Below are 138,435 nucleotides of genomic sequence, written 5' to 3' on the forward strand. Positions count from 1 at the left end.
TTTAGCGGGAAATTGATGCCGTGGTTCATACAATATTTAATCCTTGTCACAAAAAAAACGTGTGGTGGGTGTTCACACGGAATCGGGCTAATCCACGTGCACTCCTATGGCAGCCCAAACTATAAGGTAATGGTAAGCCACGGATTTCTATCGAGGATTCCAGGACGGACTTTCCATGTGACCTTATAGCAGGCATGCTCAACCTGCGGCCCTCCAGCTGTTGCAAAACTACAACTCTACAGGTATTAGGGCATGCTGGGAATTGTAGTTTTGCAACAGCTGGAGGGCCGCAGGTTGAGCATCCCTGGTCTATAGGGTCGAGTACTGTCGGACTGGCTGATTTTATGTCCACACGGGCCGAATACGCTGCGGATTTTCACAGTGGATTTGTGGGTTATTCTAAATCTCGTCCACACGATGCGAAAAAAATCCACGTTGAGCCTATATAGGTTTGTAGTTGTAAATGGCGTACAGCGCGGATATCCGCCGATCACAATAGTAATGCATGAATATAGTGCACCCCCACCGCCGTCATCTAATAGGGACCCTCTGTCTCATACTGGGTCGTAAAACCCGGACGCCCCCTTTACATACGTCGAGGCGCACGGGTCAGCTTACATTGCTCGCCATTGTTCTCGCCATTGTCCACTCAGCAACTGGAAGGACAAGAACGTAATAAAAAGCTGAAAATTTAATGAAACATTTCCTGGCCTATAAAGGCCTCCTTTGTGCTGCACTGAAGTCAATTTCCCCAGAGAGATGCTTGAAAATGTCTTTCTTATATTGATTAGGAAGGGGGGGGGGTACTGGTTCTCATGGAAGAGACCCAGCGGATGGATGCAGACCCCCGCCTTTCCTTTTGGAGAAGTTCTCTTCTTTGGCTGACGTCATATATTTTGCATATTAATTATACGGATGTAATGTTTCTGCTTATGGAGACCACTGGTTGGTGCAGGAGCCCAACAGGCCAAGCAATGCGTCCTGGGAAAGAGGATATGTAAATTAGATCTCATCCGCTGCCTCGTTAGCGCCATCTTTTGTCAGTGTCTGGCCTATAGCAGGCCTGGCATCGTGCTGTTCCAGAATTTTCTCAGCGAATAGACACCCATCTGCAGACAGCAGGTTCAGGGATCTTGTCGCCGGTCAGTTCCGAGTAGGGTATTGGTTGGCTGGGTGAGAAGCCATTGATGTAGATCTAGGGGTACTGATGTCACCTAGTCTGTGGCTATACAGTGACATCATCATCTAGGCTGTGGATTTATCACCTAGGCTGTGTCTATACAGTGACATCATCACCTAGGCTATGGCTTTATGGTGACATTATGTGACATCATCCACTAGGCTGTGGCTATTTGGTGACATCATCACTTAAGCTATAGCAATATGGTGTCATCATATGTGACATCATCACTTAGGCTGTGGCTATAGGGTGGCATCATATGTGACATCATCTTCTACTCTGGTTATAGAGTGACATCATCGTTGACATAATCTCCTATCCTGTGCCTGTGGCTATAGGGTGACGTCATATGTGACATCATCACCTAGGCTGTGGGTACAGAGTGACATCATTTATTCCGTATCAGGAAACCCACGCAAAGACCGTAAAAACATACAAACATGCAGATGTTGTCCTTGGTAGGATTCAAACCTAGGACCCCAGTGCTGTAAGGCATCGGTGCTAACCACTGAGCCATACATACTGCCCACTCCTAACCACCTAGGCTGTGGTTCCAGAGTGACATCATCTGATACGCTGTGGCTATAGAGTGACATCATATGTGACATCATCACCTACGCTGTGGTTATAGAGTGACATCATCTGATACGCTGTGGCTATAGAGTGACATCATATGTGACATCATATAGGCTGTGGCTATAGAGTGACATCATATGTGACATCATATAGGCTGTGGCTATAAGGTGACATCATCACCTACGCTGTGGTTATAGAGTGACATCATCTGATACCCTGTGGCTATAGAGTGACATCATATAAGCTGTGGATATAGAGTGAGATCATCTGATACGCTGTGGCTATAGAGTGACATCACATGTCACATCACCTACACTATGGTTATAGAGTGACGTCATCTGATACGCTGTGGCTATAGAGTGACATCATATAAGCTGTGGATATATAGTGAGATCATCTGATACGCTGTGGCTATAGAGTGACATCACATGTCACATCACCTACACTATGGTTATAGAGTGACGTCATCTGATACGCTGTGGCTATAGAGTGACATCATATAGGCTGTGGATTTAGAGTGAGATCATCTGATACGCTGTGGCTATAGGGTGACATCATCCATGACATCAGCAGAGAGTTGACTGTACAGTGGTAAGTGTTACTCCGCCATCGCAGGCTGGTCCTGTTCCTACAGTTTTCCTGGTATCGCATTTCTCCATACAGGAACCAGGACTGAGATCCAGGAATTAACAGTTGGTGGTAACTGATATGGGCGCAGGGCCTCCTCCCAAAATCAATTTGCTTTACATCTGTTGCTGTGAGAGCCAGCATGATGCCTGGGGTTATGTATATTGCACTGAGGGTCAGTGTTACTGGTGGGATGGATGGGGGGGGGGGGCTGCTATCTCTGTTTTGACCTCTGACCTCCTGCTGGCACATCCTTACTTCACAGGCTCAGCCCAGGAACTTGCAATCTGTCTCATAGAAAGCAGGTCAGAGGTGGGCACAGGCCATGTGAGTGATGTCTTCTGCACTTGGCATAGTGGTCACCCCTTGCCGATGACTCTTCTGTCTATTTCCATACTTAACTTCATGTACTTGGTTTTTGTGGGAATATTTGAGGGTCATAAATAAGTCCAGGGGGTGGGGGCAGCAGTGTTGACCTTGGTGAGCGATCAGGAGTTTTTTCTGTTGCTCACAAAATAAAATTTGGACTAAGATTTATTGCTGTGGGTAACACCGGCACTAATTTTATACATGACCCTCCTGGCGTCCTGTGGGGGTCATGAATACTAGTTAGTGCGGCAACATTTCCCTTAGGAATTAGTCAGAAGGCAGCTGTCCCTTTAAGAGTGAAGCTTATGCAAGGAAAGCATCTGATTGGCTTTGACTATTTCTGTTTGAAATTATTTTTAAAGGGGTTGTTCACTTTCGGATGCTTTAGTCAGTTTGGCCTGGTGCCCCATAGGTAAGGTCTATAGACAGCCAGGGTGGGATTATACAGAAGGCAAATGCCCCAGTGACTCCATCCATATCATATTTGGGCTCCCCCCCCCCCTATCAGTAATTTAGGGCAGGTTCTAACCACTCTTATCAACACAATCAGACTATATGGCGTTATTATTTGAGCACTGCTTGGTGATATTGCATGAGCAACGTATAGCAGTGTTATTTAAAGGGGTTGTCCAGCGGTATTTTTTTTTTTATATATGGCTCACAATGAGTTAAAAAAAGAAGCATTGCTCACCCTCACCGATCCTCCACCGCTGCTCCAGTCCCTGGCGCAACATACTGGAAACGGCAGGAAATGCCTGCTTAGCCAATCACTGACTGAGGCGATCACTACTACACCCAGTGATTGGCTGAGCTGGCATGTTGAGCCGGGACTAGAGCAGCGGCGGAGGACCGGTGAGGGTGAGTAATGCTTCTTTTTCTAAAATTCTACCCTACTGTTAGCCATACATAAAAATCTATTCTGCTAGACAACCCCTTTAAGCAGGACAGAATGCAGTTGTTGAGGCTTTTTATGGGAGTACAGAGCAGTAATATGGCACGGCAGTGCAGTATTTATTTGGCCACTTTAGTAGTATCATTTGTACACTATATAGAGGCATGTTATTTCAGCACCGTGTGTTAGTATTATTTGGGCACTATGCTGTATATAGTGCATGCTATATAGAAGCATGTTATTTGGGCACAACATGGTAGCATTATTTGGGTGCTGCATATAGGCATATTATTTGGGCAATTGGTGGTAGTATTACTTGGGCACTGAATGCTATATAGAGGCAATTTACTTGGGCACTATGTGGTAGTATTATTTGGGCACTGAGTGGTAGCTTATGAGCAGTATGTGGTGGTATTATTTGTGTGCTGTATATAGGCATGTTGTTTGGGCACTGTGTGGTAGTATTATTTGGGCACTGTGTGCTGTATATAGGCATGTTTGGGCACTGTGTGGTGGTATTTGGGCACTGTGTGGTAGTATTATTTGGGTACTATGTGGTAGTATCATATGGGCACTATGCATTAGTATTAATTGGGCAGTGTAGGCTGTTTTATTAGTGCACAGTTTAGTTGTATGATTTGCTCATTGGATGACGGTGTTACATGAGCACGGTAAAGCTGCATTATTTTGGCACCTCTTATGATGTAGTACTGCAGGGTAGCCGTTGCCATCACCCAACCTTTGTTTGCGTCGCCATCTTTCCTGTACATGTGGAGGAACTTTGGTCTGGATGCTTCCAGCGATGTGTGAAAAAGTGGCGAAAAGTGAACATCCCCTTTAATAAGGTGCCCTCTAGCAGTCGTCTGTGCCCAGCATACAGAGTATGAGAAGTAGAGAAGTTTCATAAGAAAAATTTAATTTTATTCACCTCATTTTTTTTCTACAGAACTCCTGAATTGTTTCAAAAGCCGTTCACTTCCATTTTTGGAGAATCAATCACATTTTCTGAGAAATTGGCTCGTTGATTATAGGTGAAGCCACATTTGTATTACGGGCTGACTTCTCGCTGTGTTCCTGCAGAGCAGCGATTGCTTTCATGTTCTTCTCAGTACGTAGCGATCATTGAGCCATCATTAAAGGGGAGCTCCACTCTTGTGGCATGGCCTGGGTAGTGTTAAATGCAGTAGAGCAGGGATGCTCAACCTGCGGCCCTCCAGCTGTTGTAAAACTACAACCCCCACCATGCGCTGCTGTAGGCTGATAGCTGAAGGCTGTCTGGGCATGCTGAGAGTTGTAGTTTTGCAAGAGCTGGAGGGCCGCAGGTTGAGCATCCCTGCAGTAGAGTATGTCATACATGAGAAACCATATTATAATAGAGAGAGAGAGGGGGGTGACCTAGAATTATCCCTGCAATATCCCTTTAAATTGTAAATCTGAAGTTGTTTCATTTTGTACGAATTTACGGTTATTTTATGCAATTTATGACAATTAAAGGGGATTTAAAGTCTCACAAAGCCAGCTTAATAATTCTCCGGTAGGAAAAAGTTTGTAATATACTTAGCTTTCTGTAGTCACATGGGTCAACCACTTGAGACCCTGTAACGTGATGTTCCTCTTCTGCAAATCTGATCGCCGTACTTGATATCGCAGCTCAGCCCCATTCACTTCAATGGGGCTGAGCTGCGCCTAGGCCATGTGACCGATGAATGTGATTGGCCTAGGGAAAACTACGAGAAGGCCGCTACTGTAAGCGCCGCAGCCTTCTCAAACAGCCGATCGGCGGGGGTCCTCGGATGTCACCAACCAGACTCTGGTGGCAGATATGGCGGACAAAACGGGCCAGGCATGTTGGATTTCAATAAACCCCATCCTTTTGTTTTCAAGGGAGATGAGCAGCCGCCAGAGGTGTCTATTAGCTGCTTATCTGTGCTACCGAGGAGGTCTCTGCGCAGGTGGTGGGAATAGCTTTATGGGCAGAACCCTCCTGCAGGAGTACCAGCTAATCCATGGAGCTCTGGAGAGAGGTGGACATCCCCTTTAAATCCTGCGCTGGGTAATAGAAGAGCGCATTCTCGCTGCAGTCCAGTTACAAGTTCACTGCGATACTCCATAGATCAGTCCGCTCACGTCGTAAATCCTCCCATTGATTAACTGGAATACTCACACATCTATTAATCAGACGAGTGATTTTGTGTCCCAGCTAAATATATGTGTAGCCGCCGAACTGACCGACGCAGTGAAAATGTATTGGGCCGGTACCCCCCCCGACCCCCTCCACGCTCCCCACTGTTCACTCTACTTATCATAATGCAGTGAAATCTGACTCCGCACTCCTCACACAGTCCGGCTGTATATTTATATCGTGGGAAGAGAGCCGTATATTGGGAACCCGCCTGTATTCAGTTGTATCTGCATGGACAGAATTTTATCTATGCTGGGAATGAAAAGTCCAGCCTGACCTGGTGTTTCTCTGATGCCAGCGTCCTCTGTCGGTCCCTGCATTGCCTGCCCATCACAGAAATCCAGTCCGGGGTTGCTTTCTTCAGGTAACAGCACCACCCTCACCCATGGACCGCGCGTGGTATTGCATCTCCGCCTCGTCCTACATTTCTTCCTATCACCTCTGTGGACTTCTCTCGTGCTACCTCGCTCTTCTGGAAGTTCCCCCTTCGTTCAGTTCAATACCCTCCAAATACTTACTGAAAACTTACCTCTTCTTCACAGCTTGTTTTTTGGATATGAAAATGGCTGACCCGTTACATGTACTCTTGGCAGCTAAAGGCATCTGTGTTGGTCCCATGTTCATAGGTGTCCGCATTGCAGAGAAAAATCATGTTTTAATATATGCAAATGAGCCTCCAGGAGCAACAGGGGCGTTGCCGTTGCACCTAGAGGCTCTGCTCTCTCTGCAACCGCTGCGTCCTCTACACTGTGATTGAAAGGGCCAGGCATTGTAAATGGGATCACATCTGGTCCTGCCAATGAAAGTGGAGAGGACGTAGCAGTTGCAGAGAGAGCAGAGCCTCTAGGTGTAATGGCAACGCCCCCATTTCTCCTAGAGACTCATTTGCATATATTAAAACATTATTTTTCTCAGCAATGCGGGCACATATGAACATGGGACCAACACAGATGTCTTCAGCTGCCAAGAGCACATGTAACAGGTCAGCCAGTGTCATAGGTACAAATCTGCTGACATGCCCTTTAAAAAATCTTGGACAACCCCTTTAAAGAGGACCCGTCACCTCTCATTTACATGTCTGTTTTAGTAGCTACTTGCATTCTCCATGTAATAGGAGTTCTGGAGCATCGATTCTGTATTGTGCCATTCCTTTATTATTCCTGCTAGAACAGTTTGCAATGAAGGTCCAAATGGGTGTTACCAGTTGGGGGGGTGTCCCTGCACAGTTTGATACTGGCAGCACTGACCTTTATTGCAAACTGCTGATTCTTAATATCTGTTTTTGCAAGTTTCTCTTATTGCAAACTGCTAGCAATTCATCCATATGTTTCTTCTAGCAGGGATAATAGAGGAATATAGAGTCATAGAAATAGATGCTAAAACGAATATTTTAGGAGAGGTTACAGGTCCTCTTTAAACCTTCCCTCGACCTCTTGTATCTGCTCCATATTCAATATAGATTGTAAGCTCCTATGTCCAGGGCTCTTGGTGAAGCCCATGACATATTCCAGTCTCATCACTGACCTCCCCTCTTCCTCACCTGGATTCCCTCCTGAAATACTCTGCACTGCAGGGTACTTTCCACGATCTGTCTGACGTTTCCCAGACATCTTGACCTCCCACAATGTCACAGCCTCCAACAAGCTCAGCGCACTCCTCTCCTGAAATGCTCTGTGCTGCTGTTTTCCACCTTTCATCCTCAGATTATGTTCACACTTCTGTTCACCTAGTCCTATCATCGTGGTGGTCCACATAATCTGCAAACAAAAACTCCTGAAATATTGGTTGCTGCTGTGAAGATGTCATTTTCCTGGACCATTTTATATGATCTAACATACTAATTAACAGGTAATAAATCCAGACTTATGAGATGAGAAGATGAATGTGACATACGAGGGGATGGGTGATGCGACAGTGATGGGCAGAATTGGGAAAGAGACTCAGGCGTCCAAAATTTATCCTCAGAATCGGTCTGTAAGTAAAACAGCTAGGCCTCATCCACACTGCTCAGTGCAGGGAAACAGTTGCCCATGGCAACCAATCAGATTCCAGCTTGCATTTTTACAGAGGCAGTCTGAGAATGAATAAAGCAATCTGATTGGTTGCTATGGGCAGCTCCTCTCTCAGCCAACATTGGGTCCTTAGTAACCATCTTCATTAATGACCAGCTGCCCCCTAATTTCATACTATACCTACAGTATTTTTATGTAGTATGGTGGTCCTATGTGGCCCTGTGGACGGCCAGGGGCCCAAAAAAAAATTTGGCATATTGCTTTAGTCTACATTACTATTGGGGACCTTTCATTACATAAGTCATGACCCTTTTCTGAAATATTCTGCACTGCAGGGCTCTATTTATCTGTGGCTTCCAATATGTCGTTACCTCACAAGACACAAGTCAAGTCACAAGTGGCCCTCAAATCAATAACATCAGCTCACCCCCCCCCACACTGAAATTCTCTGTGCTGCTGTTTGCCTCCTGCGACGTTCATCACCCTATTGTAATCTCTCCCTTCTATTTCCCTCATCAAATCATAAGTAGATAGGCCAATATTTTACACCTAATCTGCAAACTCGACTCCTTAAATACTTGGCGCTGCTGTAAGAATTGCTCCCATTCGCTAGTAAACTGAAAATATTCTAGAAAAGCGAGACAGATTCTGCCTAGGCGCGACATAGCAGCGGCATCCTGTTATACAGCCCTCGTCACCTCATGCAAACGATCTGCGTGCCCCACGAGTGTGATATCTGAAAATCAGTGACACGGATCATTTCCCTTCATGCATAATCAACACTGGAAATGAGCGGCGAGGGCTGAGAGTCTTCTAGTCCGAGCAGGGAACGGCTACAAAGAGCGCCTGGAGGACCCAACGCTGTAATGCTTCACTTTCCCTGTGGAGGCGCTGCAGGGAAATGAAATACTGTCTTCCAAGCTTCATCTGCTGATCACTGGGGGTCTTAGTTGTCAGCATCCATTTCTTCTTGCATGGATTACATGCCTCAGCCAGGGTCAGAATTGTGGACCCCAATGATCAGTGATTTATAACATATTCTATTGATATATTAGATTACAGAACTATATTGATCTGATTGTTACCACTATGTACTGTATGTATGTCATAGGCACCTAAAACTTAAAGGGGTTGTAGCTCTCTCCCTATCACAGCTCAGGAGGCAGTTGAAAGATGAAACTGAGCATGTGAGCAGGACAAAGAAATGAGAATAAAAACAAACAGCAGGTGGCGATATACAGATACATTTTATTGAATATCGATTGTGCAAAATTTTTAATAATATGCAATTACAAAAGAATTCAGATCCAGGTGCTGGTTTAAAAACTGAGACAACCCCTTTAAGTTATCTTCAAATTATTTTGCCCTATGGCGCCCTGGCGATAGATAATGCCCCATTTATGCCATACGCAATCATCTCTTGGCCTCTCGCTTTCGGATATTGCTCCTTCTCCCCTGGTCAGGCTAATCTCCCATTTTACGCCCTGTCAATTATTTTCCCATTTTCGGGATAAGTCCAGTACAAGCTTCTTCCGGCAGGTCTTAAGATGTGTCAGATCCACTGCAGGAGGGTCGGAATTTGCCTCCTGGGCTGCCCTGATAAGAGGAATGTACAGCAGACGGGGTGGCTTTTGTTTTCCAATGTAAAGGCCAGGCTTCCACTGGCCTCCATGATTCGACCCCCTTCCCCCCCCCCCCCCCCCCCCCCACAACTAAAAGCATTCATGGCCCCCCAGGAAATGTGCAATGAATGGATGTTTTAACACATTCACTTATGTATGGAGAGCGCTTCTCGCACCAACATCTGTTTCATCCTGTTTACTGAAAACCATCAGAAATATCAATCACACGTCATGGCTAAGTATAGCGCTCCTGATTTACATCCTAGCTGCATTAACATAATTGCCGAAGCACAGTGTGTATATATATATATATATATATATATATATATATATATATATCTATATCTATCTACAAATACACACAGGGGTTCATCATCGACCATGTGAAATCACTGTAAAAAAAAATACCGCACACAGATAGAAAGGTCGCATGCTGCAAAACTATGCATGCTGTTATGTCTCAGGCAGATATGTACCGCACTTTTCGGACCATAAGACACACCTGCTGATAAGACGCACCTAGGTTTCAGAGGAGAAAAATAAGAAAATATTTTTCATCAGGCCTCAGATAAGACCCCAAATGTTAATCAGACCTCAACTCAGAGCCCCAATGTTATTAAGACCCCAAAACAGACCTCAGATCAGACCCACATGTTATTAAGACCCCCAATCAGACCTCAGATCAGACCCCCAATATTTATAAGACCCCCCTACTAGACCCACATGTTAATAAGACCTCCAATCAGACCTCATATCAGACCCACATGTTATTAGACCCCCAATCAGACCTCAGATCAGACCCCCAATATTTACAAGACCTCATATCAGACCCACGTGTTATTAGACCCCCAATCAGACCTCAGATCAGACCCCCAAATGTTTGACTCCCAATCAGACCTCACATCAGACCCCCAATATTTATAAGACCTCATATCAGACCCACATGTTAATAAGACCCCCAATCAGACCTCAGATCAGACCCCCCCAAATGTTTATGACTCCTAATCAGACTTAAGGTCAGACCCCCATTCAGATAAGACCCCAATGTTAATCAGACCTCAGCTCAGAGCCCCAATGTTAGTAAGACGCCAAGACGGACCTCAAATCAGACCCACATGTTTATAAGACCTCAGATCAAACCCCCAATGTTTATAAGACCCCCAATCAGACCTTAGGTCAGACTCCGGTGTTTATAAGACCCCCATTCAGACCTCAGATCAGAACCCCAATGATAATAAGACCCCCAATCAGACCTCAGGTCAGATCCCCAATCAGATCTCAGATCAGACCCCAATGTTAATAAGATCCCTATTCAGACCTCAGATCAGAACCCCAATGTTTATAAGACCCCTTATTAGACCTCATATCAGACCCCCAGGTTAAAAAGACCCCAAATCAGACCTCAAATCACATCCCCAATGTTAGACCTTAAATCAGACAAGAAATAAATCAACTCCCGTCTCCTGTTCTGGACTTTGACGCCGCTCCTGAGATCTAGCGCTCTTCCTGCCGCGTTGTGCTTTGACCAGACATCGCACAGTGTGAGATCACAGTGCGCGCCGACATCCCCGCGCTGTGGGTAGGTCACAGCACCGCGTGCAGCGCCAGCAGGAGAAGACCAGGAAGTGGTGAGCACAGAGCCCACACAGGGAGAGCTGCATTCACCGCTCCCCGTTCCTACTGTACTAATGAGCTCTTCTATAATGGAAGCACTCATTAGTATTCGCCCAATAAGACGCACATTTTCCCCCACATGCATTTTATAGGGTGAAAAATTTGGTAAATGATTACAAATATGGTCTGATGAGACAATAAATCTTGCCACAAGAGGGCGTAAAAGTGCTTCTCCTGCTGACTTTAAAAAATAAATTAAAAAAAAACGCTCTCAGTGGCTACTTTTGGGTAGTGTACCTCTTGGTGACAGACTTTGAGATGGGGTGCATCATTGGGCTGAGAGAAGCAGGATTCATGGGATTGTCCGCCATCAAGGCTGTTGAGAGTAGTGATTACGTGAGGGTACGCACACATGGCAAACAGGCTGTGGACGGCCCACACCCAGAGAGGATTATTTGGGTGTGGCTTATGTAAACGCCGCCCAGAGGTGGGCGTTCCCCGGTGGCAAGCGGGTGGATAAATGTATATAAATACCATTTGGATGGTGTCCTGTAAGGGTCAAGACTCTCGTTATGAGGTTTGCTGCATCCATTTTTTTCCCCCTCATCCGTTTTCTAAATGATATGGACCGAGACAAAGCCGACATTCTCCTCCTGTTCCCAAGGAGACTGGAGCCATTGTCCGTCCGTCCGGCAGGTCGCCTCATTAGGCAGCGATTACAGGGAAGGACGTCTTCCAGTCGAGGGGGTCAGCGGATGGGCGGCAGAAGGCAGCCGGCCAGCGGAGGACGCCCCGCACTTCAGCTATAGATCGCTTCTTAGCAAATCCACAGGACAACATGGCAGCCAGCCAATGTAGATGCCAGCTTCATCATATCCCGTACCCTGCCGGCTTTTTGGAACATCGTGGATTCTGGGGGTGTGACCTTTAACCATAAGAGGGCACCTCCTTGTAGCATTGTAATACATGTGTGATAGGCCGCATGTTTTTTTGGCGGGTTCTGTGTATTATATCATGGACCTGTGTGCGGCCCCGTCACCATCGTCATGAACGCTCTCTAATGTTCGCCCCCCTATTCTTGCATTTTGCCCGTGGCCTGGCATGGCACCCACCCTGTGGCACCTCGCACCCAGCCCGGCATTGCTTCCACGTTGCATTCTGTCCTCAGGCTCACACCGCGCTGGTTAATCTGCTCCCTCCTCACGAGAGACGCCCCCCCCCCTCCTCCATCTCGCGCGCTCTCATCTTGTTGCCATAGTAACAGATACTGGCAGCGGTTTGCTCTCTGTGGGAATGAATTTGTGTATGGCGAGCACGCACGTCTACGTGGAGGTAGCCTCTAAAGCCCGCTGCCCTTACCTGAGAACTTGCAGAGCCTAACCCCAAGATTTCAGGTCACCCCCCCAGGGGCTGGACCTTATTTCACCCTTTTCTGAAAAAGGGGCCCACTCCATGGCGAGCAGTAAAAAAAACGGAGATTGCCGACCTGCAAACTTTGCAGATGACTACAACTTGCCCTGATCCTGACCTTCCAAGTCCTCAGGATAAGGCTACATGCACACGAACGTTGTTTGTTTCTGTGTCCATTCCGTTTTTTTTTTTTTTTGCGGATACGGGTCCGCAAAAAATGCGGACAGCACACCGTGTGCTGTCCGCATCAGTATGTCTGTTCTGTAGCCCCGCAAAAAAAATAGAACATGTCCTATTCTTGTCCGTTTTAGGCATTGTTACAATGAATCCGCAAAAAAACCAGATGGCATACGGATGTAATCCGTTTTTTTGGGCGGATCCGCAATACACCACGGACGTGTCAATGGACCCTAAGTGTGTGTGTGTGCATAAAGACAATTTTTAATTTTTTTCTTTATTCGGCTGTTTCTTAGGTGAACCCGTCCCCCTAGGAAAATTGGGTGGCGATCAATATGGCCGCCCGTAACAGCAGTTCTCCTATTTCGTGGTATACCACTAGCACAGGGGTCAGCAACCTGTAGCAGCTGTGAAACTACGACTCCCAGCATGCACCCTTGATCCGTTGTTCCCATAGAAATAAATTGTTGCATGCTGGAAGTTGCAGTCTTACAACAGCTGGGGAGCCGGACGTTTCTGACACCCTGTGCCGGGATGTCTCGCGGTGTGACCCGCCTGTCTATTGGATAGAGTGAAGTGGCGCGTCATCTCCTCTCGACTTCACTTGGATTTTTTGGGTGGCTGCTTAGGTGGCCATTGTCCTTTTATTTGGGGGGTGGAGCCGCACTCCCTAACGGAGATGTTGTGGTGGGCATCATCTCAGAAAAACACGAGGCTGCCTGTAGTCCAGAAGGGCCGCCCGTTGGTGTTTTCAGTGCAGCAGGTTCGGGCGGAGATCTTCCCATTCAGAACACATGCATGCTCAGCCGAGCCCAGCGCATATATCTAGAGGGGAGGGCTCTTCTGTCCGGCCGCAGAGGTCCACGCCCTGTATCTAATGAGAGCTTGTCCCAAAGTAGACGATGCCATGAATAACGAGATAAGTTACCGTCCGCAGAGTGCCACATTGCTGCCACAGACCCCTCTTCTGTTACCCAGAGCTGGCTGCGGGCACCATGTAAGAAGCTGACCACGGCAGCAGCTTACTCTCCTCTCCCCACACACGATCTGAGCATGCATGTGTATGGCGGGCAGCTATTAAATGGGCACCTTTAGGGATCCGCAAAATGCGGATACTCTCCGTGTTGCATCTGCGTTTTTTGTGGACCCTTTTGCTTCAGTGGGTCCTTGGTCCGCATCTTGCCGACAATTTAGGACAGGGCTGGCCAACCTGCGGCTCTCCAGCTGTTGTAAAACTACAATTCCCACCATACCCTGCTGTAGGCTGATAGTTGTAGACAGTCTGGGCATGCTGGGAGTTGTAGTTTTGCAACAGCTGGAGAGCCGCAGGTTGGCCATCCCTGATTTAGGACATGTTCTACCTTTTTGCACAGGCAGGCCATACGGATGCGGAAAGTACACGGATCAAAATGTCCTCAAAATGTGGACCACGGACCCCTTGAAAACAATGGATCCGCATAAATAAAATGCGGATGGCACATGGACTGCATCCGTATTTTGCGGATCTGCGATACGGATACAGTCATGTTCATGAGGCTTTATTGAAATAGATGGAGATCAGCGGCGATGTGACACACCGTTGCCGCTTATCTCTTGATGGTATAGAAATCCAACGTGTTCAATCCATCCATCTGCATTCTGAGCACGTCTGGATGGCGAATTGTTGGCGAATCCGGCAAACCATGGTGCCCACTTTTGGGAGGCCCTGTGTCTGGAAGCCTGTCGGGGAGGTGGCACTGCGAGCTGGCGTTTGCCTCCCCCATTGGTGGACCCTTCATATTATCGATACCCCAAATTAAGGGTCAGTTGCACTTGACTCCAGCCATTTTTTTTCCCCTTTCCTCATCTTCCCGGCCTGTAAATGATGCTGTAAAGTCCTTGACGCTGTGTGAAGAGCACAGACTCCGGCAGCGCAGGATCCAGCGACGGCTAATGCTCCGGTAAGTAATGTCTGTGTGTTACTAATTATTCTGACATCACTGGAAGATGGAATAATCTCCCCAGATTTATGTGACATATCACAGGCTGCCGCGTCCCCTCTCACTGCCGGCACATTAACCCTCGCCGGCCCGGGATTAAACGCATCATCCGTAAAAATGTCGGATTGGCTTATAACGGTGGCATCACTCCCAGGGTCACGGCCAAACCTACAAAATATATTTGTGCATTCTCACACGCCAGGAACGCTGTAGCCGCCCTGTGACTACTTGGACGCTAAATTTGCACCCCTGATTTTACCGCCAGCGTCCCTTGCCCTGGTAAAATTAGGCCGCACCCACGTTGAGATCAATGATTTAACCACTCGTATTACCGTCGATGGGTCCCGTATTTTTGGGTGGTATCGTCTACTGATGAGTGGTGAATATCTACCTCCAGGCAACGCATTTCATCACCCCGATCCTATTGTTTCTTCACCCTTCTCTGAGATAAGCGGCGTCAGAAGTGATCCCATAACCTTAGATAAGGGGTGTAAACGTCACATTGTGGCAGTGTCAATATCTAAGGCCTTATTCACACGTCCATGATAAGATGGTCTGTGTTTGGTCCGTGTGTCATCCGTGTTCCACTGACACTGCACAGCTGAAACTTCATTTCCAAAACATCTCCTATAAATGGTTCGTGAAACACAGACAAAACACGCATGCTCTCAGTTTAGCTGCACAGTTTCCCAAGGAATGAATCCACAAGGTAACCGCGCCAAGAGCGGACATATCCAATCTGGAAAACCACACGTGAAAAATCCTGCCCTGAATTAACTGGGAGGCGGTTTTCGGCACAGAATCCGCACTGAAACCCGAGCCAAAATCCAACATGTGAAGATACCCTCAGAGATTCCCCCACTGATTCCATGGAGGACATACAGGAAGACGCAGAACGGCACAAAACAAAGATTAAAGGACATCTGGTCATCATAGATGGAGGGGGCATTCAGGGCACCCCCTCTATGAGCAGGAGCCAACTCTCAGCGCAGCCCTATATTATACTATCCCCACCGCAGGGAAAATAAGCGGCCAAACATCACCAGGGGTTACACAAGCCCTTGATTTCTCCTCTGCTGGGAAATGATATTCTCTTCAGCCATTTTTTTGGTAGATTTGTCTTTGGAAAAGCTGGAGGACAACCAATATGACCACCACTGCATCTTCTACAGACTGTCCTGAAGGTCAGATCTCATTCGTTATGATCAGTACAAGCCCGACTTTCATACTTCCCGAGGAATATTTGCTATTTTTTTAAATATTAAAATGCCCCATGGAGCGTCCCATCTTACTCCACCTGACCACCTTAATCCAGATGGTCAGTCCTGGTCATGGATAGTCCTGAGTTTGTTTGTGCTTGGAAAATCTGTCAAGTACGAGTACTGACTTGTGTTTGGAAGACATTAGGAACACATGTCCCTACTAGATAGCTCTGTGGTGACCTGTGACCCTTCTAAAGCCATCTCCCAGTCCCCCTATTAATCCTGGATAAGACTCTGCTAACAACAGTACCGCATGTCAAAGGAGGGAAAACAGAAGGACCATAAAACCAAACCTTGGGATTGCACCCTCTAAACCTCTCGCAACTGCTCTCGGTGGGAAGAGGACCATAGTGTGGTCATACACATTTGATTAAGATGTGGATCATCGCTGAAGAGCCATGGGTTCGACAAATGCCTTGGATCCCTCCTTGGCTTTGAAGGTTGAAGAACAAAAATTAGAGACTATACGCTCCACTGGAAATGCAATGAATTTTGGCTTCTATTCTGAATGTATCGGATTGTCTTCACCTAAAGTTTATCAAAAAATTTCAAGGTCCAGGCTTCTGTAAGTGGCCGGGCTAACCAATGCAATATTTAGGATCTGAGAAGAAAAATCGAATGTCTGTGCCTATATGGGAGGTTGCCTATGCTCTGAGAATGGGAGGACATCCCCTGTGAAGTAAATCATTGACCTTCTGCTAGGACTGGCTAGTAGCTCTACTTCTACACCAAGCCATAACAGACCATGGATACATGGTGACCATGCCAGAAGCAAGATCGGAATGTCTATACAAAATGTCAGGGTGAGAGAAGGATCGGACAGATTGAATTTTTCAGCCCGATCTTTATGTTCCCAGGAAGATAAGCCACAACCAGTAGTGTCTGGACATAGACTCTCGGTGAAGAGGCATAGCCCTTTATTCTCCGTTCACAGGTGTTGGGTTTTGGTGCCACCACTGGAAAAAAAACATTGGGAGGGTTAGTCCCTGTGGTTAATCCTCACGTGGATCGGTAGTAATTCCATAGCAGAAATCTGAGGGTCATGGTGCCAACATCATCTCCTGCATCCCACGTGTGTCAATGGGGCTTCCCAGCCCGGTTAAAGGGGTCTCCCAGGCTACAGATATTAATAGGTCGTTAGTATTTGATCGCTGGGGTTCCGACACCTAGCACCCCAGCCGAGCAGCTGTTTCAGGTCGCTGTGGTGTCAGAGACTATATAGTGTATGGAGCTTTGGCTGCCCAGAACAGATGATCAGTGGGGACGTCAGACATCCCCCACTGATCTGATATTGATGACCTATCCTGATGATAGGTCATACATATCTGTAGCCTGGAGAACCCCTTTAACTTGTAACGGAAATTTTTCAGGTGGATTTTTGGTGCCCTCCTTTGAATAACAATCCACGGCACAAGCTGAGGGTCTTGGCTTTTACTGATGTGTGAATGGAGCCATAAGCATCTCTTTCTGAGGATAGTGGTGGGAATGGCATGAACCTGCAGGGGGCCCCGTTGTGCAATTGGGCCCCTTCTCTATTTAATACCTTTTTTTCTCAATTTCCATTATGTTTCCTTCCTCACAACCTCCCCTTTCAAAAAAAAAAATGCCTACAAGGCGTCTGGCCACAGAAGATAACATTGAGGGGAGTTTATCCTGACGCCGCTCGCCTCCAGCACATGCTGGGTTAAGTAATGGACTCCTGATATTACAAATCGTCCTTACGCCAAAACAACATTTCCTCGGTGACCTTAATGCGGTTATGAATATTCTCCCCTGTCACTGGAAATCGAGTTAGGATCGCATCTTCTGGACATTGAGCCTTCAATAAAATGTCACCACAAATGCAGATCGCTTTTTAATTCAATTTACTCGCCAAGCGCACAAACAGCGCTCCCCACCCCCACCCCCCGGCGGTTCGCCTCCAGTCTCCTTTATGTATGGCCTCTATACCATTAGACGCCTCTCACCCATACAGATCAATAACGTAATCACTTAAAGGGGAGTCCCCGGGAACGGATCAATGGGGCGTAGAATTAATTCGAAGGACCGGTGAACAGATTGCCGGATCCGCCCTGTACAAACACGCAATTCATTAACGGCAGACGTGCGCCGCCTGTAATGGACATTGATCACGGCCGAACGCTCTCCTATATATCGACCCCTGGAAAATGACGTACCCATCCCATAATAACCATGCTATAATGCGTTATAAGTGTCTGATTATAACGTGTACTGGGTATGAACGGCGCTGTGCCCAAGGCGAGGGCAACATGGCAACTTGCGTGGACACAGTTGGCAGCGCTGCCATGTTCCTGCAAGTGGTGCATCCTGGGGCCTTGTCGCCCATAGCGGCCAATCACAGCACAGCTTTCATTTCTCCAGAGGGGCTTCAGAGATGAAAGCTGATCTCTGATTGGTTGCTGTGAGCAGGATGGTCAGGTTTTTGCATGTTTGTCCCCTTTTCAGAAATGACGTCAGGAAAATTTTGAATGAACGGAGCATTCTGGGAGTTGTAGTTTCAGAAGAGCTGGAGGGCTGAGGGCATAGGACCTCCCTCACTATACCCTAAAATGCATAGAGCCAGACCAGACAATCTAAACTAATACTGAACCCCTAAAACCAGACCCCAGACCAGACAACTTAAATACTGACCCCCTAAAACAAAACCCTGGACCAGACAATCTAAACAGATACTGAGCCCCTAAAACCAGACCCCAGACCAGACAACCTAAACTAATACTGAGCCCCTAAAACCAGACCCCAGACCAGACAACCTAAACTAATACTGAGGCCCTAAAACCAGACCCCAGACCAGACAACCTAAACGAATACTGACCCCCTAAAACAGACCTCAGACAGACAACCTGAACAAATACCAAACCCCTAAAACCAGACCCCAGAACAGAAAACCTAAACAAATACCGACCCCCTAAAACTAGACAACCTAAATACTGATCCCCTAAAACCAGACCAGACAACCTAAAGAAATACTGACCCCCCTAAAACAAGACCCCAGACAAAACTAGATAAATACTGCCCCCCTAAAACGAGACCCCAGACCAGACAACCTAAACAAATACTGACCCCCTAAAACCAGACCCCAGACAACCTAAACTAATACTGAGCCCCTAAAACCAGACACCAGACCAGACAACCTAAACTAATACTGAGGCCCTAAAACCAGACACCAGACAACCTAAATACTGACTACCTAAAACCAGACCCCAAACAAGACAACCTAAACAAATACTGACCCCCTAAAATCAGACCCCAGACCACACAACCTAAAGAAATACTGATCCCCTAAAACCAGACTCCGGACCAGAAAACCTAAATACTGGCCCCCTAAAACCAGACCCCAGATCAGACAACCTAAATTTAATACTGACCCCCTAAAACCAGACCCCAGACCAGACAACCTAATCAGATAATGACTAGAATGTTTCTGTCCCCTTCTCCAGATCTGTTCCTCCACACAATCCTGTCTCTGAGCTCTACAGGCAGCTCTTTCCTTGGGTTTTGCTCTGATACACATTGTCAGCTGTGAGACCTTCTATAGACAGGGCTGTGTCTTTCCAGATCATGTCCAGCCAGCTGAATTTACCACAGGTGACTCCAATCAAGGTGTAGAACATCTCAGAGATGATCCAGAGAAATGGGAGGCCCCAGAGCTAAATGTCAAGAGTCATAGAAAAGGGTCTGAATACTTAGGCCCCTTTCACAAGGGCGAGTTTTCAGCGCGGGTGCAATGCGTGACGTGAACGCATAGCACCTGCACTGAATCCTGACCCATTCATTTCAATGGGTCTGTGTACATGAGCATTTTTTTCACGCATCAGTTCTGTGTTCTGCATTTTTCACACAGCCCTGGCCCCATAGAAGTGAATAGGGCTTCAGTGAAAAACGCATTGCATCAGCAAGCAAGTGCGGATGCGTTTTTCACTGATGGTTGCTAGGAGATGTTGTTTGTAACCTTCAGTTTTCTGTCAGGTGCGTGAAAAATGCATCAAAACACATTTCACCCACGTGGAAACTGACTGTGTACAGTCGTGGCCAAAAGTTTTGAGAATGACACAAATATTAGTTTTCACAAAGTTTGCTGCTAAACTGCTTTTAGATCTTTGTTTCAGTTGTTTCTGTGATGTAGTGAAATATAATTACACGCACTTCATACGTTTCAAAGGCTTTTATCGACAATTACATGACATTTATGCAAAGAGTCAGTATTTGCAGTGTTGGCCCTTCTTTTTCAGGACCTCTGCAATCCGACTGGGCATGCTCTCAATCAACTTCTGGGCCAATTCCTGACTGATAGCAACCCATTCTTTTATAATCACTTCTTGGAGTTTGTCAGAATTAGTGGGTTTTTGTTTGTCCACCCGCCTCTTGAGGATTAACCACAAGTTCTCAATGGGATTAAGATCTGGGGAGTTTCCAGGCCATGGACCCAAAATGTCAACGTTTTGGTCCCCGAACCATTTAGTTATCACTTTTGCCTTATGGCACGGAGCTCCATCGTGCTGGAAAATGCATTGTTCTTCACCAAAATGTTGTTGGATTGTTGGAAGAAGTTGCTGTTGGAGGGTGTTTTGGTGCCATTCTTTATTCATGGCTGTGTTTTTGGGCAAACTTGTGAGTGAGCCCACTCCCTTGGATGAGAAGCAACCCCACACATGAATGGTCTCAGGATGCTTTACAGTTGGCTGGCATGACACAGGACTGATGGTAGCGCTCACCTCTTCTTCTCTGGACAAGCCTTTTTCCAGATGCCCCAAACAATCGGAAAGAGGCTTCATCGGAGAATATGACTTTGCCCCAGTCCTCAGCAGTCCATTCACCATACTTTCTGCAGAAGATCAATCTGTCCCTAATGTTTTTTTTGGAGAGAAGTGGCTTCTTTGCTGCCCTTCTTGACACCAGGCCATCTTCCAAAAGTCTTCTCCTCACTGTGCGTGCAGATGCGCTCACACCTGCCTGCTGCCATTCCTGAGCAAGCTCTGCACTGGTGGCACTCCGATCCCGCAGCTGAATCCTCTTTAGGAGATTATCCTGGCGCTTGCTGGACTTTCTTGGACGCCCTGAAGCCTTCTTAACAAGAATTGAACCTCTTTCCTTGAAGTTCTTGATGATCCTATAAATTGTTGATTGAGGTGCAATCTTAGTAGCCACAATATCCTTGCCTGTGAAGCCATTTTCATGCAGCGCAATGATGGCTGCACGCGTTTCTTTGCAGGTCACCATGGTTAACAATGGAAGAACAATGATTTCAAGCATCACCCTCCTTTTAACATGTCAAGTCTGCCATTTTAACCCAATCAGCCTGACATAATGATCTCCAGCCTTGTGCTCGTCAACATTCTCACCTGAGTTAACAAGACGATTACTGAAATGATCTCAGCAGGTCCTTTAATGACAGCAATGAAATGCAGTGGAAAGGTTTTTTGGGATTAAGTTAATTTTCATGGCAAAGAAGGACTATGCAATTCATCTGATCACTCTTCATAACATTCTGGAGTATATGCAAATTGCTATTATAAAAACTTAAGCAGCAACTTTTCCAATTTCCAATATTTATGTAATTCTCAAAACTTTTGGCCACGACTGTACATGCCAAAAGGTGAATCAAATGACAATCAGGGCTGCCAATAAATGATAATCTGTATTCCTCACACCTCCCCTCTTTAGAGGGCGCTAGGGGAAGCACATTCCTGTGTTTCCCTGTGCGCCCATCCGCACCCTCTCTAGTGGCGAATGGCAAAGTGGTATGGCTAGAGTGCCAGGCTCCAGCGTACCCACCTCCTATTCGTTCTTGGCCAATAGAGTCACCCAGACTAAGCATGACACAGAGGCCGAAATTACTGGCGTCAGTTGGTACTATAAACGGCCGCGTGAAGTCGGCTGCCTGTAGTACCGGGAAGCTGTAAAGGGCGGCCTTCAGCGCCTGGAAGGCCGTCTCACAGTCGGTTGTCCAATTGACTGCGGATGGCAGCTTCTTCCTGGTGCGGTCCGTCAGGGGCCTCGCCAAGCTGCTATAGTGGGGCGCGAATCCCCTATAGTACCCGTCGGTGCCCAGGAAGAATATCACCTGGTTTTTGTCCTGGTGGGTGAGCCAGGATGCACTGGCATCCACTCTTCCGGGCTCCGGTTCCGAAGCTCCCCCGCCTGGCCGGGGCACCTCACTTATGCCCAGCTGTCACTTTCCTGGCGTAATGGTCAAGCCTGCCTGGCAGATCTGCCCGAGCATCTGCGCCAGATACTTCCGGGGATCCTCCCCTTTGGGACCGAAGACGGCAATAATCTCCAGGTACGCGTCCTTGTACCCTTCGAGTCCATTAAGCAGGTGGACCATCCACTTAGAAGTGACAGGGGCATACTCCATGCCCAAGGGCATCTCGGTGGACTCCGTCCTTCCGGGCTTTTTGGTTAACATTGCCCGAAAGGGGCAGCATTCCGGGAGGGCATCTGCCTCCCGCTCCTGATGCGCCTGCAATAGGTTCACGGGGAAGGCATTCTGCCTTCCCCGGGCGTGGTCCAGGGTGGTCAGAATAGACGAGACTGCCACGTCCCCTGTCAGTGCTACTACCTGCCGGTCCCTAGGCCACTCCTCCGGTGAGCCCTGCTGGACCGTGACCCGGTACAGCCGTCCGAGGGAGGCTGTGCCGCCTGCTCCTTGGGAGCGTCCAGGCTGGCGTTAGCCACTAACGCCACCTGAAACCCCCTGACCGGACTTGGTCAGAATAGACGAGACTGCCACGTCCTCTGTCAGGTCCCCGGGACCTGTCTCCTGGCCTCCATCTGACTTGGCAGCCACTTGGTCGGAAGGGGGAAAGCCATCAGACCCCTAAGGGGCCCCAGCACTCCCACTGCGCCTGACAGCAGCTATGGCCGCTGCCACCACTGGTAGTGCCTGCTCCCCCTCAGCTCCCGACCAAGTCGCCAGTCCAGATGGACTAACCTGGCCCTCTGACATCCAAGTTGTGGAGGAACCCTGCACTGAGGCTTCACCTGGGAGCCCTATCTCTCCTGGGACACCCCTGACCTCATTTGCATCCCCCCCCGCAGCTGTCTGCCCCCTGCTTGTCCCCTCAGTCACCACACCGGAGGACAACAGTATCAACAGGGGTGGACATTACTGGGGAATCGGACCTCGGGGTGTCAGCGGCCACGTACTTAGACACAAGCCGCCCCCAGCAAAACACTGGCGGGGATATTTGCGGATACCCCCATCTTCCTTACTCCTCGACCGGCACCCCAGTCCAAATAGACCTTGGCGACGGTTCTACTCCTCCAATCCCGGAGACAGTAAGGGATCTCCCAGGCAGTAAATCATGGGGTGCCACCAGTTCAGGCCGTACCAGTGTCATCTCAGCGCCGGTGTCTCTAAGTCCCATGGCCACGGCCTGGCCCACGGTGACGGGTTAAACATTGTCAAGGGATCTCCCACCACCCCCACACAGCACAGTGGACGGTTTCCGGGTCGATGACTGGGACGGGTCCCTCGGACGCTGGGGACACGTGGCCTTGAGGTGTCCTGGCTGTTAACACAGGTGGCAAAGTCGGTGTTCCCCCACCGACGTGGAAAGTGAGCCCGGGGCCGGTGCCCACTTGGGCCTAAGGGCATAGTGTGTCTTACCCCCTCTCTAGCCGACAGGTTTCCGTGCTTCTGAGGTCCTGTTGTTGGTGTATTCATCGGCCAGGGCTGCTGTTGCAGAGTCCCTCTTTGGCTTCCGGTCGCGGAGGTCCTGCTGTAGGTCCTCCGGGCAATTCAACAAGAACTGCTCTGTGGTGATGAGCTCCTTCAGCTGCTGGACGGTGGTGAGCTCCAATCCTGAGGTCCATTAGTCGACCGCTCTCAGCAAGGCCCGCATGTGATCGGCCCAGCTCTGGATAGAACCCCGCTGCAAATTCCTGAGCTTTTTCCGGTACGACTCAGGGGTTAAATTGTACTGCCGGACCAGAGCCTGTTTGATGTCCTCATAGCTCAGGATGGTCTCGCTGGGCAGGTACCCGAAGATATTAAGGGCTTTTCCCCTGAGACGTGGCGTGAGGAATCTGACCCACTGGTCCTCTGGCAGCTGGTACTGATGGCAGGCCGTCTCAAATGCCAACAAATAGTGTCCAGGTCCCCATCCTTGTCCAGTAGGGGAAAGTCCTGCGCCCGCAGTTTTGGAATCCGGACCACTGGTGACTCACATCGGGCTGCTGGAATTGGAGCTTCAGCTGGAGCATTTGTAGCTGGTGCTCACGCTCTGCATGCTCCCGCCGTTCTGCAGCCGCCAGGAGGAGCTCAGAGGCTGCCTGGTCACCAGCCTGGAGACGGTCCAGGGCAGCTTGTAGGAGAGCAACCGAGCCTGCCAGGCTGGGGGAATGGGCAGGTGGAGTGAGGCCCACCGCGGACCTCATCTCCGGCAACTGGCTCCTTGGGGAGCTTTGGCTGTGCTCCCCCTCGCCTTGAATAAAGTTGCCCTCTACCTCCTCTCGGCCCCCTATCTGGACTGCGTCCTCCCCGCCATCATCCATAGCCTCGGCTATCTCCTTAGCCTTGCTTTGTGTGTAACTGGCCGTCATTGCAACTGATGGTCACTGACACAGACTGCCACCTGATGCACACACACCTTATTGTATCCCACTTTGCTGCCACCAATATGTGACGGATACCACGCCTCGTGCACGCTTGACGTCGCCTACGTCGAGCTCACGAGCCGCGGTATGGTCACTGGTTACCAAAAACGTGACGTTACGCCCTCCAGAAGAGCAGGTAAGGTCAGCCTGGTACAGTTTACACAGACACCTCCTGTCCTCGCGGGCACAGAGTGGCAACAAGCTGAGAGAGCCTTTCACTGCCGCCGTGAAAACAGCGCTGTCTCAGCCCGGGTAATCTGCCACCAGCTTCTCGTTTGATATAAGCCCGGTCCGCTAACGGGATTATATAGGGTGAGAAACCAACCCGCGGTAGCTTATAACTAGGCCGAAACACGGACGTGGGGATTTGTGATCGAGATACAAGACAGCACAAGATTAAATAATATATTTAATCGCCGTAAGGGCGCACTAGACATAACACAATATACACAGAGAATATATACAGTGGTCTGAGAATACAGATACAGGTGAGATAGGTACAACAGGGTTAAGCAGAGCAAAAGTCAGTTACCGGGTAGATGAAAGCTCCTTTGGGTCATAATGGTGGAATAGTCCGTGGCTGCAGTCACGTGGGGGCAGTGAGATCAGCTGGTTCCTGGTCTCTCCAAACACATTGGCACGATGTGACCCTCTTCAGAGAAAGACACCGCCCGCTGGCTTGCATGGGCTTATGACCTGTAGCCAGCCGCTCCCCTCCCCGCCTATGGGTAGGGTCCACCCCTCTTTCTCTGGTGCTGGCAGAAAATGACCCATAAAACCCCTTAGGGCTCATAGCCCCAGATCTGAATGTCGCAGGAAGATGGTTCCGGGCCCAATTGATCCGCCTGGGTTCCGGCTACAACTAGAGTCTAAACATGGTACCGTTATTTGGTTTCTGTGGGGAGATATGTATATCTCCCCTCCCGGGCATCCTAGCATCAAGCCAGGCCCCGTGGATGTTCGGCTTTGCCCCAGGATCGCAAAAAGATAACTGAATTATGCCTGGGATGGACGATTCATAATTCCTTATGAAATGTAGGTGCCAACATGTCTGGGAGGTATCATTGATCCTGGGCAAGGGCTGAGACCTCCTGCTGGGGGGTTTTCCTGCAGGATTAGCTTGCTTCCAACCTGGCTGGTTGAGGTTTGACTTTATCCACCTGGGGCCTCCTTGAAGCCTGGAGCCCTGGGGCTTCCTCCCTTGCTAGCTGACATCAGATGGCTGGGGGGTGAGAACTTATTTTGCATGTACACTGACTGTGACAATCAGGGCTGCCAATAAGTGATAATCCATATTCCTCACAGCACCCTGAACGCATCCGGACCTAATCCGCCAATTTTCAAACATATCTAAAATTCAGTTTTCACTTTCTCATTATGGGGTATTGGGGGCAGAATGATGAGTAAAACCTAACAAAATGTGAAAAGAGTGAAAGGGTCTGAAGACTTTCTCAATGCTCTGTACACAGAGGTGTTACTTGTCCTTGTAATCCTCCCTGTGCTGATAATGATCATGGATACTGAAAAGTTACCTGTATAGGACAGGAAATCATGACATATTATTAGACCTAGTGGTCAACGTGAAAATTAAATATAGTGACATGAAAAAAAATAAAAAAATTCTCTAACACAAAAACCTGATTTAAAGAACAGGTCATTTTCTGACAACACATTCTCTTTAACCCATTAAAAATATCTGCTGTACATGATCGGATTGGGCGCTATAGCCACTGGGTTTCTTCTATTTTTACGCAATAGACACGAGGAGGGAATGTCTGTGATCGGCGATCCATAGTGACCACAGCATCTGAGGCAGCTTTACCCGGAAGCACGTACTGATTGCCCACCCATAAGACTGGCATCCCAGAATTCACTGCCCACCCATAAGACTGGCATCCCGACACTCACTGCCACCTATAAGACTGGCATCCTGGCAGTCACTGCCACCCATAAGACTGGCATTCCGGCACTCACTGCCACCCATAAGACTAGCATCCCAGCACTTGCTGCCACCCATAAGACTGGCATCCTGGCACTCGCTACCACCCATAAGACTGGCATCCCCTGCCCACCCATAAGACTGGCATCCCGACACTCGCTGCCACCCATAAAACTGGCATCCCGGCACTCACTGCCACCCACAAGACTGGCATCCTGGCACTCGCTGCCACCCATAAGACTGCCATCCTGACACTCGCTGCCACCCATAAGACTGGCATCCCGACACTCACTGCCACCCATAAGACTAGCATCCCGCCACTTGCTGCCAGCCATAAGACTGGCATCCCGGCACTCGCTACCACCCATAAGACTGGCATCCCGGCACTCATTGTCACCCATAAGACTAGCATCTTGGCACTCGCTGCCACCGATAAGACTGGCATCTCAGCACTCGCTGTTCACCGATAAGACTGGCATCCTGGCACTTGCTGCAACCCATAAGACTGGCATCCCAGCATCCCCTGCCCACCCATAAGACTGGCATCCCGGCACTCGCTGCCACCCATAAGACTGGCATCCCGACACTCACTGCCACCCTTAATACTGGCATTCCGACACTCACTGCCACCCATAAGACTGGCATTCCGACAATCACTACCACCCATAAGACTGGCATCCCGGCACTCGCTGCCACCCATAAGACTGGCATCCCGGCAGTTGCTGCCCCCATAAGTCTGGCATCCCGTCACTCGCTGCCACCCATAATACTGGCATCCCGGCACTTGCTGCCCACCCATAACACTGGCATCCCGACACTCAGTGCCACCCATAAGACTGGCATCCCGTCACTTGCTGTCCACCCATAAGACTGGCATCCCGACACTCAGTGCCACCCATAAGACTGGCATCCCGGCACTTGCTGCCCACCCATAAGACTGGCATCCCGACAGTGCCACCCATAAGACTGGCATCCCAGCACTTGCTGCCCACCCATAAGACTGGCATCCCGGCAGTGCCACCCATAAGACTGGCATCCCGGCATTTGCTGCCCACCCATATGACTGGCATCCCAGGACTTGCTGCCCACCCATAAGACTGGCATCCCGTCACTCGCTGCCACCCATAAGACTGGCATCCCGGCACTTGCTGCCCACCCAGAACACTGGCATCCCGGCACTTGCTGCCCACCCAGAACACTGGCATCCCTGCACTTGCTGCCCACCCATAACACTGGCATCCCGACACTCAGTGCCACCCATAACACTGGCATCCCGACACTCAGTGCCACCCATAACACTGGCATCCCGGCACTTGCTGCCCACCCATAAGACTGGCATCCCGGCACTTGCTGCCCACCCATAACACTGGCATCCCGGCACTTGCTGCCCACCCATAACACTGGCATCCCGGCACTTGCTGCCCACCCATAACACTGGCATTCCGACACTTGCTGCCCACCCATAACACTGGCATCCCGGCACTTGCTGCCCACCCATAACACTGGCATCCCGGCACTTGCTGCCCACCCATAACACTGGCATCCCGACACTTGCTGCCCACCCATAACACTGGCATCCCGGCACTTGCTGCCCACCCATAACACTGGCATCCCGGCACTTGCTGCCACTAATAACACTGGCATCCCGGCACTTGCTGCCCACCCATAAGACTGGCATCCCGGCACTTGCTGCCCACCCATAACACTGGCATCCCGGCACTTGCTGCCCACCCATAACACTGGCATCCCGGCACTCAGTGCCACACATAAGACTGGCATCCCGACACTCAGTGCCACCCAGAACACTGGCATCCCGGCACTTGCTGCCCACCCATAACACTGGCATCCCGACACTCAGTGCCACCCAGAACACTGGCATCCCGGCACTTGCTGCCACTAATAACACCACAGCCTCCTCACACCGAGCACCTCACAACAGCGATGTGATAAGTGATGGACTGTACCACCCAACACAGGGGGCGCTGGGGATTGTTGTGTTCCACCCCCGGGGTAGAAGAAGTAACATGTGATACGATCAGTGAAAATCCATCTGATCCGTAATAATTTCTCACACATCCGGCTTCACTTTCCTTGACAGGTGGGTAATTACAGAGCGGTCCTGGCAGTCTGGAAGTACTCGTCCTCCCCTATTCTGTAGTGGTAGCGTCCGTGTAGAAAAGGGTCTCAGGGGCTCGGAGCGGCTCAGTGTGAGCGGGCGGCGGTGCGGGTGGGAGCGGCTGTCTGTCCGTCTGTCTGTTTGGGGGTCTCTGCTGATCTGTCATACCCTGGACCCCCTTAGCCCCCAAAATACCGAGATAGACCACACAAGGCATGGTGAGTACGAGCGCCGGGAGCCTCTGTTCTGTATGATATGGGGGTGCATGCTGGGAGCCCCCTGGGAGGCAGGGCCACTCCCAAGGGCAGTAATATTGGGGGCATCTACAGTCACGTGGGCAGAGGTTGTGTCTGCTGCACCCTGTATGGTTTTGGGGTGTGCCCCCCTCATTTTGTGGCCTCATGCACTTGGAGGGGGGGGGGGGGGGGGGAAACTTTAACCCCTTGCATCCCTGCTCCATCCAGGTCTGACCTATTCCATTCAGTCCTTTCACCTGACTGCACCCACCCACCCTGTGTACCCCCCACCCACCTTTGCATGTTGTATGGTGAAGGAGCCCCCCAGTGTTTTGATGTGACAGGTTGTCGGGGGTCGTCAGAGGTGCCGGAGCTTGCACTTTTCGCACAGGTGTGACGAATGGGACTAGATGGTGAATTTAGACTGTGATTGTGGTGAAATCTGGATCTGCTTGATGTGTAATGTGATGAAGATGCCAAGATTCCCTAGGATTAGGCGCTTGCCACCTAGTACGGGGATTCGGATAATATTTGTGTAGGTCGCCGCTCTAATAACGTGTGTCTATAACGACCGTATCTGTGCCATGGAAACCCCGGGAGCTTGCAATCTGTTGCCGGAGCCTTCTATATAGGGCCCACCCCCACCCCCCCCCTCCGTCGCCAGTGACATGCTCCGTGAAGCCGATGGCTATCCCAGCTCCAGGATACAAGTTTAATGGTGAGATGCCAGATCTGATGAGCGGCGAGCGTGCACGGAGACGAGCGTCCTCCAGGATGCAGCAGATTGGAGCTCTTGTCACAATGGAGAGAACAGATGTGGTCTTCACGCCGAGGACGCATCATGGCTGGATGAGAATTGGGTGGCCACGGCATAGCGGGTCCAAGAGCTAGCGCTTTGGTAGCGCCTTCATGTGTTGGTAGGTCAATATTTAGCGGGCGATGATTGACAGCTGTCTCTTTTAGCGGCAGGTGAGTCGCGGGCCCCCGGGGGATATTTACGAGATTTGTTGCAGAAATTTCTGAATTTCTGCAAGACGGATGGGAGGGTTTTTGAAATTTTTGTGACAAATTTGCCACTTGTGAATACGACCTAAGGTCACATGCACATGACCGTGTCCGTTTTGTGATCTGCGAAGTGCAGATCCGCAAAACGCGGGCGCCGGCCGCGTTCATCCTGAATCTCGGTGCTGACCTATTGATTTCATGTCCTGTCTTTTGCGGCACGGGCATAGAGGCCTTACCGTACGCCTCTGGGTCCGTTCGGCCGCCCCGCAAAAGATAGAACGTGTCCTATTTTTGTCCGCATCGCAATGCGGGATGTACACGGCCGGTGCCCATGTTTTTTTCGAATCTGTGGTTTGCGGTCTGCAAAATGGGCACAGTCGTGTGAATGGGGCCTAATGGGGTATTCCCACCTGGGACATTGGCTTCCGGATCTGCTTTTGTCTCCAGAATGGGGCCCCCGCCGCACATGCGCGGCCCCCCTCCATTCACTGCTAAGGGACTTCCGAAAAAAGCTGAGCCCCTAAGATTGGACATTTCTGTGAGCCCCATAGCTGTGAATGGAGAGGATCCTGCGCATGTGCAGTGTGATCTGTATTCACTTTGGGGGCTCTCTTCTTGACAGACCCATCGGACTTTAAGGGCACAGTTACTCGCAGGCGTGTCGCGCTCCCCTTACATTAGAGTCAATGGGACCCCTACCTCTAGAACGGGGCCCCCAAAGCGAAGGAGAGCGTACTGCGCGTGCGTGGCGTGCTCTCTATTTACGTCTATGGGAGTTCCAAAAAGAGCTGAGCCCACTAAGCTGTTTTTGGAAGTACCATAGAAGTGAATGTGCGGCGCACACTGCGCAAGCGCTGCCCACTTCTATGGGAAATCCAGAAATGGCCAAGCTATTGGGTCACCTCAGGCTTGGTGTAAAGCGGAGCCCTAACTGAAATTATTATTGCAACAAAGTAACGCCGTGCTCAGTAATGTGACTTTGTTGCAACAAAGGAGGAATCCTTTAAAGAGGGTTCCCCCACAGCTGACCTTCATCTCCAGAGGATAGAGGAGAAATGTCTTCTTGCTGGTGCCCCTAACGGACACTAGAACTGGGGTCCCGAGTGGTGATTGAACGAAGTGGCGGTCAAGTCCCCCCAGGCTTTATATGGAGCGGCACCCCATATGTCTGTCCACCAGGCCTCGCTGCGGTCGGAGGAGGGTTTGGACCCCCGTTCTAGTGGTCACTGGGGGTCTCCGCGATCAGACGGTAATATTGGAGATTGGGGGCTAGATACAAGAAACCTTGTAGGCTTGACATCGCCGACCGCTGTCTCTTGCGATTCCCCTCACATCACACACATGCATGCTCGGTGGAGAGGGGAGGAAGGGTCTTCCACTGGGGCCGATGTTTGCCTGTAGTGAGCAACAATCAAGGATATAGGTGGATTACAAACCAAACAAAGACCGGGCGGGCGTGCACAGATGTCAGGAATGCAGGTTAAGTGGCCACAAGGTGACTATAAAGGGATAGGAGGACCAAAAAGCAGGAGCACGTCCAGCGGTGCAAAGGGCAGGGATCAGTGCAATCCCCCGGTGCCAGGACCTTCACTTATCTCTGCAGGATCCTTGCATGTCACATCGCTATTGGTGGATTTTTGGGAGGTTTGTGTTTTTTGGCAATTACCATGATATGGTGGCATCCTGTCGCTGTGCCAGGGATGCGTGTCCCATAGTCTGTGCAATGTGTGACTGTAGTGGGTGCTATCACACTGTGGCCCTAGTGCTTGAGGGGTCCACAGGGCAGTAAGTGGGCGGGGGGCTTGGTTTGCAATTTGTATCAGGGCACAGGAACTGCACGCCCTAGCCTAAGGCTACATGCCCACGACCGTATGTGTTTTGCGGTCCGCAAATTGCGGATCCGCAAAAAAAAACGAATGACGTTCCGTATGGCATTCGTTTTTTTTTTTTTTGCGGATCCATTGTAATCATGCCTATCCTATAGGAAAAAAATAGGACATGCACTATTTTTTGAGGAGCAACGGACATACTGATGCGGACAGCACACAGTGTGCTGTCCGCGTTTTTTGCGGACCCATTAAAATGAATGTGTCCGTATCCTATTCGCAAAAAAACCCCAGAACGGACACGGAAACAAACAACGTTCGTGTGCATGTAGCCTAAAGCTGTATATATAGATGTATGTAGGGATCAGCAGCCTCCAGCTGTTGTGGAACTACAACTCCCATCATGAAAACTTGCTCAGCTGTTCTTGTAACCCCTCCTAGAAACGAGTAGAGCATGCTGGGAGTTGTAGTCCCACAACAGCCGCAGTGGTAGAGGATGCCGCCCCCCCCCCCCCCCCTGAATTTGGATGACAAAGGAAAGCTCCGGAGCAGCATGTATCGCAGGGCGGTGTATCCTGGCACAAGGTCATTGCAGGACGCCAGGCAGGGTATGCCATGTCCTCTTGTGCCCGTACATGATGCCTATGAACCCGCCACATTGCGTGACGCTCGCTACTACGGGTCCTACAGAACTATTAACCCAGCTTTCCCGGGCTCCTGACCTGCCATGTGTATGGATTATGCAGCGATGTATGCCCACATAACTGTACAGATTTGCCATGCAGGGAGATTGGAAAGCTGGGTGACCACCGGTGGGCATCGTCCTGGCAGATATTTTGATGGTCACCCAGCTTTTCCAAGGTACGGATTAAAAAAAGGGCTACAAGTCTAGCAATTTATGGCGCCCTCAGCAGGTGGCACCCACTTGTGCGGAGCGCAGCGGTATTGTGACTACGATTGGCGATCACTTGGCTGAGATGACAGCACAGAATGACTGCTGGCATGACAGGTCCTCGTTTAAAGGGACATGCACCCCATTTGTAACGCGCCGGTTCTCATTAGGTCGCGGCGGGGCAATGAATAGTGGGAAATATTGTAATTCATTAGTCTTTTTGGCCGCGGCTGCCAGATAAGGTTTATTATGTGCGGAGATGATTTATTCTGTGCACATTAACATGTATTGATGTGATCTCCACCTCCTGCCATCAGAAACGGACGCTCCCCCTACAGGCTGAGACGGGAACTGCGGGATAATTGCTGCTGCCTGAAACCAGTTAGTGATGTGTGATCCGTGGCGGGATCGGATCTGATCCATCAGAAGGCCGAGCGGGAAATAAATATGTCACACGCTAAATGTGTGACTATGTGACCGGCTGGTAGGCACCGATCAGGGATCATCCGGTGACGGTGGTGCCCGTCCTAGGGTGGGATTTGTGTGGCGGAAAGTTGGAAGGCTCTGAGGGACCTTGACAAGGGCCGAATTTTGATGAATGACTGGGTCTGAGCAAGTCTTGTGGGGCCTTCCCAGTATGTAGTGGTTAGTACCTACCAAAAGTGGTCCAAGGAAGGACAACCAGTGCCCTAGGATCACTGACGTGTGGAGGTGAAGGCTCAGCCCGCCTGGTCCAATCCCACAGAAGAGCTACTGTAGGACAAATGGGGACCACCCAAAAGCAATGGACATGAGATCAGAACTGGACTATGGACCAATGGAAGAAGGCGGCCTGGTCTGAGGAATCATGTTACATCATGTGGACGGCAGAGGGCGTTTGCGTCATTTACCTGGGGAAGAGATGGCACCAGGTGCAGTATGGGAAGAAGACGGCCTGGTCTGAGGGATCATGTCGCATCATGTGGACGGCAGGGGGAGTCACTTACCTGGGGAAGAGATGGCACCAGGTGCACTGTGGGAAGAAGACGGCCTGGTCTGAGGGATCATGTGGACGGCAGGGGGGGCGTCACTTACCTGGGGAAGAGATGGCACCAGGTGCACTGTGGGAAGAAGACGGCCTGGTCTGAGGGATCATGTCGCATCATGTGGACGGCGGGGGGCGTCACTTACCTGGGGAAGAGATGGCACCAGGTGCACTGTGGGAAGAATACAAGCTGGCGGAGGCAATGTGGTGATCTGGGCAATGTTTGATTGTGTCCTGTCATCATGTGAATATGACCCATGCCACCGACCTACCTTGTGTAGAAAAGTACCCCCCTGATGGCAGTGCCCTCTTTCAGCAGGATAATGCCCTCACCACATTGCAGAAACTGTCCAGGAACATGGCAGAGATGTAGGCGACCTCAGTCCGATCGTGATCTGTGGCCTCCATGGAGGCCGCACCGAGCGACTCGCAGGACGTGATAACTCGGGACACCTCGGAAGTCTTGTGGAGTCCATGTCTCGAGGAGGTCAGAGCACCGTTTTCAGCTTTCCCAAACCCAGATCTGAGACAGAAAAAGAGGATTTTAGGACATTTTCTGGTGATTTGTGTGATTTTTACGTAGTCCCTGTGGAACCCGGCCCTAGTATTGATAATAATGTGTTCTCCAGACTGTCCGTCAGTCCCTCCGTTCCAGCTGTTTACTGATCCTGCTGGACGGAGCTGTCACATGGACCCCCGCCCCCGCAGCCCATGATGACCCCCCCCCGCTCCCCTCCTTGAGTGTTTAGTGTTTTTTCTTTTTTTTTTGTCGCCGTCTCATTAGTGACTTCATTATATGAAACGTGAGCACCTGGAAAGCAGTCTACACCCGCCCCCCCCACTCTCTAGCAGGTGCCCCCCGGGACCTTAGCGTCTCGGAAGACGTTCAGATACTGTACTTTACAACTGTTATTCTCATGCAGGATATTTTTAGCTGGTAATGTAAGCTCCTGGGACAAGGATTCCTCGCCGCGTGTGGCGAGCTGCCGATATAATTTTTTTTTCTGTATTGGTTTGGCGGTGTCCGATCTTTTCGAGAATGGAGGGTCCTAGGGTTCCCTTCGCTGGCTTTGCATTTATGCACGCGCAGTACTGTATCCGCCACCCCCATCACATTATATGAGGAAATCGCTTGAAGTGCAATTCCCTCGCGTATCATTGAACATTGAGGTCGCGTTGTCGGATCTCGTATGCGGAATTGGACGCCTTTTGCATCAAGTTCGTTTGGGAATGAGATTTCTGGGCGCTCAGCGTCTCCCCCCCGGCACAGAGCGAGCGGCCGGATGCCGCCAAATACATATTGTGTATTTTTGTAGGGATCGACCATTGGAGTTCGCAGTCCACAGGGGGATTTTGGGGTTTTGCCTCGGCTTCTCTGCTGCTGTTTATTGAGAGGAGATGTTGGGAGTTATCCCTGTGCCTTCTGCTGCGTCCATCTGTGCTGCTTTTCTCCTGGTAAACATTTGCCAAATCCCCTTTGTTCTCAAGTGTCCACATCGGGGACGTTCCCCAGGCGACTCGTCCGGACTGATTGCAACGAGCTGACCAGCCCTGATGGGAGTGATCACCTCTCTGTATTATGTCTTATGTTCCTCTACTTATATCTGTTTCTCGGAAAGCTGGGTGGGTAACCAGTGCCGCCGCCATTACTGCACCTTGCCTGCATGACTTGGGGGCGTCACACGGCTTTCCAAGACCCCCCTTCCCCTCCCCAGGACTTGCAGCTGTATCCTATTGGGAAATCTGGGTATGTCGGGCCTTAGGGAATTTTGAGGGGGGCTGCGCTTTTGTTCCCGATGTTACGTGGCCGTAGGGGGCGCTCGGAGGCGTCGGGTGCCTGCCCAGTGACTGGGACGGCATGCACTGCGGGTGTGCAGGGGTTACAGCGCTTCGCCGGCGCTCTGCTCCCGTATTTATATTAAGCGTTTTACCAGGAAGCATCCGGAGAGATAAATATATCATGTCCAGGTACGTTCTGGAATGTGTAACCATGACAGAGGATCGGCAGCTGCCCATTAACCCCTTCCTGCCTCGCCGCCAGGTCCGCCCGGCCCCGCAGGAGCCAGTTTTTTTTTGGTGCCTTGGTAGCGCAGTGTCCTGGACTCCTTGCCCCCTCGGGATGTGTGAGGGGTGTCCGGACCCGTCCTGGGCTGCGAGGAGGGGGACCTGCGGAGTGACAGCCGGGACCGCCGCTCATCTGTTGTCAGGCTCTCGACAGCGAGGCAGGAAATTGCTGCTGATCTCATGCTTCTCGCCGCTATCTCCGCACTTCCCTTCACCCGATCGCTTTCATGTCATTGGAATGAGGGAAAGTGTCGATGTTTCCAGCGCTTTCTTTTATCTCCTGCAGGATGGAGACGCTTGATATTTTTTTTTATATATATTTTTTTTCTGATAAAAGGGGGTTTGTCGGAGTAAAAGGGAGGCCCCTTCCTCTCTCCAGCCTCGAAGTTTATCCTCCTGGTAGGTTGTCAAAGCAGACTCGAAACTTTAAAAAGCTGAGCGACAACCCCGGTGGGAGCAGTAATGAATGCCTGCAAGGCTTATGTTCAGACGGAGGATTTTGGGATTGAGTTTTGTGGCGCGCTGAAACCAACTCCCATTGTTTTCAATGGTAGGCTGCGCCGCAGTTCATGCGGCTGAGGGTTTTTGCAGACCATGTTCTGAATGTACAGGTCCGTTTTTGGCACTGTTACTCCGCGCACCCCTGACAAAGCCGCAGCCGGGGGGCCTGCTCTCGCGGTTTAGCTCCGTTCATTGGAGCTGAACCTAGGACAGGTCCGCATTGAAACCCGCAGCGCGGCGCAGCGATTTCTGCCGTGGGATATGCAGCGGATTTTGTCGCAGAGACAATCCTCCTATTAAACATGCCCTAAGTTGTCACCCAGCTTTGCCAATGTCCTGATTCGCAAAACCGTCTAGTCGTGCAGCCATGCAAGACAAAGCGTTTATCACGTGTGTATTTAATGGTCTTTAAGGGAGTCTGTCAGCAGTTTTGCCTAGCACTAGGTCATGGCAGCGGGAAGCAGAACTAACATATTTTGAAGTTTTTGTCAGAAGTGGTGTGAATATGTAGTTTTATTCTGCCAGATTCTGGTGCTGCAAGTGCGCAGTAGGCGGAGCTTCACTGTGAAATTCCCTTGATATTGAGGTGCTTCACAGCCCCTCCCCTCTGCTCTATGTGACGGCTTATCTCATCCAATCAGGAGACCACTACAGCTGTCATTCTGGGCTTAGGGGCGGGGCGGTGAAGTAGCTCAGTGCAGAGAGCCCCTCATAGTGACGCTCCGCCTCCTGGGCACTTACAGGAGCAGAAACTGACAGAATAAAACTTCATATTCACACTACTCCTGATAGCAAAAGCTCTTCCCCCTAGACCCACCTGGTGCTGTCAGCAGTTTAGCATGGTCAAAACTGCTGACACACTCCCTTTAATGGGCTATTCCTATCTCATAGTGATGGCATATCACTAGGATTAGTTATGATTGATGGGATTCTGACCTCTGGGGCCCCTATTGATCCTGAGAATGAAAGGGCTGAAGTGCAAGGATGCTTTCTCACTCCACAGCAGCGCCCCCAGACCATGCTGGGAACTGCAGCTGGCCCTATTAACATCACTAGTATGCTATTGCAGCTCTACAGCACCAAGACCCCTTCATTCGGTGGGCCCCCATATGTTATAAAGTGATGGCATATCCTTCCAGTATGAAATGGGAATACCCCTTTAAATGATATTCACAGAGACTCTGTGTCTCTGCAGCAGACCTGGAGACAGCCTGTAATCATACATTTAACACTACGTGACCCGCTTAATTAGCGATCGCTGCTGACCTTTGTAATTACTGTGTATTGATGGTTCGGCGGGGACAAGGTGAATGTTCGTTCGTAAAAAGCGCATTAGTAATGGGACGTGAAGGTGGCAAAGACGGAGAGGGGTTGCAGAAGGAGGTCGGGGTGCAAGAACCGCCTGCGGTGTAAGCAATGCACGGCGCCAGTTTTATCTCCATTGCATATCATAAACTTGCGGGGCCCGACCAATTTTGTGGTCTGGGTGTCCATTCCCTTGTGGAGAGTCTGCCATTGTGGGGACCCCCAGCAAACGGCTCAGGAGGGCTCCGCACCACCACGTATTACCTGTATGAACCATAGAATACTACGCTGTAAGGAACAGAAGTCAGTGCTGGGAGCTTAGGTCCTGTTCACACCACAATAATGGACCGCTGCTGATGTATAACCTCGATGGAGGCCTCCGATATATCCCACTGTATTGCCATTTAGTATGATACATCATCCCTAGGGTCCCATTGCAAAAAAAAATTATGTATACTGAGCGGTACGTGTTTCTTGTACTAGTCTACTGGCCCGACGGAGGACAAAAGGACACTGGTTTGCAACAGGTTGGAAAGCAGCGGACATATGTGACCATATATGGACGTCTAACAGTTTGCTTTACAGCATGTTGAAAACTCTTTGCAACAATGCAAGGCACAATAATTAATAGGAGAGGTGCAGATGCGTCCCTGATATAGAGGGTTGGTGGAGTCTGCATGGCGACCCCCACAGGAAAGGTTAAGCAAAATTCCTTTGGTTGATATTTTATAAGTTGTCGACAACCGTAGCCGTCTCATGTCCGTGCGTTTTAGACTACAGGAGCTGGAGTCGGGGCTAGGACCCCGGGGGCGCCCATTCTGCCTTCTGCCCCAATTACCTTGTGAAATATAAAATTAGACTAATATATAATGGCTCGTGAAAAGTCCCGGGATCAGGTTTTCTGGGAGCCGAGCGTTTGTCTTGGCTCCGGAGCTGGAGATCGGTCTCATGAAGCCAGACCAAGGTTGGAGCTGGCAAACCGGGAACGCTGCCAACCTGAGTGCAGACTCCCCGTTGGCTTCCATTTAACTATTACCCCGTGTCGGTACCTTTTTAGCGGGGCTCGGAGAACAGCAAAGAGACCCCCCCCCCCCCACCTTCATTCATACCAGATGCAAGGTGAACGTGGGGGCAGGGTCCAAGGTGAGAGGTCCCAACTGTGCTGCTACTTGGGAGGGCGGCCTTCACGATGAGGGTGAGGACATGGCGGGGCTTTATTTCCACCCCGTGTACAGTAGACACTGGAATTACTATGGGAGCCTTTGTAAAATTTTATTTTAATGCCGCCATATAGTGCTGAAAAAGCAGATTTACGAAGTGGCTGGACTTTCTAATATCCTAGTAAAGGGACGCCTGGCCTATCTCCATCTGCCTTAGGTCTCATGCTCCTGACTGTATTTTTTTTATTTTTTGTGGTTTCTGAGGGACTGCAAAAAATATGGCGCATGAGGCCCTAAAAGCAATCTGTTGCTCGCTGTTATCCGCCATTCCCAGCCAATGGCGACTGCTTTGTCTCGCTTCTCCAGGAACGTTTTGCAGGCTACTGGTCCTTCTTATGGAGACCACCAGTTGAGAGACTTAAAGGCAGTGCACCCTGGGAAAATGTGCAAATTGTCTCTCCTCTAGAAGGAAGAAAACGGTCTCCACAGTGCCACCTATAGATAGCTGCCCTGTAAGTCCATGTCTGACCTGTTAAAGAGCCTTGAAACGTGACGAGCCAAGCCAGACTCCTCCATAAAGAAGAGGCCCCCGTCTGTTTCGAAAAGGAAGGTCAAAGGCTTCTCTTTGCGATTACTGCGGGCCCGAGAATGATAGTCCTGAACATCAGTCCTACAGACTCGGGCATGCTTGACCACCAAACAGAGTGGTCGCGTTCAGTGGGGACCCCCAGCATTCAGACCTATCCTGTGGGTTGAACATTGACCTTCTTCTGGAAGAGAGCTAATTTTCATCAACTCGAAGCAATGGCAGAATTTCAGTACCTCTGCTATCAGTCCTTCTCCCAGGACCATGGTTATTGTGTTTAGCAGGAATTCCAGCAGCACGAAGACAAACCTGGCTCCAGACTGGATGAAAAGCCTTGTTTTTTTTTAGCTCGCAGTCACGAAGGCGAAGACTTTTTTGCAGCTTCACGAGGGACTGATGGGTCCTTTCTGACCTCGCGGGTCGAGAGGCGCAGACAAGGCCTCCGGAGCCTTTTTCTTGCTCCTCATGTGTTGGGACAGAGTCTGTTGGGCAGACATCACTTTTATTGACAAGTCCTGAAAGAGGCTTTCAGAGGGTGCCAGATTTAGCGGCACGGCCGAGCCGGAGAGGGGGGGCGGCAGGGATGGGGGTAATGGCTGAATAGCAACTGGACGTCGTTAACGGGGACATGTGGTGACAAATACAAATGAGGCGACCCCCAGCGAGACGCTGAAGGCCAAGTTTAGGTGCAGGAATCTTCTCGCACTGGACTACAAGGCTTGTCCGATGGATAATTGACATAAGGGGGGGGGGGGTTCCATTTTGGTTTTTGCATTCGTGCCCTACAGCACCGCTCTCCAATGGCTGGTTCCTCAGCTGTTGCAGGATTACAACTCCCAGGGCATAGTGGGAGTTGCAGTTTTGCAATAACAGGAGAGCCACAGAGGGGTGGCCATTGCCATTAAGCTTTTAGCTCTCAAGGCATGGTGAGAGTTGTAGTTTTGCTACACCTGGAAAGCCACATATTTGACTTCGTTGTATGGCATGGTGGGAGTTGTAGTTTTGCAGCAGCTGGAGGACGACAGTTGGGTGATCGTTGTTGTAGAGCAGGGCATGGTGAGAGTTGTAATTTTGCTACACCTGGAGAGCCTCATATTCGAGTCTGTTGTATGGCATGCTGAGAGTTGTAGTTTTGCTATAGCTGGAGAGCCACAGATCGATGATTTGTTTTTGTAGAGCAGGGATGCTCAACCTGCGGCCCTCCAGCTGTTGCAAAACTACAACTCTCAGCATGTCTGGACAGCCTACCATCTATTAGGGTATTGTGGGAGTTGTTGTGGTTTTGCTACACCTGGAGAGCCACATATTCATGGCTGTTGTACAGCATGGTGGGAGTTGTAGTTTTGCAGCGCGAGAGGTTGTAACCCATGGCTCTACAGTCTACTACTGGAAACCCATGGCCATCTACTAGATGTCTACAGATTGAGGGTCTTTCCAAGTAGAGAAATGTTGAGATTGTCTAGCTTTTGCAAAAGTACAACTCTCAACAGGCTGTTAGGGCTTGCTTGGGGGTTGTGCAACGTTTAGAGGTCCACAGGCCAAGTATGGCTTCTCCATCGGGTACTGATGGACCCAGCCTAGGGGATCGGCCCCATTCAGGTGCACCAAGGGCCAATGCGTCCAAAGTTGCTGGAGTTTGCTCCAGTATATACATTGAGATGTGTCTTGGTTGCGCTGAATATTTCGGCTACTGATGAACACCCCCTGAAATGGATTTCGTCTGGCGTTCCAGAATTGGGAGACATGACCGTGATCAAGTCCTGGAATCGCGGATATTATAGGGGTAAAGCCCGGCGCCTGCACGGAAATGGCAGAAATGATCCATAATGGGATAATAGCCGTGCGCAGGAGCGCGCAGGAATTCTTTGCAGAGGGGGGCACCGAGGGGATTAGTATAGTAAATGTATGTGCATGCTCGATGTGTGTCCAGGGCGTACAATAATGGGCGGCCACGGCCTCTAATGCACTGGATGAAAAGGATGCACGGGGGGGTTTGGGGGGGTGCATGGGCTGTAATAGAAGGCGGGGGGGGGGGGTCTGTGCACATAGAGGCGTGCAGGGCTTTGGAATAGGAGGAATTGTGTGCAGGGGTCTCCACATACAGTGCAGAGAGCTATTTGGATGCCCCCCCCCCCAGATTCACTTGCCAATTAGAGAGAGAAACCTTACAGCTGAGGATTGAGGCAGGGTTGTCATGGCGACTGGAGGGGGAGTGGGGAACCAGGGTGATGACATCACTGTGCTATTATGGGATGGAGGCAGCGATATCATCAGTGCGGAGAGGCCTGCAGTCCACAGCGTGCACACAGTCATGCACCTGTCAGAATAATGCACATGTACACATCGGCAGGGATGAGCCCCTGATAGTTTTCCCCCTTAAAACGGGGAATTTTTCAATTTTTTTTTGGGCAAAAACTGCCATTTTTGCTGACTGTTTTTAGAAAAAATGTAGTGCCCAGATGTTTGTGGTTCTTGTTTTTTCTTCCATGGCAGTTTGTGCAAATCGGAGCGTGCACACGCGCTGAAAAATACTGTTTGTAAAATGAAAAGCCACAAACAATGCACAGAAAAAAAAAAGTTTTCATATGTTTTATGTTGGACGACTACTACGTCCGCACCAAGATGGCGGAGGATGAATATCGCTGGCGGCAGGGAAGTGACGGTCACGTGTACTAGCATTACACCTCTGCGGTGACGCGTATGACAGCTGCCCCCCCCCCCCCATATACGTGTGTGTATATAGCTTGTCCTGTAGGACGGGCAGCGTCGGTCAGCCACTGGATGATGGATAAGTAATTACATATTACCGGACAGCTGTCGCCAGCTCGCCGGGGATTATTCCCGGGTAATAAAGTCACCGCCATCAGTCAGAGAAACCTGTGACTGATTTAGTCTCAGTCCTGAGGATCGATAGGAGGAGCTGGCAATAAATGTTTTATTATAGCGCGTGTCACCCGGGAATATGAGAACAGCATCCTATATCACCCTGCCAGCGCTCCTATATGATGTACTGCCGGGAGACGTTGCTCTTCTATTCCAGGAATTAAAGGGACATGGAAGCTAAAAGTCTGCATGGATGGAGCCGGAGTAGTGGTCATGGGGGGCAGGGACGTTTTCTGCACTGCTTGTATTACGGCTGCTCTCCTCGGCCTAACAGGCAGGCGATTTTTTATTTGTGTCTCTGTTGGTTTTTTCGTGGAAACCTTCAAAGACGGCAGACATTAAATAATTCAGTGCATTTTCAAATGCTCCTCACCGGTGTTGCAGGGTATGCTTTACCGCATCACACTGACGGCGCTCCTATATGATGCACTGCCGGAGCTGTTTCCAACACACGCTCCGCCATTCCGTAGGTTTAAATAGCCACAAAAAATCTGTGTGCGTGGATGGACCTGGAGTAGTAATCATGGGGGGCAGGGATGTTTTCTGCACTACCTGTGTTATGGCAAAAAGACTGTGGTCCTCGCCTCCTCCTCCTCCTCACAGGCAGCCGTGCCCTGAAGGTACCATTTTTGCTTGTTGTTCTGTAAGTTTTTCATGGGGACCTACAAAGACGGCAGCCATTAGTGATGTATTTTCGTATGCTCCTCACCAGTGTGGGCACACTTTTACCGCATCCTATTTCACCCCGCCAGCGCTCCTGTGTGATGCACTGCCGGACCCATTTGCAGAAGACACTGGCATTCCAGGGTTTAAATGGCCATGAAAACTAGTCTGCATGGAAGGACCCGGAGTAGTAGTCATGGGGGGCAGGGATGTTTTCTACACTACCTGCGTTATGGCGTCCCTGCCCCCCATGACCGGTATTGCTGGGCATGGTTTACCTGGTTACCAAAATGGCTGCCTCTAGTGTGTGTGTGAGGGGTGGTCACAGAGAGGCCGCGGTTGGTCACCATGGCTTCTAATTAAACCAGTCTCCCGTCTGTGTTCCCAGTCCACCTCCGTGTGTCTGCAGCTTCTCGCATTCCAGGGTTCAAATGGCCATGAAAACTAGTCTGCATGGAAGGGACCCGGAGTAGTAGTCATGGGGGGCAGGGATGTTTTCTGCACGACCTTTATTATGGCAACCATATTTCCTCCAAAAGACTGTGGTTCTCATCTCCGCCTGTGTCCCGTAGGTGCCATTTTTGCTTGCTGGCCTGCAGGTTTTTTGTGGAGACCGACAAAGCTGGCAGCCATTAAATAATTGTGTGTTTTTGTATGCTCCTCACCGGCGTCGTGGGGCATTCTTTACCGCATCCTATATCACCCTACCAGCGCTGCTGTATGATGTACTGCCGGAGCCGTTTCCTGCACATCGCTTTGTTACTCCAGGAATTAAAGGGACACGGAAATTTAAAGTATGTATGGCTGGTCCCAGGGTAGTAACTATGGGGGGCAGGGATGTTTTCTACACTACCTGCGTTATGGCGTCCCTGCCCCCCATGACCGGTATTGCTGGGCATGGTTTATCTGGTTACCAAAATGGCTGCCTCTAGTGTGTGTGTGAGAGGTGGTCGCGGAGAGGCCGCGGTTAGTCACCATGGCTTCTAATTAAACCAGTCTCCCGTCTGTGTTCCCAGTCCACCTCCGTGTGTCTGCAGCTTCTCGCCGCAGATCTAACATTTTTCTCCATTGTAGTAAGGAGGAAGGGTATAATGTTACCGGGCTGATTAACTCATTCCTGCCTTTTGATATCTGGTATCGGCTGATGGGCCCTGGGTGGGGGTGGCTTGCAGGATGAGGGTCTTCACTCATGTCACGGCCTGAATGGAAAAAGCAGAAGCAGTAAAAGTTGAACATTGGGTCAACGTGTGGACAGACAAAGAGGAAACCACCTCACGCCCTGTTATAATGGCTGGTTAGAATTCTTCACCGTGCGCCTCCTCAAAAAGAGAAAGTTCGGGTTAACCTCGCACAGAGGTCCAGGAGCTGTTTTGGTGGGGACTTTCTTTTCTTCTCTAGTGTGAGGACCCCACCAGACAGCTCCTCATATCTCAGGACCTCTATATTGATGTGAGGAGATCTGCTTATGTCAAAGCATGGTGGTAGGACTCTGCCCACCCTGCTTGACCTGTTGGTGAAGGACATGTCCCTTTTGCTCTTCCCCGGCTCCATGGAGTCTACACTTTCTCCTCCATAACTCTTTCCTCACTTGTAAATACCTCATAAACTGCCCCTATAACACTGGTGTCTCCTCTGGTACGCTCATCTCCGTGTTACGACCGAGCAGCACCTGGCGTGTGGAATTCACTATATGGAGGAATGTGCCGGTGCTGTCAGGCTCTCCTCCACATTCCTGGCCGTCAAATACTTCAAAATCCATCACTTTACACATACAAAATATGGCCCCGGCCATTCCTGAACATGCCAGGAGTTTGTTTAAAGGGGAGATCCAGTCAAAATAATCTTTACCCCTACCTTTTTTAACCTATTACAAGAAATCTGACACAATATTCTTTTGTATGACTGGTGCCAAAGGGGTCTGAGCTTGTCGTGGAAACCTGTGGTGGTCCGAGATTATACACTTCACCGTCTTAATCTACTGAGAAGACCATTTTGACTAGACTTCTCCTAAGAACCCTAAGGCTCTTTTTGGAGATGTCTAGATGAAAACCTCGGATGTATGTGTTTAATGGACTCCTTTGATTATTGTCCATCAGTTATAACCACCCATGATGGAGGCCTATGGGTCCATTTAGCTTATGCCTGGGGGTGCTATCCAGGATGAAAAGCCCTTTTAAGCATGATGGTTTTCCTCTAACACGTCCTTCTGCAAGTAGTTAGTACTGGTTGTTGGTAAATTCGGGGAACTTAAGCCCTGCCAAGGCAATGACCTATACCCACATTGGGAGTGCCCATTTTGGACCTGGGACATTTGCTGGAATGGTCTCTGAAAATTAGAGACAGCTCCTGAAAATTCAGACCTAAAAGTGAAGCTTGGTGACCACCCCTCTACCCTTTGTAATGTCCGCCACGTTAGGGTGACACTTGAAATCTGGACTGAACAATGCTTGAAGCGGGACCCCCCAGCAGTCCCTGAGAAACGAGGCTCCTCTCTCTGAATGGAGCAGTAGTGCACATGTCGGTCCTTTATGGCAAAGTGGTAGGATCATTCTAGACTTCGTAGCTTAAAGAGAAGTAGTCACAAATAATATTAGAAGGCATCCCTCCATTCCGGACTTCCCATCTATAAGCCACATTAGATGGTGACCACAAAGAGCGCCCCTCTTTGGAGCCCTAAACAGGTCTATATAGTAATTTCAGTGTGAGCTATGTAATGCTTCATTTCCCCTGTAGTGGCGCTGCAGAGAAATTGACAGCTTAATATTGGGTTTCTTCCACAAATTGCAGCTGATCACTTTGGTTTACAAAATTTGGGACTTCCTGTGATCAGCTTATCTTCGAGGCACGCTTCTCTTTAGAATCAACTCTTTTAACCAAGCATACTGCCTGGCAGGGTTAATCCTGCTGATTAAAACGATATCTGTCTTGTGAAAATCGGTTGTGCCGTTCCAAAGAAAAAAAAGCCTTTTATTCCTTATACCTATATGGGCTTCAGTGCACACAGGGGCGTGGCCGACACTGGGAAGCTAGACCCCGCCTCTTAGTGCAATGAAGCACTCACTTACATTAAGAATAAAAGTATTTTTTCTTTGGAACTTTACAACCAATTTTCACAAGACTGGTATCATTTTAATCAGCAGGATCAGCCCCACCAGACAGTATGCCTTGGTTAATAGGGTTGATCCTGCTGGCAGGTAGCCTTTAAGTTGTTTTGTTGTATCTTAAGATGTTATCAAGACCTAGGTACATGCCTTCCACTTATAATTCTTTACAGTGGTGGCGTGATTCACGGTGTGACTAAGGGATATGAGTCTGCATTTAGGTGACATCAGCGCGCTTGCGGGGATGCATTGTCTAGCTACCCATGCATTTAGGTGATGTCACTGTGGGCGTGGCTGTTGGATGTACCACCCACCACAGCACTACATTGATGAGTTATACGTGCCGTCCCTATGCGATGCTGTTGGCTTGCAGCCACGACTGACAGCTGATGCTCTTATTCCTTAACGACATTATCTAGAAATCACCTAAAAAAAAAATTATAATTCAAAACTACATTTTTTAAAAACCCTTTAGTGTAGATTTTCATCTTTAGCCTTGACCATAAGCAGAGACCTTCTTGTCGGGTTGCAAACTGGGTTGCTGTGACCAGACGTGTTTTACAATCGAATTTAGCTAATGACATTTTCTGACATCATGTCTGTCTGATGTACGGCAGACGTTTCTTGCCCACCCTCCCTCCTGTATATCTGTCGGTGGGCACTAGAAATCCCAGCATGCTTTGCTATAACACCTCTGACCCCCTGCGTCCTTAACAAGCCTTTAAAGGGCATCTGTCAGCAACTTTATACCTATGACACTGGCTGACCTGTTACTTGGCAGTTGAAGGCATCTGTGTTGGTCCCATGTTCATATGTGGCTGCATTACTGAGAAAAATGAGGTTTTATTATATGCAAATGAGCCTCTAGGAGCAACGGGGGCGTTACCATTACACCTAGAGGCTCTGCTCTCTCTGCAACTGCCACGCCCTCTGCACTTTGACAGAATCAGGCAGTGATGACGTTTATACTGCCGTAATCAAAATGGAGAGGGAGCCGCAGTTGCAGAGACAGCTGAGCCTCTAGGTGTAATGGCAACGCCCCCATTGCTCCTAGAGGCTCATTTGCATATATTAAAACCTCATTTTTCTCATCAATGCGGGCACATATGAACATGGGACCAACACAGATGTCTACAGCTGCCGAGCGCACATGTAACAGGTCAGCCAGTGTCATAGGTACAAATCTGTTGACAGATGCCCCTTTGAGCTTTACACTGCGGCTCGGCTTGTTACGGTTGGCTTCTCGTTGTAAGCCAAAGCCCACCTATAAACACAGTAGGAAAAGAATGATAATTCCAGTAAAAATGAGGCAACTACTGCACATATACTAGGAAAACCTAACCCAAGTTATGTGGTAGCTGGAACTTCTTGTAATAACCGCACATCGATACTTCCGTCCCAGTGTTGGAAACCTCCCAGAAGCCAAAATTGTCGTCCTAAGAGCCAAACCTTCATGGGAAAGTTCTCGAGACCTCCATGCCCCCATCCTCTGGTTTATTTTTTAGGATTCTGTATAATTTGTCCGTAGCTACACGGCCCTTGCATTTCCTTCTCTGTAATTCAGTCCAGCTGTGTGGGTGAAAGAGACACCGGTTTTGGGGTCAGGAGTCAGAACCAGCGGGTGGAAGTGTCAAGTTGTCTTCAAAACAAGATGGCTCCTCCTGACCTGGAGTCTGTCCCCGCCCCAAGTCAGGACCATCCACACAGCAGGAGGGTGACCTAGAGTAAATATCAATTTCCAAATTTCAAGGCTAGGAAACCGCTTATAGTGAGCAGAGAGGAACATTTGATACGGTGCTGGGATGACGACATTTGTGGGATCTGGAAGAGGTTTAACCCCTAGCCTTCAGAAGCAGGGTCCAAAAGTATATTCTTCAGTCTTAGTAATGAAGTATGGCTTCCTCTGTATGAAAGAGTATTTAGCCCCAAAGCAAAAAGTCACTTCGCTCCCGCATGGTTCCTTCTCACCCAGCTCTCTGAGAGTCCGAAATAGCAGATTTGACCTCTTCTACAGTAGTATGGGAGCAAAGATGTGGAGAACAGGGGTCCCCTGACACACCTGGTGTGGTGGAGAATGCATGAAGAGGTGGATGCAATCTCCATGTACTTCCATAGAAATTAAGAAGCAGCCAAGCCGTTGGAACTGGGACCTCCATTCTCCACATAAGTGCAGTGGTGGTGGATATATCGCCTGTTGGAGACATGGTGAGATATCTCTCAATCTGGAATCCCCTTACTGATCATTCATAGTGCTCTATCCACTTGGATATAGATTGAAGTATAATATTCCCTGAAAGACATGCGAGCTACTAATGTTCTTGAGCTCGGCGGGTGAAACTTGTGTCCAAAAGGACCATCTTTTTGTATACGTTGGGTGCATGGGACCTATGAAAATATATAGTGCATAAAGTAAGGTCAAAATGTGAACAAAGCCTTTATTATGAGGAGCTCGAATCAAGGTGTCATCAATTAGACCCGTGGTGGGAAACCTTAGACCAAGGCGTCTTCCTGCATTGGACATTGGTCCCAGAGATTGGGATCATGAGAGACTTTTTGGGTGGAGTAGACGTGGCTTCATGAAATGCCCTTTGTGTTGTATGTGTGTTGGTCCTTTATGATGTTCTTGCCTAAACTCTTGTCCTTTTTCTTTTCCAGACATGATCTACTGAATGTGGACCTGGACAAGCCGCTTAGGATATTGGCATCGTGGCCCAAGAAGCTGACCTCCACAATAAGGATACGCCATGGAACAGTTCAGTTGCTTTCACCTTTCTTTCCTTCTCATAGTGTATTCTTCTGTCAGAAGATCATCCACCTCCCCGTTCCCAAGCTTTGCCGTGTCGGACACATCTCTGACTCATCTGGCCGTGCACAAGCACACGGGTGACGTCTACATCGGTGCTGTCAACAGAATATACAAGCTGTCGGAGAATCTGACCGAGCTGCGCTCCCACTTGACTGGCCCGATTGAAGATAACGCCCGCTGCTACCCCCCACCTTCTGTGCGTCACTGCACCCACAAGCTGTCCCCCTCGGACAACGTCAATAGACTCTTGTTGATCGACTACACGGGTAATCGGGTGGTGGCCTGCGGCAGTGTGTGGCAAGGGATTTGCCAGTTTTTGAGGTTGGACAATCTCTTTAAGTTGGGAGAGCCCCATCACCGCAAGGAACACTATTTGTCGGGGGCAAGAGAACCCGACTCCATGACTGGAGTCATTGTAGAACAGGATGCCGAGCAGAGTAAACTTTTTATCGGAACGTCCATTGACGGTAAATCAGAGTATTTTCCCACCCTTTCCAGCCGCAAACTCTTGAAGAACGAGGAGAGTGAGGAGATGTTTCGTCTGGTGTACCAGGATGAGTTTGTGTCTTCTCAGATCAAGGTCCCTTCCGACACGCTTTCCCTGCACCCCTCCTTTGACATTTACTACGTGTACGGCTTTGTCAGCGGTGGGTTTGTGTATTTCTTGACCCTACAACTGGACACGCAGCAAACGCTACTGGACGCCACTGGAGAAAAATTCTTTACATCCAAGATTGTCCGCATGTGCTCCAAAGACCCGGAGTTTTACTCTTACGTAGAGTTTCCCATTGGATGCACCAAGGACGGGGTAGAATATAGACTCGTCCAAAGCGCGTATCTTAGCCGGCCTGGCCAAAAACTTGCCCAAGAGCTAGGGATACCAGAAGATGAAGATGTCCTCTACACAGTCTTCTCTCAAGGTCAGAAGAACCGATCCAACCCTCCCCGCGAGTCCGTCCTCTGCCTCTTCACCCTCAGCCAAATCAACAAAAGCATCAAGGAGCGGATCCAGTCTTGCTACCGGGGAGAAGGAAAGCTGTCCCTGCCATGGTTACTTAATAAAGAGCTGAACTGCATTAATACGGTAAGAGGTCCGGAGAACATGGTGGGTCGTCGTACCTTCCTGTCTAGTGTCCCCGTAAATCTTAGCTGATGGGTTTTGTCTCCCTGTTAGGAAGGGCTGGTCCCGTGCCCATCGCTCCGCTCTGCCTTACGATGAAGCAAAGCGCCAGGGAGTGTTAAAGGGACAGGCGAAGATTTGTTGCTTAATGTATAACATTATTAAAAATTGATTTTTCCATGGCGGGACTTGCTCCGTTAGGTGATCCGCGAGCTAATTAAATTCCTTTGTATGATTTTGGCTTGTCACGGACTCAGTGCTCGGAACTGAGAAAGGCAAATAGTGCTGCATCCACTTAAACAAGATTAATAGGATTGGAGCCAGCGTTTCCTGCGCGGCGCCGGCCAGTGTGTGCACAAATCTATTTGGAAGTGAGACTCGCATGTAGTCCGGTACTGTGGTGCTCACGATGGATCTCCTCCCTCGGTCGCGTGCCCTGCTTTGTTTCCTATAGGTTCCTCATATGTATAAAAAGTTTTTTAAAGGTTGAATCCTCCACATCTGATGATAATCTTTAAAATACATGGTTGGGATGTGTTTAACTACACTTAAAGGGCACCTGTCATCAGGATCAGCCCTATTACACCAGACGTTCTCCCTGGTAGGGCTGATCTCGCTGGTTAAAATGATACCTGTCTTGGGAAAATCGGTTGTAGTGTTCCTGAGAAAAAAAGACTTTTATTCTTTATGCAAGCGAAGGCTTCAGTGCACTGAGGGGTGTGGCCAGCACTGGAAAGCTAAGCCCCTCCCCTTGGTGCACTGAAGCCCTCACTTGCATAAAGAATAAGTCATTCTTTTCTTGGGAATGCCCCAACCAATTTTTACAAGACGGGTATCATTTTAACCAGCCGGATCAGTCCTACCAGGGAGTATGCCTGGTTTAATAGGGCTGATCCTGCTGATAGGTGCCCTTTAAGGTAGCCATAATTCTTAGCCAGATGTCGACAGCAGTTTTTTCTGACCTCCTCATGCACAGGCATGCTCGGCTCAGTTGAGCTTGCATATGTTCTCAATGGGGAGAAGGGAGTAGGCCACCGACAGATGCTTCTGGCGAACAAGGGATCGGACATGTTGAAATCCAACATACTTGATCTTTCTTTTCCTCGACATCTGGATACCCCAATACACTGTAGATGGTCAGCTGCTCTCAACCAAAGTGTAAGATTCACCCAACTAAAGGATTTGTCTGGTGGCTAGGAAAGATCCACCTCAACGATCCCTTTCCAATGCACAGGAAATGACCGCGCAGCCAATCGCTGATTGAGGCTGTGGCGGTTGATTGGCTTAACGGTTGTTTTCTCCGTGTCAAGCGGGACCAAGAAGGAGAGGTCCAGTGAAGGGAGTGGCAAGGGATCAGTGAGGTGACAGCCCCTTTAACTTGCCCCTTTAATGTCTATGACCAGAAGCGGATGGAGTTGCCCTTAAAATTTTTGGACAGTGGACCATCCATGAGTAATGCCAGTATTCGCCCTCACGCGGTGCAATGGTAGACAGGATTTCCACTTACGGTTTTAGGAAAGCTGGCCGTGCTTTCCCAGAAATGATCAATGATGGGAGTTGTAGTTTTTTTTTTTACAAGCCACAGGGTCCCTCCTTTCAGTGGCACAGACAGTGTCAATCCAAATTATTTTGCCACCTGATGGCATCCGGCTGCGAGCGAGCCCCGGGAGTGGGCGTCCTGGAGAGAGCGCACATTATGTAAATGTAATTAAGCCGCAGCTATTTCCAGGAGCGACGCTGAGCCTCAGACTGATTCCCGGATCTCTTCTTCATCCCAATTTTCTTTTCCATTCGGGGCCTGCGCTCACGTGTGCCGTTCATTCCAGCTTTATCCGCCCCCCTGGCAGATCTTTTCGGACGGCGCTGGGCCCTATAATTGCCCGTGGTTTCTTGGAATACCACTTGAAAGAGTGCATGCCTCCGACACCCTGTTATTTGTGAGTAAGTGGCCGCAAACGTGACATTCCTGTCCATGAGGAGGTCTACGTCTACGTGGCAGAGCTGCTGCCTGCCAATCTGACAGGCCGCATGTATGTAATGGTATATATGTACCAAGCGGGTCACCGCTTACGTGTCAGATTAAAGGGGTATTCCCATTCCTTTATGATCAGGTCTATTATGGTCCGACTTCTGGGATCCCCACCTATCCGAAGAATGAAGGGGGGGGGGGGGGGGCAGCGCTGGTTAAGGTTTCCTAGCATTTAGGTCAATGGGGTGCACTGCAGTTCCCGGCAAAGGTGGGGTGCCGGAAAAAGGGGAAACGGCGCCAAACTAGCCCTGCATCATCTTTATTCTCAAGGGGTCCCAGGGGGTTGAACTATGACCGATCATTAAGTGATTCCCCCTCAAATAGGGAAGACTCACCAGGGAAGTCATGGCCGCCCTTACAGCTCCTACAGGCTTGTCACCCAGCTTTTCTGGATTCCTGAATGTCACAAGGAAAATGTTAATTTTATATTGCCTTGTGATTGGAACAATATTCCCTAACCTGCAGGCCCCCGGCCGTCGCCACCTGCAGCCCCCTTGTCCGTACGTGTGGCTGTGCTGATGCTGCATCTCAACCCAATTCACTTTGTGGCTAGGAAGGATTGGGTGTGGTGGATTTCAACATGTCTGATCCTTTGTTCTCATGAGATAAACTACCGCCATGGCCTTCTGACAGCAGCTCATTGCCTTCTCCCTTTGTAGATGGATGGCTGAGGATGCATGTGTATGGGAGGAGATTGAGAGAGAGCTATCTAAGGTGATGCGAGTTAGACAACTACACCCAGTGAACCCAAAGGCAGGAGTTCCAGTAGGACCCAGTGACTTCTATTAAAGGGGTTGTCCCACGAAAAATATTCTACAGTTTATAAACCAGCACCCAGATCTGAATACTTTTGTAATTGCATGTAATTAGAAATTTAGCATAGCCACTGAGTTATTCAATGCAATGTATCTGTATAGCGCCACCTGCTGTTTTTTTTTTTTCTTATTTCACTGAGATGGCCGCACATGCTCATTTTCATCCTTCAACTGCCTCCTGAGCTGTGATAGAGAGAGAGCTGCAGCAAAAAGGACGCGCCCCTGAGCTGCAGCAAAAAGGACACGCCCCTGAGCTGCAGCAAAAAGGACGCGCCCCTGAGCTGCAGCAAAAAGGACGCGCCCCTGAGCTGCAGCAAAAAGGACGCGCCCCTGAGCTGCAGCAAAAAGGACGCGCCCCTGAGCTGCAGCAAAAAGGACGCGCCCCTGAGATGCCAGATTAATATAAATCTAGCAGAGCAATGAATGGGGAGATCTCTGGATCCATGTTAGGTCCAGGGCTGGTTCTAGCTTGTTAGAAAGAGATTGTCATGTACTGTTATGTCTGGCTTTCATTTTGTACATCGGTCATGGGATAACCCCTTTAAGCAGACTCTTCCTAGTTCTTAGGAGTCCAGAAGGCGGGGAAGCCTGGCTTATATTTTCCATTTTCCTGCACATTACTGGGGTTCATGGTCACTGGAGATGCAGGATGGTTTCCACACAGTGGGTCTATCCTCCAGTGAAGTGGGTGGGCATACAGACGTGGTCTTTCCTCCTGCTCACTGCCGCCAGCGTCACCTGGCCCTGCTCCGTAATTATGGGTAATCTGCCGTGTTATATAGCCCTTATATAGTAAAGTATTCAGAGCACCATTGTAATCCGCGTGCCCATTCATCAGAATCTCTACCTCTTGGCGCAATGCCCTTTAGGACATGCCAATCCCACAACCCCAGTTCTCGATGCACGCCAGGCTTTTGGGCTGGCATCCCGCAGCAGAAGACACATGCTCTGTATTGTGCCGATCGCGGAGGCGGTAGGAAGCATAACTTGTGGGGTCATTATGGTGTCTGACAGCGTTCAGCTCGCCCCATTGTTCTCTTCTGTGACTGATTCCGACCTGTTCTCCGTGCGCTAATTAAACGTGATTAGCCCCATAATAGGTCCAGTATATACGGTAGGTGTTAGCACTGGGGTCCGTCGTCGTAATTCACAGGAATGTAAAATCTTCCACTTTTTCTTATTCTGCACAGTTTTGGATTGATCAGAGCAGAAGTTTGTGCTTCAGAGCTGCTCTTCCTATCGTAACCGGAGACAGGAAGTTGCACCCACCATGAGCAGACATTTTTAAAGTTATGTATATAGGGTTTTATATACATTGGAAGTGTGAACAGAGCCTTAGCGTCCTCGCTGTTCTGGACAGTCCCTTGCTGTTTGTCTCCAAGTTTTTTTTGGTACAAACAGATCTAACTAAGAAATGGCTGAGTAGATTTGTGAGCTCCTTAAGAGGACGTCTGAAGGATTTTATTTTAAGAGATGTTTTTGATTTTTAGCTGGAAATGCTCTATAAACCTGAAGAAGTATTACCTATAAAACCCGGCGTTCATTAGGAAAATGTGAGGCTTAATGGGAATGACGCACACGGGCTGTAAATCACGGCGGTACGAGTCACCTTGGCTCACAGCTGCGTCCTCCCTAGGAATTGATCGCCGCCGACCGTAACGCATCGCTCATTCAGTCTTCAGTGTGGAACTACAACTCCCAACATAACTACCACTGACCTGATGGCGTGCCATGGCGCCTGTGTGATGTAACACCTCTACTTCTTTTTTGTTTTCCAGCCTATACCCATCCATGATGGCTTCTGTGGCCTGGCCTTAAACCAGCCCATCGGTGGCCTGAAGGTGATCGAGGGGCTTCCGCTCTTCGAGGATAAAGCGGACGGCATGGCTAGCGTGGCGGCTTACAGCTACCATGGGCATTCTGTGGTTTTCGTGGGCACCCGAGCTGGAACACTGAAAAAGGTGAGTGCCTCATGTAGACGTAGAGGTGGGAAAGGCGGTCTGTGAGGGGGTCCCCGTACACATCGTCCGAACCTGGCATCAGTCTAATGTGTATGGGAAGAATAAGGTACACTCATACACCTGCAGCAGCAACTTGTATGTACTGCAACATGGCGGACCCTCACATATATTCCCTGAGGATTGGGCATATTGCAGTATATAGTGGCTGCTGCAGGTGTATGAGAGCACCTTTTATTTTCCTCGCTCCATTGAAATTAATGTGCATGCTTGGCCAAGTGTGCATGTGTATGGCAGAGTCGGGAGGAAGAGCTGCCGGCTGAATGCATGGTCACCTTTTAATGGTAAGAATAGCAGTGATGATGGCCACCTTGGTGGTGAGAGATTGTGGGATATTCTTAAAGGGGGCTATTAATTTCATTGTTGTTACCAGCCGCCTTCTAATTTCCTAATAATTACTTAAAGGGCAGCTGTCAGCAGGATTAACCCTATTGAATAGGGCTTACTGTCTTGTAGGACTGATTCTGCTGATTAAAACGATGCCTCAGTTGTGAAAATCGGTTGTGGTGTTCCTGAGATTTATTTATTTTTATTCTTTATGCACGTGAGGGCTGCAGTGCTACAAGGGGTGTGGCCAGCACGGGAGGATCTGAAGAATGCTAGGCCCCGCCCCTAGGTGCACTAAAGCCATCACTGGTATGAAGAATAAAAGTCTTTTTTCTCGGGAACGCCACAACCGATTTTGACAAGACAGGTATCATTTTAATCTGTTTGATCAACTCTGCCAGAGAGTATCCCCGTTTTGATAGGGTTGATCCTTCTGACAAGTGTCCTTTAAAGGGTACCCAGCATTTTAACAAAATAATATAAAGTTTGACATAGCTTAGTGATGTGTCAAGGGTTTCGATTATCTGGTTTTGGAGACCAACACCATTAGCTAAAATGTAGGGGTTAGAAACGCTCCAGTAGGTGCTGTGCCCCATAGTTTCTGATTGGTACTCAGGACTTTCTGTAAGCCTGTACGCCACTCTGAGGAGAGCAGAGCTAATCAGAAACCGTGGGTACAGCACTCAACTGAGCCATTTTAACCATCATGGGGGTCCCGCCACCTGGATTTGCAATACGTTCACCATCATTACCGGCAGTGTTGCGATCTTCACATGCCACGACCAAAGTCGCCATGTAGTCCAGGCCTACATGGTTCTCCCATCATCTGAGTAGATTTGGGGGTCATTGCCATTATGGCAGACCCCAACTCGTTTCAGAGTCTCTTGTAGATCTGATGGTGGTCCTGGATCCAGGCTTGACATTGGGAATTGGTGGAAGCATTAGGATTGGGGGGGGGGGATGTTAACGCGGGGTCCTCGTCAGAAAATATGGACACTGGCTGTAATACGAGAGGCCCGGTATAGGCGGAGGAGGGGGAGGACATCTGGTCGCGAGCACTCAGGGCTTTGGCACGTACTATAACTGACGCGTTTTATAGATCGGCCTTCACCTCGACTGGGGGAAAGGACAGAGAATTCATCACGTCTCGCTATAAATCCTGACTGCCATCCAGATAATTAGTCGAGAGCTTTCTGTGCCCGGATCTCGTCTTTTCTTATTGTTCCTGTAATCAGGCAGCGCGGCCATTATCTTCTAGGCCCCTGGCCCTATAATTCTGTGTAGACGGCGGCCCTTTATTCCGGGGCCCTCGTATTTCACTATGATTTACACACTTCACCCATTCATTATATGTGACTACTGTATACCGCTCACAGTGCCTTCAGTGCCACTGTACCGCCCGCAGGTTATCCCCGAGCTGGAGACCTCTTATAATCTATAGGGACAACGGGGGGGGGGCAGACTATAAATTAAAGGGCCGTAGCTGCCGTCACGTAGATTCATTCGTATGACCTACCTCCTCAGAATCTAAGTGGAGTTTGCTTGGGTGGATTCTGCTGGAGATTGTTCTTGGGGTTGACTTCCTGTCTGGGTGACTACTTTGCTACCACGGTCAGTCGCAGGAAGTTGTATTTGCTATTATACTACATTGTTGCATCCAGTTCCTCCCGTTCGTAAGAATCTCCGAGGCAGGAAAGAGAACATGTGTCCCCAGTGCACTGGGAGGGATGCAGAATACCCAGGGCATTCACACTGGCACCACGTCCGGACCAGTCTCTCTGGTGCCAAAGGAGTCTTCACAATTGAGCCGGTGCCATCGGTAGGCACTGACCCCCATCACTGAAGAGCGATCATGGGTTTCTTCCTCTCCTGTAGCCCCCATGAAATAACCATTCTGGGTCGTCTTTTCCCATAATGCCGCATTGTGCCGTTCCTCTCTTATTCCTACTGAAAATGTATAAATATATTGACTACTGAATGTTACTAATCCCTTTGTCGAAGGAGTGCTTCTCTGCACAGCCTGGCACTGATTGGACAGTGTTTGAGTGTGTAGGGAGGGACATGCCCTCGAGGGGTAACGCCCAATTTATTCATACATTTCCAGGAAGAATAACAGAAGACCTGCACAGCAATAAAGGTCTAAGAAATGGTCATATCTTGAAGACTACTAAGTAACTACTTAAAGGGGTTTTCCCATCTCGCCAGGATATGTCCCCGTTGTCTAATAGATGGGGGTCGCACCTACACTGAGAACGGAGGCCTGTTATGGAGGGCACACTGCGCATGCGCAGCCACCCTCCATTCATTTCTCTGGGGCCGCCGAAACTAGCCGAGCGCTGGCTCTACTTTTTCCGTCGGCCTCATGGAAATGAATGGGAGCGGTGGCCGCGCAAACGCAGTGTGATCCCATTTAGTACTACGGGGAGAGCGCTTGGTAATGGCCGGAAACGGGGCAATGCGGGGTCCTCCGGCCTCCACCTTCCCCCCTCCGTTCTCCGTGTAGGTGTGGGTTCCGCACCTATCAGACAATCGCTAGGATATGCCCCCATTGTCTCAGATAGGAATACCCCAGGCAGGTCCTTTTTTTTAAAGGACTACTCCCTTCGCATAAAGCAGTGGGGTGTCGGTTGTATATGATCAGTGGGGGGGGGTCTGACCTCCGGGACCCCCACAGATTGTGAGAATGGAGGGGCTGCTGCTCTCTTTTTAGTGCTGTGCCCGTCGGATCCCAGAGACGTAACCCTCCCACCACCAACAGTAGCGATAGGAGGAGTACCCCTTTAAGCAATAAAATAAAAAAAAAAAAGCTGCCACCTGGAATTCCTGCTTAGCACCCCTCGCACCGCAGTCTGTAGCGCCCTCTGACAACCGTCGGTGTGCCGTGTTCCTCTCGTCTGCAGGTTGTCCCCCTCCAGTGAACATGTGTTTTCTATCCTCCCCTCTAAGCTGAGTCCGTGCGACGCTCGGCCCGTGATCCGCACTAAATCAGGTACATTTTTCCTGGGGTCTGATAGACGAGAATGTGGTTATGGGGCTTAGCTTGGAGGGCAGGCGGCCCAGGGGATAGGCGCAACATTAAACTTTTCATAAAACGGTGTGAAATCTGAGTCCGCCGCGCGCAGTCCTCCACAGCTGGAACCCATTAGCGCACTCCTGTTTTACACATTTCTTTTTGGTCCCGCAGATATTTATGTCTCTGGCACATCAGCGCGCCTCTCGCTGGATTTAAGCGCCCCCCTTCCCCTTCCAGATCTGGTATTAAAGGAGCCGACCTGCCCGACCATTTTATTTTTCACTCTGTCCTGGACTAATGTCAGACAGTGGGGATGACTCCAACCTGTGGCTCTCCAGCTGCTGCAGAACTACAACTCCCAGCATGACTCCCTTGCAGCCTGCTGCTTTCAGAATATGTTGGTAATTTTAGTTTTGGCAACAGGTTAGAGATCGCTGTCCTCGGCCGAGCGTGCATGTCTTGTCGGCGGTGGATGGTCCCGGAGATCAAAAGGATCGGACATGTTCAAATAAACTGCCCGATCCTGATCTCCTTAGCCATCTGTCCTCTGTGGAGAGTCGGAAGACCCCCATAAACATTAGTCGGCCCGTCCTGCTGGTATTGGTGGGTTTCGACAATAGGGAAAGTAACCATTTGAGTGAAGGTTTCCTTTAAGGCCATTCAGCTGATTGCTATTCGTCTCGTGTGTTCTGAATGGGGAGCCACCTGCTGATGGACAACCCTGTGATCAAGATGAAATCCAGCATGCCCGATCCTTCGTTCCGCCCAGTGGGTATTCCCAGCTTAAAGGGGATGGCCCACGGAAAACATTTGCCACCTCTTCACAGGGTAAATGATGATAAATGTATGGTCACTGGGCGGCCCTAATGCAGAGGCCGCGTTTGGGGTGGCCCCAACGCTACGCTGGGTCCCCCCTACAACATCGAGGTGTCACCACGTGTTGCTGCTCTCCGGAAGGGATGGTAAGGCGTGGTGCACACAGATGGGAAATAAATCCAGAGAGTCAGGGTCTGCAGTAACCAGGGTGCTTCTTTACTGGAGGAACCCGGGTAAAAAACAATTCAGGCGAGGCACAGGGCTGACTTCTCCAGTGTCCTCCTGATGCTGAGGAAAGGCCCGAGCTAGCTGTCCCTCTCTCTCTCAGAAGGCTGGCATGCTGGTCAAGGGCCCACGTTCTGTAGCTCAGTAGTCCGGGTGGCTCCTTGGTCACAGGGCTAGTGACCCATGGTCTGTGGCTCAGCGTCCCCATCTCAGCATCTTCTTCTGGTCACTCATGCAGGCTGGCATTAGTCTCCCCCTCCAAGCACTGGTCCCTACCTGCAGCACACTAGGGGCTCTGACCGCTCTCCTTATATACAGTTTTTGCTAGACTAGAACCTTCTAGTGGGAGGGCTGGAGTGGAGAAGCTCAGCACAAACAGATACATCGTTTCAGCTCCCGTCCGTCATAGACTTAACATTAAAGCTTCAATGATTCTCAATGGCAATGACACAGGTTTTCCAAACAAAAACAAGTTTCCAGACATAACAAAAGAGCTAAAACCAGACATTTTAAAAGGTCAGTCTGTCTGCCTTTGGCTGTAAACAAGTCTGAGTTTTTTCCCTTCAAAACCATGGTCTTCTTTAAACCCTATGACAGCTGTGGAAAATTACCAACTTCTCAGTCAAAGCCCTAACAATCTCTCGCTATTCATTAACCCTTTCCACTGAGCCATGTGAATACAGTGATAATGAACAGGATATATATCACAACATAAAAACAGGCAGTTACGCAATATTAAACAGTATAAGTTAACCCTTTCAAGAGAAATAAAGTAAGAAGTTTTAACTTTGCATAGGAGATATAGGCGAACGTCAAAGTACTCCCTGCTCTAGGACATTACACGAACACTGGGACTTTCACCAATCACAAGAATGGGGGGGTCCCATGTCTCCCATTTGAATGGTGCAGTGGTTACGCACGCGGCCTACCGCTCCATTCTGTCTCTATGCGGGGTATAGAGAAATAGCGCCACTCCGGACCATAGGCAGCATCTGGTACTGCATTCACTCTAAAATCTAATACCAGGCACAGGCCATTGACCATATGCCGATCCCAGGCACAAATTATGGTCTGCTTACCTTAATTTGGGAATCATGGGGAAGAAACAAGGGTTCGTAGAAAGTAAAAGTATGCAGACTGGTCAGGTGAGGTGTGAACCCGCCGTCGCAGCGCCGCACGTGCGCCGGGGCCGGCTGTATGAATATCATTATCGTTCTCCTCCATGTAAACATCAGGTCCATCAATAATGAATAGGTAATAGGGAGGTGATTAACGGCGAGTGGTTTACACCATATATTATTAACTACCTCTATGAAGGCATGATTTAGAGGGACTGTGTGTTATTTACGTAAAACCCCTTTAAGTGAGTGTTAATAGGCCAGGGACGGGGGTGTCGACTGGAAATGATCACCTTTAGGTGTCGTTCTGTGAAATATAGGAAAGGCTGACCTGAGAGGCGCAGGGCGTGCACGGCATCTCTACCTTTTTCGTAAGGGCATGTTCACACTGGACAGAAATGCTGCAGATTTTCCATCCGGAACAATCCGCGGCACTTTGCAATAGCCGCAGAGTTGGGGGCGAGACTTTAACAAATCTCATCCAGAAATTTTCTGCCTGCGCAGTGTCGCTGTGGATTTCACCCGTTTCAGTGTAGCGGAGCGCCAGTTTACACCGTTTTGCAGCAGATGTTTCCGTCCCGGGTGGATGTCTGTTTTAGACGACCCCGACTCAATGACCTGTCTCTAGGAGATGCCATAATTTATGATCAAGTGGGACTCCTACCGTTCCTGCAAAGTGTAGGGGCTTTAGCGCTGTGGCCCCTTCATTCCTTACCGGTCATATGAGCCCTTTATATATATATATATATATATTAGCGGAGGCGCGTAATTAGGACTGGTACAGTCTTCTGCTCTGGAGGACTGCCCTCTTGCAGTACCCTGTTTTCCCTTTAGAGGCGCTGTAGAAAAACTGAGCATTAAATCAGACGATCCCAGCAGCATGATCATAGGCACACAGTGGGAGAAGCAGGTTGTCCACACCTGACAGTCCCCTAAAGTCGCCCTCTTTGAGGTGTATTCGTCCTGTAGATCACAGGAGCCGTAGGAATCATCATCTCCACCGAAAAATGCATATTTATGGTCTGGAGTAAGGAAGTCGTTCTTCGCCTCCTGCCCCAAATACTACCAGGAAATAATGAAGGTTAGCGCCCCTGCTGCGCCTGGATATTGTCGCGTTGCTGCCTCTTTATTGCTTTTAATAATCGCTATTATGTCTCGGGGACCTTAATTGGTTTGGGGGATGGGGCCCCAAGGGTTTAGTGGTGGCGCAGTGTGCGCCTGGTCCTGTAAATAGGGTCAATGATAGCGTTCCCGTCTCCCCGTGTGATGTTTGTGTAAGGAGTCGTCGAGCTTTAATTACATCCTGTGTACACCGCCGAGCAGGGGACCCGCAGGAAAAAGACCCTTTAAGGGTCCGTCCCCACATAGGTCACCGGTTGGTCGGCCGCCGCCTCCAGCCTTGTTTAGTGGTTTCGACCAGTCCATTCAATTACAGTCTGCCGTGGAAGGCCGGCCTCGCGGATATTAATTATTTTTCTGCAGATTTATTGAAAGGCTGCTTTTAAGCCGCTGCGGTTACATGGCGGTAAGGGGCACCCCTCCCCCCATAGCCTGAGAGATCACCGTCTTACAGTGGCGGACTCTATTAAAGGGACATGCTGCGGCGTGCGTAGAAGATGCTGCTTCCTTCCGTTTCCGGCTTATTGTAATTCAGAAAATCTAGGTTAAATTATTTTTAAAAAATATACAAAAAATGTATATAATGACACAAAAATTCTAAAGAATTCCTTTATCAGAATGGACTATAGTAGGGCATGATTGCTCTCCCCCGATATAAAGCACCAGGCCATCGTTGTAGGATCAGGTCCGGTGAGTGACATGTGCACTTGATTGTTTTACCTGGCACTGCGCCATGCATGTGGTAGTGGCCGTGTCTGGTACTACACATTATTACAGCTTCGTCCAGTTTGAGTGAGTAGCACTGGGCTGCAGTACCAGGCACGGCCACTAATCTGACTAGAGTGCTGCAGCCAATTTAGTCTGTTGATCGGTTGGGGTTCTGGGGGTCGGGCCGTCACTAATCTACTATCGATTCTAGATGCGAAGGATAGACCTTCAATATTTCTAGGCGTTGTGGGGAGGAGCTGCAGTACCAAAGGCAGCCTGTGCACCAGGGTGGTGCCATTTCCCAGTTGGTGCTCCGAACCAGTGCCTTTCTCCCCCCCCCTCCTCCTCTGAACCAGCGCCATTCTCCCCCCTCCTCCTCCTCCGAACCAGCGCCATTCTCCCCCCTCCTCCTCCGAACCAGCGCCATTCCCCCCCCTCCTCCTCCGAACCAGCGCCATTCTCCCCCCTCCTATGTACCAGCTCCATTCTCTCCCCCCCTCCTCCTCCTCCTCCTATGAACCAGCGCCATTCTCCTCCTCCTCCTATGAACCAGCGCCATTCTCCTCCTCCTCCTCCTCCGAACTAGCGCCATTCTCCCCCCTCCTCCGAACCAGCGCCATTCTCCCCCCCCCCCCCTCCGAACCAGCGCCATTCTCCCCCCTCCTCCTCCGAACCAGCGCCATTCTCCCCCCTCCTCCTCCGAACCAGCGCCATTCTCCCCCCTCCTCCTCCGAACCAGCGCCATTCTCCCCCCTCATCCTCCGAACCAGCGCCATTCTCCCCCCTCCTCCTCCGAACCAGCGCCATTCTCCCCCCTCCTCCTCCGAACCAGCGCCATTCTCCCCCCTCCTCCTATTAACCAGCGCCATTCTCCCCCCTCCTATGAACCAGCGCCATTCTCACCCCCCTCCTTCTATGAACCAGCGCCATTCTCACCCCCCTCCTTCTATGAACCAGCGCCATTCTCCCCCCCCTCCTTCTATGAACCAGCGCCATTCTCCCCCCTCCTCCTCCTCCTCTGAACCAGCGCCATTCTCCCCCCCCCTCCTCCTATGAACCAGCGCCATTCTCCCCCCTCCTCCTCCTCTGAACCAGCGCCATTCTCCCCCCTCCTCCTCCTCTGAACCAGCGCCATTCTCCCCCCTCCTCCTCCTCCGAACCAGCGCCATTCTCCCCCCTCCTCCTCCTCTGAACCAGCGCCATTCTCCCCCCTCCTCCTCCTCTGAACCAGCGCCATTCTCCCCCCTCCTCCTCCTCTGAACCAGCGCCATTCTCCCCCCTCCTCCTCCTCTGAACCAGCGCCATTCTCCCCCCTCCTCCTCCTCTGAACCAGCGCCATTCTCCCCCCCCTCCTCCTCTGAACCAGCGCCATTCTCCCCCCTCCTCCTCCTCTGAACCAGCGCCATTCTCCCCCCTCCTCCTCCTATGAACCAGCGCCATTCTCCCCCCTCCTCCTCCTCTGAACCAGCGCCATTCTCCCCCCTCCTCCTCCTATGAACCAGCGCCATTCTCCCCCCTCCTCCTCCTATGAACCAGCGCCATTCTCCCCCCTCCTCCTCCTCCTCTGAACCAGCGCCATTCTCCCCCCTCCTCCTCCTATGAACCAGCGCCATTCTCCCCCCTCCTCCTCCTCTGAACCAGCGCCATTCTCCCCCCTCCTCCTCCTATGAACCAGCGCCATTCTCCCCCCTCCTCCTCCTATGAACCAGCGCCATTCTCCCCCCTCCTCCTCCTCTGAACTAGCGCCATTCTCCCCCCTCCTCCTCCTCTGAACCAGCGCCTCCCCCCCCCCCCTCCTCCTATGAACCAGCGCCATTCTCCCCCCTCCTCCTCCTCTGAACCAGCGCCATTCTCCCCCCTCCTCCTCCTCCGAACCAGCGCCATTCTCCCCCCTCCTCCTCCTCTGAACCAGCGCCATTCTCCCCCCCTCCTCCTCCTCTGAACCAGCGCCATTCTCCCCCCTCCTCCTCCTCTGAACCAGCGCCATTCTCCCCCCTCCTCCTCCTCTGAACCAGCGCCATTCTCCCCCCTCCTCCTCCTCTGAACCAGCGCCATTCTCCCCCCTCCTCCTCCTCTGAACCAGCGCCATTCTCCCCCCTCCTCCTCCTATGAACCAGCGCCATTCTCCCCCCTCCTCCTCCTCTGAACCAGCGTCATTCTCCCCCCTCCTCCTCCTATGAACCAGCGTCATTCTCCCCCCTCCTCCTCCTATGAACCAGCGCCATTCTCCCCCCTCCTCCTCCTATGAACCAGCGCCATTCTCCCCCCTCCTCCTCCTCTGAACCAGCGCCATTCTCCCCCCTCCTCCTCCTCTGAACCAGCGCCATTCTCCCCCCTCCTCCTCCTCTGAACCAGCGCCATTCTCCCCCCCCCCTCCTCCTCTGAACCAGCGCCATTCTCCCCCCTCCTCCTCCTATGAACCAGCGCCATTCTCCCCCCTCCTCCTCCTATGAACCAGCGCCATTCTCCCCCCCCCTCCTCCTCTGAACCAGCGCCATTCTCCCCCCTCCTCCTCCTATGAACCAGCGCCATTCTCCCCCCTCCTCCTCCTATGAACCAGCGCCATTCTCCCCCCCCCTCCTCCTCTGAACCAGCGCCATTCTCCCCCCTCCTCCTCCTATGAACCAGCGCCATTCTCCCCCCCCCTCCTCCTCTGAACCAGCGCCATTCTCCCCCCTCCTCCTCCTATGAACCAGCGCCATTCTCCCCCCTCCTCCTCCTCTGAACCAGCGCCATTCTCCCCCCTCCTCCTCCTCTGAAGCAGCGCCATTCTCCCCCCTCCTCCTCCTCTGAACCAGCGCCATTCTCCCCCCTCCTCCTCCTATGAACCAGCGCCATTCTCCCCCCTCCTCCTCCTATGAACCAGCGCCATTCTCCCCCCTCCTCCTGGCGTAATATTTCCTGCTAATCCTCCCGATTACTGGCAGGTTGTTATGGATGAAATGATTACTTGGAGAGCATAAACCAGCACTTAACACTGCACTGTCAGACAGGAGGCTGTGCAGAGACGAGGCAGTGCCCGGCGCTGTGTGACATGATGTCATAGGGGGCAGACGAGCATGGCTCTGGGCATGGACGGCATGTTGGCGTAGGGTTTGCATAAAACACTATTTTGACTGTATGCCAAATTCCGGAATGTTGGCAAGTGTCAATGGTGTGGGCTGTGGCATGAGGCTTAGACTGCTCAGCCTGGGCACTGCATGGCTCACAGGGCGCTGCTCGGGGGTAAGGGCGGCATATAGGGTGACTGCTCGGGGGCGAGGGCGGCACACAGGGCACTGCTCGGGGGCAAGGGCAGCACACAGGGCACTGCTCGGGGGTGAGGGCGGCATATAGCGTGACTGTTCGGGTGCGAGGGCCACACATGGGGCACTGCACGGGGGGCGAGGGCCGCACACGGGGCACTGCATGGGGGCGAGGGCCGCACACGGGGCACTGCATGGGGCGAGGGCCACACACTGGGCACTGCATGGGGGCGAGGGCCACACACTGGGCACTGCACGGGGGCGAGGGCAGCACACAGGGCACTGCACGGGGGCGAGGGCAGCACACGGGGCACTGCACGGGGGCGAGGGCAGCACACGGGGCACTGCACGGGGGCGAGGGCAGCACACGGGGCACTGCACGGGGGCGAGGGCAGCACACGGGGCACTGCACGGGGGGCGAGGGCCGACACACTGGGCACTGCACGGGGGGCGAGGGCCACACACGGGGCACTGCACGGGGGGCGAGGGCCGACACACTGGGCACTGCACGGGGGGCGAGGGCAGCACACGGGGCACTGCACAGGGGCGAGGGAAATTTCTCGTATGTTTATCGCGGGCGCATTCTGAGAATTACCCTCTGTTTTCTTATAGCGGATGCTGTAACTTCACGCTGCGGGCGAGTGCCCAGCATCACCCCTGGTACACGGACATGTCCGCAGTGTGCATGGCGCATCTGCGTCTGATCAGAGTCCTATCATCTTGTCGCACGGTTGTCCAAGGGCCGAGCATCGCTTCCTCTGCCTTTTGACAGTCTGAAATGTCGGGCCCCTCGTGTAGTCAGCACCGCCCCATCCCCCGCATTACCGCCTCTGACCCCCGATCTGTCCCGGTGATAGAGACTAATGAGTTGTCATGTCTGAGCATTTGTAGAAACATGGCGGGGGTGGGGGTCTTCAGATACAATGCCCACTCGCACAAAGACCCCAGTGTCCTGCCGCCGCTCACCACAAGTGTTTTCTTGCCTTGACAGATTCGCGTAGATAGCCCCGCAGATGCCATCTTGTACGACACGGCGGCCGTGGTGCCAGGGAAGCCCATACTGAGGGACATGGTGTTCAGCCCGGACTGGCAGTCTGTGTACATCCTCAGCGAGAAGCAGGTGAGACGAGGACTCGCCGGCGGCCATGACTGTCAGTAATGTTGATAATGAATGTCATTAAAGGGGCATTCATGGCCGAGGTAGGAATAACCTGAGCAAGCGCCGGACGGGGGCGGCTGGAGATATGAAAGCAGCGGGCGTACCTCCGCCATCCGGTGCTTACTCGGGTTATTCCCATCTCAGGCCATAGGTCATTCTCCTATAACAACAGTTCCGGCGGTTTTTTTTTTTTTGGTTTGTTTTTTTGCTGTATTCTGCTGTTCCTCTGTTATTCCTCCTGTAAATGTATAAATATCAGATAGATAAGACATATTACGTTTATCGATGCCTCCGGTAAACTGTGTAGGGCGCAGGACAATTGTGGCTAACGAGGGTTTGGTGTGCTTACAGGTCAGCCGCGTCCCCGTGGAGAGCTGCCAGAGGTATAACACGTGCGGAGAGTGTCTGGGGTCCGGAGACCCTCATTGCGGCTGGTGTGTCCTGCACAGCAGGTGAGACCACACAGGACGTTCAGTATGTTGAGTGTGTGACGGTTTGGCTCCGCTCACTCCATGAGACATGTTATTATCAGATGCTGTCAGTGGTGCAGCCTCAGGCTTCGGGCCTGTAAAGTTTTTTTTCACATTTCTACTGTGTATCACAGAATATAAATGAATATTAAACAATTAAAGGGGTTATCCAATTTCACAAACAGCCCCCCCATGTGCCAGGCCCCTCACAGGTAATATACTTACCCCGCTCCCCGCACCGCCGCTGCTGCAGGGGGCGTGTCCTCCTGTATCTGCTTCTTGATGAACGCTTTCAGCGCCTGCGCAGTAGAGGTGCGACCATTGTCACCTCTGGATGTGGCATTACACGGGTCATGGCATTTTTGAAATCTGAACAGAAAACGGACCCATCCCTTTTAAAGGGGTTGTTCAGCAGACAATCCTTTTTGAGTGACCCTCGGTACCCCCCCACCGCTGCCGTTGAGACACTTACCGGGCACCCGTTGGTCTCTGCCTCCTGGTCCTGTCTTGACCATTTCCTGTGCGTGGAGAGAGGCGCATTCTCAGTATGTTTCCTAGGTGAATACTGATAGAATGTATGGCGCATGCACAGGATTGAAGGCTCTGGTGAGCAAACAATTATAAGGGGGAGGGGGGGGGGGGGGGCGTGAAAATCAGCCCAGGCACTAAAAGGATTTTTGACTGTAAAGGGATCGTTTTAATCAGCAGCATCAACCCTATCAGTTTTTTTTATAGGGTTGATCCTGCCCTTTACGCGATTTCACGTCTCTGCAGATCTGTTTTCCCCTCTTTGCACGCTCCCAGCTAATAGTTTACCAGAGATCCGCTAATGCACGGCTTAATTTATGAAAATATGTTGTCTTGGCTCCGCCGCCGACTTTCCCCGAGAGCCAAGATTCCACGTTCTCGGAGATGAAGCGCCGGCCTAGACAATATGTTGTCTCTTATTTGCTCCTAAGTAACACATTCTGTTAATGGCTTGTCGCTTCTGTAATATTTTTATTTTTATATTTTTTTTTTTTTGCTGCAACTTCTGCCGGTGAAAGCAGACGATTGTTCAGTTGCTCGGCAATCTGGATGATTAGTTGTGACATAGGGATTCTGGGATGGGGGGGGGGTAAGGGGGGGGTTCTGCGGGCGGCGTGATTGCGTTCCGGATACGTGGGGAAGATTGCTGTTTATGTAAATGACACATTTAATTTTGTCATGTGCTGACAAAATTAGGGGTGGGGGGGGGGAGTCTTGTGTTCGTCAATCCGTGTAATTCATGCGTGATTGTCATTCCTGCGCTGGTAAATTTTAATCGGAAACCCAAACTTACTTCTTAAAGGGCGTCTGCCAGAAGGATCAACTCTATTAAACGAGCCTACGACTCAGTAGAGTGGATCCTGCTGATTAAAATGATACCTGCCTTGTGAAAATCGGTGGCGGCGTTCCTGAGAAATAAAGGCTTTTATTATTTATACCAGTGAGGGCTTCAGGGCGCTGAGGGGCGTGGCCAGCACTGGGAAGTTGAGCTAGGCCCCGCCCCTTGGTGCACTGAAGCCCTTATTTGTATAAAGAATAAGTCTTTTTTTTTTCTCAGGAACGCCGCCACCGATTTTCACAAGGCGGGTATCGTTTTAATCAGCAGGATCCACTCTACTGAGTCGTAGGCTCCGTTAATAGGGTTGATCCTGCTGGCAGACTTCCCTTTAAGAACGCCACAACCAATTTTTACAAGACGGGTATCATTTTGATCAGCAGGATTGACCCTACCAGACAGCGTACCTGATTCAATAGGGTTGACCCAGCCGATGGTTACCCTTTTAAAAAGGACCTGTCGCATCTCCTGACGTTTCTACGTTAGTAAATGCTTGTATTTCCCATGAAATAGCAATTTTGGTGCCTCTTAGATCTCTCTGCGTTGTGCCGCTCCTCTGTTATTCCTCCTGGAAATATCTGAAGTGGGGTTTAGATAGTTGTTGGGGTTCCTTTATTTTTTAATAGGGGTGTCTCTGGCTAAAATGTGGGGCCGCGTTACAATTGCTCCTATGCCTGCTGAGACTTGTAGTTCTACTGCTGCCGGCAAGAAGGGGTTTAAAGGAATAGCCTGCTAGAAGATGCCCAATGGTTGGGTGACTTGTGTAGGGACGGGCACAGATAGGGCGGCTGTCGGCGGAGGCGCAGGGTTGATGTGTGTGTCTGGCCGGCCCGGCTGGGGTTTAACGAGGAGGAAGTGTAGTGTTCCCCTCCCCCCACCCCGATGGATTTAACAGTTGTGTGTTCCCAGGTGAGGGGAGAGATTCTCCAGACTAGTCCCCTCACACCTCCCCGCATAGCAGAGCCGGGGCCTTAACCCTGTGCGTCCCGGTGTACAGGTGCTAGGGAACGGGTTCCTCTCGGGGTCAGTTCACATGGGGCAGATTTGTCGCAGTCATCTGAATGGAGGGAACGGAGCTAAAGTTTCCGCAGCAGATCTGCAGAGTGTGAATTCTCCCTTATGGACGCCCTTTCATGATCATATTGTGTTCCCTTCCCTCTGACCACAAATTCCCCCCTCCCCCCCTAGGATTACCTCATCCTCCCCACCTCCCCCCATCGCTCCCTGCCATGGAATGCTTCATCGTTTTTGCCTGATGAGAGTTGTACTACTGCCGTGTCTTGCAAATCGTCTTCCTTTGCTTTAATTTGGTTGTGCCAAAATCTAAACTTATCAGCTATCCTGGCGATGGGGGGGGAGGGGGTCCAATCGATGAGACCCCACAAGTATAGGGGTCCTATGTCCTCCATTTAAACGGATCAGCGGTCGGCCATGTGCGCTGCCGCTCATTTTAATGCGGATTTGGAGCAGTAGTGGGCATCCTGTGCGGCCGCTCCATTCAAATGGGAGTCATGGGACCCCTGTTCTTGTGATCGGTGGGGGTCTCCAATGTCTGATTGTGGGGGGTCCGAGCACTTGTCCTCTGCTATCCCAGTCGGTCCCACAGATATTGAACGGAACAGTAGTGGGCATGCTCTACAGCTCTATTCAAACGGGGGTCAAAAGACCCCTGTTCTTGTGATCGGTGGGGGTCCCCAATGTCTGTCTGTGGGGGGGGGGTCCAAACACTGTCCTCAGTTATCCCCGCCAGTCACATAAAGGATGAATGGAGCAGTAGTGGGCATGCTCTATTCAAACGGGGGGTCACAGGACTCCTATACTTGTGATTGGTGGGGGTCCCAGTGATCAGACACTTATCCTGTGTCTGATTTATGGGGGGTCCGATCACTGTCCTCGGCTATCCCCGCCAGTCCCATAGAGATTGAATGGAGCAGTAGTGGGCATGCTCTACAGCCGCCCTATTCAAACGGGAGTCATGGGACCCCAATTGTTGTAATCGGTGGGGGTCCCAGCCATCAGACCCCCTGTGATCACTTATCCTTTGATTGTGGGAGGGTCCCGGCTGTTCTTGGCTATCCCCGCCAGTCCCACAGAGATTGAATGGAGCAGTAGTGGGCATGCTCTACAGCTCTATTCAAACTAGAGGGGGGGGGGGGGTCACAGGACTCCTATTCTTGTGATTGGTGGGGGTCCCAGAGCTCAGACACTTACCCAATGTCTGTCTGTGGGGGGTCCGAGCACTGTCCTCGGCTATCCCCGCCAGTCCCATAGAGATTGAACGGAGCAGTAGTGGGCATGCTCTACAGCTCCTCCGTTCAAACCGGCGTCATGGGGCCCCTATTCTTGTGATCTTTGGGGTCCTCCAGTAATCGGACACTTAGCACCTATTCAGTTGTAAGGCTACTTTCACACTAGCGTTTTTTGCGGATCCGTCATGGGATCTGCAAAAACGCTTCCGCTACCTTAAGTCTGAAGCGTTTTCTTCCGGTATTGTGACCCTATGACGGATCTCAATAGCGGAATGGAAAACGCTAATGTGAAAGTTTTTTGTTTCTGCTGCACCCCCTTTAAGTGCGGATGTTTCTGTCGGCTTTACAGCAGCAGCCTGGCACGGAGCTCTTATTCCATAGTAACATGTCCTGTGTGTAAGCAGGATATAGAACGAGACTACTTTCCCATTTTCCTCCTTCACTATGATACATATTCCTCGTGCCGCTTCTCCTGTAAACATCCCCCCCTCCCCCAGTCATTTTCTTTTCTGCATGTGCCCAAAACATGCAAACAATATCCCACCCACCGCACTGCCGCCGTATACTTGGCCCCGGTCCCCACATCTGCCCCGAATCAATGCCAGGGATTCCCGTCATGGCATACACAGGCCCGGCGGGGTCACTACACCTGCTCTCTGCGCCAGGCCGGGCTGCCGCGTTCCATCGAGGGCCTGTCTCGTGTCACTCATGTCTCGGGGGAGCGGGGAAGAGACCGCCGTTTGATGTCTTTCTATGAGACACTCAGGCGGTCTGCCCCGGGCCAAGTTTAATTTCCAAAGAATGCTTTTAGAGAAAGGGACAGCTGGCGAGGGGAGCGAGGTCTCGGGGCAATGGCTCGCCCTGCGGTCCCTTAGGGACAGCGGATTTAATGCTGCACCAGCCTTTCTAACTAGGGCGTACAGTTACATATCTTCTGGGGGTCCGTCAGCTGTAATGGCGGTCCTATAGTGACTGCTCTATGTGAACTCTAAAGAGACTGTTTAGAGGTCTCCATTGACTGTCTCTCCCGCCGTAGGAATGATCATATGGTAGCTTGGGCAGAATGGGGGTCTCAGACCCCAGAGGATCTCTCTGTATCATACCGTGGTCTCTCAGGTGACCCCCCACACACACACACCTCACTCTTGCATCATTCAGGTGCCGGACGGGGCTCTCGAACCCTGATTGGTCTCTCTGTCTCATACTGTGGTCTCTCAGAAGCATTCTGTCTCTTTCACGCCCCCTTTCACTCTCGCTTCCCTAAGATGCAGGACTGGGGTCTCAGACCCAGGATGGTCTCTACATCTCATTCTGTAGTCTCTCAGGAGCGTCCTGTGTCTCTTTCACGCCCCCTCTTCACTCTCACACATCCTTAAGATGCAGGATGGGGGTCTCAGACCTGGGACAGTCTCTCCGTCTCATACTGCGGTCTCTCAGACACGTCCTTGGTCTTTCATGCCCCCTCTTCACTCTCACATCCTTAAGATGCAGGATGGGGGTCTCAGACCTGGGACAGTCTCTCCGTCTCATACTGCGGTCTCTCAGACACGTCCTTGGTCTTTCATGCCCCCTCTTCACTCTCACATCCTTAAGATGCAGGATGGGGGTCTCAGACCCAGGACGGTCTCTCCGTCCCACTGTGGTCCTTCGATTCTTTCACACCCCCTCTTCACTCTCACATCCTTAAGATGCAGTCTCAGGCCCAGGACGGGTCTCATTGTGGTCTCTCAGAAGCGCCCTCTGTCTCCTTCATGTCTCGCATCCCTCAGATGCAGGACTGGGGTCTCAGACCCAGGATGGTCTCTGTCTCACTGTCGTCTCTCAGAAACGTCCTGTCTTTCACGCCCCCTCTTCACTTGCGCATCCCTAAGATGCAGGATGGGGGTCTCAGACCCTGGACGGTCTCACTGTGGCCTCTCGGAAGCGTCCTCGGTCTCCTTCATGTCTGGCATCCCTCAGATGCGGTGCGGGGGCCGAGGGTCTGGATTATCAGGCAGCTCCACACTTCTAATCCTATTAGGAGGGGCACAAATCCTGTTTGGAGAAGCCTGATCCAGCGAAGGTGCCTGGGGAGGGTCCGCACACACAGCTGCGTGACAAAGTCCCCCCCCCTCAAGGCCGTCTCTGCAGAGCGTCCTCCGGCCTCACCTTCTGCTGTACGGGGCCCGGCCCCTGCCTTGTATCGCTCCCCCCGCCCGGCTCTAATGTCCCTCATTGTAACCTAAAACTGTGCAAATCCACCCCGATCACAGTGCAACAATGCCGCCTTTGTAGGGGGATGAGGGGCGACCCTGGGGCTTGCATAGATTTGAAGGGGGTCTCTGCCCACGGCCGCTGCCTTGTGTGTAGTGCATTGTGCGGCGTCTCAGCTAAATCCTTGTTTTCCTTGCAATTTCATTCTTTCCACCATGTTAGATTCTGGCTCATAGTCATCGGTCACTGACTAAGGGGGGGTCCACACTGTATGCACCCCCCCCCCCCCCCCACACACACACGCTCCTGCCTGTTGGTCAGACCCAGCTTTCCCAGAATCCTGCAAGACCCATATCTGCAGCATGGAGCTGAGGGCGTATCACTGCAAAAGTAGATGCACCATTCAGGGGTGAGGCTGGGCGACAACCCATGCGGAAGCTGTAATGGCGGCAGTATTGGTTGTCACCTCAGCTTTTGTAGACTCCATGCAGGCAAGGCTGGCCTTAGGCGCAATCCTTCGTTTGGCAGCCATTCCTTCTGACCTCCCTATGCACATGCATGCTCGGCTCAGCTAACCAATGTAGCAGCTATACTCTACCCAGTGGACGATGACGTGTTTGTTTCCGGAGTACCCCTTTATGCACCGTAGTGGCCATGGCGGCCATATTGTTTGTCACCCAGCTTTCCCATAAATGGATATAACAGTTGAATGGTTTATTCAGAGGGCTGGTCACAGTCCTCATCCTGCTCCTCCAGGACCCCCATCATCTCCTTAGTGATTAGGACCCCCCTCCTCCCACTTCCTCTCTCCGCAGAGTGCACCTTCTGTCATCAGCGCCATTCTTCCGTCCACTTGACTGGTTCCTGTGTGGTGACGAGCGCCGACGTCCCTGCTGCCCCCTCGCGGTGTCGCGCAGGCAGCGCGGTGACGGCTTCTGTGCCTCCAGCCTGGCGGCACTTTTTATTTTTTTTTTCTGAAATGTCAGCGCTCTCGCAGACTGCCTGCTCCCGCACTAATGAGGCCCCCCCCCCTGCCCCGTCTCTCAGTACTACTCCCATCTTCAAACAGCCTGCCGTTAACCCTTTGTATGCTGGCTCTGGGCCCCGTCTGTCATCTGCTGTGGCGGCTAATCTCTCTGGATGGTCCCTAATTCTGGGACTCTATCTCCAGGACGTTAAAAAAAAAGGGCAGCCGAAGCCGTTTTCTGCCGTCATGTGACCTCAATGAGCGTGACGGAGGCCGGCGATGGATCTGCGTCCCATCGGTGGAAGCCCAGACTGCGCCGTGGATCGCGGCTGAGAACGATCGCATTGAGTGACCAACACTCTGGGGCGGTCCAAGAGGGGCAGAATTGGCAGGGACTGTCCCAGGCCAAAAAAGGGCAGTTTTTCGCCCACAGGCGGGGCTTACGTTCCCTCAATTTACCAATTGCTACGTTGGTAAGTATGCAGTTGACAATATGGTGGCGGTCTCCAGCAGTCCCATAGAGAGTGAATGGAGCGGCAGGGCGACCACTGCTCTGGCGGGTTAAAATCCAACTGGTCTTGTCCCATTAGACTGGTGGACCCCACCGGAATTGTCAGGAATAGCTGAGAAGCGGGTCTCCTAATAAACGTAAGGCAGGATCTGGGACAGACTGGTTGCTAGGAACATCTGTCCCTAGCAACCGCCCGCCATGCATAGTACTAGTGCATGTGCCAGCAGGAAGGACAATAAACCTGCGAGTCTGGGGGGGGGGGGGGGGGGCTGGGAGGCGCAGGAACCTTTGTGTCTGGCGGATGCTGTCATTTGATTTACAGGTTTCTGCAGATTTCTGTTCCCTCGCTCTGCAGCCATGTGTTTTCTGTCTCCTGACGGCGGGGGCTGCCATAGCAGTTCTGTCATAGCACCCCCCTTCCTTCCCTTTCAGGCATCTCTCATCCATATAACAGGTGTCTCTAGTCGTCCGCCCGCCGCTCTCAACACCACAGCTGTCGGCAGCGTGGAAATTCCAGCTTCTCCGCTGGACGGGCTGCCATGGACGAAATATGTGAAACTCCCCCCTGAACGCCTGTTATCTGGGGAACGTCAGGCCCTGCGGTTGCGGGGGTGTCGACTGCGAAATACGGTTATGACCCCTAACACGTACCTCCATTTTACTTTTGCTTTATAGATTTTTGGCGGATTTCGAGTTGTCGTCTGCTTTACGCTCCAGTCGTGTCCAAAGCTGCTGTCAAAATCCCTCTGGTTTCCCTCTGTCATTTACACGCCACGCCATGTGTGCTCCCACAATGCACTGCTCCCTGGTTTGCGAAAAAGCAGCTTAATTGCGAATTCAGCTCTGGATGCAGAGAGACCTAAAACCAGAGCGGGAAGGAACTCCACTCGCCTTCAGATATGTCGCATCGCGTTTTCAGGACCTCTGCTTGCCCTTCAGTAAATATTTTTATTCGTCATGATGATCGCACAGGGGCTTGACTCTTGACGAGCGTCGCACCGCCGTACATTCCGCCACGGTTGGACAGCTGTTACCCCGCCCAGTATATATACGCCGTCCGCGAGAGCCGTCGAGCGTGCCTTTTGATCTTCTCGCTTAATCTTTGGCGTGAAAACTGATACCGGCGCGAATTCTCTCCGCTAACATCCTGCGCTCCGTCTTTAATCTCTTATATATTTTATGGTCGTATGATTCATAGCGAGATGAAGGGTTTCCCTCTGCAGAGGTCAAACCTCTTAATGGCCGGGCGGCCTCTCCTGATAATTATATGGCGTCCTCTCCCCCTCTTATATTCAGTGGCCGGGCTGTTAATACCACCGTAAATCTTACGCTCCGTCCTTTCGCACCCAGGCCCGCTGCCCACCCGACGACCCTCCCTGTCAGCGCCCTCCTCCCTGTCAGCACTTTGGCCTTATTGCCCTCTCCCCCCCTTCCCTTTATGATGGTGATTAAAGCAGTGGCGCTGACCGACCCTGACCCCCGTTCAGTCCTCCTGTAATATACCGCCATGGCTCTCTCCAGCTATTCTTCTCCAGGGAGCAGGAAGCGGCCGCTGACAATAGGGCTGCGTGGTGGGGGGGGATCGTTCAGGCCGGAGGGATCCGGGGGTCCTGCACTGTGATCCGATTAGGACATGTCGGATGCCTTGTGCTAATAAAGTACTTTATAGGCAGAGCCCTTCCGGTCACTGGCATCGAGGACAATGAGGTGTGAACATTAGGGGGGTGGGGGCCCCCGGAGACTGGGATCTGGGCTATTATGCGCTAATGCCTCTGCGCCATGACGGTGCCCTTTCCTTTTGTTTGCAGTGAACTGTGCCAGGGTAGACGTTTAATTGCCTGCTTAGGGGACTCATGGGAGGACTCTCTGTATAAAAATTCGAAAGCCCGCGGCGCCATTCATGCGGTTGATTTCACCCCTTAGATGTAAGGGGCCGGGCGATTGGTTGAGACGTGTGCCTGGAAATGAAATGGTTAATATAGGAGGATATTGGTTTAAAAAAAAAATATTAAATTAGTAAATTGGGTCTCATGGTAACTCGGGGTGCAGTGATTTTTTATTATGGAGACCTGACAGGGTGCACGGGGTTAATTATGTAAATGAGCAAGGTATGCAAAGTCTCTCTAGCGCCATCTGTCGGGATTTTATAGAATAGGACCCGATCCGATCATTGCCGGACGATCAGATGCTGGATTACAGGAAGTTTACTGTGTGGGGGAGGGGAGTGGCTGGTAACGTGTTAGGACTGATGATCTACAAGGCGTCTCGTCGGCTCAGGTGTCTCGGAGGGTTGTGTGTAACCGTTCTGTGCCCGAGGCTCCAACCGAGAAACGGTTACAGCACTAGGTGGAGAGCGCCGATGATGAGAGGCGTGTGCACACAGGACGAGAGAAGGCGAGCACTCCACGGACACGATGCAACCGTGCTCCGAAACCGGTGGAAGTTTTTACCATCATGTGGACTAAGAGCAATATTCATTGCGGGATTTTTCCCAACAGTGATGGATTTAATTGTTAATTGTTTTATGTCACTGCAAAGATTTTACTACAATTGGTCATAAATGAAAATGTTACCGTAATAGCTACATAATTACAAGCCTTAAAACAACTTAGCAGAATTAATCTACCTAAGTGGAGTGACTTACTCCAGAGCTGCACTCACTATTCTGCTGGTGAAGTCACTGTGTACATACATTACTTATCCTGTACTGATCCTGAGTTACATCCTGTATTATACTCCAGAGCTGCACTCACTATTCTGCTGGTGCAGTCACTGTGTACATACATTACTTATCCTGTACTGATCCTGAGTTACATCCTGTATTATACTCCAGAGCTGCACTCACTATTCTGCTGGTGCAGTCACTGTGTACATACATTACTTATCCTGTACTGATCCTGAGTTACATCCTGTATTATACTCCAGAGCTGCACTCACTATTCTGCCGGTGCAGTCACTGTGTACATACATTACATATCCTGTACTGATCCTGAGTTACATCCTGTATTATACTCTAGAGCTGCACTCACTATTCTGCTGGTGCAGTCACTGTGTACATACATTACTTATCCTGTACTGATCCTGAGTTACATCCTGTATTATACTCCAGAGCTGCACTCACTATTCTGTTGGTGCAGTCACTGTGTACATACATTACTTATCCTGTACTGATCCTGAGTTACATCCTGTATTATACTCCAGAGCTGCACTCACTATTCTGCTGGTGGAGTCACTGTGTACATACATTACTTATCTGTACTGACCCTGAGTTACATCCTGTATTATACTCCAGAGCTGCACTCACTATTCTGCTGGTGCAGTCACTGTGTACATACATTACTTATCCTGTACTGATCCTGAGTTACATCCTGTATTATACTCCAGAGCTGCGCTCACTATTCTGCTGGTGCAGTCACTGTACATACATTACTTTTCCTGTACTGATCCTCAGTTACATCCTGTATTATACTCCAGAGCTGCGCTCACTATTCTGCTGGTGCAGTCAGTGTGTACATAATTCGTTTTTCTCCTTGGCGCGGTCGTGTTGGGTGAAGGTGTGAGTATCTCACACATGCGTGTCACGTACAGGTGTTTACATGCACACGTGACGCGTGTTGCCCCGCACTGCTGTCTTCGCACATCTGGCGACCAGCAGGCGATATTTACGCCTCTGTGTGCGGAGAGCGACCTGATCACAGCCGTGCGCCAAACACACATTCTTGCCTCTAAACTGTCATATTACCTGGACATGTTCACAGGCTGTAGCAGGTGTTTCAGTAGGTCACCATTTTCAAGATCTCTGCTTGCTGCCAGTCACCTTGGAACACTGCTGAGGCTTAAAACCTGCCTATACTTCTCCCAACTGAGGGTTTGCTACAATTGCATCCAAGTATAAAATCCTCTGAGCTAACCATGGTAGCCTAAACCTCCTGCACTGGTAGTTTGGTACAATGTATCAGGGCAGGTAAACTGTATCCAAATAAATACAATTGTAGCAAACCCTCACCAGCTAGACAGCAGCGGATGTTGGCAACAACATATCCATTCATAGAAAGCAAGCGGGGATCTTACCAAGACGTACAAGTGTGAAGATCACTAGCGCCCCCTTGTATCTGCTCCGGTCACTACAGCTGATTTTTCGCCCGCAGGTGCTGCCGAGAGAGCGAGTGTGAGCGGGCGTCCGAGCCCCACCGGTTTACCAGTGACCTGAGTCAATGTGTCCGCCTGGAAGTGACGCCCAATAACGCCTCCGTCAGCGTCCCGGAGCTGCAGGTGAGACGGGTGCTGCAGGCAGATGCTGCAGAGCTGAGTTTGTGGTCTGTGGTCTCACATAGGACTGCAGTAGTGATTATAGTAACTGTGTCTCCTGCTCTCCTCAGCTCAATCTGTCCGTGCAGAACGCCCCCGATCTGTCGGCGGGCGTCACCTGCATGTTTGGTGACTTGGCGGAGAGCGAGGCCGTCCTGGGAGATGGAACCATTCAGTGCTCGTCCCCTTCTCTGCGGGACATTCCCGGGATTACCGGAGGACAAGGTGAGACGCTGCAACTATGGCGTTAAATGATGGAAATTTCAGCAACTTTCCAATATACTTTGTAGTACGTTTCAAGTTCTCTGCTTGCAGTCAGTGAATTGAAAAGACCATGAACACACAGTCTTGCCAACAGCTGAGCTTCTGCTAATTTTGCACCTGGTCTGTGCGTGTCCTCTCAGACCCTTTAGCTCACAGAGGATCGTCCAGACTGGGTGCAATTGTTACAGACCCTCAGCTTTCATCAGATACAGGAGACTTAGGCCTCATGCACACGAACGTATTTTTTTGCGGTCCGCAAAAACGGGTCCCGTTTTTCCGTGATCCGTGACCGTTTTTTCATCCGTGGGTCTTCCTTGATTTTTGGAGGATCCACGGACATGAAAAAAAAGTCGTTTTGGTGTCCGCCTGGCCGTGCGGAGCCAAACGGATCCGTCCTGAATTACAATGCAAGTCAATGGGGACGGATCCGTTTGACGTTGACACAATATGGTGCCATTTCAAACGGATCCGTCCCCATTGACTTTTAATGTAAAGTCTGGAGTCCCTTTTATACCATCGGATCGGAGTTTTCTCCAATCCGATGGTATATTTTAACTTGAAGCGTCCCCATCACCATGGGAACGCCTCTGTTAGAATATACTGTCGGATATGAGTTAGATCGTGAAACCTCATTTCCGACAGTATATTCTAACACAGAGGCGTTCCCATGGTGATGGGCACGCTTCTAGTTAGAATATACTACAAACTGTGTACATGACTGCCCCCTGCTGCCTAGCAGCGTCCGATCTCTTACAGGGGGCCGTGATCAGCACAATTAACCCCTCAAGTGCCGCACCTGAAGGGGTTAATTGTACTATCATATCCCCCTGTAAGAGATCAGGGCTGCCAGGCAGCAGGGGGCAGGCCCCCCCCCCCCCTTCCTCCCTCTATTGTAATAATTCGTTGGTGGCACAGTGTGCGGCCCCCCTCCCCCTATAGCATTAACAACATTGGTGGCCAGTGTGCGGCCTCCCATCTCCCCCCCCCCCCCCCCCTCATTGGTGGCAGCGGGTTACTAGCAATAGTACAATAGTAAAAGATTCATACTTACCTGGGAGCTGCGATGTTCGTGTCCAGCCGGGAGCTCCTCCTACTGGTAAGTGACAGTTCATTTAGCAATGCGCCGCACAGACCTGAGGCTGTCACTTACCAGTAGGTGGAGCTCCCGGCCGGACACGAACATCGCAGCAGCAGGTAAGTATGAATCTTCTACTATTGTACTATTGCTAAGTAACCATGGCAACCAGGACTGTAGTAGCGTCCTGGTTGCCATGGTTACCGATCGGAGCCCCAGCGATTAAACTGGGACTCCGATCGGAACTCCGCTGCCACCAATGATGGGGGGGGGGGGGGGAGATGGGAGGCCGCACACTGGCCACCAATGTTGTTAATGCTATAGAGGGAGGGGGGGCCGATGGGGGGCGCACACTGTGCCACCAACGAATTATTACAATAGAGGGAGGGAGGGGGGGGGGCGCACACTGTGCCTCCAACGAATTATTACAATAGAGGGGGGGGGCGCACTGGCCATCAATGATATTCAAACTGGGGGGGGGACGCTTCTAGTTAGAATACACTACAAACTGTGTACATGACTGCCCCCTGCTGCCTGGCAGCCCTGATCTCTTACAGGGGGATATGATAGTACAATTAACCCTTTCAGGTGCGGCACCTGAAGGGGTTAATTGTGCTGATCACGGCCCCCTGTAAGAGATCGGGTGCTGCCAGGCAGCAGGGGGCAGTCATGTACACAGTTTGTAGTGTATTCTAACTAGAAGCGTCCCCATCACCATGGGAACACTTCTGTGTTAGAATATACTGTCGGTTCTGAGTTTTCACGAAGTGAAAACTCAGCTTTGAAAAAGCTTTATGCAGACGGATCTTCGGATCCGTCTGTATAAAAACTAACCTACGGATCACGGACACGGATGCCAATCTTGTGTGCATCCGTGTTCTTTCACGGACCCATTGACTTGAATGGGTCCGTGAACCGTTGGCCGTGAAAAAAATAGGACAGGTCATATTTTTTTCACGGCCAGGAAACACGGATCACGGATGCGGCTGCAAAACGGTGCATTTTCCGAATTTTCCACGGACCCATTGAAAGTCAATGGGTCCGCGAAAAAAAAACGGCACAACGGCCACGGGTGCACACAACGGTCGTGTGCATGAGGCCTTAAAGGGATTGTCCCACATACAATACTCATGTGATAGGGGCTACGTGTCTGATCGGTGGGATCCCGCGTTCACCCGTTCGAACTGTGTGGCGGTCACGCTTGTCCACCCCTCAACACTGTGCGACTGCCGGAGGTTGGGTAGAGCAGAGTGGCAGGGTGCACGCTCGGCCAGTACATGGAGAAGCCCCTTTCTCATGATCACGGCTGCCCACCGATCCTCTGGATAGGGTATATTTAATCCTCTTTGGGCTGACCGCTTTTCTCCCTTGATGCCCCCATAGACATGCACACTGGGCTTGGCTGAGTGTGCACGTGTTCTCAATAGGAAGATGGGCATGAGCGGTTTCCGGCAGCTTATCTCCCCTGAGAAGAATGGATCAGGCATGTTGAAATGTAACCTGCCCGATCCTTCTATACCTAGACCTGTACAGCACCATACACATGAGCTGAGCAGTGCTGGAGCGCACTCTGCTATTCCACGCCGGCCCTCCACATTCATCCTGTACTAGACCTCACCCTGCTGTGCCCAGAATCATCTCGCCAGTCTCTGCCTCCATCACTGGTGCTGCCGAGCCGCCGCCATCTGTCCCTGCCCTTCCCCGCGGCGAGGTGTCCTCCTCTCCCTTATCTTCACCCCTCGAGGCAGCAAGGGAATAGTTTGGGTCCTGTCCTGAGTAATCAGATGCCAGCTGCTAGCATTGGTTGCATTGCAGAATTTAAAGGGGTCCTCCCATTTTTAGGGACTTATCAATGTGAGATCATCTGTCTGTATTGCAGGGGCTCTGCACACCGTCCAGCTGCATCTGAAGTCTAAGGAGACCGGCCTGAGGTTTGCCAGCACCGACTTCGTCTTCTACAATTGCAGCGTCCTCCAGTCGTAAGTGTCTTGGGGGGTTTTGGGAAGGGGCAGGGGTGTTCCTCCAGCGATGCCTCAGTGACTGGCTGCGTGCAGAGGAGATATCCTGCACCTCTGGCATTGAATGTCGCTCGCAGGAACATCTCTGCGTTATCCGGAAGGATTGTGGTGTTCACCGGGGCACGTTCTAGAACGACCAGGGAATCGCATGAATAGCAACTCCCTAATCTCTCTCTACGAGGAGGACTGCGGTAAGGAGGAGCAGCAGGGCCCATCCAGTGAGGAGCCACGGGTCTCTTGCATTCCAGTTTTTCACCATTTTTTCTATATTTCTGCTTGCTGTCAGTGAATCAATATATTCACATTTTACAACAAGAGAATGAAAACTCACACAGACGTAGTCTTTCTCACATCTGAGAGTTTGTTACAATTGGACAATCCGGTCTGGACAATCCTGTGTGAGCTGCACAGCCAGCAGACCCCAGGGCTGGTAACGTTGTAGAGAAGGCTTCAGGACCGGGGAGAGAGGATGTATTCGACTTGCAGAAGATTGTCTAGGCTTGATGAAACTGTAGCAAAACCTCAGCTGTGAAAACTATTAGGTCTGTATGGGTTTATTTCAGTGTCAAAGTTGCCTGTCACTGACTGCAAGCAGAGATCTTGAAACCGGGAATAATAAAAGCTCAAATTGCTAATTAATTTTAATTTTTTTTAACCATAAACAGATTTAAAAGGGTTGCCCCGAGATTTAGACTTCAGGGCGATAGATAATTCAGGCTTAGCGGGATAGATAATTGTTTAGAGGGGGTCCGGCTGCTGATCACTAGGGGTCCTGTCCCCCCAGTATGAGCGGAGCGGTGGTCCTCTATTCCTCTCTACGGAGGTAGCCGAGTAACTCTTGGATTTCTCCCTCAGCCCCATAGAGATGAAGGGAGTGGCACTCGCATACTCGACCGCCGCTGCATTCAAATTGGGGGGGGATTCGGGACCCCCACCGTTCAGTCAATCCTAGCCCCATATCCTGTAGGTAGGGGATAAGTTAAAATCTTATGACGGCCCCATAAACGTAGGCAGAGAACATTTTATTGGGGACACATGCATGCTCCGCCAAGCCCAGGGTGCGTGTGGAGATGGCCGACAAGTACTCGCCCGCCAGCTAGACTGTATGGTCAGCATTAAAGGGGTTGTCCCATATCCACGGGGTGAGTGTCTAATCAGTGGGGGGTCCGTGTTCCCCTTTCGTTCTGCCGGAGAGAGCCAATCACGTCGGACCCCCTCGATGAGACACTTGTGGACAGGAAATAAAGTTGCTGTAATGGGACAACCCCTCTAAGTCCACAGGGTGCCGGAGGTAGCGATCAGTGGCTGACAGGGCTCCTTTGTCCCCCTTTCTGTGCACTGCAGCTCTGCTTCTTTTGATTGTATAAGGACAAGTGCACGGAGAGCTGATGCCTTTAATAGATTTCCTGTTGGTCCTGATCTAGAGATTTAGACCACCTGTGCTTTACTGACCGCTTCCGAATGATGAGTTGTTGTCCGTTTTTTGGTATCTTGCAGGTGCCTGTCCTGTGTGAGCAGCCCGTACCCCTGCCACTGGTGCAAATATCGCCACATCTGCACCCACAACGCGGACGAGTGCTTCTTCCTGGAGGGGCGAGTCAACAACACGGAGGTGCGTACCTCTCTCTATACCGGGGGGGATGGGTCCCGTCACGGTAAAGCGTCTCCTCGGTTAAAAAAACGCCTGAGATTCTTATTAATGATGAAGACGCTCGCCCTCCCCGCCGCTTGGCATATACCTTGTCAGCAAGTTCCAGTGCCAAGCACCGGTGTTAGCGAGCGGGAGCGAGATTCACACAGCGCAAAGTGTCAAGGGGCGGAGGGGACGCGGGTGTTTAATCAGGAGCGCCTGACTCCCCGCTTCCTCACACCTCAGGAAGGGTGTCAATCGCTCCTGAACAATGCCATATACATACAGCGTATATATAGAACCGCCACAGCGCAAGGAATCCGATTCTGCCAACTTTCTCCCCAGTGGGCTGGCAAAGGAGGATGGCGGTTGGCATTAGTAGATACAGATTTAACCCTTAATTTGACAGCCTGCACCATGAATGCACTGATTTATTAGAAAAATTCAGGCAACTGCTTGGATGGCAATCTCCTTTCTAGACTCTTGCATGGCGGATCTGGCCGGTCGTACTCTCCATTGCTGCCTAATTTGCTATTCAGGAGTCTCGGAGTGATGACACGGTCATTGGCCGCTAGTGTAACATGGCGGTAAGTCTGCACACAAGCCATTCAGACATGCCCCAGCCCAAAAATGGCAGATAGCGGAGAACAATGGGTCGGTAAGGCATGGCGCCCCTTTAAGGCATGTGCACTGGAGGGTTAATCCAGGTTTGTGCACACAGATACTGGTGTGCATCCCTTTCCCCCCTTCGTGAGAGGTACATTTGCATACACGCAGCCCTAGCCTAAATCTAACCCGCGTAGATTGGCTCGGAGTAGCAGCAGAGGGGCCGTGTTTCCATGGTAACGGGATCCTTCCTGAGCATCTAGCCGTAAGTAGGTAGGAGGCGCGCGGCCCCTCATCATTCTATGCCCATCTCCTGGGGGCTTCAGGAGGGAGGGGGGGGGGGGACGAGGAAGGAAGCGTCTGAGATGACTTGCATGTACGAGGGCAACAACGTGGCGGTAATACAGTTATTCCGTGCGGTAGGACATATATAATCAGTGATACAAAGTCCAGATCCGGGGGTCTGCCGCCTCCCTGTCTATCAACTGCGGGGTCAGGGCTGACCGCAGGGAGTCGGGGTAAACGACGGGCGGCCAGCGCTAAGAGGAAAGCATGTCGGGGGGTTAATGGAGCGTGCGTAAAACGGAGAAATTAACGTGATTATTATACTGGGGTGTTGAAAGCCGCTGCTTCTCATCCACCATAATGGAAAGTGACGGTGCATGCATGGCTGCGGGGGTGGTCGACCCTTAAAAAGGTGGGGGGTCCCAGCAGATGGCTGCACTGGGGTCAAAATGAGTCTGTGCGTGGACCTTCAAGAAATGTCATGCATTATATGGATCGATTGGCTTGTCTGTGGCCCTTTAAGAAATGTCATCCATTATATGTACCAATTGGCCTGTGCGTGGCCCTTTTAAGAAATTTCATCCATTATACATACCTCTTGGCCCGTGCGTAGCCCTTTAAGAAATATGTCATGGCGGCAGCGGCGGTCTCCCCCTCTGCTATTATATCGTATCCTTTACCTTTTTTGTGCTGTATTGATTGTAATTCCTCTCGATCTGAGTCTCGCCCGTGCCGTAAATATGCCCGTCACGTTTATGCGTTTCCATGATAAGTGGCGACAGGCTCAGATTTACGTGGAAATGCTCTTAAGCCCATAAAACCTAAAAGCAGGCTAAATATTCGCCATTTTCTAGTGACTTATTCCAGTGACATTATATGTGTCCCCCCGTAGAGCGGCAGTGTGTAAAATACCGCCTTATGTTGCAGGGGAGTATAATGGGCCCTTTGACACGCACGGTCACCTATCCATCTGCTCCCCCCACCTCCACCCCCGACCCAGGAAACATGGGTGACGCTAGCCGCACCTTCCTTCAGTCTCGCTCGCTTCCATCTTGCAGGGCTGCCCGGAGATTATTCCCACCGGCGAGATCCTGATACCGGTCGGCGTGGTGCAGCCGATCACTCTGAAGGCGAAGAATCTCCCGCAGCCGCAGTCCGGCCAGAAGAACTACGAGTGCGTCTTCAACATCGAGGGGAAGGTCCAGCGCGTCCCGGCCGTCCGCTTCAACAGCAGCAGCGTGCAGTGTCAGAACACGTCTGTGAGTATGCCGCCTCGTCTGTGCATATAGCTGCTCAGGACTCTGGGAAAGCTGGGTGCAAATCTATACAGGGGCTGTAATGGCGGTTTTCACCCAGCTTTCCCAGATTCAGACATCGGTAAGGCTTGGCCGCACACATTAACGTTGGCCGAATATGCCGATTTCACAGAGGCTGACCCACCGTCTAATGTGTATGGGGAGCTCTTGACTCTACCCCATTGGTCGATTTTGGGGGAGGATGAGAATTGGGCATGCTATGGTTTTTAAAGGGGATTTTCATATTGGTAGCCTATCCTCAGGATTGGTCATCAATACCAGATCAGAGGGGGTCCGACACACGGAGTCCCACCGATCTGCTGTTTGCAGCTTGCCAAGCACAGTGCCGTCCATTGTATAGTGGCTGTGCCTGGTATTGCAGCTCACTTCAATGGGGATGAGCTGCGCCTAGGCCACGTGAGCGAAGAACGTGACATCCGTGGCCTAGGAAGAGGCTGGAGCACTCGCCAGAGCACCACGGCCTCTTCAAACAGCTGATTGGCAGGGGTGCCCGGAGTCAGACCCCCACCCATCTCATATTGAGGATAGGCCACAATACAAAAATGTCAGAAAACCCCGATCTTTTTGATCTCAGGGAAAGGTGTCTGGTAGAGTCGTTCTACATTCAGGGCACATGCAGAGAAGGGTTCAGCTGACCATGGCCACCTTTAAAGGGGTATTCCGGTTTTAGCAAGGTATTCCCTATCCACAGGATAGGGGATAATGAATAGATTGGGGGTGCTAGCGCTGGGAATGAACGGTGCGGTAGGTCGAGCTTGCCCACTGATGCTCCATTCATCTCTATGGCTGCACCCTGCTATCTGCGGAGTCCCCACATAGATAAGAGGAGCAGCAGTGCCTGCCGCTCGGTTCCTTTCTAAGGGGGTTCTCTTGAACGGACCTCCGCTGATCTAATGGCTATCCCTTATTCCATGGGTCAGCAACCTTCAGCACTCCAGCTGCTGTGAAACTACAACTCCCAGCGTGCACACTTGCTCGGCTGTTCTGTTGACTCCCACTGGAGTGAAAGTGGTATTCTGGGAGTTGTAGTTTCAGCAGCTTGGAGGTTGCTGATCCCTGCCCCATTCTGTGGGTAGGAGATAACTTGCTACAAGCAGAATACCCCTTTAAGTCCTGAAGAATTTCCATGTTCTTTAGGGGAGGAAGCTCTATATGGCTGTACACCACCCTACGTGCGAGCATGCGGCACACAGTATTCACTCCTCAGTAAAATGTGACCACAGAGCGAGGGTTACCTGCTACGTGAATCGGGTTACACCCGGCGAGCGGACACCTTACAGGTCTGTGGCAGATTAGTGCCCGCCTTGACATATACTTGTGGTGTCACTGCCCAATGACCGCTGCCTCCAGTGTATGACCTGCTGGAAGTGGGCCAGATGGCGGCACTATATGATTGCAATGGCATCCATTGACACCAATAGTCGGTCGTTCTGACAGCGGCCATGCACCATTTGCAGAGCGTTGCATTGCCGGGCATAGCGGAGCTGGTCACAGACATGCCGCTCGGTGCATCCCTCGGCTCCTTGTCTGCAAGGAAGAGAAAGCCGCTGAAATCGAATCAACTTCTGAGTCGCAGGTTAATTGCCTTTCAAACCGGTTGGTGTCCATCCTGCAGCATGCAAGGGGTTAATCCCTCCATCCCCCGGCTCGATGGCAGATGATGGGTGTGGTTATATTTTAAATGAGGAAGCAGATGCTGGAGGTTGCCATGGGGACAGAGCTCTTCTGTTGCTATAGCAACAGGAGGGGGACCGCAGGAGCCTTTCATCTCACCACCTCGTCCTGCATCCTCCTTTGTTGCTGCCAAGACCCCGCGTGACCTCCCCCAGCACTGTCGCACCACGTGTCGTCGATCCACGTTCGTCATGGGGGTCCGCCATTGACCCTAAAACGCTCGACGTCCCTTTTTCTCGATGTGCAAAACATTTACTTTCGGTTGCACGAATGAGAGAAATCCTCATTAGCCTTTAACAGTGCGGATTTGTGTGCGTGGACCCCCTGTGTGTGGCCGGCATTGAATCACTGGGGTCAGGGGTTAAAATCCAACGTGGGCAGCGTTTACATGGGGTCTGTACGTACCCCCCCCCCCCCCCCCATTCATGCTTTTCTCTGTCTTCTCCCGCAGTACACGTATGAAGGGAACGAGTCCGGTGACCTGACGGTCGACTTCTCCATCGTGTGGGACGGGCATTTTTACATCGACAAACCAGCGGCCTTCAAAGGTAAAGAATAAAATGGCTTTCCGCCGCCATATAGCGCATGTACGGCGCCCCTCACGGTACGCGTCTCCCCACAGCTCTGCTCTACAAGTGTCCGGCTCAGCGCGACAGCTGCGGCCTGTGTCTCAAGGCAGATCCGCGCTTCGAGTGTGGCTGGTGCATGTCGGAAGGAAAATGCCTCCTGCGACAGTACTGCCCCAACTCCAAGGCCAACTGGATGCATCTCAGCAAAAGGAACACCCGCTGTACCAACCCCCAGATCTATGAGGTGAGATGATGACCTAGACGACTACTATGGCGCAATGGTCGGGTCCGTTATGGTGTAGTTTGGGCTAAGCACCCCTTTTAACGGGATTTTACGGGAAGCTGTGTGGCTTTGAGGGCCACCTGTCAGCAGTTTTGTACCTATGACCCCGGCTGACCTGTTGGCAGCTGAAGGCATCTGTGTTGGTCCCATGTTCCTATGTGCCCGCATTGCTGAGAAAAATGATGTTTTAATATATGCAAATGAGCCTCTAGGAGCAACGGGGGCGTTACCATTACACCTAGAGGCTCTGCTCTCTCTGCAACAGCCACATCCTTTCCACTTTGATTGACAGTTCCAGGTGTGTTGATGTTTTTACAGCCTGGTCCTGTCAAAGTGCAGAGGGTGCGGCAGCTGCAGAGAGAGCAGAGCCTCTAGGTGTAATGGTAACGCCCCCGTTGCTCCTAGAGGCTCATTTGCATATATTAAAATATAATTTTTCTCAGCAATGCGCGCACATATGAACATGGGGCCAACACAGATGTCTTCAGCTGCCAAGCGCACATGTAACAGGTCAGCCGGTGTCATAGGGACAAAACTGCTGACATTTAAAGGGGAATCTAAAGCTTTTCTTTTCCGCTCTCCTCATCCTATTCCCATCTTCTGTCCTCCTCCCACAGATACATCCTCTCACCGGCCCCAGAGAGGGAGGGACACGGGTGACCATTACAGGGGCCAACCTCGGCTTGTACTTCAGAGAGGTGTGGGTGCAAGTAGCCGGGGTGCAGTGTGCATCCGTGCCCTCACAGTACATCAGCGCTGAAAGGTAAGTCATGGTGGTTTTCCTGGGAGTTGCATCCATTGCTCGTCCAGGTGGGGTCCGTCCCTGGGTTGGTGGCAGCGTGCTGCAGCAGAATTGCCCCCCATTACACTGTACGAAATGGAAATCGGAAGCTAAGCCACACCCCCTTCGTGTAACTCCTCCCCCTTTACCGTCAGTCGACTATGGATTTTCTCTGCCCTATGTCTCCTTAGTCCACATACATTTTCTGGATTATGTTGCCTTCCTCGGTTGAGCCGATAATCTGCATTGTATACCCGGTGCATGAGGAATATCCCCTGTTCGCACCTCCAGACCCTGCTGTAATGGAGGTCTGGCTGCGTTCTCCAGTATATAATAGAAAGGGGACAGTCGTTGACTACCGTGCCACCGCTGGCGTGACCTTCATGTCTCCATCCTCTCTCGCGTGCCGCCAGCACCTGCCGATTTGACACCAGGGTCTCCTCTAATCCATTTGCGCGCTCTCCCCGGGAGGAGGACAGCTTTATGTTTAATGAACGCCATAAACGATCTCACTCTCTCCCGAACGCGGTAAGAAGCAATTAAGACGTAATGCTCTCGCCATGAATCAAACCGTCTCTCTCTCTCTCCGCCCTCGGCCGCGCCAGGAAGCTCCGGCGCAAATTGCAACCTGATGAATAGTTACAGGATGACGGATGGCCAATCTCCTCGTCGCTCTCCTAATTAAATCGCCATCCAGCGCGCCGGTGTACACCTGGTGTGACTCCCCCACATTACTTATCCTGAGAGTTCCCCCGCAGCCGGAGCCCACGTGGTGCCCGCGCTCTCGTCATCCGCTCCCATTGAAAAAACTTACTGAGTAACACTTCCCAAACGAGACGGTCTAATTAGCTGCTTCCCTTTCCTTGGTTTATTACATTGTACACATTTCCTACAAAAATATTTCCCCTATGTCCATTCAACCAGAATTATCTGTATATTGTGTATGCACAGGAAGCGCTTGCACTATGGTTACTTGCCCAATTGCCCCCTGGTGAAAAGCCATCCTGCTCTATGGAAATTCTCACCAAGGTTCCCAAGTAATAAAATATTGTGCAGAATGTCCCAGGGCTATTGCTTAGCAACAACCCAAAATTGCATCTGGTGACCGCTGCAATCTGCCGAGCCTCTGTCATCACCTAACCTCCACCAGGCCGCTTCTGGCCTCCTATAGATGGTGGAAACCTGTTTCCATTTAGTCTTTACTCCTTCCTGCAGCGGGTTGGAATCTGCACCCTGCCTGCGACCTGCTGCGGGCTGCTGCACTAAGCACAGAGCGCAGCCTCTCCTGTGCCTTCCCCTGCATCCGGATAGAAGCATCAGATAAGATGTCATTTGGCCCGGGGAAATCTGTCGTGGGAATTTTTTATTTGTTTTTTGATAATTTTTTTTCTTTTCTTCATCAGGATAGTGTGTGAGATGGAGGAGTCGCTTGTTCCTAAACCTGCCCCTGGGGTGGTTGAGCTGTGTATCGGAGACTGCAGCTCTGAGTACAGGACCCAGTCCGACCAGCTTTACACCTTTGTGGTAAGAGTTCAGCCGTTATCACATACATGTGCAGTATCCTTCCACATGCCTTCCTATCCTCAATAAGGGCCCTTGCACACCACAGTATGCCCTCCGAGACATGCGGGCCCCATGTCCCGGAGCGGCATTGATCGGGAGCACACAGCATTATAGATTACAATGATGCTGTGCACGTCGGGCCGCCCACGGGGCTATTGTCCCGCACCCGTATTATCTTACAAGTGCGGGACAATAGCCCCGCGGGCGGCCCGACGTGCACAGCATCATTGTAATCTATGATGCTGTGCGCTCCCGTGTGCACGATCAATGCCGCTCACGGACCGTATGTCTCGGAGGGCATACGGTCGTGTGCAAGGGCCCTAAAGCTGAGGAATATGTAAATAAATCCAGTCCCTGTGTGTCCCAAGATCTCAGCCATGTCCCTCCTCCTCACTGTCCATGCGTCTGGCTGTAAGACAGCTGGCTGCAGTAGGCGCCTCCCTCCTCTGATCAAGGGGTTGTGGCGCATTTGCAAGTTTTATCTCCTGCACAGTTGATAACTAACTGATCGATGGGGAGCTGACTGAAGGGGGGGCACCCACTGAACCCACAAATCCCCCGATCTGACTGAGCGCCAGGTCGCCGTGGCACCATTCATTCTGTATGCGAGCGATGGACTCCATCTCTGGCAGCCCCATCAGATTGGGGGAACTGGACCCCCGTTCTTGGGATTGGTGGGGATCCCAGCGGTCGGACCCCCATCGATCCTCAGGATTTCTATAGGACCGTTTGCAGGATTCTATGCTCATTTCTGGCAAACATGGAGCAAGATAATCTCCTGTTTTATTTTCATCCATTTTTTTTATTTCCTATTCTTTTTACCAGTCCCCCCCCCCCCAAGTCTGCCTTACATTGGGGAATTGCATTTGTAGCAGTCGCCTGGTATACTGTTCCATAACGGAGTAGCATAATGCTGGTGACATTATATGGGCTGTATAGAATCTTAAAAATGTTTTTTGAAAAATACAATTTTTATGCCTGATGTTTTTCTCTTAGACTCCAACTTTTCATGATGTGCACCCCACTCGTGGCCCGTCCTCTGGAGGTACTCGACTCGTCATCAGTGGTAAAAACCTGGACGCCGGAAGCTCGGTGTCTGTCCTCATCAGAGACTCCGAGTGCCGATTTGTCAAGTAGGTGTCCATTTTTATTGAATTTCTATTTTTAAAGGGGTTCTCCGGGCTTTTAACATGGATGACCTGTTCTCAGGATAGGTCCTCAATATCAGATCCGCGGGGGTCCGACACCCTGGCCGATCAGCTGTTCAGAGTATTTAGATAGTCCGACAATTCAGAACATCGCAGGAAATACATTTTCCTCGTATTAAAGGGGTTTCGCTTTTTCTGCCATCTACTTTAACAGGAGGAATCTGCATGAAATTGTCTGCATCTCGCCAGCATCCGCTCAGGGCCCCAGCCCGGCCACCATCACCCTGAGGATAGATAAGGCCAGCATATGGAACCGAGATGTGATCTACATGTACACTGAGGACCCCACCATCACCCGCCTGGAACCAGCATGGAGCATATTCAAGTAAGCTTCCCCATAGCTTTGCCTTATGGTGCCGTGTGTGTTGTCTCTTCCGATCAGAAGGACTGCAGTCTGCGGGGGTCCTGCGTTGGGCAGGCGTCAGCCGCCATAGCATGGCATCCGTGCAAGCTGAGGACTTTTAGTAGAGTCAAACATTTAACAGCTTAAACTAAAGCCTGCAAGCTTCAAAGCCCCTTCCTTATCTAGTTTCCTCCTCAAGTCAGTAAAAGTAAGAGAAGAAAGGCTTATATGTCAGTAAATAGTGAAGAGGTGATCAGTGGAGCCTCTTATCAGACATGCACCCGCTGCGATCTCTCCTCACATCCTATCTGGTCACCATTTTATCTACATCACACACTTCCTTCAGACTGAAGGTCCTTTCTCCTCAATTTCTTGTATATTTCCACCCTCCACAGCGGCAGCACTGCAATCGCCGTGAGCGGGACGCATTTACTGACCATTCAAGAGCCCAAAGTTCGTGCCAAGTATTCCGGCATAGAGACGATCAACGTGAGTATATGCAGGGTGATGGTTGACGAAGCAAGTCACAAAGTAAAATGCTATTGAGGGTACTACCGCCCAACGCGGTCCTACGATCTCAGGGTGTTTTGCTGCAGCGATCAGCGGTGAAACTTGGAGCGAGCGTTCCCTGCAGCGCCACCACTGCAAATGACCGACGGCCTTATTGGAAATATAAGTCTGACTATTAAAGGAGTTCCCCACACTGGATAACCCCTTTTTGTTGGAGGGGTACTCTGACATTTGGCTGATCCTCAGGGTGTTTTGCTGCAGCGATCAGCGAGTGTTCCCTGCAGCGCCACCACTGCAAATGACCGACGGCCTTATTGGAAATAGAAGTCTGACTATTAAAGGGGTTCCCCACACTGGATAACCCCTTTTTGTTTGAGGGGTACTCTGACATTTGGCTGATCCTCAGGGTGTTTTGCTGCTGCGTTCAGTGGTGAAACTTGGAGCAAGCGTTCCATTTCCCTGCAGCGCCACCACAGGGGAGATGAAGAATTACACGAGAGCTGTGAGCTGCTGTGTAAAACGTGTTCGTGATGGGTCCTCCAGAGGGAAAGAGACTTGAAATGTGACGAGAGAAGGATCTGGAAGAAAGTATTCAAGTACGTCCACAAAGCATGGTCGTGTCGCAACACTGCGGTCGGATGAGCTGCAGCAAGCTCTAATTAAACTGAATAGGGCCACACTGTATAGTCTGCCTTGTTAATGGTCACAGTACTGCCGGCCATTAACAATACAGAGCGACTTAATTCGGTAATTTAGAACCCACTGGAGCTTATACAACCGCAGCGTTGCACACGGCCATGCATTCTCTCTTCTTTCCCATCGCAATCACATTTTTAACACTGCAGCTCATTCATTTTAAAAGCTCTAGTGTAATTCTTCATCTCCCCTGTGGTGGCGCTGTAGGGAAAATAAAACGCTTGCTCCAAGTTTAACCACTGATCGCAGCAGCAAAACACCCTGAGATCAGCCAAAGCCAAACAAAAAGGGGTTATCCAGTGTGGAGAACCCCTTTAATAGTCAGACTTATATTTTCAATATGGCCGTCTGTCATTTGCAGATCACGGATTTCATGCAAGTCGTCATAAACATCCCAAGCTGTCACAATCTCGTCCGTCAGGGGATTGACACGCAATGACAATGTTTTTTTGTTTTTTTTCTCTTTGCTTTTTCAGACCTGCCAGATAATTAACGACACCCTGATGGTCTGTAAGGCCCCTGGTATCTATCCCTCGAATGGCGAGGTTGTTCCCGATGACGGGGTCCCACCAGATGAGTTTGGCTTCATCTTGGACAATGTGACGAGTCTCCTTACCTTGAACTTTACCTCATTCATCTATTACCCCAACCCCGTGGTGGAGATGTTTGGGTCCGGCGGGGTTCTGGAGATCAAGCCAGGGTCACACGTCATCCTGAAGGTTGGTATTTTATTAAGTTTTGGAGGAGAAATGCATTAGAGAAAAGCCTTACCTTTCACCCCTGGATGTTTTTGTTTTAGGAATTGCTGGTAATCTTGATTTCCCCTTTAAGTAGATAATTGGAAAATCTGGAATAAAGAGGATTACGGATTATTTTGGGATCATGACGGGTATTACATAGAGCGGGAAGGAGTTTCACTTAAGGGTTTTGTGAGACTTTTATACCGATGACCGTAATATCTGATCCGACATGAGGGACCCCCTGCTGATCAGATGTTTAAGAAGGTACCGGTGCTCGCAGTAGTGCCGCGGCCTTCTCCGTGCTCGCCTAGTACAACGCCATCCGTGGCTGTGATTGGTATCGCAGCTCAGCCCCATTCACTTCAATGGGGCTGAGCTGTGCCTAGACTACATGACCGATGAACGTAACATCACAAGCTGCGAGAAGGCCGTGCCGCTAAACAGCTGATCGGCGAGGGCCACCGATCAGATACTGATGACCTATCTAGAGGTTTCATCAGATCAGAAACAGCGCCTCTCTTGTCTATGGGCTGTGTCTGTAACTGCAGCACGTTCCCATTGCTTTACATAAAGGTCTACTAGATACAGCCAATGGACAAGGGAGGAGAAGAAAGTCAGACCTTTCGAATTCACCGTGGTGACCTCATCGTGTGACTGTGATTGACTAGATAATGCCGCACTTACATGTTGTATTTGTTGCTTGCGGATTACATCAGCCACTTGTCTGACCCCATTTATACCATGTGTATGACACTCTCTCTGTGTTTGTTCAGGGAAGAAACTTGCAGCCTGCTGCCCCCGGAGGAGCCAAGCTGAATTACACGGTGCTGATCGGCGATGTGCCGTGCGCCCTCACTGTGTCTGACACCCAGCTGCTGTGCGACTCCCCCAGTCAGACCGGAGAGCATCGGGTCACTGTGAGTAAAACTTGTCAAGGCCGTCCCCGTACAACGGCATCATGCAGTGCAAAGTCGCAACTAACAACGGTCACGTTGCGACCAGCAGGTGACACGACAGCCGGCAGAAATCTGAACCAGATGGATTTCTGTGCAACCAAATTAACGTTAATTAGTTGAAAAGCTGCCAAAATTCTGGTGGGACCAGCTGACCATCTAATGTGTATGTGGGTGTCCGAAGTCTGCCTGAACTGCAGGGATTGGGGGAAAGGGTTGGGCATGGGGATTTCAACATGCCCGATCCTTTTGTTCTTGGGGGAGGAGTCGGGTAAAGGTTCATACTCCTTTTCCTGTGGAGAACACATGCATGCTCATTTAAGCCCAGCATGCAAGTCTATGGAAGGATAGGAGGAGTAGTTGTCGGACAGCTGTCTAAACTGTATAGGTCACCTACATCCTTACAACCACTTACCCCCATTCCTTCTGCCTCTCCCGTCTTCAGTAATCTTCCTCAGTAGATTCTTAAATCTTTGTGCTCTCACGATACAGATCCTGGTCGGCGGGATGGAGTTCTCCCCGGGAAGCCTTCGGATCTACTCGGACAGTTCCCTAACTCTCCCGGCCATCGTGGGGATCGGAGCTGGAGGAGGCCTGCTGCTTCTGGCCATCATTGCCGTCCTCATTGCCTACAAGAGGAAAACGAGGGACGCCGACCGCACGCTCAAGAGGCTCCAGATGCAGATGGATAACCTGGAGTCTCGGGTGGCGCTGGAGTGCAAGGAAGGTGGGTAGTGTGCGCTGTCTGCCTGCAGCCTGTTTTAACCCCTTAGTGTCGGTGCCATTGCAAAATTGTCTTCAACTATTTCCTGGGAGAGCTGGATGACAACCGATGTGGTCACTATATAAGGGTACGATCAGAGGTGTCAGATTTGCAAGCAGAAAATTTGAAATGTGTTGCGGAAACCCCATTCACGTGCATAGAATTTGGAAGTGACACAGAGTGCTGAGCAGGATCCATGCCGAAATTTCCTTCGTATCCAAGGGCCTTATCCCAGATCAGTCGTTACCTTGCTTTTATCCTGAATGGCCAGTCTGCCCACTGCCACTTTATCATTTCGTGATAGCCCGTCAGATCCGTCCTTGCTGGGCGCTGCCGGCAATCCGTCCGGCCCCATTGGGTCCAGGGGAGATCCAGCCACAACCTGGCAAACATGCCTCTCCTCGGCTGGCCCTCCATGGACACCATTAGAGTCAATGGAGCCAGATGGATTGCCGGCAGCGCCCAGCATGGACGGATCTGACAGGCTGTTCCCAGCAAGTGTGTATCCTGCAGCGATATGGAGGCAGGGAAGTGTATCCCTTCGTGAGTCTGGTAAAGCTGGGTGAGCCCTCCAGTTGGAGCTACGATGAGAGCTATCGTGGTTGTCACCCAGCTTTCCTGGAAACAGAATAAACCCATGCACTAATAGTTCCTAAATGGCTATAAAATGAATGTGGATTATGTTTGATTTAAGGTATTACATGCTGTCATCTCAAGGGTTAATAGCGCAGGCATGACCTCATCCAAGCGAATGCCTCGTGTCTCTGCACTTTCTTCTCTGGATCAATAAAGCTTTACGCTGGGCTGCAGTGGTGCTTCGTCAATGGTGGGGGGAGGGGGGGGATACAATTAAGAGCAAGCACGAGATAAGCTAATGGCAGCGTGATTAATTCTACACGTCAGCCCGAGTGCTGCGTAGTCACTTTGCCGGTGAGTTATGGGTTAATGGAACACTCAGTAGGTCTCTGTTCACACTGGCATCATGATGGTGAAGGGGGTTGAGGAGCGGCCCCTTCCTCGGACCTCCGGATCCTTGCCGGTCTGTGCTTTCCTTGCCTTAGACCCTGTCAACGCTCCGCATTTAGGATTCGGTTCCATCCCTCCGGCATGAACGTTCTCCTCACTGACATTCCCCCCCCCCCCTCTTGGGACTTCATTAGCGGCGAGAAGTCAGATTGGATACAATAACAGGACATTCCCCGCAGACATTAACAGCTGCCGGCATCCCAGGAGCATGCCAGGCACCCGGGGGTGGCGCTGAGAGACCGTACCCTACAGGTGGAAGGAGAAGAGTCTCAGACGTATATAACAGCACCCCCTCCCCCCAGCATCGTGCTCACGTCAAGCTTTTCCTCGTATTCTCTTACAGGGGACATTCCTTATAGATTCGGCTCCTGGCATGGTTTCCGAATCGCCACCCACATCAGTGTCTACATCCATGACTTAAAGGGCATCTGTCAGCAGTTTTGTACCTATGACACTGGCAGACCTGTTCCATGTGCGCTTGGCAGCTGTAGGCATAAGTGTTGGTCCCGTGTTCATATGTGCCCGCATTGCTGAAAAACAATTATGTTAATATATGCAAATGAGCCACTAGGAGCAACGGGGGTGTTACCATTACACCTAGAGGCTCAGCTCTCTCTGCAACTGCCGCACCCCCTGCACTTTGACAGGACCAGGCAGTGTAAACGTCATCACACCTGTCAAGCAAAGTGCAGAGGATGCGGCAGTTGCAGAGAGAGCTGAGCCTCTAGGTGTAATGGTAACGCCCCCGTTGCTCCTAGAGGCTCATTTGCATATATTAAAACATCATTTTTCTCAGCATTGGGGGCACATATGAACATGGGACCGACACAGATGTCTTCAGCTGCCAACAAGTCAGCCAGTTTCCTAGGTACAAATCTGCTGACTGATGCCCTTTAAACAGTGGCAGCATCAGTGTGAATGGTGAATACAGTGTCCCTTTAAGCCAGAACAGGAAGTGTTGTCATAAGGACCTAGGTAGAGATTCGCTGCCGGTTTGGGTACGTTAGCTCCGTCATTGAGCACCATTTTTATTATTTTTTTTACAGCATTTGCCGAGCTCCAAACAGACATCAATGAGCTGACCAATAACATGGACGGGGTGAAGATCCCGTTTCTGGAATATAAGACGTACGCCATGCGGGTCCTGTTTCCTGGCATAGAAGACCACCCGGTGCTCAAAGAACAGGATGTAAGTTATTCTGATAAGGGTCCATTCACACGTCCGCATCCGTTCCGCAATATGCGGACCCATTCATTCTCAATGGGGCAGGAATGGATGCGGAGAGCACACTAGGTCAGAGGTCAAAGAACAAATTATTATTATTATTTTTTTGTGCAGATCCCTCCTAATGTGGAGAAGGCCCTGAGACTCTTCGGCCAGCTCCTGAATAATAAGACCTTCCTGCTGACGTTCATTCACACCCTCGAAAACCAGCGCAGCTTCTCCATGCGGGATCGGGGGAACGTGGCCTCTCTGGTCATGGTGTCCCTCCAGGGTCGCATGGAGTACGCCACTGTCCTCCTCAAGCAGCTGCTCAGTGACCTGATAGAGAAGAACCTGGAGAGTAAGAACCACCCGAAGCTATTGCTGCGCAGGTGGGTCGTCATCTACAATCCAAGATGCTGGGACCACCTTGACACTGATCGCTGAAACAAAGGAGCAAAAACGCAGAGCTGAACACTGTGCCCCTTTTGCCTTCCATCAGCTTTGCTCGGCTCATACACATCCCGCTCAGCCGTGGGTCACAGTACTCTGCTGCCCCTTCAGTGGGGGCAGTGGCGTACATAGAGAAGTAAGGGCCCCATAGCAAGGATCAGACCAGTAACCCCCCACAGGACAGAAGGGTTTCTGCCTAAACCCTTTTCAATGACCCTTGGGCCATTTTTCCGCTGCTTTATTTACTAAAAGTTGCTCCTTTAGAGGGTAGAGTCCTGCCCAAGTGTTCACCTCCAGTAGAAGAGGAGATAATCCCAACTAAGACTGGGCCCCCTCTTGCCCTGGGCCCCATAGCAATTGCCTGGTCTGCCGCTATGGTAGTTACGCCCCTGAGTGGGGGTCTCTGCACCCAGACCCCCATCCATCAAAACTTCTGACACATCACTATGAGGCCATTCTCTATTTCATCCTGCAGTATCAGGGGGAGAAAATCCCTTTAAAGACTATCTGTCACCAGGATCAACCCTATTAATCCAGACTCCTGCCTTCTAGGGTTGATTGTGCCGGTGAAAATGATGCCTGCCTTTATGCAAGTGAGGGCTTCAGTGCACTGGAGGAGGTGAGGTGCACCGAAGGCATAGGCGCCACCCTTTGTGCACTGAAGCCCTCACTTGCATTAAGAGTAAAAAAATAAAAAATTCTCGGGAACGCTGCAACCGATTTTCACAAGACAGATATCATTTTAATCAGCAGGATCAGCCCCAGCAGGCTGGGTTTATTGGGGTTGAACCTGCTGATATAAGCTCTTTAAGGTCTGTGATGGTTTAGAAAGATTGTGCTACATATTCGTAAAATTCAAGAATTAATATTTACTTCCATTCTTGTAGGACGGAGTCAGTAGCGGAGAAGATGTTGACTAATTGGTTTACTTTCCTGCTGTATAAATTCCTGAAGGTGAGCGCCGAAGGATCCATGACACTACAGCTGCCAACAGTAGTCCAGTCCCCAGCGATGCTCCGCGCCGTGGCCTGGTCCTCCGCGTTGCTCCGCGCCGTGGCCTGGTCCTCCGCGTTGCTCCGCGCGGTGGCCTGGTCCTCCGCGTTGCGCCGCGCGGTGGCCTGGTCCTTCGCGTTGCGCCGCGCGGTGGCCTGGTCCTCCGCACAGTGCTATGCACAACATGGCAATATTCTGCAAGCATTAGTAATAGTACATGAAGCCTTTTCTTCCCAGGAATGTGCCGGAGAGCCGCTCTTCATGCTTTTCTGTGCCATCAAGCAACAGATGGAGAAGGGACCTATAGACGCCATCACTGGAGAAGCCCGATACTCGCTTAGTGAAGACAAGCTCATCCGCCAGCAGATTGACTACAAAGTCCTGGTTAGTTTTCAGGAGCCTGATCTTCATGGTGCCACCACGCCTGGTCTTGCCTGCTCCTTCCCTGATCTAAGTGATCTCTTTTGTAGACCCTCAGCTGCATTTGTCCAGACAGTGAGAATGGTACAGAGATCCCGGTGAAGGTCCTCAACTGCGACACGGTGACCCAGGTGAAGGACAAGCTGCTGGATGCTGTTTACAAGGGAATTCCCTACACCCAGAGGCCGAAGGCTGAAGACATGGACCTAGGTGAGTCAGGAGGCGATGATTTAGGTTGTGTATCTGGTGGTATCTCCAGTGGCTTCACAATCCCCTTCTTGGATGTTTGTAGAATGGCGTCAGGGACGCATCACCCGCATTGTTCTTCAGGATGAGGACGTCACTACCAAAATCGAGTGTGATTGGAAGAGGCTGAACACACTGGCGCATTACCAGGTACGGGAATCTTGTTCTTACCCCTCTAATCTACCAGGTGTTCCCCTTCGTCTCCATTTTAGTCATGCCCTGTACTTCTCTCAGGTCACAGACGGTTCTACCGTGGCTCTGATTCCCAAGCAGGTGTCCGCCTACAACATCACTAACTCATTCACCTTCACACGCTCCCTCAGCCGGTACGGTAGGTATCACAACAAGTATGGGTAGAGCACCATAGCAGGACCACTCTCCTACACTTCCTGTGTTTGACCTCCCTTTTATTTTATTTTTTATTTTTTATTTTTTTTAGAGAGTCTACTACGGACCTCAAGCAGCCCCGATAGCCTGCGCTCCCGAGCCCCGATGATCACGCCCGACCAGGAGACCGGCACCAAACTCTGGCACCTGGTCAAAAATCACGACCACACGGACCATAAGGAGGGCGACCGGGGCAGCAAGATGGTTTCGGAGATCTACCTTACCCGCTTATTGGCTACTAAGGTGAGAGCGAAACATCTGAGATCGGGACTGCACAGTAGGCACCCCCGATCTGTGAGGCTGATCCAATGCTCCTCTGCCGCCCCCTACAGGGAACCTTGCAGAAGTTTGTGGATGACCTGTTTGAGACGGTGTTCAGCACAGCGCACAGGGGCAGCGCCCTCCCGCTCGCCATCAAGTACATGTTTGACTTTTTGGACGAGCAGGCCGATCGAAGGCAGATTACAGACCCAGACGTCCGGCACACGTGGAAAAGCAACTGGTAAATAGCGCGAGGCTCACACCTTACACAAGGCTTGGCCTCCATTGAGGGTGGGGGGGGGGGGGGACTTCACCACAAACCTCAAGGCTTCTGTTTAGAAATTAACCTCCTGCCTGTGCCGCTTCCAGCTTGCCGCTCCGATTTTGGGTGAACGTCATAAAGAACCCGCAGTTTGTCTTCGATATCCACAAGAGCAGCATCACCGACGCCTGCCTGTCCGTGGTGGCCCAGACCTTCATGGACTCTTGTTCCACCTCCGAACACCGGCTCGGCAAAGACTCGCCAAGTAACAAGCTGCTCTACGCCAAGGACATCCCGAACTACAAGACTTGGGTGGAGAGGTGAGTTGGAGGGGACTGGTTCAGGGCGTCACGCTGCGGGCTCAAGTGACGACGTTCCTTTAAGACCCTTCTAATCTTCTTGTGCAGGTATTACAGAGACATCAACAAGTTGGCGGCCATCAGCGACCAGGATATGGACGCCTACCTGGTGGAGCAATCCCGGCTGCACGCCAACGAGTTCAACTCGCTCAGCGCTCTCAGCGAGCTCTTCTTCTATGTGAACAAGTACCGGGAAGAGGTGAGAGGGTAAAATGCTGTACCGGTATGCTGTGTGCACGCCCCCTGCTGGGTGGAGTGTTAACCGTCCCTCATGTTTGTCTCCTCAGATCCTCACCTCCCTGGATCGCGATTCTTATTGCCGGAAGCACAAGCTGCGGCAGAAGCTGGAACAAGTTATTAACATGGTCTCCAGTAACAGCTGAATCATGTGAAAAGCCCCCTCTCTGTCCCTTCTTGTTCCCTCAACCTCCACTACCCCCGGACCCCAAGATGAATCAGAAACTGATAGGTAGGGGCCCGACTGGAGGCCGACATTACCACAAGGTGACGGGCAAACGTGCAAAAGCTATGGCACTGCCGCAGAGACTCAACACGAGCCGCCGATGGGACCTGTGCGACCAGTGCCTGAATCCTATACCCAGGTCAACAGCAGATTATCACCAGCCATGGCACGGCGCGTCCCATGGCATGCCCGCCTCCTCTATTCTCCTGTGTCCGCGTGACAAGGTGCCCGTCTTTCAGTGCCTTGTGCTTTGGGAGAAGCAGAGCAAGTGACTGCACACCGCTGTAATAATAATTGCTGACCACTGGGTGGTGCCAGTGCGCACAACAAGGTGCAAGCTCTGCCTGACTCCTTAAAGGGACCGCGTCCTCACCCACCACCACCACCCCCTCCTCTGGTCCCTAGACTGCCGATCAGGAGCAGAGACCCAGTGAGGACATTCTGGATTTGGTGAAGCCATATGACTCAGAGGGACACCTGCCCCCTCCCCCACCCCTGTGTTTGTGACGATCCACTAATAATCTCAGTGCACTATTGTACCCCCCGGTTTATTGCTGCTCCTCATATGTGTTTTCAGTGCATCCCCTTCCCGAGCAGGTGGAGCTACTACATATCTGTGACGTGAAACGAGGGGATCCCGAAATTAGGTTTCCTAGGTAGGAGGGACCCCCGTTATGTTAATGAGATTTTGTGCCATGCGATACCAGTGCCGTTTTGTTTGCAGGTGGATGCGAGCGGGCGTGCGGTTTTCCCACATCCCCCTCCCCCCTCCTTTGTAAATCATGTCCTGTGGAAAGAGCGGAGTCGGGAAACGCGTCGGGTGGCAGAGAGGGATTGGCAGCCGGCAGTAGCCTTTTATGTTCTTCTGCCGTGCCTCCTGATTTTTAACCCTCCGCGTTCGTTCCGGGCTCTTGTTTAGTTTTAGTTTTTTTTAGACCTTGCTTTTTATATTTAATTTTATTTATTTAATTTATTCCTCCAGTGTTTTATAAGAGAACCCGTCCGAGGCGCGAATGTGCGAGTGCGATTGTGAGGTGACGCGCCCCCCCCCCTCCCCCGTGGTGTGAGGTGTTACATGGTAGGGAGCGTTCACTGCCATGAGCTTGAGTGCGTGTGATCAGCCCCCCCTAACCCCACTCCAAGAACCCAGTCAGGACTGCCAGCCAATTGCTTGCGCCACCCCAGCGGGGGGGGGCACAAACCAAAGCATCTACTAGAAAGCAATAAGGATCCACCAGGAACCCACACGCTGGCATCTCATTGCTTGTTAGCAACACCCCCCTCCCCCACCTGGGCAGTCGCCGCCTAGCCGCCCATTTTGATACCCATTGACGCTTATCACATTTGGTTTTGTCATTGTGCCAGGCCTTTCCTGCTGCTTCCCCCACCCTCTATGGCTGTGTGACATACCGCGTCTGTCTGCCACCCTCATGCCCGTCACCAGGTTGCACCCGTAGGTACCTGAATGCCCTCCGCCCCCCCCCCCCCCCTCCTCTCCCTGGGTGATGGGTACATGACTGCCAATGTTCTTTGTTGCCAAACTGGAAACATTCCATAGTCGTGTTGGTGCGTGCGTGTGTGTGTGTGTGTGCGTGCACCTACCCGGCGATACCTCGCTCGCGCAGGGTTCCCTCCGTATGTAAATATGAAGAAGCATATATATACATATATATATATATTTTGTAAATCTGTGCCACTGTCCTGTATCCCCTCCCCCCTCCTCATCCTCCATAACCCCCTTCACTGTCCGTAACCATTTCTGCCGGAAGGAATGGCGACCTGCTGGGATGTGTTCTTGTCCAGCATCCAAGGAGTTAAAAAAAATAAAAAATCACCATTAAATGAAGGGATTTAGGTGCCTTAGTAACATACTCCACCCCATGGGATCTGATACAGAGGCGACACCATGACACGTGCAGGGTCCACAGTTTTTATCAGCACTTTACGTCTACGGTGGCAGCGGATCCGATACTGTGAGCATGGCGGTTTTATTTAATGATGGATTTTGCTTTTGTTTTTTTTGTTGTTTTTTTTTTATTTACAAAATAAATGAATTCAAACTGAGTTTCCTGATCTGTTCTTATCTGTCCCTGAAAGAGCGATGAGAGGCGCCATACTGCCATCAGGTGTTACAGCGATTATATCTTTCTTCATAGGAGCAGTATTATAGTAGTTATATTCTTGTACACAGGAGGCAGTATTATAGTAGTTATATTCTTGTACATAGGAGGCAGTATTATAGTAGTTATATTCTTGTACATAGGAGCAGTATTATAGTAGTTATATTCTTGTACATAGGAGCAGTATTATAGCAGTTATAGTCTTGTACATAGGAGCAGTATTATAGTAGTTATATTCTTGTACATAGGAGCAGTATTATAGTAGTTATATTCTTGTACATAGGAGCAGTATTATAGCAGTTATAGTCTTGTACATAGGAGCAGTATTATAGTAGTTATATTCTTGTACATAGGAGCAGTATTATAGTAGTTATATTCTTGTACATAGGAGCAGTATTATAGTAGTTATATTCTTGTACATAGGAGCAGTATTATAGTAGTTATATTCTTGTACATAGGAGCAGTATTATAGTAGTTATATTCCTGTACATAGGAGGCAGTATTATAGTAGTTATATTCTTGTACATAGGGGCAGTATTATAGTAGTTATATTCTTGTACATAGCAGGCAGTATTATAGTAGTTATATTCTTGTACATAGGAGCAGTATTATAGTAGTTATATTCTTGTACATAGGAGCAGTATTATAGTAGTGATATTCTTGTACATAGGAGCAGTATTATAGTAGTTATATTCTTGTACATAGGAGCAGTATTATAGTAGTTATATTCTTGTACATAGGAGCAGTATTATAGTAGTTATATTCTTGTATATAGGAGCAGTATTATAGTAGTTATATTCTTGTACATAGGAGCGGTATTATAGTAGTTATATTCCTGTACATAGGAGCAGTATTATAGTAGTTATATTCTTGTACATAGGAGCAGTATTATAGTAGTTATATTCTTGTACATAGGAGGCAGTATTATAGTAGTTATATTCTTGTACATAGGAGCAGTATTATAGTAGTTATATTCTTGCACATAGGAGGCAGTATTATAGTAGTTATATTCTTGTACATAGGAGGCAGTATTATAGTAGTTATAGTCTTGTACATAGGAGCAGTATTATAGTAGTTATATTCCTGTACATAGGAGGCAGTATTATAGTAGTTATATTCTTGTACATAGGAGCAGTATTATAGTAGTTATATTCTTGTACATAGGAGCAGTATTATAGTAGTTATATTCTTGTACATAGGAGCAGTATTATAGTAGTTATATTCTTGTACATAGAGAGCAGTATTATAGTAGTTATATTCTGTACATAGGAGCAGTATTATAGTAGTTATATTCTTGTACATAGGAGCAGTATTATAGTAGTTATATTCTTGTACATAGGAGCAGTATTATAGTAGTTATATTCTTGTACATAGGAGCAGTATTATAGTAGTTATATTCTTGTACATAGGAGCAGTATTATAGTAGTTATATTCTTGTACATAGGAGCAGTATTACAGTAGTTATATTCTTGTACATAGGAGCAGTATTATAGTAGTTATATTCTTGTACATAGGAGCAGTATTATAGTAGTTATATTCTTGTACATAGGAGCAGTATTATAGTAGTTATATTCTCGTACATAGGAGCAGTATTATAGTAGTTATATTCTTGTACATAGGGGCAGTATTATAGTAGTTATATTCTTGTACATAGGAGGTAGTATTATAGTAGTTCTATTCTTGTACATAGGAGCAGTATTATAGTAGTTATATTCTTGTACATAGGAGCAGTATTATAGTAGTTATATTCTTGTACATAGGAGCAGTATTATAGTAGTTATATTCTTGTACATAGGAGCAGTATTATAGTAGTTATATTCTTGTACATAGGAGCAGTATTATAGTAGTTATATTCTTATACATAGGAGGTCGTATTATAGTGGTTATATTCTTGTACATAGGAGGCAGTATTATAGTAGTTCTATTCTTGTACATAGGAGCAGTATTATAGTAGTTATATTCTTGTACATAGGAGCAGTATTATAGTAGTTATATTCTTGTACATAGGAGCAGTTTTATAGTAGTTATATTCTTGTACATAGGAGCAGTATTATAGTAGTTATATTCTTGTACATAGGAGCAGTATTATAGTAGTTATATTCTTATACATAGGAGGTCGTATTATAGTGGTTATATTCTTGTACATAGGAGCAGTATTATAGCAGTTATATTCTTGTACATAGGAGCAGTATTATAGTAGTTATATTCTTGTACATAGGAGGTAGTATTATAGTAGTTATATTCTTGTACATAGGAGCAGTATTATAGCAGTTATATTCTTGTACATAGGAGCAGTATTATAGTAGTTATATTCTTGTACATAGGAGGTAGTATTATAGTAGTTATATTCTTGTACATAGGAGCAGTATTATAGTAGTTATATTCTTGTACATAGGAGCAGTATTATAGTAGTTATATTCTTGTACATAGGAGGCAGTATTATAGTAGTTATATTCCTGTACATAGGAGCAGTATTATAGTAGTTATATTCTTGTACATAGGAGCAGTATTATAGTAGGTATATTCTTGTACATAGGAGCAGTATTATAGTAGTTATATTCTTGTACATAGGAGCAGTATTATAGGAGATATATTCTTGTACATAGGAGCAGTATTATAGTAGTTATAGTCTTGTACATAGGAGCAGTATTATAGTAGTTATATTCTTGTACATAGGAGCAGTATTACAGTAGTTATATTCTTGTACATAGGAGCAGTATTATAGTAGTTATATTCTTGTACATAGGAGCAGTATTATAGTAGTTATATTCTTGTACATAGGGGCAGTATTATAGTAGTTATATTCTTGTACATAGGGGCAGTATTATAGTAGTTATATTCTTGTATATAGGAGCAGTATTATAGTAGGTATATTCTTGCACATAGGAGATAGTATTATAGAAGTACTATTGTGTACATAGGAGGCAGTATTAGTCCACAGGTATTATCGTTGAACTATGGAGGAAGCTTCTCTCACAATATGAGATCTTTATCCTTGCCATGATGGAAGTACTGTTTTACTGTATATCTAATGATATGTGATTGGAGTTGCTCTAGTGTCTGGTACGTGTATATTTGTGGTTACTTTTTTGTTCACTTCATTAAGTGAGTGACCCCCTTGCAGTGTCGTCAGGATTATTTTATACCGTATATATAAATGTATAAAGTTAATGTATCTTTAATTATAAATGCAAGAAAAATGTTCTCAAACCAAAGAATTCTGCTGGGGTGAAGTTTTATACTTGTTATATGGAAGTCCACAGAGCACTGTGGTCACAGTCAGGTCCATAAATATTGGGACATGGACACAATTCTAACATTTTTGGCTCTATACACCACCACAATGGATTTGAAATGAAACGGACAAGATGTGCTCTAACTGCAGACTGTCAGCTTTTAATTTGAGGGTATTTACATCCAAATCAGGTGAACGGTGCAGGAATTACAACAGTTTGCATATGTGCCTCTCACTTGTTAAGGGACCAAAAGTAATGGGACAATCGGCTTCTCGGCTGTTCCATGGCCAGGTGTGTGTTATTCCCTCATTATCCCAATTACAATGAGCAGATAAAAGGTCCAGAGGTCATTTCACGTCTGCTATTTGCATTTGGAGTCTGTTGCTGTCAACTCTCAAGATGAGATCCAAAGAGTTGTCACTATCAGTGAAGCCATCATTAGGCTGAAAAAACACAACAAACCCATCAGAGAGATAGCAGAAACATTAGGCCTGGCCAAAACAACTGTTTGGAACATTCTTATAAAGAAGGAACGCATCGGTGAGCTCAGCAACACCAAAAGACCCGGGAGACCACGGAAAACAACTGTGGTGGATGACCGAAGAATCATTTCCCTGGTGAAGAAAACGCCCTTCACAACAGTTGGCCAGATGAAGAACACTCTCCAGGAGGTAGGTGTATGTGTGTCAAAGTCAACAATCAAGAGAAGACTTCACCAGTGAATACAGAGGGTTCACCACAAGATGGAAACCATTGGTGATCCTCAAAAACAGGAAGGCCAGATTAGAGTTTGCCAAACGACATCTAAAAAAGCCTTCACAGTTCTGGAACAACATCCTATGGACAGATGAGACCAAGATCAACTTGTACCAGAGTGATGGGAAGAGAAGAGTATGGAGAAGGAAAGGAACTGCTCATGATCCTAAGCATACCACCTCATCAGTGAAGCATGGTGGTGGTAGTGTCATGGCGTGGGCATGTATGGCTGCCAATGGAACTGCTTCTCTTGTATTTATTGATGATGTGACTGCTGACAAAAGCAACAGGATGAATTGTGAAGTGTTTCGGGCAATATTATCTGCTCATATTCAGCCAAATGCTTCAGAACTCATTGGACGGCGCTTCACAGTGCAGATGGACAATGACCCAAAGCATACTGCAAAAGCAACCAAAGAGTTTTTTAAGGGAAAGAAGTGGAATGTTATGCAATGGCCAAGTCAATCACCTCAGCTGAATCGGATTGAGCATTTCACTTGCTGAAGACAAAACTGAAGGGAAAATGCCCCAAGAACAAGCAGGAGCTGAAGACAGTTGCAGTAGAGGCCTGGCAGAGCATCACCAGGGATGAGACCCAGCGTCTGGTGATGTCTATGCGTTCCAGACTTCAGGCTGTAATTGACTGCAAAGGATTTGCCACCAAGTATTAAAAAGTGAAAGTTTGATTTATGATGATTATTCTGTCCCATTACTTTTGGTCCCTTAACAAGTGGGAGGCACATATGCAAACTGCTGTAATTCCTGCACCGTTCACCTGATTTGGATGTAAATACCCTCAGATTACAGCTGACAGTCTGCAGGTAAAGCACATCTTGCTCTTTTCATTTCAAATCCATTGTGGTGGTGTATAGAGCCAAAAATGTCAGAATTGTGTCCATGTCCCAATATTTATGGACCTGACTGTATACCGACTGTCCACCGAGCACCGTGGTCACATTTACCGACTGTCCACCGAGCACCGTGGTCACATTTACCCACAATTCCCTGTTTTAGAGGCCCGTGATTAGAGTTGACCTTGTTGTAACGTTTCGCTCTCATCTGCCTGTAGGTGGACACTTAACGTGCTGCTCCGACATTCATTAGAATACAGGTTATTCCTTTGCTAGGAGCTAGTGACATGGATGAGGCGTGAGGCGCGCTGTGCCTACACATTTATGGAAGAGACAGGTATGTTTTAAAGCGAAATTTCATATAAAACTGAAAAATTATGATGTCTGGAATATTTTCATGACATCATTTATCTGTGTCTGGGAAAGCTGAGTGACAACCAATATGGCTGCCAGTACAAATTTGTCACATTTCCCATAATGCACTTTTTGGTTTGCTCTATAAAATACGATGGATTGATGATGCCTCGGTCTATGGAGACTTTACATGTGTTTTCAAAGCCAAAAAGCAAAGGAATACAGCGTTGAAATGGCTGATAACAGGTGACGATAGATTTATATCCGGCGCACTTTATTTCTGCCCCGAGCCGTCACCAGGAATCCATATAATGAGCTTTTCTGCTTGCGATATGTTACGCTTGTTTGCCCTAGAGCTGCCTCTCCAGGGTTAAATTGTAGGTTATAGAGGGTCTCCAAAAGGGGGCGCTGGTAAAGTATTGTGTGCCCGTGTCACTTCTCTCTACATGTAACTGGGCCTTTGCTCTTTGTGGTGACACGGTGTGACATCACAGCCTACGGTAAGGTTTTTTGCGGATCCGTCATGAACGGATCTGGTTGTAATATGTCTTCTATAGCCATGACGGATCCGTCATGAACTCCATTGAAAGTCAATGGGGATGGATCAGTTTTCTATTGTCAGAGAAAACGGATCCGTCCCCATTGACTTACATTGTGTGCCAGGACGGATCCGTTTGGTTCAGTTTCATCAGGCGGACAGCAAAACGCCGCAGGCGGAATGGAGACTGATCGGAGGCAAACTGATGCATTCTGAGCGGGTCCTTTTCCATTCAGAATGCATTAGGGCAAAACTGATCTGTTTTGGACCGTCTGTAAGAGCCCTGAACGGATCTCAGAAACGGAAACCAAAACGCGAGTGTCAAAGTAGCCTAATCCAATCTGCATCATAAACTGGGTGATGTCATCACTCCTCCCTCTCCCACACAGTGACATCAGCAGCTACCACTGTGATGTCACTGCTTCAGCATCAGTGCCTACTTGAACCGGCTACATAAACTGTGATCTTATCGCTCCTCCCAGTCAGTGACATCACCAGCTGCTTACTAACCTGCCATTATGTGACATCACTGCTCCAAAGCAATGACATCACTGCCTACTTCAATCTGCTACCTAATCTGTGTGATCTCATCACTCCATCCCACTCAGTGACGTCACCAGCTGCATACTAATGTCCCACTGTGACGTCACTGCTCCAACATCAGTGCCTACACAGTGATCAACTGTGATGTTATTGCTACTCCCACTCGGTGACATCACCAACTGCACTCTAACCTGCCACTATGTGACATCACAGCCTACCCTTATCCAATCTGCAACGTAAACTGTGTGATCTCATCAGACCTCCCACTCGATGACATCACCAGCTGCTTACTAACCTGCCATTATGTGACATCACTGCTTCAAAGCAATGACATCACTGCCTACTTCAATCTGCTACCTAAACTGTGTGATCTTATCACGCCTCCCACTCAGTGACGTCACCAGCTGCTTACTAACCTGCCACTATGTGACCTCAATTCTTAGTGACATTCCTACTAGGTGACATCATCACCTACATGGACTTCTATTGTACTTGGTGACTTCACCCGCTGCACTTTAACCTGACATTGTGACCTTTTTGCACTCAGTGACATCTGTGATTATTCAAATCCAATCTACTACACAGATTGTGTGATCTCATCGCTCCTCCCACTCGTTACTTCTACTCAGTGACATCATCACCTACATGGACTTTTATCATACTTGGTGACATCACTCGCTGCAATCCAACCAGCTACTGAAACTCTATTATGTGCTCACATTTCCTACTTGGTGACCTCATAGTATCCTCAGGGGTATGAGTACCAGACTCGGTCAGTATTTGGTGACCCCACTACCAGCTCTCCAATCTGCTGCATAGACTGTATGAACGATGTACAGTGACATCACCACATGGGCCGGGCTAACGTGATGACATCATCAGCAGATAATAGCGGTCGTGTGCCCTCTTTATGACCTAGAGGAGCGTCATTAGGCTGAATACTGTTGTGTGGTCAGTCCAGCTGCTTGCTGCCTCACGGAGGGTCACTTGGGGCTACTCAGTCATGGAGCGTCCTCAGCCCAGCGCCTCGCACATTACTCCATGGTGAAGACATTAGGCACAATATCAATAAGCTGTCTGCTCGCTCCTCGGGGCCTGGCTGACGATGACCATTGTATAAACTGGTATGAGCACAGGGCTGGATTATGTTATCGCCCGCTCCAGATACACATTCCAGTAAGGTTTCCTCTTCCAGTATCCATCACCCCAGTATTCCCAGCAGCACGCCCTGATTTATGCCCCTGTCTGCTGGAAGCAGGAAAAAGCTGCTAAACGGAGAGGTCCTGAGCGGAGCTCGCACCAGGCCTGGGACGACATGGCGATTACACGTGTCAGGGGGAAGATTTACAGAGCAGACTGAGGCTCCACAGATGTCTTCTTCTGGATTCTTCCCCCATCTCCGGCCTTGTGTGGCCCCTCGTAGTGTGTTATGGATCCTGCTGTGGACGCTTCCTATACGGTGCCCACGTAGCGTCACACAGTGCCCATATAATACTGTACTTTGCCCACAGTGGCCATATTGTTCAGAGAGTGCCATACTGTAAAGGGCGAGCCAAGTTCATCACCCGCAGGAGGGTCCGAGACCCTGTGTGACCAGAGCAGGAGTACGCATGTGTGACAACCGCTCTATTCATTGTCTACATAGGACCACAGAGTAAGGGTCCGAATCCGTTCCGCAACGTTGCGAAACTGATCCGGACCCATTCATTTTCAATGGGGCCGCAAAAGATGCGGGCAGCGCACAGTGTGCTTCTGCATCCGCACTTACGTTATGTAAAAAAATAGAACATATCCTATTCTTGTCCGCAGACACGGACAAGAAAAGGCATTTCTGTTTAAAGTGCCGGCCATGTGCGGACCGCAAAACGCTTGCGGACGTGTGAATGGACCCTAATGTACCATCTCCGTCAGTCACGTGGAAGAGAACAGAGCCGTGATCCGGTGATACTGCTGCATGCGCACAGGACTAGGGGTCCCTTGGGTCCATTCTCTTCTAGCGGGCAGACCCCTGCAGTATACACCTAGCGGTACATTATAAATGGTGTTTGTGGCTCAACCCCTTTAAAGGGCATCTGTCAGCAGTTTTGTCCCTCTGACACTGGCTGACCTGTTACATGTGCTCTTGGCAGCTGAAGGCATCTGTGTTGGTCCCATGTTCATATGTGCCCGCATTGCTGAGAAAAATGATGTTTTAATATATGCAAATAAGCCTTTAGGAGCAACGGGGGCGTTACCATTACACCTAGAGGCTCTGCTCTCTCTGCATGTTGATTGACAGGGCCAGGCATGATGTTTTTACTGCCTGATCCTGTCAGAGTGCAGAGGGCATGCAGCTGCAGAGAGAGCAGAGCCTCTAGGTGTAATGGTAACGCCCCCGTTGCTCCTAAAGGCTCATTTGCATATATTAAAACGTCATTTTTCTCAGCAATGCGGGCAAATATGAACACGGGACCAACACAGATGCCTTCAGCTGCCAAGTGCACATGTAACAGGTCATCCAGTGTCATAGGTACAAAACTGCTGACAGATGCCCTTTAAGTACTGTATGGCACTACATGGGCAGAGAGTGCAGCACTTTACTAACATAGTCATAACAAACTCTCAGTGCTATATCCCAGAGCCAACTGTGCACCGTATACTTCGTTGTGGGCCAGAGTCCAGAAAGTCCCATACTGTGCCCAGATCATAGTAGAAAATACCCAAATTATTAGTGCATACATTTTGTGCCCATATAGCAGTACATACAGTCCCCAGTGCTTCCGATCGTGGTCCCTTGTCACCGTACCAGCTGCAGACCTTACTGGTTTTACTGGAGGTCCCCGTTCTAGAGAGTCCATGAAGCGGACTGTGCCCCTGCCTCTGGGACGGGTGGGTGGCCGGCTTTACAATGTGGGTGATCAGGGCTACATAGGAGATGAGAACCTGGAGCTACAGTTTTATGGGTGATATAGCGGATGATGGGAGTTATCTCTCCCACTTCTCTCATTATAAATTGATAAACAATGACTCTTCTGTATATGATATAAAAATGACCATCGCATCACATCACACCGTTCTCCTATAGGCCTCGTGGTCCATGTAGGATCCTTGGAATATCTCATCATATCCTCATTTTTCCTTCCTAAAACGACCCCGGTGTATATTTCAGGGGTAGACAAAATAATGTGACATCCCGGAGTCGCAGTTTAAATTCATTGCCATGTATACTGGCGCTTATACAGGATAACGCCCCAAAAATTAGACTCCCAGTAACCCCCCCCCCCCCCCACTATGTGAGAAGAGCTGATGGTGCAGAGGCCTGGAAATCCCATTATCAGTGCCTGATGCTGGAGCACACTGCCATCTGGTGGCAGGGATGGGAATAAAAAATTAAAGAGCGGCTCAAAATCTATTTCCGTTCATCTGGATGTAAATTTGGTAAAATCTCGTCCACAATCTTACACCCTGCAGATTTTCCACCCATAATTCTGCGGGAGGTTCCCTTATAGTATTACACAGCTGACAGTCGCAGATGATCCACTGCAACTCACAGCAACAGTTTTTTCAGTGTTTTTTTCTGAACCAGGAAGATCAGGATGAACAGTACTATAACTTCCATTGCAGTTCTGTAGGATCACACTGAAGCATGATGAGGTGAGCGAAAATATATATATAATGTGATGAATCAGGAACCATTCCTTTCACGTGTGGCCTCTTGAAGGCGCTATCCTTCCATCATATGTATCTAGGGTCACAGTCAGCCGATTATGATGTCATCGCTTGTATGTAATAATATAGAAGATGATGGAAAAAAGAGCCAGAAGGGGGCGCTCTGCTTCACGCATTACGGATGCAGGACACAAGAGGTAAGATCATGTCCACCATATGTTGCGGGGTCTGCAGCCATATTCTGACCCTCTCTCCCAAAGCTCCTGTACTTCTCTGTCTGATACTCCAGAACATGTTATAATCCCACACCTGCTGGATTAGAGGACTTGCGACCAAAGCGCCGTCCTCCATAGACCAACAGGTGAGGAGTTCAGGGGTTTATGGACTGCTGATGCTGCAGAGTGCTGCTCTTGTTACTGATGGCTCTCTCTGCTCTCCCCCTCCCTTCTCTCAGTGTTCGAGATAGCAGCAGGGAGGGGGAGGGTGTTGTACATAGTAAATTAGAGTGTAAGGTTGTAGAAAAAAAAAAGGAAAAAAAAACACACAAGGTTGTCCGCTAGGGGAGAAGAAAAATCATACAAGTTGTGCATGAGTGTAGAGAGAGGAGAGTGTTCATAACAGACTGCGGGGGGTAATCTCATAGCTGGGCTCACACAAGCTGTGTAGAGAGATGAGGTCACTCACGGCAGACTCTGCAGAGGGAAGGGGGATCACACAAGCTGTGTAGAGAGATGAGGTCACTCACAGCAGACTCTGCAGAGGGAAGGGGGCTCACACAAGCTGTGTAGAGAGATGAGGTCACTCACGGGAGACTCTGCAGAGGGAAAGGGAATCACACAAGCTGTGTAGAGAGAAGAGGTCACTCATAGCAGATTCTGCAAGCTGTGAATAGGTGTAGAGAGAGGACAGTGCTCATAGCAGACTCTGCAGGGGGAATCGCACATTCCTTAGCATCAGTGTTTGTCAGCAAAAGGGAGAGTAGCTCTGTCATATGCTGCAGAAGGGAAATCACTCCAGGAATGAGGCTGTGCTGATACATGAGAGCTAGTGAGGCCAGCAGCATCCTGGACACACAGATCAATCTATTACTGGAAGGGACACAGCCATATAAGAAAAGTCTTACACAAGAAACAAATTACACATGAATGACAAGGGTTATGAAAATGAATGAAGATTGTAGACTGAAATTTATCGCAAAGAAACGTAAACATGTAAAGATTATTTTAGTCAAAATATTATTTTTTTGTTATATGTTAATTATCATTCACTAACGAAAAGCAGAGGTCTTAAAAATAGTCAGCGCTGAAAACCTGAGCAATTGTCTCGTTTGTTCTTGTTCCATCATTTCCATTCTGTTTATTTCTTTGCAGAGTTGCCCACTTCATATGATCCTAGAAGAACACACGTCACTTCTGAAGAGGCACAACCACTTGTCCTTCCATGTGATCTTGGTGGATCAGATGATCTTCTGCTACAAGCTATGTTGGCAGCTGGATTGCCCACAATGTCTGGTGGTGGTTTGGTTCTTCCAGTCGCACCTCACAATGTTACATTCTCGAAAGACATTGAAAGTCCTGTCCTAAGGATGTTTCTGTCACATGAAACCATCTTAGATCCTACCATATTTTCTCCACTATCTGTGGCGGATCCGAAGAGGAGGAATTCTTTGGAAGAAATCCATATGGGCAGCCATGATGAAACCAGTGATGGAGAGGAGGATGAGTATGATTTATTCAAGTGGTTTGAAGGAACCAACTCAGAAAGTCCTGATGAGGAGGCCAAGAAGGTTGATGATGAAGGGCAAAGTGAACAGGACCATGAAGTGAGTGATGAGGACTTTGAGGATGGACACAGCAAAGGAATTGGCAATGAAGACGATGAGGTCTACGATGATGGACGGGGAGAAGATGCTGATGACGAATAATGATTCCAATGAAGAACGTCCAGAAAGGAAGCCTAACGATAATCTATCAGCACAGTTTCATGAAGACATAGGACGAGAAGAGGAAGCTGATGATGAGCAGATGAGTGATGAAGGATTGAGTGAAGATGATGAGACTACTAGTGATATAATGAAGACTGGAGGACTAAGTGAAGTGGCCAGTTCTGACCAACATGAGGAGGATGACTCTGCTGGTGCTCAGACATGGAAGTTCTGCATTGATGGATTATGCTCTTCAGGAGCATATGGTGATGAGATTGGACGATCAACTGCTTCAATTGTAACAAGTAAAACCATCTTCTTAGCTTTGGATTCTCCTGATGAAATGTTTAGTTTTGTCCCAAGCTCCAGAGCTGTCACTCCAGACCATCGTACCACACTGGACAGGCAGGGCACCTTCCGGCAAATGATTGAGCCTGAAGATCCTTCAGATGAGGAACGTCCATGAAGAACTGTGGCAAGATCTGCATGCAAGGGCAACTCTGTTCAGGAAAATCATACGTCGTGATGGTCTCCACATCAGCCACCTCTGAGCCCCCATTCCCCATAAAAAAAAATGGATAAAATTATACAATCTGGTTGCGTCTGTTTAGGTTCTAGAGTCCGTCTTGTTTGTTTCATATCCTGAGTCTATGTGACTTCTGCTTCCTGAAACAAGTCGGTGCAGCATGTGGAGGCAGTCTGCTGTACAGCCGCGAGAACATCATCTTCAATAAGTGAGGGGGACCACACATGGAAAATACAACAAGCAGGTGCTAAGAAATCTGAGCCAGCACTGAGGAGGATCTGCAGGGGTATGTAGTCCCTCTAATACTGTGCAGTCCCTGCTATGGTGCTAGTCAGTAATATTATCTCTCTTTGTGTAGAAGCCACCCTCCTGGTTGGTGGCTTTTGTTCCCAGTTTGGTTGTCACCTCCTGGATGTCCACCATGCCCTGGAGTGTATATGCTTAGTAGCAGTCCACATGAAGGTTCCGTTAATAGCGGGGTAAGTCTAACGGATTCTTATATAAAAGAATATACGGTAAAGGTGCAGCCCGGTCCCGGTCACTTCGCTCTCACGAGCCTTTTTGTTTGGAAACGATCCTGGAAAACAAAAGGGGTAATTAGCATAGTCACCTAAGGTTTAATTTTTTGGGGCACTTTATGGATCAGACCACTGCATGTAGCAGTGCTGTATGAGGGTGGGTCATAGACAGCTGCGAAACGTTCCCCTCTGCAAGGTCTGGTGTGACTGTGTCCAGCACCGGACACCGAAATGTCCAAAGTCCTGTGCAGGTTAATGTCTTAATATATCTGCATATGTGTGGCATTCTGATACAGAGCTCCAAATACCCAGCCATAGACAGTGTTAAATGCTAAGATTCTGCCACCACTAGGGGGAGCTTACTGCATACATTTAAAGGGCATCTGTCAGCAGTTTTGTACCTATGACACCGGCTGACCTGTTACATGTGCTCTTGGCAGCTGAAGACATCTGTGTTGGTCCCATGTTCATATTTGCCCGCAATGCTGAGAAAAATGATGTTTTAATATATGCAAATGAGCCTCTAGGAGCAACGGGGGCGTTGCAATTACACCGAGAGGCTCTGCTCTCTCTGTAACTATTATGCCCTCTGCACTTTGATTGACAGGACAAGGCAGGGTAAACGTGATCACACCTGGCCCTGTCAATCAAAATAGAGAGGGCGCGGAAAGTTTCAGAGAGAGCAGAGCCTCTAGGTGTAATGGTAACGCCCCTGTTGCTCCTAGAGGCTCATTTGCATATATTAAAACATCACTGTTCTCAGCAATGTGGGAAACATATGAACACGGGACCAACACAGACGTCTTCAGCTGCCAAGCGCACATGTAGGTCACACTGAGGACACTCTGCCCCCTGTAGGCCGCGATCCATCACTGATCCACAAAGCCCACTTCTCGTCGTACAGACTGATGAACGTGCTTATTTAGGGTCGAGGCCTCCAACCTGGGGCTCTCCAGCTCTTTCAAACCTACAACTCCCAACATACCTTGACTGCTGGGAGTTGTAGTTTTCCAACCGCTATAGACCACTAACGAGGGCATTGCAAACATTCAATTATTTTCCAGGAATATATCTGTATTATATTATGGTTGGGCCAGCATCATATTTATTAGATAGGATTAGAAGATGGCTGCCTCCTTCCAAAAACAGTGCCACCCCTGTCCATTAGTTGTGCTTGGTATTACAGCTCACCTCACTAAAGTGAATGGGGCTGAGCTGCAATACCACACACAACCTGCGGACAGGGGTGGTGCTCTATTTGGAGTAAAGAGGCCGCGTTTTTTTGTTTTAATCCTGCATAACTCCTTTAAGAGTGGGCAGGGCTTAAAGGGCTTTTCCAGGTTTATATAAAAGGGGGTTTCTATCAGTAGATCGTGGAAATACGGTGTTTCTAGGGTGCAGACCTCATTTAATAAACCCTGCCCATAGCAACCAATCGCAGCGCAGCTTTCATTTTGCCAGAAATTAAAGCTGAGCTGCGATTGGTTGCCAGGGGTTACGAGACCTGTCTTAGACAGTAGTGATAAATAGGAATCGGAGTACTTCACGCTGGAGGTACAGTCAGCCGCCATCTTGATGTCTCGCACGTACTGCACTCACCAGGGATGTGTTCACACACGGGGGGCAGATTTACTAAGACTGGTGTTTTATAAAAGTCCGATGGAGGAAGATGTGGCGAGTTTATTAAGGGGGTTCACGCCTCTTAATAAATTTGGCACGACTTTGTCCTGTCCAGGCTGCACAAATGTGTGATATGTGAGCGCACCGCTATACTGTACCCGGGTCACCGGATGTGTGCAGGCGCCTGTCCACGACACTGGATTCTTCTTCTTCTTCTGTTTTTGCAGCCATGGCCCAGCGTCGGTCGTTGATATGGAACTGACCTTGTAAAAACTATCTTTTACAAAGCTCATTCGCTAGCACCAGCATTAAAGGGGTATTCCGGTTGTTTGAAGTCCTCTATCCACAGGATATGGGATAACTATTAGATCAGTGGGGGTCCTACTGCTGGGACCCCCCCCCCCCCCCACCCTGATCATGGGAGGACTGTACCCCCACTGAAATCAGAGTGGCCAGTCGCACCTGTACTCTAGAATATGCCCCCAATGTCTCATAGGTGCGGGTCACACATCTATCTTTAGAACAGAGCCCACAAAGTGAAGGAGGGTGCAAGGCGCATGCGCAGCCACCATCTTTTGATTCATATTCAAGCGCCCAAAATAGCTGACCGGTGCGCTTGGCAGTCCCACTTAAATGAATGGTAAGCGCAGCCACGACTCCATTCCCTTCTATAGGGCTGACAGACATAGCTGAGCCAGCACTCCCATAGGAATCAATGGAGGGCTGCCGCAAATGCGTGGTGCGGCCTCCTTTACTTCACGGGCTCTGTTCTAGAGAGAGTGCAGGTCCCAGAGTTGGGGGCATATCACTAGGATATGCCCCCAATGTCTGAGGTGAGACAATCCCTTTGACTCTTACAATCCTGCCCCCTATGGACGGTAGTTTTTTCTGCAGGATTAGTATTAAATTCACCGCCATATGAGTGACCTGTCTATTATGTCTTATGAACAGGAATGGCTCCTGCCAGACAGACCCACAGGCGGTTCGGAGGTGTTATGGGAACACATTTGCCATATGCTCCAAGGAAGCTTCCTGCGCAGGCGCTGAACACATCCATAGGCCCCACAGAGGGCAGGATGCACCAGCATAGAGTGGGCAGCCTACACCATGCGCGACACTCCTCCTATGGGACATGCAGCAGTCTAACAGACAGACGCCCGGAGCCGGGGGCCACGTTAGTCAGCGGTGTCAGGATTAATGAGCACAAACCATAAAGAATAAATAGAAATGATTTTATTTTACAGAAGAACAAGTAATGTTTAGTGCAAGAAGGAAACAATAACATGCAGAAGAAGCCGTGGTAGCAGGACTGTCACGTAGGGGGGGTGCTCGTCACATCATCTGCAGGGTTAGGGAAGGCAAAGTATAGGAAAACCAACTCACCAGTCAGAGCCCCCACCCACCATTATAACAATCCCTCATATAAAATAATCTAATAAATACTCCAAGAATCAAATGTGCACGGGTCATCGGGCAGGTGAAGACCGGTCGGCTACAGAGACCACCTGAGATGGACCCCCAGGCAGTGCAGTAGATACTAAACAGGTTTATCCCTGGTCCTTTACAGAGATAAGTGGTGCTGGGGACACCTGGCAGCCACTTACTATCTCCAAGTCATTTCTATGGAAGGCAGGAGATGAGCAGCTGCCAGTCCCTAAACTAGTCCCACCAGGGCTCCAAATACACGGTCCCTCTTGTCCATGGTCTGTGTCTGATATTGACTTGATTTCGGATTAGCTGCAATTCCACACCCAGCCTACAGACAATAGGGGGGCGCTGTTTTTCAAAACTTTATAGGTAGTTTATAGATGCCCTGACCTCTGGAGGGCACCTGCCTCATGATCTGTGCGCTTACATTTAAATGATCTTCCTTCGGCATAAAAAAATAAAATATTTACAAGTGACACCGCGAGAGTCCGGACCTGCTCAGAACCAGGCTCGCACCATGACATCACATTCACACACAACGGGTAACGCCCGCAATTGCTCAGTAGATGCACCAGTATAATGCCAGCAGTGTCTGCAGGATCCATACATCCTATATACTGTCAGGCTGGTTGTGGTCTCACTCTCTGTACGCAGCACAGGTCTCACGCAATCGTGCGGTCTGCGACGGCCACATTTCCCTTCTGGACCATGGCGACCCATGCTGCTGTGAGTACAGTACAGCAGAACAACAATTAGGCTGGGACTCGCAGCAGCATAGGTCACTGTGATGTAGGAAATGCAGCTGTCAGAGAGACTATATATGCTCATGTTAAAACGGCCTTACCCTGTTTTGCAGGAGAAGATAGATGGCCTTCCTCCATCGCGCATGAGCTTCTACCACCCTGGGGTGCAGAAGCTCCTGTCAGCAGTAGAGAAGGTGACATCACCCATATGCAGATGGCGGGGTGGCACATATACTGTTTAGTGGACAAAATACAGAGATTTTTGAGGTAACAGAGAGATTAATTAACAGAACGGACTCCCAAAAAAACCATGAGGCACCTGTAGTAACATGTATAGACGCATTCACAAACATGAGACTCATACTGAACACACACAACGCACCAATACAAAGAGGTATACGGCAGCGGGCACACCGGGAAGAGAGGGCTGACGGACCTGGTTGCAGTGTGTGAGCACATGGGTTACTGCAGGGTTAGTTCTCGGAGCAGTAGGTTAATGCCAGCAGGGGGCAGAAGTGGTTACTGCTGGGAAAAAAAAGAAAAGATGGACGTAAAACACTGTGACCTCCCCTCCGAGAGACTGCAGGTGACATCAGCCCCAGACCAGTCTCCATTCGGGTGCTGCCGCTTACACCTAAACGTCAAGAAAACAGGGTGAGCAGTAGACAGGTCCTTCACTTGGTGAGCACTGACTTTGGCAGGAATGGCTCCTTGTGTGGTGGAGTCTGGCTGATGTTGGACAGGGGTGGGTCAGGTGTCCGGGGGAGGCTGTATAAGTACACAGCACCTATGACCAGTCCAGCACCCAGTGCAAACGGAAGGTCCACGTGGAATCCAAAGAGGTGAACAGAGGCGGCTGTGGACACCACGATGGACAGCGACGTGGCGAAGCCTTTCAGGATGTTGTCTGCGTATTTGACCACCACGGCCACCAGGAGGCCGCCGAAGGCCTGGTTGAAGATGACGCACCACACCAGGGGAGTGTAGCCATAGAAGAAGCCCCGCTCGGCCATCGCTGCGCCATCTTGTTGCCACATGGCCAGGAGCCCCAAGGCCGTGCCAAAGATGCCAAGCTGAATGTTGCGTAGCCAAACGGAGCCGGAGCTGCCCTTCAGGATGCGCTCAAAGTACACGCCAGCAAAGCCGGAGGACAGACAGGACACGCCCACCGCAATCAGGCCCGCGATGTAGTTCTGACCGCTCGCTGCCACGCTCTCCTTCCCACCAGACTGCTCAGACTGGACGATGGCCACGCCGATGAAGAGGATGACGAGGGAGCCCCACTGCAGACGGGACAGGCTTTTCCTCAGGAGGAGAACGGAGAACAGCGCAGTGGTCAGGATCTTCAGCTGATACGTGACCTGCAACAGACGAGGAGGAGACGTCAGCGCCGTCACGGAACATTCCTACAACCTCCTGTACACCTTGTGCGTTTGCTGTCAGTGAATGAGAACATTCGGAGGCAGTAAACCTGCACATAGCCAGTCCTGCTCTCTGCTGAGAACTACATCTAACCGTATCCGGCGTAGACAGCGCTCTGCGAGCTGCACAGATTCCCCCTCTGCTGGTTTGGTACAGTGTGTCAGTCTGGAGTCACACAATTCTATTCACATCTCAGCTAGGACTACATATGTACAGGATTACTGCCTCTGATTGCGGACGAGTGTTGTCATTCACTGACAGCTAACAGAGATCTTTAAGCTGTTGGAGAACTGAAGCAATGTCTAATAGCAAACAGTATAACTCTTTTTTTTTTTAATACAGAGATTAGGCTTAAAAGGGGTTGTGCAGTGATTTATACTGGTGACCGATCAATATCAGAACACTGGGGGTCCGACGCCCACCACCGACCAGCTGTCTGAAGAGGAGGAGCTCCATGCGAAAGACGTTTCCGTGCAGTGTAATGACAAGTACTTGCTCCATTCAAGTGAATACTTGTAATTGCACTTTGCCACTAAGAGGAGATGACGCGAAGTGCAATGAACGGGAAGGGGCGCTCGCATGGGGCGGACCCCCGCCAATCAGAGAGGTCATCAATATACATTGCTGTGCAGCCCCTTTACCCATTAAAAATGCAATGATTTTCTGGTTTTGCGTTTGTTATTTACTCCTTGTCTTCCCAGAACCAGAACTTTTTTTGCAGGACAAGTTGTATTTTTAATTTTGCACAGGACGCAGTGGAAAGATGGAAAAGAAACTCCAAATGAGGTGGAATTGGAAAATTCTGCTATAGTTTTTTGGGATTCGTATTTACGGCAGTAAACTGCCCCGTTACCTTCATTCTCCAGGTCATGTAATGACAGCGATACCACATTTATATCGTTTTTCTTGTGTTTTAATACTTTGCATTGCACAATGCTGACCCCCATGACTTTATATTTATATTTTGTTTTTTTCCCATTACAGCGTTCACTGTACAGGATAAATATATTTATATTTTAATATTTTGGGATGTAGCGGTGCCCATGATATTTTTTTTATTTTTAATATGGAGAAATTGAAATTTTATTTTATGTTTTATATTTTTAGAACGTTTTTAATTTATTTTTTTGTAAGACCCCCCTTCCTTGGAACTTACTGATCGCTTCTCCCATAGACTGCAGTGAATTACTACTGCAGCCTATGGAGTTCCTATGGAGCCCTACCACAGGCAGGGTTCCATAGCAACATAGCTGTGGTAGCCTTGGATCCTTCAGAGGGGACCAAAGCTTCCACGGCAACTGAGCGGCTCCCTCGATCTCGAAGCGGCAGGGACGTTCGTGCTCTGGGAATGCCCTCTCAGATGCTTTGGTCACAACTCACCGCAGCATCTGAGGTGTTAAGTGTCCATGATCGGCGGTCTCACCGATCACACACATTGTCTCTGGGTGTCTTCTGTCTAAAACAGCAGGCACGTGGCAGCTATGACGCCCAATCAGCTTCTGAGAGCGCGCCATGTTTAAATACTGGAATTCCACCATACATGTACAGCGGCGGTCTGGAAGTAGTTGAAGAGCATCTGTCAGCAGGAACAATCCTATTAAACCATGTGTGGTGCCTGGAAGGGTTAATCCTGCTGATAGAAACAATATCTAATTTCTGTTCCTGAGGGGGGGATTTTTGTATTAATATGTAAATTAGGTATTTGGTGCACCGAGAGGTGAGCCTGAGCCCCTAGGAGCACCAGAGGTCCTCCACTCTGTACTTAGAGACGCTCTTCCTGTTACCTTGATTGACATCACGCCTGCGCCATAGTCAGCACAGTGCATCTGCAGATCACATCATCCTCCACCCAGAAGAGGGGGCATTCAGCTTTGTTTGGGTGGAGGATGATATCATCAATGCCGCAGCAATCATCTACGCTGCTGAGGAAGCAGTGGCAGATGTACTGCGCATGCGCTTATAGTGCAGATTACAGGGCTAGGCGAAGAGGGGAGTGGCTCTAAAGAGAACTCGTCCCCTCTCCGGACAGATCTGCGTTCCCCTATGTAATACCAGCATCTATTCTTATGACTATCATGAACAACTTAAAAATGTACCTGACGTCAGGAACGTTGTCTTAGTGGAGTCACTGGGGCATCTCCATCTCCCTAGCATCATTGGTGATGTTTTGATCCGTGTGACGGGAAGATGCAGCGATGCGGGTCATGGGGAGCGGGGTAAGTATAATCTATATGAGGGGCCTGGGCATGGGGGGGGGGGGGTCATTATAGGAGTTGGATAACACTTTTAAGGGAGAAACAATGGGAACAACAGAGCTACCTAAAACTTTACACATTGTAGGGTAGAAAGTGAGGACAGAAGCCCAGAACGGTCACATTTCCATAATGATACGCTCAGCAGGAGGTGGAACCCCGCACCGAGGCACCAGAGAGAATCACCGGTGGATCTCCCAGCAGAAGAAGGGACTGGAGGTGAACTGGAAACCATTATACGTGGACTGCTTAACGGGTCTTGGTAATAAATCAATAAAGCTTTCCGAGCACAGAAAACCTTTTCACGTGTGTTTCATTTCTGGAGGACGACTCCACCCAGGCATCTACATCAATGAGAGGGCGGAGGTGAGGGACGTGTCCCGGTGTGGAGAGTAGTTGTCACCCAGCAGCCACCATCTAGTAACAAAGGAGTCAATGTACCCAAATATGGCCCAGACAGGGTCCGAAGGTGCTGCCGGTGTTCAAAAGGAGGACGAGCAGACAGAGAAGATTTATACATTTATATCTCTGCTCTTTCTGAATTTAAGATGGCCTGTGTACAGCTATCAGTGACTGACAGCTATCTCTGTATACACACTTACACAGAGAATGCTAGCAATCACTGAGAACACTTCCCCTGTGTACAGAAATAGCAGAGATATAAATACATTTATAAATTACAAGTTTTATTGTATCTTCCCCCCCCCCCAAAAAAAAACTCAGTCTGCTCAGCTCCTTCTGCTCTATACCAGGCTGTCTGCAATGAATTTCATGGTGACGGGTTCCCTTTAACATCTGCTGCCCTTGAATGGGTATTAGAGGTTAAAGGGTTATTCCTACTGGACATTTATGGCATATACACAGGATAGGCCCATCTGAGATCCACTCCCACAAGGCTTTCTCCATTCACTGCTGTGGTTCTTCTGAAAATATGCGCTCAGCTTTTTTTTTTAAAGACCCTTACGGGGAATGAAGGACGAGTGGGTGCAGCATTCGCAGCATCGCCCTGTTCTTCAAACAGAAGAGGTTCTCATATGTGGGATCAGCACCTATCAGTCACTGATGCAGCAGGTGGGAGTACCCCTTTAAGACGGTGCCTCAGGAATATATTCACAAGGGGCTCAGCCTCCAATCGGCCCCAAGTGTGTGAGAAGGTGCCGGCTGCTTACCTGGAAGGTGGCTGCTGGCAGATTAGATATGGCCACGTACTGGAGGTTATTCTGCAAGGTGTAGATGAGGGAGGGCACTGCCAGCTTCAGGGTGTCCATGTACTGGATAATGACCGCGTCATACAGGAACACAGCCAGCTCCTTCACATTACCTGCAAACACGGAGAGCACATGTCATATACACGTGTACACAGCCTGCACTGGTCTCATCATAGGTGGGAATCGGACGGGGGTCTTAGTGGCCCCAGCTCTGCTGTCAGTGTTATCATAGGGATCCACATCAAGCTGTGCACACAGGCGTCATCCACCCATACCGCCTACTATAAAGCACACCACAGGTTAAATATCTCCCGATTAATCATTACAGGGCGAGCTCTCCTTTCTTTTGTATTTTGGCCCTCTGTATTTTGTAGACCTCTGCTTCCTGTCAATGAACTGCAGCATCCACGTTTACATTCAGGGTTCCAAAACCCATCCAGTGGGGAGCCTCATGCATCCTGCGCCCCGATCCGCAGAGCTGGGTCAGGTTTTAGCAGTAATGACCCATCCCTAGAACAGGTCGCCAGGAGTCCAAGACAGGGGCCCCCGATCAGCACTGGAGCTACTCCAAAACAGCCGATTGTGGGGGCATCGGACTCTCACCGATCTGCTTCTGGTGACCAGTTCTAGGGATAGGCCATCAACTGGTAAATCCTGGAGAACCCCTGTAAAGGGGATCTGCACTTTGTTTAAACTGATGATCTATCTTCTGGATAGATCATCAGCATCTGATGGGTGGGGTCAGACGCCCGGGACCCCCGCCGATCAGCTGTTTGAGAAGGCAGCAGCGCCGCGGCCTTCTCACTGTTTACTGCTGGTCCAGGGACGCCAGGACTAGTATCACAGGCCTGGGCAGGGCTAAGCTCTGTTCACTTGAATGGAGCTTAGCCGCCAGGCCAATTGATACTAGTTGTGGCGTCACTGGGCCTGCAGTAAACAGTGAGAAGGCCGCGGCGCTGCTGCCTTCTCAAACAGCTGATCGGCGGGGGTCCCGGGCGTCTGACCCCACCCATCAGATGCTGATGATCTATCCAGAAGATAGATCATCAGTTTAAACAAAGTGCAGATCCCCTTTAAGCCTTTGGATGTAAACTATGAATCTTGCCATTCACTATCAGCAAGCAGAGATCTTGAAAACTGTGAAGAATTTAAACAAAGTATATTAGATTGATTTGAAGAAAGGCGACCTTCACACAGGGACTGAAGACACCTTCAATAGCTTGCTCGCAGTGTGTACGTGTTCTCGACTCGGAGTGAGGAGAAAACCGCCGCTAGACAACCCCGGATCAGGCAGGAAAATTCTGTTTGCCCTATTCTTCCCTCCCTTGACATAATCTGTTGGGGGGAGGGGGGGGGGAGCTCCCCAAACACATTAGACCGAAACCCACCGCTCTCTGCTGACAATACAAAAGAATAACCCCCTCCAAGACAGCCCGGCACAGAGTCCTGTAAGTGCCCAGAGCGTGCTGCACCCGACGCCACCGCAGGAGAAGCTACGGAGACATTCATGGATATCCGGCATCTCTGCAGACGTGCAGGAGATAAGGGGGTGCATTCAGGACAGCCATAACTGCCACCCTATATCTAGTAAATAAAGCAGAGCCGGCCCTGAGGGGTTCGGCCCCAACATGGACACATCATCGACATGTGCTTCTGGCTTAGGAGACGACAACCCCAGTGCTCCTAACCTGTGTCCCAGTTTTAAGGGTACTTTCACACTAGCGGCAGAGGAATCCGGCAGGCAGTTCCGGTGCCGGATCCGTCAAAACGTAGGCCAACTGATGGCATTTTAAGACTGATCAGGATCCTGATCCGTCTTACAAAATGCATTGAAATGCCGGATCCGTCTTTCCGGTGTCATCCGGAAAAACTGATCTGCCATTTATTCTTTTCATATTTTTTTTCAGTCTGCGCATGCGCAGACCGGAAGGACGGATCCAGCACTAATACAATCCTATGGAAAAAAATGACGGTGTTCTGCCAAATTTCTATACCTTGCCAAAATTCTATACCGGAAACGACGCGGCCATCCCGGAAGTGACGAGATCGCCAAGGAATCAGCTGGAGGAGGGGCTGCGCAAGCGCACATCCACCGACTTAGCAAAGAATTATTGCAGCGCCGCAATAGAAGTACTTCGTACACCGCGCGTGCGCACTTAGGGGTATAGAGATTTTGCAGCACAAAATGTTTCATCAGATCTCCCTACCCCTGAGTGCGCAGGCGCCAACAAATCATCAGTTGCAGTTCATCCTTACCGCAGAGCTGAGTGCTGGATACCGAGCTCACCACATAGCAGAGCTGAACTGCAACTGATGATTTGTGGGCGCCTGCGCACTCGGGGGTAGGGAGATCTGATGAAACATTTTGCGCTGCAAAATCTCTATACCCCTAAGTGCGCACGCGCGGTGTACGAAGTACTTCTATCGCAGCGCTGCAATAATTCTTTGCAAAGCCGGTGGATGTGCACTTGCGCAGCGCCGCGCACACCCTCCTCCAGCTGATTCCTTGGCGGCCTCGTCACTTCCGGTGCGGCCGCGTCGTTTCCGGTATAGACTTTTGGCAAGGTATAGAGATTTGGCAGAACACCGGCAAGTGTTCAGTTTTTTGGGGCCGGAGATAAAACCGTAGCATGGTGCGGTATTATCTCCTTCCTTGATGAGTAAAAAAGACTGAACTGAAGACGTCCTGAACAGATTTCTCTCCATTCAGAATGCATGGGGATATGCCTGATCAGTTCTTTTCCGGTATTGAGCCCCGAGGACGGAACTCTATGCCGGAAAAGAAAAACGCTAGTGTGAAAGTACCCTCCACTTCGGCTCCAACGGCACCTGACAGACATGTGCCATTCAAGCACATATGATTCCTGAGGCCTGCGATTGGCTGCAAGAGTCAGGGGACCAATCCATCTCCAGTCCTACAGGGGACCAGAAATGGACACGCCAGGACCTCAGTCTTTAACGTTCCTGTACAGGTCAGGAGCATTGGGGTTGTCAGCTCCTCAGCCCATGGAGCCTGGGTACCCGATGCGCTCCACTTCCTGTTCTGACATGGCAAATCATTGGCTGAGGCGGTCCACCGCTGCAGCCAGTGTTTGGCCGAGGAGCACTCCCTGACGTGTCGGGACAGGAGCGCAGCCGAGACCCTGGCACCGTGGGAACAGTAGCGGTGGAGGATCCTTGAGGTAGGAATGAGCCTCTTTTTTTTTTTTTTTTTAAAGGCAGGTGTCGGCAGGATCAACTCTATTAAAAACCTATGTCTGGTGGGGTTAATCCTGCTGAACATAGCTTTGTTAGATCATTTATGAGGAATTCAACTTGTAATTACGCAAATGAGCTGTTCAAGGCACCAAAGGGGCGGCCTGTGCTTCTTGGGACCTCTGCGGTGTAGCAATTGCCGTGCCCTGGCATCTCACCTGGGCCAGTAATCCTGCATCTGCACCGTAGATTTACACCATCAGCGCTTGCGCAGTACATCTGCTTCTCCAGCAGCACAGGTGACTACTGTGCATGCATCCATGGAGTCATCTTCTAGCCGGAAGAGGAGATGATCGGCTTCACTAGGAGAAGACATGGAGGATCATGATCTCCACTGAGCATCTCCTCTTCTGGCTAGAGGATGACATCATCGACGCATGCACAGTAGTCACCTGTGCTGCTGGAGAAGCAGATGTATTGCGTAGTGTAAATTTACGGTGCAGATGAGATGCCAGGCCCTGCCAATCATGGGAAGGGGGAAGCTAAGGTGTATTGAGGGGCTCAGGCCCACCTCTTGAAGTTTAATTACTCGTGAAGGGTCTAACGGACTTATGTAACAAAGGTACGCTTTTTTTCAGCGGGATCAACTCTACCAGGCAGTATACCCGATTCAATAGGGTTGATCCTGCTGACACATGCCCATTGCAAACCCTTTTCCCCCAGCTGGAATATCCCTTTAAGGCTCATGTCTGTAAAAGGGAAAAACGGGGAGTGGTTTACCGAAACTCCACCAATGAGAGCGCTTGGCATCAGCACAATACCAGGTACCTACCTCTCTTCTGGGCCAGCATGAGCAGCAGGCAGGTAATGCCCTTGAGAACCTCTGCCATGACCACGGCGGTGGTGGAGAAGAAGCGGTCCCCGGGTAAGGTGCGGGCATATCGAATGCTAAGGATGAGGGATGCATTCTGGACGACCAGCACGGCCAAACTGAGATACTTGAGGCGCCGATTGACCCCTGCGGGAGAGAAAGGGCAGAGGTTACACGCGATCCAGGCATGTGATGAGAAGAGCCGGGACCCTCTACCCTCCAGCAACAGACCCGTTGCTATGGACGTGCTCCCTACGCTGTGTACCAATAGCAACCAGGGGGTAACTGTATGGTGGACAACTCACAGGACAGTCCCTACCAGTTATCAGGACGTCATTCAGACTGGAGACAAAATCTGCAGCCGTCCACAGATACCACTAATATTGGGGAGCGGGAAGGACTGTGAACCTGCAGCTGTCCCCTAACTCCGTCTTTAGTGTGCAGGATAAATGGAGCGGTGATAATGAAGGCGGCGAGCGCACACGCCCTGCCAAGGTATTCCAGTATCTCCAGTCTGGATTAACATTTCATTGACGTCTGCACTGGTCACACCGGCCGTGCAATATACAAAGGTACTCAGTGCCCTGGGGGGGGGGGGGCGGCTCCCTCCGATGACGAGGCTTCGGATAACTAACACAAGCAGCATTCATACCAGCCGCACACAACACTACGAGACCACCCCACACCCACGCAGTACCCCAGAGCACCCCTCAAAAAAGAGGGGGACGTCACTAAGAGGCGTGCACGCTCCTGTGCGCACCACCATTATTGCTCTCTGTTATCAGCCATTTCAAAGTGAATCAAGCAGACAGATCCCTCCCCTGCCGGGACACGGACTGATGTCGGCTGCTGCACTATTATAAGCTCTGACATGCAGCTTCCGTTACCCCACAGACGTCGTCCTGCTCTGCTTCATCCAGCGCCCACCAAGACCTGATCCCCCCCCAATCCAATGAATGCCCCTATGGGGGCGCCCCCCCCCCCCCAGGACATAAAGGCACTGGCCACACGGCGACTGTGGTTTCAACGCAGATAAATCGCACCGTTTTTTGGACGCAGGACCTGATGTCGCCGTGGAGACGTGACAGGGCTCCGCTGATCGCTAAGGGCTCTTTCACACTTGCGTTGTCCGGATCCGTCGTGTACTCCATTTGCCGGAGGTGCCCGCCGGATCCAGAAAAACGCAAGTGTACTGAAAGCATTTGAAGACGGATCCGTCTTCAAAATGCGTTCAGTGTTACTATGGCACCCAGGACGCTATTAAAGTCCTGGCTGCCATAGTAGTAGTGGGGAGCGGGGGAGCAGTATACTTACCTTCCGTGCGGCTCCCGGGGCGCTCCAGAATGACGTGTCCATGCGATCACGTCATCCATGCGCTTGGGGCGCCCTGACGTCACTCTGGAGCGCCCCGGGAGCCGCACGGAAGGTAAGTATACTGCTCCCCCGCTCCCCACTACACCTTACCATGGCAAACAGGACTTTAGCGTCCCGGCAGCCATGGTAACCATTCAGAAAAAGCTAAACGTCGGATCCGGCAATGCGCCGAAACGACGTTTAGCTTAAGGCCGGATCCGGATCAATGCCTTTCAATGGGCATTAATTCCGGATCCGGCCTTGCGGCAAGTCTTCAGGATTTTTGGCCGGAGCAAAAAGCGCAGCATGCTGCGGTATTTTCTCCGGCCAAAAAACGTTCCGGAACTGAAGACATCCTGATGCATCCTGAACGGATTTCTCTCCATTCAGAATGCATTAGGATAATCCTGATCAGGATTCTTCCGGCATAGAGCCCCGACGACGGAACTCTATGCCGGAAGACAAGAACGCAGGTGTGAAAGAGCCCTAACCCCCTTGCGCACGGCTTATACCCCACTGGAGCGGTGGTCCGGGGCTCTTCACCGAGATCAAGACGCCAGCCGTGGGACCCTCACCTAGCAGATCGTGTGTCCCCCCCGGTATCCCCCTTTAAACAGCCAATATACATATATACTACAACCCACAGCAGGAACATGACGAGCCGTGAACTACTACCCCCAACTTGAGACGATGAATGACCCCTCTAAGGCAGCACTGCTCATGACAAAGACATAGGAGGGACTACAAGTCCATGGAACTTGGCGCATTCTAGACAATGCTGGGAGTTGTAGTCCAGACATGGGTTGGAAAACCCTTCAAGGAAAAAAAAATAAAAACACTGCCTTGTTGGACTACAAGTCTCAGCATGCCCCCTGCTCCTCCACAGACACTCACGGTCTCCTGCGCTCCTTCCTGGCGGGCTCCCGGGCTCGCTCATCTCAGACTGCAGCTGCTTCATGTCCCTCTCCTCGTCGCCCGCTCCTGCAGCCGCTGCCATACCTCCCGGCTCAGCCGCACTTCCGGGTCCGACGCTCCACGGCAGCACCGCCAGCTCACTTCCGAGCCAACGTCATCAGCCAGGCTTAGGGGGAACCTTGGTAACCAGGAACCTTCCCTCCGCGCAATCGTTTCCGCGTTACGTCATCACTTTAGACGCCGACGTTCACTGTCAGAATACTGTACCTTATCAGAATGCTATACCCCCGTCACTAATACTATGGTAGCGGCCAAACTCCATATACAGGACACGGGCCTCCTGACGTCACGTGACATTCTCTTGTCACGTGACTCTGATTCGGCTGCGTGAATAGAAGGGTCGGAAGAAGCTGGAGATCAGGTGACGGATGGCTGCTCATCACTCATAGAGGGGGAACTGTATGCAGAGGTGGGGGGGCCATGTAATATTGTGCAGATGGGGTAGCTGAGGAATATTGTATGCAGAAGGGGGGGGGGCATATAATATTGTATGAAGAAGGGGGGCCATATAATATTGTATGAAGAAGGGGGGGGGCCATATAATATTGTATGAAGAAGGGGGGGCCATATAATATTGTATGCAGAAGGGGGGCCATATAATATTGTATGCAGAAGGGGGGCCATATAATATTGTATGAAGAAGGGGGGGGGGCCATATAATATTGTATGCAGAAGGGGGGCCCTATAATATTGTATGCAGAGGGGGGGCCATATAATATTGTATGAAGAAGGGGGGGCCATATAATATTGTATGAAGAAGGGGGGGCCATATAATATTGTATGCAGAAGGGGGGGCATATAATATTGTATGAAGAAGGGGGGGCCATATAATATTGTATGAAGAAGGGGGGGCCATATAATATTGTATGAAGAAGGGGGGGCCATATAATATTGTATGCAGAAGGGGGGCCATATAATATTGTATGCAGAAGGGGGGGCCATATAATATTGTATGAAGAAGGGGGGCCATATAATATTGTATGAAGAAGGGGGGGGCCATATAATATTGTATGCAGAAGGGGGGGCATATAATATTGTATGCAGAAGGGGGGGCTGCGTAATGTGTGCTGAGGGGGGTCATGTAATATTGTATGCAGGGGGGGGCCACATGGTATCTGACATGTTTTACTGGATAGAACAGGTTTCCATCTCCTCCGCACCCGATATTTATTCTTATAGATTTTCTACTGTACAAGTCGATGTGAAAGCTGCCGGTTTTACTGTTTTTAATAAAAAAACTTATTGTTGAACCAAAAAAATATGTTTTCTATATATTTTTGTTCATTTCTCTATATTTTTTATTATTTCTTTTTTTTTTATTGCCGTTCTTCTGTATTCTCGGCGCTCGTAGCCGCGCGCAGACGTCTGGTTAGTGTTGAGCGACGTGAGCTTCAGACGCTTCATTCAGTAATACTGTACGGAGATCTGTCCCCGCCCAGTGTTAGAATGTATGGGCTCCGAGGAGCCAAAGTAAGTTATTCACGAAGTCGCGCGAGACTCCATGCAATAACTTCGGTAGTTGATTTTTACCACTTTAAAACTTGAAACCGAACTCGGCTCCGGTTCAGAGGTTCTAGACGGGACCGGAGCCGAGTTCGGTTGCATGGAGTCTCGCGCGACTTCGTGAATAACTTACTTTGGCTCCTCGGAGCCCATACATTCTAACACTGTACGGAGACGAATCGCTGTACTGTATTATTCCGAAGTTTTGAATGAAGCGTCCAACACTCACTTCCCTCGACACCAACAATGGCCTAACAGACGCGCACATTACGCCGCCCCGCTGATCCGTGAGGAGCAGCGTTTAATGCTACAAGGGGACTCCCTGTACAATGCTTTAACCCCTTCCTGACCACCCAACGTAAATATATGGTGAGCGCGTTGACATCAACGCAGTGCCTGCTGAATGAAGATAGAAATCTTCTCTCTTCATTCAGCAGGAGCTGCGCTGACGTCCCCGCGTGGTGAGCGCGATGACGTCATCAAAGGTCCTTTTGCAGGTCCTGAAAGAAGAAGCAAGAAGACGATTTGCAGTTGTAAAAGGCTCATGGACACGGCTGTATGTTTGGTCTGCATCCCAGAGGTGTAGCTAGGCTTTCCTGCACCAAAGGCAAGGATTCCGATTTGTGCCCCCTCCCCCCCAACTTAAATTTTTGATAAAGAGGGCGCTGTTAAATGGCTTTTTTTTTTACAGTAAGCCCCTCCTCTAACTCCTCCCAATACATAACCGTACCCTCCCCCAGTCCCACCTAATAAAATCTATCATGGGGTACACGGCGGTACCAATACACCTTGCAATAAACGAAAGACCCAACTGGTCCCGCCTCATCCAGGGTGTCGCTGGCGTCGGCGCAATGTCCGCTGGATCCGTAACAAGGTCCCTGTGGTGACAGAGAAAAAAGAATAATCACATAAGGAAGGGACAGTGACTGGTAAATACCCAGAAGGGGGCACTGTGCTGGGCTCTAAGACCGAGCCGCCCCAATGTATAACAGCCTCATATAGGGCATTTCCCCTTAATGCCACCACACAGTACTAATGCCCAAATTGTGCCTCCTTTACAGCATAAATGCCCACATTGGTGCCCCTTCACATTAGTTCTGCCCATCTTTGTACTCGTCACAGTAGTTATGTCCTCCTTGTGGGCCCTCACAGCAGTTATGCCCACCTTTGTGCCCCTTCACAGTAGCTATGCCCACCTTTGTGCCCCTTCACAGTAGCTATCCCCATCTTTGTGCTCATCACAGTAGTTATGTCCTACTTGTGGCCCCTCACAGTAGTTATGCCCACCTTTTTGCTCGTCACAGTAGTTATGCCCACCTTTGAGCCCGTCACAGTAGATATGCCCACCTTTGTTCCTGTCACAGAAGTTATGCCCTGATATGTGTCCCTTTACATTAGTTCTGCCCACCTTTGTGCTCGTCACAGTATTTATGTCCTCCTTGTGGGCCTTCACAGTAGTTATGCCTACCTTTGTGCCCGTCACAGTAGCTATACCCACCTTTGTGCGCCTTCACAGTGGTTATCCCCATCTTTGTGCCCCTCACAGTAGTTATGCCCACCTTTGAGCCCATCACAGTAGATATGCCCTTTTACAGTAGTATTGCCCACCTTTGTGCCCCCTCACAATAGTAACGCCCATCACAGTAGATATGCCCATCTTTGTGCCCCCTCAGTATAGTTATGCCCACTTTTGTGGCCCCTCACAGTTATGTCCTCCTTGTGGCCCCCAGTGCCCTCTCTAGCGCCATGAAAGAAGAAATAAACGACATTACATACCTGCCTCCCTGACGACGCGCTCCCACTCACATCGCGCTGCTGGCAGTGCAGGAGGCCGATTCCTCGGCTTTTAGCGCTCCTTCCACAGCCAGCAGCGTGAAGTGCGGCCGATGGGGGGCGCCGCAGACCAGCAGAACAGTGACGCAGGGAGCGGACGGCTCCCTGATTCACCATGGAAACTGCCGTCCCCCCCCACCAGCCTCTGCGCCCGGGGCATGTGACCCGTCTGCACCCCTGCCGCATCCAATCTGCAATTTTTGGGCATTGGATGCAGACCCATTCATTTCAACGGGGCCGTGCGACAAAATATGTGGAGAGTAAACCGTGTGCTGTCCACATCCGTATTTCTGCTCCGCAGTCCCACAAAAAACAAAACAAAAAAAAACATGTTCTATTTTTGTCAAGTATAGAACATTTCTGCAGAAGTTAAAAAAGAAATGGTGGCAGGCACTCAGCGGAGTTAAAAACCGGATACGCCTCATACACGAGCCCTTATACTGACGCTCTAGTGCACCTCCATTACCCCTGTCTGAATGATGACGCCTACAGCTCACATACTAGAAGCAGTTACGCTGCACTATAATGACCGGCTCCGCCAGCTTCGGACTCTCCTACTGTTATGGTCTGAAGCCCTGGACTAATCCTGCATCTGCTCTGCCGGCAGAAATGTGCCGGTGTAACTCTGTCACTGTCCACTAGATGGCGACAATGCACCAGTTCTGTCATTTGTGGAGACAATTGCTTAACCCTTAGTCACCTCAACATGAGCGACACAATTTATTAGATCGTTGGGGGGACCTACTCTTGGGACCCCTGAGGATCGAAAGAACGGGGGACCCTTATCCTTCTGGGACCCCCGAAATGGAGTAGCAGGATGACCATGTGCACTGCGGCTCCATGCATCTCTATGAGATAGCAGAGTGGAGCATATTATGCCCACCTGTCAGGGTCTAACAGCCATGGAAGACCTAGAAGAGGACATTCTGGCAGCCATTGCAACCCATCCTCCATCTGACCACTATTGATTACAGCACCTAAGGGGTTAAATGGCCAGGATCAGAGCTCCAATCCCAGCCACTGTAGCAGCAGCCTGACCGTACATCACAGCCATCTCCCGCTGCGGATGGCGTCATCACCGTGCCGTAAATCGACGGAATTTCATGCATGATGTAAATGTCTGTAAGGGGTTAATACATAGAGCGGAAGCTCCCGGGGTCATCGAGTACAATCGCCTCCATCTCCAGCCCCGTCAGACGTGTCCTGCCCATGTTTGTCTACACGGCGACGCACTTTGTGATGCACGCGTCAGCCATTCACGTCCCATCCCGGAAAATACACGGAAGCAGACCTGGGGCAATCAAACACTGAGCTCCTTGCTTCATCTGTCACCTGTGGCTCTGACGTCCGTGGCGGCTCACCTGCCTGCAGCACCCCCCGCACCTGGCGGTTAACCACTTCTGCCTCTCCAAACTATGGAGCGGGTTCACACATGGTCACTGACCACCACCATAAAGCCAGCCAACGTCCCGGTCGTTTAAAGGGCGGTTGCCGAAATCTACCCACATGCTGGAGACGCAGCCCCATTTGAGCTCCTATAAAATACAGTATATCCTGAGCTTCCTGGTTCATGGACAGAATTCCAGGACTACAGTAAAGGACTGACACAGAATGATTAATAAGAGAAAATAGAGAAGATTAATCAAAACTGGTGTAAAGTAGAACTGGCTCAGTTGCCCATAGCAACCAATCAGATTCCACCTTTCATTTTTCAGCGCTCATTTGGAAAATGATAGGTGGAATCGGATTGGTTGCTATGTTTTGATAAATCTCCACCCTTAGGGTATATGTACGCGACCGGGTAGTTTAAGAAGATTTTCGTAGGAAAATCCGCACCGCAGGTCAATTCCCTCACCGTGTACACAAGATTTCTAAAATCTCATCTGCTTAGCTGGTAATGTATAAGGGCTCATGCGCGCCCGGGCCCCTGTTGCGGACTGCCAATTGCGGTCCGCAACGCACAGGCACCGACCGTAGGGCTGAGAATGGGTCCGCATCTTTGATACAGTGTGCACACTGTCGGTGCCCATATATCGCGGACACGGCCGTGTGCATGAGCCTTTACACCGTGGATTTTCCACGCAAAAATCCGTTCATATGTACCATGTGCATGCGGCCTAAGGCTGGATTCACACACAGGTCTTTGGCCCCATTTTTCTGCACTTTTGCCTTTTTCATACCGTAATTTGTAGTTTGTTTTTTTCTAGCTGTAAAAATGGCAGCCGCGCTATTATTATCTGTGTCTATCCTAGTGATCTGACATCAATGTCTGAGATGGGCCACGCCCTTTAAAGGGGTACTCTTACCTCAGCCATATATGGCATATCCACAGGTGCCAAAATCCAGCACAGATTTATATGCCATTCAGAGTCCACGAGAGGCCGGATTATGACCCCTGTGGGCCCTGTATTGGCACCCCCTAGTGGTGATCACCTTTAGGCTACTTTCACACCAGCGTTTTTGCTGGATCGGTCATGGATCAGCAAAAACACTTGCGTCACAATAATACACTGCTCAAAAAAATAAAGGGAACACAATAACACATCCTAGATCTGAATTAATTAAATATTCTTCTGAAATACTTTGTTCTTTACATAGTTGAATGTGCTGACAACAAAATCACACAAAAATAAAAAATGGAAATCAAATTTTTCAACCCATGGAGGTCTGGATTTGGAGTCACCCTCAAAATTAAAGTGGAAAAACACACTACAGGCTGATCCAACTTTGATGTAATGTCCTTAAAACAAGTCAAAATGAGGCTCAGTAGTGTGTGTGGCCTCCACGTGCCTGTATGACCTCCCTACAACGCCTGTGCATGCTCCTGATGAGGTGGCGGACGGTCTCCTGAGGGATCTCCTCCCAGACCTGGACTAAAGCATCTGCCAACTCCTGGACAGTCTGTGGTGCAATGTGACGTTGGTGGATAGAGCGAGACGTGATGTCCCAGATGTGCTCAATTGGATTCAGGTCTGGGGAACGGGCGGGCCAGTCCATAGCATCAATGCCTTCGTCTTGCAGGAACTGCTGACACACTCCAACCACATGAGGTCTAGCATTGTCTTGCTTTAGGAGGAACCCAGGGCCAACCGCACCAGCATATGGTCTCACAAGGGGTCTGAGGATCTCATCTCGGTACCTAATGGCAGTCAGGCTACCTCTGGCGAGCACATGGAGGGCTGTGCAGCCCTCCAAAGAAATGCCACCCCACACCATTACTGACCCAATGCCAAACCGGTCATGCTGGAGGATGTTGCAGGCAG

At 50.0% G+C, this 138,435-nt stretch overlaps 2 protein-coding genes across 3 annotated transcripts; one reads left to right on the plus strand and one right to left on the minus strand.

Annotated features, from left to right (window-relative positions):
* The first annotated feature begins 28,681 nt into the window (after positions 1 to 28,681).
* PLXNA3 (plexin A3) lies at positions 28,682 to 103,819 on the plus strand. 2 transcript variants are annotated; one of them, XM_040405135.1, is made up of 32 exons: positions 28,682 to 28,797; positions 48,481 to 49,715; positions 54,374 to 54,556; positions 66,176 to 66,304; positions 66,695 to 66,795; positions 78,245 to 78,368; positions 78,476 to 78,629; positions 81,623 to 81,722; positions 83,259 to 83,373; positions 85,341 to 85,541; positions 87,724 to 87,820; positions 87,895 to 88,085; positions 88,742 to 88,887; positions 90,309 to 90,429; positions 91,465 to 91,601; positions 91,831 to 92,001; positions 92,415 to 92,508; positions 93,702 to 93,944; positions 94,739 to 94,882; positions 95,411 to 95,645; positions 97,754 to 97,896; positions 98,047 to 98,303; positions 99,252 to 99,318; positions 99,595 to 99,741; positions 99,828 to 99,987; positions 100,070 to 100,173; positions 100,258 to 100,354; positions 100,463 to 100,653; positions 100,743 to 100,912; positions 101,041 to 101,253; positions 101,341 to 101,491; positions 101,580 to 103,819. In XM_040405135.1, the coding sequence occupies exons 2-32, from the start codon at positions 48,570 to 48,572 to the stop codon at positions 101,673 to 101,675; spliced, it is 5,628 nt and encodes a 1,875-aa protein (XP_040261069.1). In that variant the 5' UTR covers positions 28,682 to 28,797; positions 48,481 to 48,569; the 3' UTR covers positions 101,676 to 103,819. The 2 variants fall into 2 exon arrangements, with proteins under 2 accessions (XP_040261069.1, XP_040261068.1); XM_040405134.1 differs by having other exon boundaries at positions 100,070 to 100,354.
* Positions 103,820 to 116,707: 12,888 nt separating this feature from the next.
* Positions 116,708 to 131,924, minus strand: SLC35A2 (solute carrier family 35 member A2). Its single transcript, XM_040405136.1, has 5 exons — positions 131,756 to 131,924; positions 129,470 to 129,655; positions 125,404 to 125,555; positions 121,254 to 121,921; positions 116,708 to 116,828 (listed from the first exon to the last, which is right to left on the minus strand). Exons 1-5 carry the CDS (start codon positions 131,856 to 131,858, stop codon positions 116,801 to 116,803), a joined length of 1,137 nt encoding a protein of 378 aa, XP_040261070.1. The 5' UTR covers positions 131,859 to 131,924; the 3' UTR covers positions 116,708 to 116,800.
* Positions 131,925 to 138,435: the final 6,511 nt, after the last annotated feature.

This window comes from Bufo bufo, chromosome 8, assembly GCF_905171765.1.
Source record: "Bufo bufo chromosome 8, aBufBuf1.1, whole genome shotgun sequence".
In the NCBI taxonomy this organism is placed as follows: Eukaryota; Metazoa; Chordata; class Amphibia; order Anura; family Bufonidae; genus Bufo; species Bufo bufo.

Coding starts and splice junctions, on each gene's coding strand:
- PLXNA3 (XM_040405134.1), top strand. CDS start 48,570: ATGGAACAGTTCAGTTGCTTTCACCTTTCTTTCCTTCTCATAGTGTAT. Junction 85,542..87,723: donor TGCAGTGTCAGAACACGTCT/GTGAGTATGCCG, acceptor CTTCTCCCGCAG/TACACGTATGAAGGGAACGA. Junction 99,319..99,594: donor TGCTGTATAAATTCCTGAAG/GTGAGCGCCGAA, acceptor TTTTCTTCCCAG/GAATGTGCCGGAGAGCCGCT.
- SLC35A2 (XM_040405136.1), bottom strand. CDS start 131,858: ATGGCAGCGGCTGCAGGAGCGGGCGACGAGGAGAGGGACATGAAGCAG. Junction 129,656..131,755: donor AGGAAGGAGCGCAGGAGACC/GTGAGTGTCTGT, acceptor TCTCTCCCGCAG/GGGTCAATCGGCGCCTCAAG. Junction 125,556..129,469: donor CATGCTGGCCCAGAAGAGAG/GTAGGTACCTGG, acceptor CCGTGTTTGCAG/GTAATGTGAAGGAGCTGGCT.